We start from the raw sequence: 121,896 nt of genomic DNA, 5'->3' as shown, positions 1-121,896 counted from the left end.
AAAAAATAATAATAATAAACACACTCAGCTGCCAATTTATTAAGTAATTAGCTAAAACTAATGCACTCCTGCAATAAATCAGTGTTGATTTAACTATCATAACAGTGCATCAACACTATCTGATTTCAACAAAACATAACCTTTATGAATGTATGATTTATTGCAGGACCGTTGTATTAGACTGCATTAGTTTGAGCTAGGTGTAACCATAGACTTAAAGAGGGTGTACCTAATAAACTGGCAACTGTTAATAAAATGCATCACTCATAGCTGTGCCAGAAGGACAATAATCTCAATCAAACCAGACATTTTGCGCCAATTTATCTTCACAGAAAATGTTTCCCCAAATGAATACATTACCACTAGAGAAAACTAATGGAAAGTTTGCAAAGAGGCTTATGGGGATGTGTCTGAAGCAAGGCTCAATAAGCTGGCAATCGCCCGGGACTCCGGCCCATAAGCCCAGGTTTACGGTCAGTTTGATTAATTGCAAATTTGTCTGAGAATTTGCACTACTAAATACATACATTATCAACTAGGTGGGTACTGCATTATGACCTTATCTTGTAGTGCAGTTTATTTCAGTTTATACCGTGTTCACATATTGCTTATTCCTTAATACATGTGTTTAATCAAATTACTAAAAAACAATTGAAAGACAGAAAACATTGGGCAACATAGTATTATTTCAGCACAAGAAGTTTCCAGTGCAGCTGCCATATAGTCCACTGTGTGCACTGCTCATGATAGTAACTTGAAGAGATGTTACATGCAAAATGCATAGAGGATATGAGGTTGGGAGAGGTGGAAAGGGGCCCGAACCATATAGTCTATGTGCCCAACACCAATTATTTTCCCCGAGGCAAACATGTCTGAAGGACTAACATTTGTCCCACTATGCTACTGCACAACATAAGATGTAGCACAAACAACAGTCTGAGAAAAAAAATGACATTTTATTGAATCTGCAGAATCATAAGTACAATTTGAAGTGCTGTAACAGGGTAAGAGGAGATGATATCAGGTCCTTAATTCTGAGTATGTATTCAGAATGAGTTTTGAATACAAGACTACTGTATGTCAATATGCATATGGTCTCTTTATTTTTTTATTCAAAAAAATAACAAAATTATACAAAAAACAAAACAATTTAAGATGGAATGCACAAAAGCGGTCTGAATGCTAAACCCGATTGTGGATTACATGATTTCACTCTGCGAAGTCTACGGTATATAACCAGTATCATAGAAGCAGGGAATGATTAATCAGAAGCGCAGGAGCCTACAATGAAGGCTGAAGGAAAGAGGGATCTCAGCAGACGGGTGGACAGGATACTAGACAGAAACAGGGTTATGATATGAAGTTACGGTTCAGTATGTGAGTGATGCCAGAGCAGAAGAGCGGTATTTGGCGCAAAGAGGTTAACTCCTGACTAATATCCAGGTCAGACAAACAACTTGCCCAGCCTCACAGTCTCAGAGATTGAGAGCAATCCCCTCCCCCCAGCCTTGCACACTTGCATCACCACACGCCAAAATGTTAACCTTGCCTTAACAAATCCATCCTGAGCCACACTTACACAACACTGGCCTGTCTTTGGCCACCTTTTTTTTTCCATTTCATTCAGAACCATTAATGTTCATAATCAACGCCCTCGACACAAAAGAAAGTTTGGATTGGATGTAATCTGCAGAGTAACGGAGGCCACCAGTGTAAGTAGCTTTGTGATTAAATTACATTTAAGCAAACTTCATTATAAGCCAGGAACTGCAATCATTTCACTTCAAGACCAACCAAACCACCAACTCTTGAGTTTACCCAAGAAAACACAACTGTGAGCTCTAAAACAGCTTTCCCATCTAGCATCTGTTTTGCAAATAAACTTGTCCTGTTGTCAAGTAGAGGTTAATGCAAAATACAGGCATACATACAGTGTGTTTGTTTTGTTTGTCTGGCAACCTAGAAACCTGTTTGAGGTGGGGAGTTTTTCTGAATCAGTGATCAGCACTTTCACAATTCATCACATTAGAAACTTGCAAAAATGTTGTCATGTTCAACACTAACTTGCACCAAACTGGATTGTTTTCGATGTCAACATTTTTAAAGTTGCATTATGTCCCCTCAGTCACATTCACAAAAAAATATGAACCCCTTTAATCTGTAGGCAAGCCACTTCCCAGAGCACCATGACCTGTAAAAACATTTTCCCTAACTTACCTTTATGATACATATACAATTGTACAATGTCATCTAGCTACATAGTAAGAGCCTTGTTTCTTTAAATAAAGCTGAATGGCTCCACCCCACCTTAAAAACGGGAACGCCCTGATTGCTCAAGTCTGTGGCAGTCACAGTGCATCACAGGAGAATGAAACAGCAAAGAAGGGGAAGGGTGGGGGGGTATGATCAGGGTTAAGAGATAAGAAATACGATTATTTACACCACTGAGAAATGGTCAATTTTCTTTTTTTTTTTTTAAATCATATAAGGTCCTCCCAGAAATACAGTATCTAGAGTGAAGGAATGATACAGCATTTCCGTGTAATAGCCAGCAACTTAAATGCTTGATTTTGTGTTTATGAACCAACCTTTCTTTACATCTTAGTGACCACCACCAACCAAATGCTGGTAAATATTGGCTGATTCACTGGTCAAATATCAAAAATAGTTAACAATTTTGGGATTCACCTGCCAGAAAAAAAAAAGAAGCTTCCTGTCTTGCATCAGTAGCCGGCCCTGACATACAGGGGACGGGCCTGGCTTTATGAATGTTTTAAAGACCAGGGCATAAGATAATTAATAATTCCATGTGTATTTCAAATGCCATTCTGTAACATGACTCTTTCTTAGAAGGTCCAGAATATTAAACAGCATAAGAGAGATTCACTGATCAGAAACAGGCTTGAACGTGCGAGCATTCGGCTGATTTCTCAATCAAGCTGCCAGCACTGTTCTCACCTGAACCTGCAGGTTGAGTAATCCCACAATTGATCCAATACTGTGTATGCACAAGACTAGATAAACACTTCTGCCTTGGTTCGTAAATTGAGTTGCTGGTTTATTTATTTAATACACTAGCTTTCTGTTGTTGAAAATAAGCATCTTACAATAACAAGAAAGGCAATGATAGAACAGCATGAGAACATTTACCACAGCCAACGATTCAACAATTTCTCTCACATTAAATGGAAAATAAAGACAGGAATGTTTACTCACAAAAACAGTGGAATGAATTCAAAATAAAAGAAAGATACACAATAGAGTTGTGCTTGGCTTTCTCTTTTATGTATGCGTTTTCTTGGTGATTTTGTAGCAAAAGGGGGAGGGGAGGAGGGGGGGGCAAAGGACTTGACCTGTCCCCATCTCCCTTCTCCAAACAGTTTAACATTTCCACCATAACTTTGTGATTCTCTCAGTACTGAAGGCATTTAGGCTGCAAGAAACAGGAAAAAGGGTGTACACACTCTACATCCACACGGACAGAGGTGATGTATTCCGTGTGGCTGCAAGAGATGGACTGATAAGGTCCACTAACTTGTCCCTGATCCCTCCTGTATCCGACACGCCCGAGAAAGGCAACGACAGGAGGTGCTCTTCAGTTAGGCTACGATTCCAGTATTACAACGATACCCACAATGCAGTGCTGAACACGAGGGTGCCTACGCAAGCACACACAATGGCGAGATGTGTGTCAAGCTATAAATATATTAAAAACCTCTCTGTTAAGACATGATAACTGGCTTATTGGTGGAACAGGGGTTAGAGGTTAAAGGAATGTACACAAGTCAAAAGTATTCAAGCTTAGTTTTGATAGACTGAGATTCTACACTGTGTTTCCAGTCTGGCCAAGATCACACTGCAATATTAAAGAAAATAAACAAAAACAAGCCAATGAAAATGCCACACCCACCCATACTTCAACCTTATTTCCTCCACAGAATGTCTGCAGCTGTGGTGACTCGTAGGGGGGAAAAGGGGCTTTTTAAATTTTCTTTTCTTCCTAATTTTTGCATGATGTTGTGCTAGGATTAAGTGCTATAGCTAGGATGGAACTGTGTGACACGACATGACCCCTGACATACTGCGATGAACTGTGAGTTTATCTTTTAAGACTTTCATTTTTCAACTTGTGACAGCACTTGAGAGGAGTCAGGTTCAGGAAAAGATAAAGAGGATGACAAACATCCAAACAGAGACGGACATCAGCACAGACAGACAGACAGACAAAGAGGCAGGCAGGCAGACAGAGAAGGACAGACAGTCAGATAGGTAGAGGGTGTCTGTGGTGGAACAGGGAGAGCAGAGCAAGAATGCAGGGTGGGCGGGGGGTTCAGGGTCTCATGGAACAGATTAGGGGACAAGAGTAAAATCAAGAGAAAGCGGCATTAAGATGAGATGGCACTGGGCTTTTTCCTTTCCTTCTTTCCCTCCCTTTCTCTACCTCCTCCGTTTTCTCTCCCTCTTTTTCTCTCCCTCTCACTCAGATGGCCTCCACGTAGTTGGCAGGCAGCATGCCCTGCTGGCCGGTGCGCTCCACGCGGCCGTACATCCAGCCCTCGTCGATCTGCTGCACGTCTATGATCACATCTCCGTCCACAAAGGACACCTCGTCTTCATCGGCAGCAGAGTAGTCGTACACTGCCCTGTACCGCTTCTGTGGGCGACAACAAGTAGTTGAGTTAGTTACTGACAACAGCTGCCACGGGTATGGCAGAAATCATCTTTGTAAGAGCGTGTTTTTTATTTAAAAATCGTTTACACATGCCTGCTACTAAACTAACTATATCAATACTATTACCAGGGATAGACGCTAACATTGTGTTATTTACTGTCCAAGTCTAAATAGTTAAAAATGCCCATTATGATTTCCTAAATAGTAAATAAATAGTCCAAAACATAGAAGGGTAAGAAAAGCAGACAATATTTAAGCTTTAACGATTATCAAAAAAGTTGCAGATCGACTTTAGTTCATCTTTTTTTTATTTATATATATATATATATATATATATATATATATATATATATATATATTTTAAGCTTTACTTAAAAATACAAATTATGAAGTGTAAAAAAGGCCATAGTAGTTTTTTCAATGAAGTGTAAATTTGTTCTTTTTAATATTCAACAATGTCTACTGATTCTTTTCAGGGTTGGAATTCATCAAGGCAATGGAGGACCTACCCCGGCGCTGGGAGGCGGGGCGGCAGCCGCCTGATGCACTGGTGCAGGAGTGGGCTCATAGTGGAAGTTCTGAGAGGCTGCAGGTGGCTGGTATCCTGGTCAAACAGGAGGAAAAGCGGAGTGCAGATGAATGAGCTGGACATTGTTTATTGCTACTCAGACACCAGACTTGCTGGGGACTATACCGTGATTGTTTTGGCAGAGGAGAATTAACAGTTTAAAATCCATATAATGCAAATACATGTATGTACTCCTGTTTGTATGTCTGCATAGACTCTTTGAGAGAGCGAGGAATTCAAAAACACGGCAAGCCAAGACGTGCAGCCCATGGCTCTGGATTACCTACTGAACAATACCTTTCTGTTTAAGTGTAAATCAGGTATTTCAAATACAAACAGCAAGCACATTTAAATACTTAGCTGTAACTTTGTCACTGACCTGCTAATGCTTCAAGTAACTTTCCGACATAATGTTCATACTTACGACTTCAAAGTTGCTAATTTTTTAGCTTTAGCAACCAATCTTTTGGCTTGAGTGATGTCCATGGATCTGACCATTTAAATGTCACAATATGCATTATTAGAATTATTTTCATGAATTTGAAATACTGCAATTTCTGCAGCAACGCAACTTTGTATAGCTAAATGGACTGAACGCAGGGCAGGGCAGTGAACAAGTTACAACCAAGATCCCCGAGTGGTGTGATTACACCCAGCCTGTTAAGCTCATACAGCCTGAGGGGATGGAGCCAAACATAGACAGGGCAAGATGGAAAATGTAGATACTTGGTGTACTTTATTCAGAGAACCTAACATGTCTAATATAAATATCAGGGTTACCCAAACACAAAAAAAGCTTAATCTAGCCATACAGACAGTTTTGGTTTTATTTATTTTGAAATATCAGAAGGTGCTTAAATCTGTAAATTAAGTTCCTCGCTTGGGTGTGTGTTATAAGGAATACCTGGGCTGGGGCTGCTCGGCTGATTTGGGCCCGGTCCCACCATCTTCTTCTTCTCAAAATCCTCATGGTACTTAATCTGCAAAAAAAACAAACACAAGCAGTGTAAGGTCACAAATAAAAGATGGGAAACTGCATGCATCTTCACACAAGAGCTTGAAATCTACAGATGTGGTTCTCTTTCCAGGAAGGCATCAGTGTGTAGTACATTTTCTATCCACCAGAGGTCTCCCACTTGCTCTGCACCCCTGTGTTTGTGGCCATAGGTGGGGCACCCCTACTTGCAAAGCAAAGCCGGAAGCAGCTTGACGCTGAGAGGATATGACATCTCAGCAGGCCGGAAGTAGTGTGAGCTCAGAGTTGCATAGCAACCCTTGCTGACACATCAGGAAGAACAGGTGAAGTGAAAAAAAGGGAACCAACTAGAAGCTTGAACGCTTAGGGTGAGAATGAGCCAGCTAGATTCAAGAGGAAATGCTGAGGGGGGAGGGAGGAGGAGGAGGGGGGCGGCGGTCATATGACTAAGCACAGCAAAATGCAACTACAATCGTGTATATAAATACGGTACTCTCTCGGTTGTAAATGAACATTTTCCTCAAAGCTTTTTTTGAATCCTAAAGTGAGTAATTAACAAAAAGAAGCACCTGCACTACAATTTCAGCTTCAAAAGAGTTCATGATCAACCTACAATCTCTCCAGCCAGCGAGACAAAGGCTGCATTCAGTGTTACAACATTAAAACAGGGCCACACCAATGAAACTGAAACTGAGTGACTACTCTATGACTGCACCAAATAACCCGTCTCCCTTATTACCAGGCTGATAACAGACTGACTCACAGTGTCTCGGCCAAGATTTACAACCCTGATTCTGTCCTCGCTTACAGCCGCGGTCAAAGAGCTCACTGTGCCGGTGGCGTTAGCAAGGAGTGTGTTCACAGACTGGATGGGAGTGTTTGTGCAAGGACAGTGAAGAGAGTAACTGAGAGAACACAGTGACTGTTTTCAAGTGCAATATGCTAAATGAGAGTGTGTGAGGGAGATTATATTGTTTGTTTTGAAGGAGCAGGTCAAACAGATGGTGTGTGTGTGTGTGTGTGTGTGTGTGTGTGTGTGTGTGTGTGTGTGTGTGTGTGTGTGTGTATTTACAGGAAGTGCCCAAGCTGCTACTGAACTAACCCCCCCCCATACTACTGTACTTCTCAGTCTTTGCTGCTCGACAAGAGGAAGGTGACGGAAAATAGAAGAGAGTCGACCAAGAGTGAAAAGTCCTGACTAAGCAAAAAAAACAAAAAAAACAAAGACAGATAATAAGAATGACAAATCAGGACCAGTAGAAGTGAAAGGCTTAAAATTGCTGACATAAACTGGTTTGTTGTTTCTTACTTTCACAGGGAAGAGAACAAAACAGAAAAAGATGTACAATTCATCTGGAGTGGTTCCCTTACGCTTGGCTGTGAATGACGCACTCATTGAAAGCAGATGTTTTGTTTATCAGTTCTGAGTAAAAACACTTGAGGATCTATCCCGCCATAATGCACTTTTTATGTTGATGTGACTTGTGTGTGTGCACCCATAAATACATGTAATATATGTGTATCCTTCTCTGCCAGGCAAATTTCCTTGATCTTAGACATGCAAGATCTTTCACCACATGAAAGCAGTGATTATCCATCACCCATCACCCTGCACACTAATTATGCCATTAGCAAGGCCAGTGCAGATCTGGTTATGTGTAATGACGTTTGCCTTGTGTCTGAGTGTGTTTCACATGGGGGGAAAAAAAGACCTTCACAGCTGACTTAAGCAGTCTGAGGAAACAAGGTAAACACTGCATGCCTTTCTACATCGCTGTCCAGCATTTACAGAGAAATGGCAAATCGATAACGGGAGCTGAGGGAGAGAAGAGTGGAGAGTGAGGAGAATCATCCATGTGGAGAGTGATTTCAGGAGAATTCCATTACTATAAATGAGGAGCGGCGTTAGCAGAGGAAGCCTGACATTCACTGATGTCGGAGCAGAGCATGTGAGCAGAGCGTGAGCGAGCACGAGAATTTTGGATGGAGTGCAGAGCAGATTTTTTTTTTTTTTTTTATAAAGTTGGAGGGTCGCCTTATCTCCCACTCCAATCCTGCTCCAGTACCTCTCACACCATGAGTTTGAAGCATAACTGAGCCCGTCTCTGTGTTTCTACAGAACATGCAGATGAACGCCGCACACCCTCCCTCCATGCCGCTGCCTGTCATCCGGCAGACTTTTTTGCCACTGGGTGAGCAAGGATCTCCGGGCGGGCACTGGCGGCATGGAGGGAGGGCGGGCACGGTTTATCTGATAAATATAAACACAGGTTTTCTTTCTGGAGTAAGCAGTGAGCTATTTGTCTTGAGTGGAGAGACGTGGAGTGGCTTTGAGTGGGGGAGCGGAGGGAACAAACGGCTTTGTGCGCGAGAAGCGGAAAATCTCACTGCTCCACTCCGCTCACATGCCCTGGTCAGTGACTAAGTGCGAGATACTTAAAAAACAAAATGCAAAATATTATTAAAAAAGGCATGATCGTAATCGAGTGAAGCTCTTTGAGGCCTGAGATGAAGAAGGTGCAGATAATCTCAGGAAGTGAAACAAAGAAAGTTCTGGTGGTTTCCACTGGTGAATTGTAGAAAGTCAGAGCGGACATTAAGTATTATGCAAAATCTTTAATGATGCACCAGATAAGCTTGACCGGTCTAAAGGTAGCTTGAAGCTGCAATTCCTTTTCTAGTTTACTTTAATATAGACCAGTTATCCTCCTCAGAACAAATTGTCAGTTCAAGATTGGCAAAGAGATTATAGTTATATAGAGAAACTAATCAATTTACACCAGACTGGCTTCACACCAGGCTCTCAGGAGGGGAACAGCACCAGAAGAGCTCTAAATGTTCAAGCTTTGTCAAAATACTAAAACAATTAGGAGCTCTTCTGTTACGATTTAGAGATAAAATAATACAGGTTCAGGGAGGGGCGATTGTCTTGATGACTGTATTGCGGACACTTACATTGCTGATTTGATTCTGCGATTTCTTAATTCTCTGCATCTCTGGCGTGTCTGCGACCACGCTGAAACCTTTCCCTTTATTCTTCTCAAAATCCTCCCTGTAGAGAACCTGTAGAGCAAACAGGATTCATGTGGGAAACAAAACGAGGGGTTACAACCATGCAAGGCAAACAATACAGTGTGTGCCACGTTTCCGGCTGAAATGAAAATGCCCGGCCCGTTTCAATGCATTTGTGTGAGTCAACAAGGAAAATTCAACAGATGCAGCGCAAATGATTATTTATAGATGCTCTGACCTAGATTCTTTCAACATATACAGATTAAAGCAACAACAACAACAAAAATCACAAAAGATTTGTCTTGATATTTTTCTGCTTGATTGAAGTTAATTTATTATTTCTTTAAAAATAATAAGGTTATGCTCTTTGCCTATAGTATATGTGGTATCAGAGTCCACCTTATAAGTACTTGTACTTGGCTTGACAAATGGACCAGTCCTGAGCTTACATTTGGCCTAATAAAAAAAAATTTACGGACAGAAAAATGGTTTTACTTTTGACTTCATTACAGCTCGACACTGTTAGATGAAATTCCAGAAATATCAACTCAAGTTAAAAAGTGCATTTTTCTCATTATTAAGTATTTTTCTAACTGCGGACAACAATACATTTCAGCCCATATTATTAATATTGTTTTATTTAGTTATATATTTGGGCATTTTAGGCCTTTATATTGTAGGACAGCTGAAGATGTGAAAGGGGAGAGAGAGGGGAAACTGCATGCAGCCACGGGCCGCGGGTTGGAATTGAACCTGCAACATCTGCGTCAAGGATTGAGCCTTAGTACATGGGGCGCACGCTCAACCAGGTGAGCTATCCAGGCGCCCCTTTCAGCCCATATTTTAATAGAATTATGCATGTGCTTCAATAAACATTTTATCACCTTTTGGCGCATTGAGTTTGTTACATTTCTCACTGTAAAGCAGAAGTTTGAAACTAATACAACAAATAAGAGACCTTATATCCCCATTTTATTTAAAGCATAGATACAGAAGGGTTTGAGTTCTGCAGCTTAAATAATCAACATTTTCGTACGGATAAACTACGACTGAAGTAAGCATTAGCATTGTGTGTGTGCTACGAGTGCAAGCAGAGTAAGGTTGGTCCAACGTATATTGAGTAGTCTTTTGTGGTGACGTTCACTTCCTGTTTGCTGGGGAGTAAATGCCTTACATACAGGACGTGGTAACAACCATACATGGTCATAAATGAGAGGTAGTGTATGACAAACTGTGTCTATATATATATATATTTATATGTGTGTGTGTGTGTGTGTTTTTTCCAACCTCCCCACCCTATCCTGACTCAAAGGGCAGAAGAGGAAATGTCCAGCCCATGCAGCGTCAGATGAATATCAGAAATTACAATGCTCGCCCTCACAGCTGCCTTGTGGCTGATCTCTGGTATTTAGAGATAATTTGTTGGCCATTTTAGGCCTTTATTTCCAACAGGACAGCTTAACTTGAAAGGGGGTAGAGAGGGGGAATGACATGCAGCAAAGGGCCGCAGGTCAGAATTGATGCCGCGGCCCCTGCGTCGAGGACTAAGCCTGTTTATATGGGTGCGCACTCTACCAGGTGAGCAACCTAGGCGCCCTGATCTCTGGTATTTAAACCCACAACCACATAACACCAAATTACAAACCTGAAACAGGAAGTCAGGTACATGTTTTAGAAACAGCTACACATCCTGGCTCTTTTCCATCTTATCTCCTAGGCACGTGCGAGGACATTTCAACAATGACAAACTACTTAATTCCACCTACCCAAATCAACCAAACCCTTACTCCTCCCTCCATGGTGACTGCACCAATTTCCTGCATTCCACCAAGAACAGACCAGGAAACAAAGCTCCACCACCACACCCTGACGTCCACATAACGTCTGACACTGCTGAACAGAGTGCTGACCAATCCTCTCATCTCCCAATCGCTTGTGATGACATGCCATGGCTGTGATTCACAGATAGTGTGCGTGTGTGTGATACATCCATATGTGCCGCCACCCCTTGCGTGACGCCGCTGAGAAATTCTGTGAAAACGATGGCTGATCCTCATTCCACAGGAAATTATACACAGCTCTCAAGCCTGCGCACAAGGAGAAGTCATGAGGAAGATTAATGTGGCCTCGACCCATCTTTGTCCTGCGTTCTCGCTCCGCTCCCATCAGTCAACGTATGATCCTCCCCCCTATTTCTATTTCACAGTCTATCTCCTTTGTCTTTTTGAGGTCCAGCCTATGCAACAGCTTCTTCTCCTCCAATCATGCCTCTGCTTTCTTCCCCCACCCAAACTGCCTTCTCTCTGCTCTCCTTTTTCATTCATTCATATTTTACTGCCTCAACAGCAACAGACAGTCGTCCCATAGAGCTGGAGCGCTTCCTCATTATAATCTCTCTCTCTCTGCTTCTATTTGCATTCCTCTAGCTTTCCTTCCTCTGGGGATTTACTTTTATCTCTTCCTCTTTCACCCTGCACCTCTCTCTCTCTCTCTCTCTCTCTCTCTCTTCCTTCTTTTTCTTCCCCTCGCTAATGTGCACCTCATTGCTCTCCCTCTCCTCCTCCCCAATTGGTTCTCTCCAGTTTCTTTATTTCTAACTCTCTCTCTCTCTGTCTTGTTTCTATCTGTTTCGCCCCGCAAAGTATTGTAATGAGGTGTGACAAACCTCTACCCTGCTACCATAGCAATAGTGTTCCCGTAGCAACGCAGCCGCGGTGTTGGCGAAGGTTAGATGGCCACAGTTTTCCACAAACATCTTCAACTTCCTTATGTGACACAGATGCACTCACAAAGAGTACACAACACTGATACTATCGCACACAAGCATCATATTGCAAGAGGCTTATTTCATATAATCTAAACATAAACTACACATGCACATGTGTGTGACTAATGGGCATTATATTCCATTTTGAATTATCTATTGGAATTTATTTTAAAATCAAAGACAAGTGAAGGGGGTAAAAAACATAATTATATTATAAAATACCGCTGAAGCTCAAATATTCTGTTGCTTAACAGGAAGTTCTTTAAAAACGACCTTTTCTTTCTGGTAGTCTGGTTGAGGTGCAGCACAATCAGCAATTTTTTCTTCAGTTTTCTGTACCCAAAAGCATATTTGAGCAGCCCTTGTCACCTGTATCCTCTTTTTGATGGGAACTTTTTGATCGTAAATCATTTTAGACCAATCTACTTCTGTTAAAAGCTTTGGGTATTTCGTGAAATCATAGTTTCCTCTCCACTATGATCACGTGCTATAGAGTAGAGAAAGAATCCTCTGTTAATGATTACACAAATCCTTCACACACAAATATCTTTTGTGTATTAATAATCTCATTCTTAGGCTCGTGACTATGATCAACCATTACTATAATGACGGTCTCTTGGTGTATGGTTGAGTGTTTGTGGGGGGCTGTTAGGATGTACAATCCATGTAGAAAAACACCATCTGTCCCTCAATCCCTCAGTCACCCCCCTCCCTCACAAGACCACTGACCCAGCCTGATACTGAACACAAAAACCCTTCTCACATACACACACCCCAGTCTCATCCGTAGTGTTTGACACTGACACCCGGATAAGACGAGGGATGTGCTTTCTTTGATAAGCCCTGCCTCCTCTTCTGAACACGCTCGCCTCTACTACATGCAGAGAAAACAAGCCTCTCCTTCAGCTTTTCCTTCTGAATCCTCCCACCTGAATCCTCCCACCATTCAGACCCATATATCAGTCCCTCCAGAATCTTGCAGAGCTTTTTTGTGATTGAGGCTCAAAATGACTGCATTTAAAAAGGGGGTTTTCTACTGCCCCTACATGCCCCAGACATCATTGTATGTTTAAGAGAAGGGAAACCTCACGACAGCCTTCAGAGTTGACGACTGTCTGATGCTAGTTTGCCACCATATTTAACATTTTATAGCCAGTTAATTTGTGATTTGTTATGCTTTCTTTAACTACAGACAGCAAACCTGGCGAAACATTGTTAAAAGTCCATTTGTGAGTACAAATCTGACTCTCTATCAGAGCCATCTTTATCAAGGCAATAACACATGACCCAGTTCAGAAGAATTCTAATGAAAGTTTTTTATATCTTAGAATATATTTGGGTCTTTGTTATTTTTGCTTCCGGAAGAAAAGCCATAGTAGGGTTTTATGTGGTTAAAAATTAGACTTGGGACCTAAGACTGGGGGCTACTTGATAAAAACAGGTGCAGAGATAATTTTGGAGGATCTATGATCAGTACACTTAGGTGGCCCAGCAACAACAATGCAGAGGAAGGTATAGTGCATCCGTACTGGGCCACAGCAAACATGGCATGGTATAAACTGCACGATTTATTAGGCTATAATCCAGTTTGCAACCATCATGAAAAAAGCATAAAAATGACAGCCAGACACATTAACACTACTGCTCTCAGCAGTGTGCAACAAGAGGGCTGTAGGTTAAACCAGGATTATTACAGAATATTTGTCTTATTTGAGTTTGGATTTCAAAAAGAATATCCCACTTTAAATTTAACCAGTCAATCACAGACAGGCAGTCTGATGGACTACACCTACTTTTTTTTCAGGAAAATCAGTTTTCACAAATAGGTTCAAATGTGGTCAAGCTTTGTTACAATTGAAAACATACTATTTCTTCAGACTAACCTGGTTCTTATTAGGATAATTCTCAGGCCAAGCTGAACCTCGCGCTTAGGCAGAATTACAATGCTCAACTGAAAGGCAGTGCTTTCTAGACTTTTGCCAGTTTATTTAAACTAAAAAAAGGTAAATGGGCTATAATTAAAGTTAAGGACATTTATTCTGCAATGCTTTCTTACACAATAAGCTCTCTTTTTCAACTGCCAATAAAAGGAAACGGAAAGTGTGGCAAACCAGATTTAAGCAACATCCTATTTGATATTTCCAAAGTGCATAACTATTTAATATAATTTAAGGGGTTCTAGTATTCTTGTGTATTTCTGTTGGATTTGACATTAAAAAGACTGAACCGATAATTTGGGAAGCTGCGTATTCCTCCACACTGGCTTGGGCTCCAAAGCCTCAGTAACTGATCCATTGATGATGGACAACATGATCCAACATTCTTGTGTTCGAATTGCTCATCTCTGAGGATGTGTCCAGAGAGCCAAGTTTTATTTTTTCTTTGAAATAACTTTTACCTTTTTTTGTCACCATAACATCCTATTTATCACACCATTACATGCTTGTGGACCTCCCAGCCCTCTCTTCAAATCTCAAATGAATGTACAAACTTGAATGAAGCTTTGTGAAAGTACTTAATCCCAGATCAATGTTTAGGGTTAACTCAAATCAGGCTTTTTTTTTTTATTGGCTGCTTTGTTGAACAATGTCAAAATGTGAACAAACTGTGATTTCAAAACTGAAGTTTCAATTAGACATGAACCCTGAGTAGCTGCTAGCAGAGAGAGAGAGAGAGAGAGAGAGAGAGAGATACCTGGCTCTGCATCTTGCTCTGCTGTTTGAGGCGGTTGTTCTCTGGAGTGTCAGTCACACAGGTGAATGTTGTCTTAGGGTAGTGTCTAAAAAATAGACACACAAAACAGCAAAAGAATGTCAGTACACAGTAAACACACACAGGCAGATGCCAGCTTCTACTCAGGCTCCCACTGTGACGCTCAAGCCTCGACTCTATGAGAAAAAACAGCATAACTCAAGCAGTGTGCAGTCTGTGGCCCCACAGTGAGGGCGTTTGTTATTCAAGGTGGTCCTGAGGTTGAGTTAGGAGCCCCTGTAGACAAAAAGCATGTCAGTATAACACACAATGCTCTGTCAGTGGGAGCCAAGGTAGTCTGAAAAAGAGGAAGTGCAGGCAGGGGCTGTGTGGGGGAATGAGAGCCTGAAGGTTGCAGAGTTTTGGAGGCGAGCCATGGCAGGTGTGGAAAAAGCTTTCCATGCTTACAAAACACAGGCACAAACATATGCGCATACACACATATGGGGGAAGCTCTATGGGGGATAACAGGAAGAGACACAGCACGCAACAGACACAGCAACAGGGTCAAAGAGACAGTGGGTGAGTGTGAATGATGTCATGGGCAGCCCCTTTCAGCAGAGCGTGAAGGAGAGTCTCTTTTCTGAATAAAATTCTGGGAATTTTCTTGACCATGACAAAACCACAACCACCCAACCTCCTACTGCTCAGGAGAAAATGCTCAGCCTGAAACAAATATAACAAACATACAGTAAATACACACAAGTAAGCAGTAACACGCAGACATGCAGCACACCAAGTATCCTTCCAAAAGCCATTCATCGCACACGCTTACTTATTGATCACATAAACCACTGTCAATGGTTAGTGCGTGCAAGTCTGTGTTTTTATACACTGGAGGCTTCTGTGCACATGTAACCTCCAGGTCAACAAATAATGGTGCCTGCCAGTTCAGTGTGAGCCAAGGCAGCAAAAACGCATGGCTTAAATCCAGTAGAAGAGGAAGAGCCCTCACAGCTTCTCTAACAGCTCATATGGACTGCAGTTCCCAGCCTGCCTCAGGGTGCTGGTTGACCTAAAAAATCTTCAACCACTATCTGTGCCTCTGGGTAACCCATTTAGGCAATATGGTTACAGTTTCCTTGACAACATGGTAAACAAACTGAATTAGCATTGTGATCATGGGATGTAAAAAGAACTGCAACATAAGGATTGTGGTTGGCTATTTCACATAAAGTAAAGCACTCTTAAAAAAAGAAAGAAAAAGGAGCCACTTTAAAAGGAACCCCAAAATATTAAATTAAATAATTTCAGAGAGTAGGGAGCGGAACATGAGTGTAGCTGGAGAAGTTGAATGAAGCTGGCATTGAAGCTCTGTGATACACAACAAACACAAGCACTTGATCCCTGCTTTCATTCATACAAAACACATGCAGGTCTGTGTAGGCTCAAACACTAGGCTTTTACAACTGCTAGCACTCATTTTCCTAAAAAGGAAGCTATCAGCAACATGCAGATATAGTAGGCAGATGTAGCGGTTTGCTATGTGGCCGGGCAGGCTGGGAACAAGCTGATCAAACAATGCAAATGAAGCTAGTCTTTTATTGATGCGAGATATCTAATCATAGAACTAATGAAAGGGTGTCTACTAAGCAGGCACACCACTCTGTCTTTTTCATTTGTTTGTTATATACAAGTGGAGTGCAAACCTACATAACTATCGGTTACATTTTAAATAAGGGGGCAAACACAAGGGTACATGGCTAAAATGTTGTGACACTGATATTTATCTGTAGTGTTTCAGGTCTATTTCCTAATGCTCTCAATTTACATTAATTAATAAAGGTGATTTAAGTCTCAGGAACCCATCCTTTATTGCTGTAAGTCTAATCAATGCTGACTGGCAGTTATGAAAAATATAGTTGCATCTGACAAAAGCATATCTGTATGGAGACAATCCCAAAATAAATCTAAATGGGTTTAGATTTAGAAAAATTCACCAACTGGCTGCTATATATATGCCCCTTTATTTCCCAGTAGTGTATCTCTCTCTCTTTTTGGGGGACTGTCCCTTCACCAAAGCTTGCCAACTAATATGTTCATTTTTCTCTGGAGTTGGGCGTGTCTTGTTTGTGGTGGAACACACTTCCTTTCACAAAGCAACAGTGTGTCTGAAAACCCCTGCTTGTGTGTTGTGCGTTCCTTTCATCTTTAATGCGGCTTTAGAAACCGTCCTTGCACTTAAGGGTCAATACATAGCTACACAAACACACAACAGGGTTGAAGATGTAAGCTTACTGACTCAGTGGGATCTTGTAATATGTGTCTGTGTGTAACAATGCTCGCATTTTCGTGGATGTTTGAGGCTATGAGTGAGTCACAGGAACACTCATCTAGTGTCAGGTTGTATAACAAGGTAATAAGTCGCAGATGGGAGTGGGTGACACATGCAGAAACTCAGTTAGCCCTGTGAACGCTAAAAAGAGGGAGTGATCAAAATGGGGGGGAGAAGAGGTACTGCTGGGGTGGAGGAGTGAGGTGGCCACGCATGTGTAATCACACATGCACAAACACACACACACACACACAAAATGCCTACTGTGCAGGAGGAGAGGCCTGTTTGCATAGTGGAACCAGGAGATGTTGTGGCCGGCTTGACCCTGTGAGACCTGGAAAGGTTGTAATGCATCATTCAGCAGGAACATTTCATCTCAGGGCTCCAGACTGCAACCAAATGGTCGCATTTTGCGACCAAAATTTGAGTGTGCGCGACTGAATTTTACATCCAGTCGCACATGTGCGACCAGTAAATTTGCCCCCATTTTTTACACGTTAAATGTCGAAACGTAGGTACCTGAGCGCGTAAGCGCAAGCTTATCTGTCCTCTCTGAAAATTGACAGAGAGCGGTGCTCCGACACAAACACACACACTCGCAGAGTTGCGATCGGCGCAAACTACGTCGGCTGTTTTGTTGAAGTCACAGTGAGTGATGCCGCTAAAGTGGTTTCAAGTATGGTTACAGTTTTTAAAAACTTCATGCAGACAGCGTTTGTTGCTATATAATATTAAAAACAGTCACGGTGCTGTTGACATTACACTTCCTCTGAGACAAGCAGCAGGCTCAACAGTGTGCAACTGTGCCCTGGTGACTGACTGACAGGCTGAGGCTGTAAGGCAAGGCAACTTTATTTCTACAGCAGCTTTCACCTTTCAGCAATAAGGCAACTCAAAGTGCTTTACATGAAACATTAAAGAGCAGTTAAAAACGGTCATGATGAAAATACAACAGGCTAAAATAGTTACAGTGAGTAAGAAATGAATAATTATTCAATTTAATAGGTTGTAGGGAAGGGTTTGGGAGGAGAGAGGGAGGGGTTTTATTTTTATTTATTTTTTTATTTCTTTAGAGTGTAACATATATAATAAATTAATAATAAAATAACATAATGTTCTAACTACATAGGATAAATAGGTTTGGAATTATTTTTACAACTGAAATAATTGTTTTGTAATTACAGAGGGAGAGTACCGAAAAAATGTACCGTTATAATTTCAGGTATCGGTACCGATATTGGTTCAGATGCAAAAGGTACCCAACCGTAAGGGTAGTAGCCTAAACAATGCATGTTTCATTTTAAGGTGAATTCATTGTAATTGTAGACTAGAGTTGGTATATTTTTTAATATTTTGTTTACTGTCATGACAGCAATGGTGCCTTCTATGTTGCATCTTCAAAAGTGACACTGAATTTGAAACAGCACATTGTAATTTCTGCATCTATTATCAAAGCATTTATTAGTAATACAGTGGAAATTAGTAGAAATGTGAATATTTGGTTATCATGTTGATTTACGGTGTGTGTCCCTAAATGTTCTGGTTGCGGCCCTAAAAATTTCAGTAGGGGGCCACTGTGCTCCTAGTGAAAAAAGTTAGTCTGGAGCCCTGCATCTACATGTAAAATCTGAACAGATGTCTCATCTCACACACACACACACACACACACACACACACACACACACACACACACACACACACACACACACACACACACACACACACACACACACACACACACACACACACACACACACACACACACACACACACACACACACACACACACACACACACACACTAGAGGCAGCACTGATGAAGGAGAAGCTAGAAAGCAACAGGCAGAGAAGTTTGTGACCAGCAGAATCCATTATACAATGAAGCTCATATATCTTTAAATGAGAAAAAAAGCTCTTTCCCGGACTACAATATAAGGCAGCACATCCCCAGAAACAGTGCCATGCCACATTATGAAAGTGGTTTTAATCTTGACCGGTTATTTATCAACAACATATCACCAAATGATTTGAGATAGTGTTAAAAGCAAGAAAGCTGGCAGGCTTTCTGAATGATAACACTAAATCAAGGCATTTGTGACCCCTCTTAATAACACCACATTGATGTTCAAATTCATTTCTGGACTATCAGTCATTAAGGCTGCATCCCACCAATGGCTCCCACAGTCTCCTGGGGAAATGAAGAATTTTATCTGCTGTCCTCAATCTCCCACAGTCCCCCTGTGACTGGAGCATCTAATCAGGGATGGGACTCTCAGGGAAAAGGTGGGTGGGAATACAGTGAAAACAAACAACGCCTATATCAATTACCAAGGACAAATATAGAGGAGTAATGATAAAGTAGTTATCCCACAGAATGATGACAGAGAACATAGCCTGAATTCCTTTCCTGAAGTGGGAGGCTCTTCCACTGATGATGTTTACTCGAACAAGACTTGTTTTAAACAAACGGAAAGAGGCATAATAAACAGGCTCTGAAGGGCCTTGCTCCTGCTGGCGCGGGTAGCGGACGTAACATCGGAGGCAGGAAAGGGAAAAGAAGAAGCCACTTCAGCCTGTAGAAACAAAGATGATAGTAGGATGACACCTGCAGTAGGGGCTTAACACCTTAAATCAAATGTCAAATATTGGAAGTAGGGACAGGATCAGAGAGATGTTATACTACTAAATTTACTATACATTATCATCTTATAAGCCTCTAATTAGGTGTTTGGCTTTAATTGTTTTAAGGTTTATGGTCAATAGTGGTCCTACTGAGCAAATATGATCACTGTACTGGGACACAATAATAAAGCAACAATGGGCCTTTTTCACAGGAGACAGTTTGGCATGTCAAAGTAGAAAATCCACTGGTGTTAATTATAAAAGTAATAAGGGCTTAATTCCTTTTAGCAGCTTCAGTTTCATAGTCCTGGTATTGTTCATGCTGGCTCCACCCCCCCCCTTCAGATATAGCGATGTCTCTTTTTTCTCTCTTTTCCGGTTTCATTTTCTCAGGTTTAAATGCAACCTTTCATGGAGTTGGTAACATTTCAAGTTGAGAGAAAAAGGTGCAGTTATTCTGAGTGGTGTGACTCTATTTCATTAAATATATAGATCGGAAAAAGAAAAGTGGAAAATTAGGGAAATAGGAGTTCCTGTAAGTGTTCAAATCAGTCACACGCTGTCAGTGCTTGTTGTTAGTTAGCCACAAACACCTGTACTGTACTGAAGCCAAATCCAACAGCTGGCCACAAGCTAGCACACTACTATAGAGTTTCCACTGGTGTTGAGAATGACAATGCTAGCATGACGTCTTGATTTATTGAACTGGCAGTTCAGGAAAAATGCAAAAAAGCTTGTCAGAACATGAAGCAAACCCTTCTTATTGCATTCCCTCTTAGAACATGCACTCACTTTCCAACTCTTGCACACACACAGAGAGAGGGAAGGGGGGGGAGAAAATCATTATAAGTAATGACAGAGGGGGATTCCTGATGAGCCATTAGTGTGTGAGTATGTGCTGAAGCGTGAGTGGACATGCTAGTTTTCAGTGTCCGCCTGTGTCACTGTAGAGGAACTTTAGGAATTTCCTTTGTTCATAGACCTTCCCCCCCTTCCTCACTGAGGAGGAGGAGGGAGGAAGGCACTTTCCCACAACACATACAGGCTTTTTCTCTGAGGGGGGAGTTGGAATAGTCACTGATAAACAGCAGAGGAGGGAGAGAGGGGCCTTAGTTGGGTTGCAACATGATTACGTACGTGTACACACACACACACACACACACACACACACACACACACACACACTATTTTCATCTGTGGACAGATTTAACACTGCTGTCAGTGTCTTTGGGATGCAGGATGAAAACACGATACATGCTCACTGATATACACAATATGATGACTTATGGACAACTTACGCATTGCAGTATGGTCTCTTCTCAAAGCCTTTGTAATTCTTCATGTTTAGAGTCATTTTGCAGACCTCGCAGCTGAAGCATCCTTTATGCCAGTACTGTCAGAAACAAAGACAAAGAGAAGACACAATGAGTTGAGAAGGCAGACATTTGTTTCACCTTAATTGTGGATCCAAAACCACAATTAACCACACACACACACACACACACACACACACACACACACACGCACACGAACACACACACACACACACACACACACACACACACACACACACACACACACGAAAGCTAATTGAATGAGTGAGGCCAGAACTACTTTCTTTTCCCTTGAGGTTTCACATGGACAGGAGCTGGATACAGACAGAAAGCATAGCGACTGTTAAGACTGTGAGAAAAAGTGAAGCAAAGTGGAAACATAGTGGTTTGTGTATGCTGGCACTGAACAGAAGAAACCAAATGCTTATTTGCTAGCAAAATGTATGTATTCTATTTATAAGTACATTGGGCTAGCTGCGCTGGTGTGAACAACAAAGAAGGAACTATGGTCGACAAGTATGTAGCTGTGTTTTTGCCATCTAACCTGGTGCCGTCCGTGTTCACACCTCTATTATTACAATCTGATTTTATTTTCTAAATATACAACAACAGAGGTTGTTTTCAGTTGGTGAGGCTGCAGAGACAATGTATGGTCTGAAAGCCACCTTTTGACTTTTTTTCTGTCCATCTGCTAGAGCTGGGCAATATATCGATATTATATCGATATTAGGGCTGGGTACCGAACGTCAATACTTTTATGGTATCGAAAAAAATACTCCACTCCTATGAGTATCGAAAAATTCTTTATCTTTCGGTGCCAAATTTCGGTTCCAAAAGCATCTGAGCGCAAGCTTATCGGTCCTCTCTGAATATTGACACAGAGCGGAGCTCCGACCGACCGACCGACCGACCGACCGACCGACCGACCCCCCCACCACACACACACACACACACACACACACACACACACACACGGAGAGGTGCAGACAGAGTAAACTGTTGAAGTCACAGAGAGTCACGGTTGGTTTCAAGTGTAGTTACAGTTTTTTAAAACTTTCACGCAGACAGCGCTTGCTGCGATATGATATTAATGGCGAGCCAAAAGCGGTCGCGGTGCTGTTGACATTACACTTGCTCTTACAAGCAGCCACAACGGTAGTTTATCTGCCCTTATGACTGACTGACAGGCTGAGCTTGCAAGGCAAGGCACTTTTATTAATGTTACTCTGAGTGAGCAGTTTTACCAGAATTTTTTAATTTTGATAACTGTTTTGATTCACAATTAAGGTGGAAAAAATAACAGCTTTGTGTTTAATGTATTTTTGTTGATGTTGAAATGGATTTTAAAACATATTGTATCGGAAAAAGTATCGTTAGGAATCGGTATCGAAATTGGCACCGGATCGAAAGATTCTGAACGATACCCAGCCTTAATCAATATCGTGATAGGAGACTAGATATCGTCTTAGATTTTGGATATCGTAATATCGTGATATGACATAAGTATTGTCTTTTCCTGGTTTTAAAGGCTGCATTACAGTAAAGTGATGTACTTTTCTGAACCTACCAGTCTGTTCTAGCTGTTCTATTATTTGCTTTTCCCCACTTAGACATTATGTCCACATTACTGATGATTATTTATCTAAAATCTAAGTGTGAAGATATTTTGTTAACGCACCAATTGTCAACCCTAGAATATTGCCATGATATTGAGGTATTTGGTCAAGAATATCGTGATATCTGATTTTCTCCATATCGCCCAGCCCTACCGTCTGCTCATCTCTGCAGGCCTGAATGTTTCTCTAGCTCCTCTATCCATCTTCATAAGAGGCCATGCCTCTATCTCCCTCACCACCCTCTCTCCCTCACCACCCGCCCTCTCGCCTCCTTTCCTCTTCTCTCCTGGCACTGGGCTGATCTGCGGCCTGAGGGTTCAAAGAGGGATCGAGGGAGGGAGGATTGGAGAAAACTGGAAGCAGGGAGGAAACATAAAAGGAAGGAGCTGGAGAGAGAGCAAGAGGAAGGGAGGGGTGGGCAAGAGAGAGAAAACGCCAGAGAGTGAAGAAATGGTCTGGCTGCTCCTGCTATCGTCAAGGGAAGGGAGAAAGCAGTGCAAAGACACGGAGCGAGAGAGAGAGAGAGAGAGAGAAAGAAAGAACAGGAGGGAAAGAAAGAGAGAGTCCTTATTAACATGGCCTCGGGGTGCTCCGTCATCCTTCTAATTCTTTCTCCCACATCACTTTCTACACCAATTGCCCACACACAAACCTAACTGAGCTTCCAAACAAAGAGGGCAAAAGATGATTAAAAACAGAGGGAAAAAAACTGCACATCACTTTCTCAATGTTTGACTCACAAACACATGCACAATGCAAATTTGATTGAACGCATGTGTAACAGCAGCACTGATAAAGAGCTAGCAATAAATCACCAGGATGTTGACGTTCACTGACTGTAAAAGCTGCAGATGGATGGTAGACACAATAATGGCAGCGCTATGTATGGAAACATGACCAAACACAAAGCACAATGGGCATTTCACTTCATTCCATTATCAAACAAGAATATGGCTTCAGGCTGGTTTTTAAGAACAGTCTTGTCTGTTCTGTCTGGATGTAACTGACCACCCAGGGTGGTATGCGGTGACAACAGGCAAGTGTATGTGTGTGTTTGACATGGGTGTTTGTAGCTGTGAGCCAGCAATATTGACTAAGGCATAGAAAAGAGGAGGCTCACAGTGGAGACCGAGCCTGGGCTCTGTTCAGTGGAGCTGTGATCCACAGCCAAACACACTGGGCAAAGCCTCCGATTGCAAACTCCTTATCCCACTACAGCCCAATCGGGGCCTGAGGGAGTTGCAGATGGACACATCGTGTTACTCTTTCCACTGTGAGCCTTCTCCTTTGTTCTGGCCAGTACTGCAATGGCAAATCCCTTTACAATCAACAGCACAGTGCAGGCAGATTCCATTTCCTCTAGCTTCAGCTGATTTGCAGCTGTGGTGGCTGCCATTTTTGCATGCATTCTGTCTGGTTCATCTACTTGTAATGCAGCAGCCCAGTATGATATTCTCCACAGACTCCTACCCCCAAATCTGTGATAATAATAAACCAGGGATACGCTAACACAGTGTAATGCTAATAAAGACGTGTAAATGCAAATGCTATTAGGAGAAAGGTGAGCATATCAGCTGAAAATGGACTTTGACACTCCTGTTTTCCTGAATAAATATTACCCTTGAGTCTATTCTAGAGAACAAGCCCACGGAACTCTACTGTTAGCAACTAACTATTCCTAAGCCTAGCCCAACCTGCTAACTCATTTTCTACCAGGACAGCCCTCGTCACCTTCACATTAATAACATGGCCCTCTGAGGTGAACAGAGACACCTCAAACTAGGGCTGGGCGATATGGTTGAAAACTGTATCACGATATAAGTTTTTCATATCGGTCGATATCGATAATTATTGATATTTTTTATGACCTATTTAAAATAAGGACTAGGAGAAAAATATATTAAATTTAAACATTTTTATTTAAAACTTAACCCTGCTCTGATTATAATCCCCTCAATTATAAAAGCAGAAATGTCAACACAACCATGGAAAACATAATTAAAATGTAAACAGGTCTAAAATCACAATGAACACTTAACAATTATCTCTTAACATTAAGGTGCAAAATTAATGAATAAGTAAGAAATGCTTAATAAAGTGTCATAAAATAGTGCAAAGTGTTAGGGGAACTATTTTCTGCAGGTTTAGTGCTAGGTTGGTAACCTGGCTTCTGGACAGTGTTCAGCATGTCTGCCTTCGCTATTTCTTTGTAGCGTTTAGTAAGGTGCTGATGCAGAGTACCTCTCCATGGTGGTCTGCTGCTTGTGCAGTGTTGCAGCTGCAGATGTTGTTGGACGTTGATGGCGGATACGGCTGTGCTCGAAAGTGTGAGCGCGGCTAAAGTGGTAAAACAAGTTTATGGTATTACCAGTGTTGGTGGGGACGACGGTCTGACGACATTGGTCTGACTACGGTGAGACTTATAAAATCCCCAAAACTGCCATACTGACTTTTCCTGTTTTATCAACAATTTCCTCGCTCGCTCCGGCACTCACTTTCCACTCCACGCCGGTTCTGTTATTGAAGAACACGAGACAGCGATGTGGCGCAACCAAACATGATACTGTTACATGATTGGCTGTTAGAGTGTCACTCGCTACGTTGCTAGGTTGCCAGAGAGTGAGGGCCTTTGTTCATGCAACCAAACTTGATTCACAACCTCTGGTTTCTTCTGATGAAGAAAAACAAGTTATCGAACGTTTTATCGACCGCATTTTCTATTGATATTGATTATGTGTCTATCGCGATACATATCGTTATCGTTTTATCGCCCAGCCCTACCTCAAACTAAACTGCATCTTGGATCAAGCAACAAGTGGACAGCTAAAACGCACTCAGGCCACACATGGAGGAGGTCAGGGCAGCATGTGTCGACATTTGCAGTATAGTGTGAATATTAAAATGTAAATACATCACTGACACATTAAAAAGGACTACTTCAATAATAATTTAGCCGCTGCAGACATCTTCGCTAGTTGTATGGCTGAACACACGTTTTTTTATGCTCAGTAGTGGTCATAGTTTCTCACAGATAAAAAAAATCAAATGTGGAGGGAGGTGAAATGTGGTTACTGGAGACACATTTGAGGCGCATTCTAATGCCACGTCTACACCACCACCCATATCATCTTAACCTAGACATCATCTGAATATACAGTATCTGGTCGGAATATACTTGGTCTAGGATTAGGACGAATAGATACCAAAGGGAAAGGAAGGGACAAAAAGAAATGTGGGGGCGAGAAACATCCCAAATGTGTGTTCAAGAGGCCATCCAGCACTTGTCGAGATCCAGGAAAACCTGGCTCCTTACTCTTCGAGGCAGGATCTGGCAGTCAGCTGGGAAATGAGGACAATGCAGAGACGGAGCCCTAGAAATAAAACACCCATAAAAAAAATAAAAAATAAAAAACGGCACTGTCTCCCTGCATCAGCCCAGCTCAAGGGCACATGTGTACTCGTGTGTGTGAGAATTAACTGTGTGTGTACATGTGTGTAGTACTGTATGTAGGTTATATGGCTCAGTCAGCCTCGCAGTTCACTCGCGGTGAGAACCAAATGCAAGGTGGCCTGGACAAAAACCCTGCAGCTATCTGGGAGGCCCACACAATTTCAGACACCATGTATGCAAACACATCACACACACAGAGGGATGGTTAGTGAGAGTCTGATCAACTACAGACTGATAGGAGACCATTCAGTTACTGGTTTTAGGCATTCAAATGCTGCGGGCCTGTTGTAACAACCAACCACTTTCTAAATTAGTATTAGTGTTTAATCTAAACAGGGCAGATTTCTCACTTCGTTTGGTCCACGAACCACAAAACCATATTTTACCAAACCATAGTCATTTGATTGTAATAGAAACACTGGTTGGAAACATTGGTTAAGGACCTACCAAGTGACTCACAGAGCAGGCAAATTTACCAGGACTTGGTTGGTGTTATTTTCTATACTGATTAGATGAGAATCTCTGACAATATCGTTGTTTTTAGTTGGGGTGGGGGGGTAATCGACCTAATCTACAGACCCTGTTAAGTGGGTTTTCACGATCCAGTCTTCTGGTAATCACCAAATTAAGTATAAGAGGAACTTGGCGCCTTATAATGCTGACAGACATCCCTAGGGAGCCTGATGAAATGTTTAATAACTTTTGATCAAATCAAGCAATTCACTTCAGTCTAAACCACTTTGTTTTATGCTTCTAGAAGCTGATTAGGCCCACAGTTTGAAAAAGGCTGTGATGGCTCTTTGACTCAGATGCTTATTTTTAACCAAAAGTAGCTAAATAAATTAAAACCACATACACACATGTGGTGGGGCATTACAGCAGCTTACTCGGTTTATATTTGAAAGATTATTCTTGCATAAGGCAGTACATGCCTGAAGACAAAGTGCCCACATCTGGCTGGTGCTAATCCAGGAAACTAACTCATTAAAGCATGCTGGTTAATTATTAGCCTACCTGATGCCATTCATTTTGATCCAGGCCAAGAGCTTTGTTGCTGGCCAGCAGACAGAAAGTGATGTGAACAGACATACTATGCTAGAGTAGAGTATGCACTCACTTAACACACTTTCCAAACCACTCCAGACTGTGATGTGCACTTAGTAACATACACATCCTGCTGCCCCAGCAACAAGATATACCAGTAATAAAAACATTAAAATCCCAGCATAATAAGATGGGATATGATAACTGACTCCGCCAGATGGATTGCTTCGCATTTGCTCGGCATATCCATCTGGGAACTTTCCGTTGGAGAACATTTGGGAAGGGGCGAAAATACTGGTTAGCTGATTGGATAAACCATCTGTCTATCACCACCTAAACCCGCCTCAAAATCAATGTTGATTGGCCCGGTCGTTTGGCGAATGGCTCCAAATTTTCTCCATCTCAAGATGCCAGACTGATCTGCGAGTGGAAAACTGGAGCTCACGAGATCAGGACGGTCTCACGAGGCTAGGGATATGAGCAAAGTAAAGATAAAATGACAAAACACTTCTGCCATGTCATAAATCATCTGTATAAATTCATTTTACAAAACGTCCACTCATGTTGTATGGCGCTTATATTAGATAAAACTTTTATTTTTATTTTAAGCCAGAGCAACACAGGTCACATTTTTTTGTACTGGTAAAAATAAAGCTGTAATAGATTGGGAGAGCAAACAGAATGTGTGAAACAGTTCCTTTTTCTGATAAAACTCACAAAGGAGAAGTACCTGGCTGCTCGCTGAGGAGTCAACACCTCAGGTGATTTTGACTGTAATGTGTGTTTGTGTGACTGTGAGTCATCAAAGGGAGGTGACTGGTGATGGCTGGACAGATTCCTCACCTCTTGTGGCATTTGGGCAACATGAATCAACTCTCAGAATAATCTGTCTAAATATAGGCCATGCGGTGGACAAATTCCTCTAAATCTGGAGTCAGAGGAAATGTGTTCACACCGACCACGAGTGACTAAATCCTCCCCATTTATAATCAGAACTGCACAAGACTGGTTGATACATTACTATATTTACAAAACACTGAAATATAAACAGTAAGGTATAAAGTGATTATATGTAGCACAGTGTAATAAATCAAATTTTTAGATTTTTATTTCACATGACTAAGCATGATGTAAGCTCCTTCATTCAGTAAAGACTGTACAGAGCTGCACAACTCGTATATTGTACTCTCCTGACCTTTAACCCCCTTTTTCCAGCAATTTCCTGGGATTGAGAGGCAGCAGTACAATTGAAGCTCACATCTTAACCAGAAACCCCAAACTAAAGCCAAATAACACAGCAACCAATTTGATAGCTAAATAATAAAAATGGACCCAAGTCAGTCGTAACTGTTACAGCTGGAGTACAGAACTACAGTACGTGTCAGATACATCATTGTGTGAAGCAAATGGTGTATGAAATCTGATTACTACACACACTCTTGTTAATGCCAACTGTGTCACAGTTAACATCATGTGAACCACTTTGTGTCGCAACCATTTTTTTTTGCTACCTACCCAACTGAAACACTACTAAAAAACATCTTTTAAAGTTTATATACAATTTGTGATGGAATTCCTTCCTGCAATTGATTAGTATGGGAGTATAACATCAGGGAACATTAGTATGGGAGTATAACATCAGGGAACAAAAGCAAGGCAGCTGAATAATTGAAACACTGGTATTTGCTTTTGTCCGTCTGCATTGTAAAAGCCTTCGCTGCCATGCTGATAAAAGGAAATAACCTCCCAGCTGGCTTTTGTCCATCCATATTTCTTTGAACTTTCTCCTCCACAAACAGACTGTTTTGATCTGAGTGAGGCTGTGTCTTATCTATGATACTTGGTGCCATGTGGGAGATCATTTGTTGCATAAAAGCTGTCTGAAGCAAGAATAAGGGCCTCAGAAGAAATATGCCAATATTGTGCATAAACACTTATCAAGATGTTTTGACATTGCTAACATAGTCAAGAGCCAAAACATATATTCAAGAGCAAGTAGCAATGTTTGTGCTTCATAATTACTTATTAAAGGATGAGCTTTCAGAACACGTCACTTTCTCTCATTATTTATAGACTTTTGAGACTTTTTACTATGTGCACTGAAATAGTAGCCGATTTACTACCGAGGAACTGGTTACACAGTGCTTTATAATCTACTGCATAATGGCACCGTTAAATATTAATAAATCTTGGTAAGAGATGTAGAAGAACTGTATCTCTTTACCTGCAGGTAAGAACAGGCTCTGTGATCCAGACATACCATATGCAGACAGCTCGTAGAGATAGTTAAGTACACAGACACTCCAGCAGAGATGAGTGTTTCAGTGAGAGATGAGCTTTAACCACTCACACTGCAGATCTCTCCATTTATCTTGAAAAAACACTTCCTGGGTGCTGGAAATGGCTGTTAATCTTAAAGTGACACGCATACAAATCATTTCACTCCTCCAGACGTTGCACATTAAGCTAAATGTGACCACTTTGACTGGTTAGGTTTACATATTAGGCACTAGTGTATCACTTCCTTGTTGCAAGCCTTATTGGCTAAAGGTCACTTCAACAGCTACGAAAAGATAACCTGATAGATATGAGCCTCATACTTGACCCAAATAAGCACCTCTAAACTCCTTACAATCAGCGAGTATTTTAAGCACTGAGGGGAAGCCACATAACAAGGCAAACCCATTACTAACAAGAGCCTCAACCAAAATCCACTTCCTGTCTTTGCATGTGCTTGGCTACCCGCTCTCTCTGCTGGGCCCAGCCCTGCTATACTGGAATGTAGCTGAGAGACAGACAAGCCTCTGTGGCTTAGCCTCTCTCTACACCACAGACGAATATCATAGAAGAAGATTGTCAGGTAAAGGTATTCATCGGTGGCTGAGAATACCAATAGAAGAAGTGGCAGAAACCTAGACTCCCCTGCCTTTACCTGAGCTAGCCTAGCACACGGAGAAAAAAAAATCCCCAGCCAATGTGGCCTTGGTTGCTTTAAACAAACAAGAAAGGCAGTGTGTTCGTGTGTGTGTGTGTGTGTGTGTGTGTCACAGAGAAGGGAAAGGGGAGGTTGTTTTGGCGTGGCTGAAGAGGTGAGCGCTGATGCGGAATGGCAGCAAAGACAGACGGCAGGCTACTCTCCTGTGCTTGGTTCAGAGCAAGGAGACGGCACAGCAGGCCTCTGACAGAGCACGTTTTATGGGAGTGTCTGTCTGCTGGAATGCACACTGCTTTAGGCTAGATACCAAAGCCCATTCAGGCTGTAGTTGTGGCAATTTGGTTCTCATTAATACCAGTCTGCTAACATGACTCGTATTTTTAAGGGTTGGATCGCTTGTGCATGAAGAGGGGTTCAGAGAGAAATCAATTCCAGTTCAGAGCACTTTGGGAAAACATTAGTCACGGTGCATTCAAGAACACATCCTTGCAGAGAGCAATAATGCATCCAATCAAGAGCTGATGGTACCTTAGATAATGTGCTTTGTGTGCTCTCTGCCCACCTTCCTTGTCAGTCAACCCCAACAGATAAGCACGTCTCAACAGGGATTGGTTTTCAATAGCCATTCCGACATCTATTAGACATATTATCTACCTGCCCCAAGCCCTGCTTTGGTAAAAATACATAAACATTGCTATTCATATGCCAAACGTAGAAGACCCCACCCACCTATTAAGATGAGTGCGTTACATGTATCTTGTTGCAAAGTTACAGTTTAACTGCAGCAGCATTCAATAGGACCTAAATGCAATAATCAACACATGATTACCTCCTTAAAGCTAAAGAGGTGACAGGAGCTAGATGTGACGTATCAATGTTAACCCAAATTGTTTCTCACATGTGAATTGATGACCTGGGCAGAGTCACTATGGGTAAAATTGACACGATTAGCACCTTGGCTGAGATTAGGCTACTGCTTTTGATTAACTCTAGAAACTAATCAAGGCGACTCCACTGATGATCCCTGGCTGTGATTAACCGGTGAATTGGACACAAACATGTCAAAATCAGTCCACGCGGCCCACCAAAAGCTTGGTTATGAAACTATATTATTATCAGAAGTCCTGTTTAGTTGAGCATGTGTAAGGCAAATCCCTCGACTACACAATACAAGAAAAAGAAAAGGTTAGAGACGTTAGCTAACGGTATCAATCAGTTGTCTTCAAAGCAGTTGTGCCAGCCAGGCCCAAACCAGACTGTCGCAAGCACTATGAGGCGCTGTTTTAGGGTGAATCAATATCGTTGCCTTGAGTCATTGTCTTGATAATAAAAATGTCAGATTCTTGTTTCTTAAAAGTAGTCAATTATTCACACGATAAGATGTGCATTCTTTTCTGGTCTCTTGTGCCATCGCCTTTCAGACGTTAAGCTAGCCGTTAGCTTGCCTTGCTAACGAAATACCTGTCCTGTTAGGGTGTTCAATTCATTCACAAAAATATGTGAAAGGTGTCATTTTAGGAGAGCAGAAATACGTGCAGTCGGGGTACAAAAGGAGGAATGTGTATTAAGAGTATTTGAAAAAGAAGAATACAAAGTAAGACGATTTCTCATGTTCTTACCTTGTCCAGACAATTCACTTTTTCCGTGGGGTAAACGACTAGATTACATCTGCCACACAACGGATTCATGTTGGAGGAATGCTCTTCTAGCTAGTTAGCACGGAAACCGCTGATGGTACTGGTTGTAGCTTTGTGCAGCCGACTCCTCACTTCAAAAACTAGATACAGTGTACTATTATGATCAGTAGCAGATCAACACTAATCTAGTTGTATGTAGAAAATCCAAGAGGTTGTTGTTGTCGTTGTAGCCGCACAGCTGGCTGTCAGTCCACTAACCAGACACGGAAAGCACGCTCCCGCTTCCCCCCTCTCTCCCTCCCTCGACTGCGCGTGTCCGAGAAGGGAAGAGGCGCGTGGGAGGTTCCAATTTTTACTTGCAAAAAACATTTTATCATTATTTTTAGAGGAACTAGAACTTCGATACGCTGTACATATTTAACTAAGACTTAAGTACTCGTGTATTGCATCACAGTCCCAGTTTTGTGTAACTGTAAAGAAATCCAGGTCGAGCCTTGTGCATGCAACATGTCTGTCCTCGTCCCATCTGTGCACGCATAGCAAACTCATGCGATCATCTTTATTGTTGCAGGTTTTGGGGGTTTTACCAATCCAGTATTCTCAAATCAAATTTTTTACACATCTGCCACGTTACTGCATCATGTCTTTGACGTCCATATGATACATTGGGTTAGAATGACGCCTGCTGACCAAATAGCTGTACTGTCTCTGTACTGTATCCCCATATAGCCTACATAACATTTTCTTTTGGGAATTTTCACCCGTATTATGTACAGCATTAAGTGGCCTACTGCTGAATCTGACACAAAAACACAAAAGCCTTGCAAGAATCAACTTCAATCAAATCAAAAGCAATAAGAACTGAAACTGAAGCACGCCCAGATATGTATTTGTCTGATTTAAAACAGCATAGTTTATGTATTTTATTTAAGATTTGTCAACCTTGTGGCATGCATTTGCAGTCACATTATATAGGCCCTCAGTTTTTTTTAAAAGGGAGACAGCAGAGATATACATTTCTAATGAAATATTTCAATATCATATAACATTCAGCTATAATCTACACAAACTGTTGCAACAATTTCACCTTTTTACAATGGAGTCATGAACTGAATGTAAAAGTTGAACTGGCTTCGGACAAATGTATATATTGGAATATTTGTAGAAATCAGTTCAATGCAAATATTTATCCACATTTCCATCCATCACTTCAACATGGCCCAGCTTCAACAATGCTGTCTTTTTCATGACCTTCTCCTTCCACTTCTGTGTAACCAGGTTGTTGCTTCTGAAACTTCAAGGACGGCCAGTAGTTGTTGCGTCGCTAAATTACACACACAGAAAATGACATTTGATGTGACGTTTGATGTGGACATGTGTAATTAAAGCACACCTGGCTTTTGTCAGGGCAGGAGTAGGACCCATTCAGTGCTCACCTGGATGAGGTAAAGTGGTGATGCAGCAGTAGGATGGTAGTTGATGTAAAGAGCTACCAGTATCAGAGCCAAAAGTAACACCAGCGCAGCTGCTATTCCGGCTATCACTCCAGTGTTAGCCAACCCATCAGTCTTGGTTGAAGAATCTGTCTTCACATCTGTATTAAAGATGAAGTCCAATAATTATATCCCTTCATAAAGCTTAACTATAATGGCTCTTATATGTATGAACTCACCATTGCCAGTCTTAAATATATGATGTTTGGTCTTATCTGAAAGAAGACAGAAAGGAAGTCATTTCCATACCTATTTCATGGTTATTTTTATTGAGCGAGCGAAAACATGTGGTGAAATACTGCATACGTTATACTGCAATGTATATTGTACTGACACAAAAAATAGATCAGCCTCACCGTTACTTCCACAGTCTTGTTGTCGAGGAGTCAGTGAGGTCACTTCCTCGATCTCTGGTGTGATAGAAGAACCAGTGGGGCTGTCGACCCTGGAGTAATCCTCACAGGTTGCATTTTTGCTCTGCCATATACAATAATACAATATAATACATGCATGAGTCTGAAAAATGGGAAATAAGCAGATATTCATTCTTGATGTCCAGCAATACCTCTTCTGAACAGGCGTAGTCCAACCATTCTTGTCTGTGTCTATCCATGCCATCTGAACACCTAAAACATGCAATATCGTATAAGGTTAAAAGGCCAGACACTAGATTATTTTTAGATATAGGTCTGTTGTTGGCCAAAAGAGTCATTGCAATTGCTTGGAAAGAGGTGGTTAGACCAAGGATAGGTAGATGTCTTTCAGAATTAACAGCAACTCTGACCTTAGAAAAGATCACGTATGCAATCAGGGGTAAGCAACCAATCTTTGATAACATCTGGGGCCCCTTTAGTAATTTCCTTGCAAATAAAGACTTGTCTCGTTTGGTGGAGATACCTGGGGACGACCCATAGCTCTCTGCAGTTCACTTGGGAAAAATGTTTACTGTCTGATTTTTAATGACTATTATCTAATTCACGTGTAGTGCACACTTGTGAGTAGGAGCTGTGCATGGTAGGTTTTGTACTTATCCCCCACCTTTTTATTTACTTGTGTAGCATTTGTATTATTATTTTATTGTATACTTCAGTTTCTTTTGTCTTTAGTTATTTATATTTATTTAGTTATTTGTGTTGTTTTGTTATGTCTCGGTCAGGGTTTGATGGACATGGGTTCTGCTGGGTTTGGGGCAAGAGTTTTGAGTCCCAATGGTTATATGTAAATGTCACTATGTTTGGAAATAAATAAAGATATTGTGGGAGAAAAAAAAAAGGCCAGACACTAAAGGCAGTATGTTTTCATGCACTGGTCAATTTTGAGATTTTGGGCTATTTTGTCTTATTTCAGACTAGCGGAAAGAAAACAACCAAAATACATATCTGGGTTTATTTTACAATACTCAATCAATTTGTGGCTGTATGTTTCTCCTAAGGGTAAGATATAAGGATGCTCAGGATTTGATTAGATATTGTGTCTGTAAATAGTGGCTTCCAATAAGAATGCATGGAGTTTTACAATACATATCTTCAAAGGCCATTTTCTCACTTACAAACACCAAACTTTCTAGTTTTATTCTTATGTATATTCTGATGATTTTTAAAGATAGTTTGTTCGTATATAAGTTAGAGCCATATTTATATAACATTTTATTCCTTTTTCTGATTTAGGAAGTGATAAAAAGAGATATCTGAAATCCCCTCTGTTAAACCTTGGAAATGTCAACAAAATGAAACAAGAATTTTGAACCTGGCTTTATTTATATTCAGATCTGTGTTCTGGGAAGGTATACAAATTAGTACACATTTAATTAGATACTAGCTCATTTGCATATTCAAACACAACGTTTCAAAAAACTTGTAATCTGAAAAATAATTGCCTTAATGTTCGTAATCAACTGGTGAAGCTTCATGGTGGTGTCTATTGGTATTTTTTTTTTTTTACTCTATTCACCTTTAAAAACTGCAATAACAACATTTGGGCTATGGTAATGTCCCACTCACCTCTGGAGTACATTGCACCAGCTACAATCAGAGGTTTGGTTGGATGACAGGCAGAGCTCACAGCTGTCATGCTGCAGGCAGGCTGAACAGAGAGAAAGAGACAAGCAAGAAAACTGAAGTTTTAGTGTTGATGCAGTCTAACATACTGAGTAGTGAAACTAATCCTTTATTGATGATAGATATGGATCACTTACTAGGCAGTGGAGTGAACTCAACAGCAGAGTAGCTGGTGACCTTTGTAGTGTCTATCTCAACCCGATGGTACTCATAAATCGTCCGCCATTGGGCATCTTTGTTAGAGATTAAGGGTTAAATACCTGAAGGGTTTCACAAGACTCTCTGAAGACTGATTATGTCTTTTGGTGGCAGACAGGCATAAACATTATTGCTGACCTTGTGATTGAGGAGAAGGTGGCGTGACCATGAAGGCATCAGACACACCAACCTTTACTGGATGCTCAGCTGAACCCATCACATCTAATGACAGAGGTATCTGATAAACCGACAAAAAGAGGAATCACTTATGCATGCAGCAATAAGGAAGATAACTAAATTAAAGCACAGAGCAGAGGTGTGTCTCACATCTCGGTAGCTGAATGTGATGGTTCCTGTTTTGTAAAGTGCAGCCTGAAACGTAAAGGCTCCTCCTGATTCTTTTCCTGGGAGTCTGACCCGCTCCCACTGGACCACAAACACCTCACCTGAAGACAGTAAATGTCAAACAGAAGTCTGACAAGTGATCAGACAATAGTGTTCAAATACCAGGTGCCATCTTACCATTATCCAGGTATTGCACAGTAGATTCTTTGGAGTAGCTGGGGTCAAAATTAGCCATTAGAGGGGCGATGTACTGTGTTGTGGTCAGCATACGGTGAGTAATGTCCCCTGTGAAGATGAACCCTAAAAATGGCCAGATGGAAATATATGTAAGGCATTGTGTAGTATGATTTGCAAAAGCACATCTCTGCTCTAAACATAAAGCAAGGAAAGGTCACTTGGGCATCTGTTACAAAATCAAAAAGTACCTCCAGTTGCTATGGTAATCTGCCTCAAGTAATGTCCGTAAAAAGGAAAGTCAAACGACAGGGCAACCCTCTGCAGAGTAGAGATAGTCAGACAGAGAGAGAAATAGAAATTGAGGTTATGTTTTGAGTTGCTATTCTACGGTACTAAGCCTCCTGATCAGCTCCGTAAGCAGGGAGAATTAGTACATTTGCATTGTATGGAATAAAGAAGCTGCAAAAGGCTTATTTGTCTGGTAAAAGCTGTTTTGTTTCATTTTTCTCATTGAACAGTCATTTTCTTATAAAACACCACTCTTACTCATTTAGTTACTCCACCACTCCTCCACTCCTGTATGTTCAGAATTTAAAGTTATAGTCCTCAGACAAGGGATTCACAGGAATTGATGCACCAAGTAATCCAGTGTTAGTGTCTGTACTATGTAAACAATATTAACTTCACTGTTAACTATCCTACAGCCATTTCAGAGGAATCCCTCACCACTAATAACCACTGTTGCCAAACAAATCTAGAATGAAATCTTCAGAATTATTATTATTGTTGAACATCATTCAATATCATAGGTTAGAACAATCAGACTATATGAATGTCCAGTTTTTTCTGAAAATGAGGGGGCACTCGGATTTGAACCGGGGACCTCTTGATCTGCAGTCAAATGCTCTACCACTGAGCTATACCCCCACATATGTATGAAGTGTTTTTATCATGACATATTGTTTGCACAGGGACAGGTCCTTATGTACACTAGCAGGCTCTGCCTCGGACTCCCAAGCAGCCAATCCAGGATTAACATTTCCCTCAGCATGCAGTCTGATGTAACTATATTGCAATGATCTAGTTAAAACATAGACACAACTTGGCAGTATAGGAGCGGGTCATTGAGGTAACTGGGTGTGTACTTCTCAAAACAGATATTCTGCTAAATAACTGAGATCCAAAACACCATGATTCACTTTTAAAATCCACATTATCAGTCTCAAGATCAATAGAGCAATTTGGAAAACTGTCCTTGTTGTAACCATTGATAAAAATGATAACCCTTGACTGTAGCTTTAGCTGTATAATATTATACTAAAAACACCTGTCTCTTGATTTCCCAAACTGCAAGCACATTTATTTTCTTAGGTTCAACAATTTAAAATCTGATGTAAGAAATGTTGCTTCTCCAACTATGGAACCTGGATTGGATGTTTCTATAAAGCCAAAGTACTCTCTTTCCACTTTTCTGTACCTGATCCACCACATCTTTCCATATTAAAGTGAGATGTATGTATTACCTAGGTACCAGGTGTTGGACAATAGAGGTCAAAACTGGAGCGGTGTTGACAGCCTCTGGCAGGCCTGTAGCTCTTGGTATTTCCCAGTCCCTTAGCTCCCCTAGCAGTGTTACCATATGTTTCAGACTGAAACTGAAATTTTCAGGAGTTTCTCTTTGACAAATGTAGAATCCATCATTGTTTGTGTACTTGTATGTTCTACAATGTTCAACTTTTGCACTTCATTTTACCAAGGACATAGAAGAGATGAGTTGTATGTTTTTTGCACTTTTACAACAAAATAATCTCCTGGTTTGTTCTTATTCACATAAAAGATGTAGAAACACATTTGGAGAGTCAGTCATGTGAACTTGTAATTGCTGCTGCATTGCAGTTTATTGAACACTACTAGTGTGTATTTGCATAGAAAGTTAATACAACAGAGTTATCATTTCAAAGTCTTTAAATGCAGCTGTGTAATAAATATTACACGTAGGGGGCACCCAGAGTTGAACGGTGGAACACTTCATCTGCAGTCAAATGCTCTGCCACTGAGCTATACCCCCCATCGGCAAGAGCTACTCATTAATAGTCTCATAAATAATTATATGGATAAAGGTTTAAAAATAACCTTTTAACACAAGTTAACAAGTGAGTGCATCCACTTAGGAAAAAAAAAAATCCGGATTGGCTATTTGACTAGTAAACAATGAATAATCTTTGTCACAGAAAGAACACAGATTTATATAGGGGGTACCCAGAATTCAACTGGGGACCTCTGCAATCAAATTCTTTACTACTGAGCTATACCCACTACAAGGGACCAGCTTTTTTTGATAGCCTAGTAATTAACCATTTGAATAAATAAAATGTATAAATGTCTTACATAGAAAAGCGGACACATTCGTAAGCTTTCAGGCTGCTCTACTTTGACAAGTAAGAGTCAGTAACTGTGAACTTCTAATTGCTGCAGTGTTGCAGTTTAGCATCTATCTCACCAAGGACATAGGAAAGATAAGTTTCGCTATTACAGCAGCAATTCTGAACTGGTGTGTATGAGCAGAGAGGATTGCAGCTCAACTTCATTTAAACCTTTCACAATTTAATAGTAACACATTGTGCATGCAGCATGTTTTTATAATATAGGGGGCACCCAGAGTTGAACTGGGGAAGCTCTTGATCTGCAGTCAAATGCTCTACCACTGAGCTATACCCCCAACACTGCATACTGACTGTGTTGTAAATGACCATATGGATAAAATGTCAACTCATCCCACCTAGATTTGATCTGTAGTCAAATGTGCCATCACTGAGCTACACCCTCTACAAATGTCACCCATTTCTTATTGGTGGCCTGGTAAATTACAATATGAATTCCAACTGTGTTATTTTGTTTTTATTTACTAATAACCTACAAAGGCAGTAAGAAAGGAAATGTATTTTTTATGAGTGAGACTCACCACAGCCTGTTTGTATGAATTTGACAGAATGCCATGGACTCTAACTTGGCCATGTCGGACGTCACTCATGTCTACCCATAGTTCCTGTGTGCGCTGGTCTTCTGGACCAAAGCTACGCCATGTGTAATACTTCCCAGAATCCTCCTTCCACACAAGAAAAACACAGAGGATCAGAGCTGGTAACGGTGTGACAGTGTTTAGGGAGGGTGTCCTACAGGAATCAAAAGTTCACTCTGTACATGGTTAAATCATATGCTGTCATACTTCTCAAAGTGAGTGGAAACAAGGAAACTCGATTTCCACAAGAGGACAGTGTTTAATTCCAACTAAAACAAATAGAACACGTCAAAAGCCAAAAGCAAAATAAATGCCACAAACCATTACAGTCATAAGAAACACTGTGGTGTAGCTCTCACCACTACACGTGTGATGTTGTCTGGCAGGGTGCTGATGGTTAGACCTCCACCCGGGACCGCCCTGCTGATCCTAGCGGGGCCTGAAGATGACCCCTGAGCTCTGCGAGGATGACTGTCCCCTCCAATTGAGTCTTCATGCTGCTGTGAGAGCACACTGTACCAAATGTCTGTCCAAAATAATGAATATCAGGTTAGTATGTTGTGCTGGTCATTATGGGATGTCATGATATAAGCACTTGCATCTTTATTTAATGCCAACTGAAATCCTGAATCCACTGAAAAGAAGAGAACCACTGTCTCGATGAATGATGTTTACAGTTGTGGCCCAGTAATCAGCCACTCAGCCAAATGAGTAATTAGAATTTGCTTTTGATATTGTCAGTCCTGGCCTTGTCAGTTAAAACCATTGTTGAATGAAGATAGAAACAATAAAAATAACATTTGGTGATTCTCTGAAGGAACTTTCAAATCCACCAAACAATGTAAACCATATTTAGTAAGCAGACTGTGGTAGACTTTCTGGGTGTTTTAATTGATGGCTTGTGTTTCTTCAAGTTACATATTGAAAGTCACATATTCCTAGTTGACTTTAGGAGTTTATTTTAGCACCACTGTATATTCTATCTTTGGATTGGTTTTTAATGTATGAAGGACAACAGGTGCTTCTGTTTAAGCCATTTATTTACTCTACACACATTCAGGGCAAAGGTAGATGATGAGGCTTGACGGGTTTGTTCACGCACATTCATAGGATTTCTCCTCTGAATCGTGAGGACAGAGGGCCCTCGTGTTGCTGCCTCATGTTGCTGCCAGCCAGGACAAAGGAAATGGGTGGGACTTTTAGAGTAGGCCATGATTAGCAGTAAGTGAAGTCAGGTGAGTTTAGACCATGATTGGGAATGAATGAAGTCAGGCGAGAATGGTTGAGTCCATGCCATGAAAGTGGGCGGAGGGTCACTGAATATAGTATGGCTCTATTCTACAACCACACTATGGTTTTCACAAAATGCATGTCTGCTGGTACACCAAGACTTGGATGTAGACCTATGGACATTTTGGTCCTTGCGTAACCTCGGTCACTGGTACAGCTGTACATTTGGAGCCCAACTGTGTTGACTAAGATTCTAAGAGTCATTTATGTTGGCGGTATACAGAGCAGAGGCAATATAGGCTTAGAAAGTGTTGAGGAAATTTATAGTCTGCAGAAATGTTAAACTAAGTAACTGATCATCAGTTTAATCAGCTGGATATATAGGCTTATTTATTAAATGCTTAGTTATTAAATATTTTCCTTGTTGTTTTATGGTGAACTACATAAGCATATGTTGTTAAAAAATGCTGTTTTTTAAATAAACTTGCATTGTTGTCATATATATATATATATATATAGCTTCAAAGTATTTAAATGTAGATGCAATTTTATGATACATGCTACATGTAGGGGACACCCAGAAATAAATTGGGGACCTCTTGATCTGCAGTCAAATCCTCTGCCAATGAGCTATACCCCCTATGACAACAAATGGGGTTATGATAGTGATAGTCTCATAAATTAATAAATAAATGGTAATAATAAATATCTTCCAGTGGATACATGTAAACTTTCTGATTGAATTCCATTCTGGCTTCAACAAGTAAAGAGCCAGTAAGTGCACACTTAATGGCTCTTTACTTGTCGAAGCCAGAATGGAATATATATATATATATATATATATATGATCAAAGAATACATTCTAGGAAGACTGCAATTCCAGCTAAATTCAAAAATAGATTTGGCTTTCACAAAACAACTCTGCTCGACTCTGTGTTACAAATACAATGTTTGCTTTAAGAGAAAGTTATGTAAAAACATTTTGTTTGTGTTTAAAGATTTCCATACTTCCTGCATTTTCACAAGCCAGTTGATAAAAAGTTTATGTGTACTCATAAAAAACATTCAAGATTTCCTAATGAGAAACAAATGTATAACATATACAGGGTAAGGACTATTTATTGTTTTAAATGTTAACAAGGCATTCAAGACATGACTAAATTAAGGTGACTTTATTTTGGAGATATTTTAAATGATATTGAACAATATTCAGACCTCACTTAAAAAAGTTTACTCCCAAATTGCTGGCAGTTTGTTTATTATCTATTTCCAGGTGCTAGAATCATATAATACATTTAAACAGTGCTGGAAGAAGTACTCAGATCTTTTACTTGAGTAAAATAGCAATACCACAGTAAAGGTCCTGCATTCAAAGTCTTACTTAAGTAAAAGTACAAAAGTATTGGCATCAAAATACCCTTAAAGTACCAAAAATAAAATCCCTCAATATGCCAAATTGTGCATTTAAGAATAATATATATTAATGGCATTCATGTGTAAATATCACTATATAGCAGCTGGTAAAGATGGTTCTACTACTAGGCATACTTTGTATACCGTTTAATCCATAATGATACATCTTCATTTATTAGCTGATTTATATTTTGTATTAATAATCTGAATGTGCAAATAGTAGCCTAACTAATGTTATCAAATAAATGTAGAAAAACAATAATGGCTTCCAAAAAGTAGCGGAGTAGAAGTATAAAGAAGCATAATATGGAAATGCTCAAGCAAAGTACCTCAACATTGTACCCAAGTAGGTAAAAGTAGGCTACTTAGAGTAATTCCACTGCTGCATTTAAAGGGGGGATTTTGCCACATAAAACAACATCTTTATTCAGCTAAGGATGTTTAGAAAATAGAGCTAGGTGACAGAAGCATGCCAGATCACTATCTATCTATCTATCTATCTATCTATCTATCTATCTATCTATCTATCTATCTATCTATCTATCTATCTATCTATCTATCTATCTATCTATCTATCTATCTATCTATCTATCTATCTATCTATCTATCTATCTATCTATCTATCTATCTATCTATCTATCTATCTATCTATCTATCTATCTATAATATTACGGTGATACGCAGATTTTTAGGTACAATACGGTACACGGAAGTGACGTCACGCAGCAGCCTATAAATACCCCGAAACAGCGCTCTTCTTTCGCGGGGTGTCTCATCTAACCCTAAATCCGTGCGACCTCCTGTCCCTAACGTTTGCTGTTTTTTGTTTCTGGCTTTCAGTGAACGACAGGAGGTATTTGAAGCAGCGCTGGCAACTTTTACGAACAAAAAAGCCAAGATAATCACTCCGTCGTGTTCAGTTTCCCGTCAGAAACACCGTGAATGTCCTGCCGTGGTCAGCTTGGCTGCCGCGAAGAGTTCGTCTCTGCTCCGGTGTTTTCATGTCGGGACTTGTTGATAACTGAGCAGATTAAAACTGAGCAGGGTGAGACTACCAGATCTTAAAGTGGTCCGGTTAGGAAGCCTAAGCTCAAACACCTGTAAACACTCAATTTAACCGTGTCAATCTTCACTGTTACATGTGCATGAACTTTGCTTGCTCCCCAAATCGTGATAACGCTAGCTTAAATCAACAGCTAGGATATCTAGCTAACGTTAGCAGCACTGGCACTGAACCGCCGCCCTCAAAGTAACGTGAACCAGATGACTGTGACTGAGGTGAAATCTAGACACGTTGATGAAATATAACATTTTAAAAGTTGGCGAGACTAAACTCAACGTGTTTGTCTTTCTGCTGCAGTACAACGTGGAATTCAGCCATACTCACAGTCACTGTTGAAGCAGTCTGACTAACTCTAACTTTATTTACTGTAACGTTAACCCACTTTTAATCCGACACCTGCACTTGAAAGAGGAAACTTGAGAAGTATTAGGCATGGAACAACATAATTGTACACGATTTGTGGCATGTTCCTCCACTGAGCTAAAGCCACCTGTATAGAAGTGTGCGCTCGTTTTACACATCAGATTCGAATAAATTGTAATGACAGCTTAAATTCAGAGTTTGAGGGATGCGGGCGTAGCTCATGGGGTGTGAAAAACATGGCATTATGATAAAAGACTCCACAGACTGACCTGCCCCCTGGTTTAGACAGCTGCTTTAAATTCAGCCATTTTATACATGCTTTCTAATCCTGAAAAGACAACAGCGAAGTCTCACGGCTACATACCTCCCACTCCCTCTCCCACTGTTACTAGCCCATGTAAATGAGAATATTAACAGACTAGAACTTAATCCTTCTTGTTTGTTAAACAGAAAGCAGTTAGAGCAGGGAGCCTCCGCTCAATTCAGGGCATTTGTCTTCACAAAAAAATGGAAATTCTGCAAGAAAACACATAAAAGAACATGAAATTTGACATATTTGGCTTAAAACAACTCCTTCTGGGTGCCAGCACCCAGTGCGGCTCCTCTTATGCCAGTGAAATATTAGTTGACGTTGGTTTAATGCCTGCATTTCTGTCTTAAGTGTGGGAGGGGAACAAAGGCCTGTTGGTCCCTCAGCTATGTATATCCTGTGCCAAACCCCCAGAGTTCAGACTGTGTGGGACATTGGCTGCATTTGACATCACTGCATTCACACAATTATAACACTGATGTCTTCCACAGCCATCAAAACTACAATGCTTTAACAGGTTGCAACAACCCAAATGTCTTGACATCATAGAAAGCGTATTGTATTTGTTCATTAGTGTTTCTTTCCACCCTTTGATTCAGTTAACTGGTGCGTCAATGCATTCGTGACAGCTCATATATTAAACCTAGATGTGTGATTGTTGAGCACTGGATCCGCCCTGTTATGGCATCTATGAGGACAGAGAAGAAATGGTGCGCACACAGATGTTGAGGTCTGCAATGCAGCAGATAAACATTCTGATTTATAAAAGCTGGGAGGGGTGCAGATGAAAAATGAAGCTGTGGTTTCTAATATCTAGTCAGGTCACTGGTCTCACAGCCAGTAGTATTGAAATCACCAGCAGATAACCAAAACAATGAAATGGGAGTCATATTGTCTATGCCGTCCAGGAGAAGCTGACAAAAACTCACTCTCCTCTCATCTATTTCCAGTAGTCTGAGCTCTGCTCCTATACTGCTGGGTATCTTATAACACTTCATGCAAAATAGTACATTAACTATAATGAAAAAAATAACAGTTTGAAAATTCACCTTTTACATTTGACGATTGATAAAAGAGTGAAAACTCATGTGGCCGGGTTAGCTCAGTTGTTAGAGCACATATATAGAGGTTTACTCCTCGACGCAGCAGCCGCGGGTTTGACTCTAACCTGCGGCCCTTTGCTGCTTGTCATTCCCCCTCTCTCTCCCCTTTCACGTCTTCATCTGTCCTGTCGAATTAAAGGCCTAAAATGCCCAAAAAAATAATCTTAGAAAAAAAGGAGTGAAAACTCTACCATTCAGATTTTCTTGATAATATTCAAATTGATCAATTGATTTTCACAGTAGAAATACTCATAAACATGAACAACACTGGTATTTACACTTTATTGTAAGAATCTGACATTTTGGTTCTTTTGGATGCCTCTGAAATACTGTATATTGATATTCCCTAAAGTCAATAATTAAAGTAAGATTAGTCATGACTGATTTAAATTGTGATTTGATATTTAGACGTTTGAGGTTTTCAGAATTTTTTTTTTTAAATCTAATTAAATTACGGCTAACAGTTGCACAGTTTGTGTAGATTTAGCATTGATTTGTAATACTTGTCCTATCTTTTCATAACCCCCCCCTCAAAAATATCCAATGGGAGAGGATTGCAACAGAATACTTAAGTGGTGAATCAAGACGGACCTGGTGTTGTTTGCTCTTCTTTTAGGAAAAGAGCAGGGTGGTGTGCACAACAGCTAACCCATGTCGGGTCAGTGAGTCAGAAAATAAGAAAACTATCATTGGTTAAAGCTGCCCCTGGTCAAGAACACAGATGAAGGTTGCGCAATTCAATACGTTTGTTTCAGGGTGTAAAAGTTTCAAAGGAATTTAAGGCAATGAGAGCAGCACGGAAGCAAAGGATGACAAGTAGGCCTATATGTAAAAAGCCTAGCGATGTAAAACAGGAACCACTTTCTGACAAATGTAGGCAATGAAAGGGCAGATGTTCTGAACAGAAAACTGACCAAACCAAGCTACCAAACCACAACATTTAGAGGGCTTTTTCTGTTAGTGGTCAACTCAGAGTGGCCTCAGAGAACACACCCTTCCTGAGCAGAGGCGTGTGGTTATATGGCAGATGGGCAAGATTTTAGTTCAATTCCAGTGAATGAATTTCATCCAGATAGCCAAGCCACTTAGGCCATGGAGATTTAAATAGTGCTTTATATTAAAGAAAATAAATCTGCATATTTAACTAAACTCCGACAACTTCATTATTAAATAGTTGGGAAGCTGATAGTATGGTACATCATACATAAGTATGTTGACAGTTGTCAGTAAATGAGCTGCTGACATACTACAGTAACACTTTCCCATATAGTAATGCTTTGAGAGGAGCCTCCTTTAATAAATAACAAATTTAATTTATTTTAGGTCATCCCTAAGAGGGTGCAACAAAGTCACATTTCACAATAAAATTATAAAGACATTCCAATGTTGGTTAAATCTTGTTAAAAGCTAATGAGTGCACCGATTGCCTCACTCTTCTTCTGTTATGTTGAAACCAAATCTCTGCATGGAAAAGCCAGAAACATTATTTTTTGCTTTTTACAATCTGAAAAGATAAATAAAAGAAAAAAAGACTGAGTTCAGACCAAAACCATTTACCATACAAACGCTGTTCCAAATTACAACATGATTCAAAGAGCAAGTTGCTCCGTTGCTGGCAGATCACTGATTTTGTTCTTGCCACTTTATTTTTCCTAAAACACAAGCATGTTTTGCTTATTACAAGTCAAACTGCACATGACGTTTTATAAAAAATAAAAGTCAACCTGGGATCCACAGACAATGACATCCTATCTATGATCCAATCTTACAACACAATCCCTTTCACTTTGTTTCTCATTTTTCCAGTTTAGCTCCAACATGTCTGGATCCGCTTCAGGCTATTTGTTAAGCAAACTTCTCAGCAGGACAAGAGACGAGTGGCCAAACACTGAGGTCATTGACGGGTACACAATTTATTTTTCAGCTTGGGGCTCTGTGTTTTTACAGTCTGCTTCAGATGGTGTAGATGGCTCCCTCAGGACCAAAGTCATTTTTAAAAACTGACCAGTATATACTGTTGAGTGACAAGGCAGATAAGAGCAAATTAGGCAAAAGAAATGAAGATAATGTTAGGTTAATACAAATAGTTGACCCCTTATTTTGTAAGCACATAGCGAAGCACCTCCTGGATATTGATGCGGTTTCCTCTATGGGACCTATATACTAAGTCTAGTATGGATGAGTTATTATTTGATTTACTATAGATAAACGGAAAGGAAGAAGATAGATGGAAAAGAAAGAGTGGAAAAAAAGAAATTATGTAAATGTATGTGTATGCATGTACGTATGCATCTGTGCCTGTGTATGCATGGGTATATGTGAGCTGTAGGTGGGTAGATATACAGAGTACGTGTATGTAAAGAAGAATTGTATTGAATTGTTTTGTATTTAACTAAAGGATAAAAATAGAGAAAGGGGCTAGGACTAGGAAAGTTTGTTTATGAACTTCTTCCTACTCCTTTTTGAACATGGGAATTTCTTATTTGAATTACTTATAATAATTTTGGTAGATTGTGCTGAGAAGTACATGTCCTTATTTATCTGTCATTTTAATTTCATATATGTATGTATGTATATACATTTTTTTATTTTTTACATAAAATAAACTACTACTGCTCTACAGAAGAAGTCATGAAGAGTATTGGACGATTTAATGAGATGTAGGGATAAGGCAGGAGAGGAGTTTGTAGAAAGTGACCAGTCAAATTCCTCAGAGCTATAAAAATAAATGAGTATGAATGTCCCAAACACACATCCTGCACATCACTCTGCGCCCCTTCACTTCCTAAAACATCTCCTATATGGTAACTGATAAATCCACTCTCCAACAGTTCACAAGCCTCCTCACACTTTCTGCCAGAGTCTAGCAGGGAGGCAAGGAGAAAAACAAAGTCTAGCCTATGTCTAATTATAAACACAGGCTGTTTGTGGGTTCTTGTTTAGACTCAGTCGCATGCTTGTGGAAGAGGGTAATTTTATTGTATACTAGGTCATTCAATTTTGTGTGTAAAATAAAGAAGGGCATGGCATGCCCATTTGCTGCTCCAGAAGAAGACTCTGGAGTTCTGTGGTTGACAGTGAGTTGAAATAGAAACAGTAGCATGCACACAACGTTATCATACAAAATAAGAAATAAAAATTATCTAAAATATAAACTATTCCTTTAACTTAAGAACAAATGTACAGCTAATTAAGAAACACATTTGCAGGCAGTTTAATTGCACATACTTTCAAAACATAAAATGCCAATTGAGCAAAAGATAAACAGTGTATAGGCTGCAAGACAGACTTGCTACACCTGTAAACCTGTGTGACTGAAAATATTAAAGCAATGATGATGGAGGGAGAATACACACAGCTCACCTGTTTGTTGTTGAAGCCAAACTCTTGCCGGCTCTGTTTGGGAGAGACAGAGGAATAGCATCACCAAACTAAAACACATGTTGGCCAGAAAAAAATAAAGGCTTTGTCTCAGCTCCTGTCTTCTTCTCCCTCCTCTTCTTCTCTTATGCAAAAACAAGTTTTCTCTGAATCCCTCTCCCACCCGTTACTCTCTTCCTCCCTCCAGATCCCGCTCCCTCTCTCCACACACCCCTGATTCTGACTACACCCTCTCTCTCCTCCTCACTGCTGTTCATCCGTTGACAGGGATCAGTCGATGAGGCTTTGGAGCAGAAAGTCTATCACACTTTATTTTATAAAATGATACTATGTATTCCTCTATTTTGGGATTTAAACATCCATCCATCCACTGGAGTGTCACTGTCAGCAGTGTGAATGGCGCCTCCCTCTGTCCAAACCGGCTGCGAGGACAGTGAGAAACCTGACATCTGAAATTAGACATGGTGATCATGATGCTAACAATTCCAGGGCTAAAATCAGTGCTAGTTATGATATACACATATTCCATGTCAAGTCTGTTTATGACTCTTCAAAACATTGTATCTCTACTCTAACAACAACATCCTTTTGTGGCCCACATGGAACAAAAAAAAGTCTCTTTTAGCTGCAGTTTAATTTCCAGTGGTTATGTAAAAGCCTTGTTTTTTTATGGCATGTAAAACTGACAAAACTCGAGGTTTACAAGCACTGTGGCTGACTCCACCACCTCTCTCAGCCACCGCTTTCATCATTTCTATCTGCTCTGAGAACAACCACAGAATCCTTGGCAAAGAAAATTGCAGCCGAGCGTTTATTGGATTCACAGCTGGAAAGGCAATCAGTACCCCGTCCCATAATGCAGACCATAACACAGCATACAGTGGGCACAGCAGCAGGTGTGGATTTTGTGGAAAGGTCATGCTGACTTTAAACAAACAATACACAGATGTTTTCACCTCCTTTATATTTCCCTATTTTGTATTATTAGGACTGCTGGTATGTTATACTTACTAAGCATATAGTGCAAGGATTACTGTTTTTTTCATGGAGTGCACTGATGAGGTGAATCCAGATAAAAGCCAATACCTGGATAAAAAGCAGCAGATTAGTAAGGGAACAATTTGAACACTGAGATATGAATTACGTTGCAAAAAAGGGCAACTTAATATGAAGATTTTGTTTGATTGATAGTAATCCCAATTATTGTTTTAAGTATATCTTAAAAGAGTATGATTGTTTAAGCAACATGCACGTTCTTTATTCCAATGATGATATTACTTTATTGGTAAAACATATCTTGGGGTTCAAATGTGTCTATGAGAATAAGTTAGGTCTTAGTTTTTTAACAGGACAAATTATCTGACACGTATGTGCACTCTAGATCAGCTGCACTGTCAAACTAAAAAAAAAAATTGATGCATAAAGTAGTTGGAAAAGTTTCACTACATAGAATGGTTTGAATGACCAAAAAGCCAGAGAAGGCCACACTTTATAATGTAAACACCCAGAGAGGACATCTCCTCAGCTGGAACATGTTCACTTGATCAACCTTCTTGGGAGCAGCTGCTGCTTTACTGTAGTAGATGTTTTTATATCTTGCTCTCAACCATCATATAACGTTATTCATATTAACATATTAACTGTATTTACTATTCTAGGTCATCTTTCCGATAGCAAAATTACATTGACATATCAAAATTACCAGACAGAAGAAGAAGAAGAAGAAGAAGAAGAAGAAGAAGAAGAAGAAGAAGAAGAAGAAGCAGCTCGATTGGTTAGGGTTAGGCATTTGACCTCGAGTGGTTAAGGTTAGTGTTAGGGGATTGGTCAGAGGATAGGACCTGTACATGCAAGTATCGACGCCTGGCCAATAGTAGTATGTGAATGCTATTGAAGGGCGGGTCTTGGCGTGGCCATAGTTGGATTCGCTCATAGACATAGGATTCGCTTTCCGATAAGGGCATCAGATCCAAAACGCTTCATTCATCCATGTTCTTTTCATATGCTTCTGTTACATTTATGTATACGTTCTGTTAAACGACGTATTTGCATATGTATTTGACGTTTGATTTGGAGGATTTTTGTTTTGCTTTTAGTTGACTGTAAACTCGGAACATGTAGCCACAAATGTATGCTAATTTCTCCCCCTAGTGGTCAAGATAACGTTATACATGTGAAATACCCATGTATGTATTAAGAGAAATACCACTTAAATACTGCGACTGTCGAAAAAAATATTATTGCATTATTATTGCGACTTAAAGTTGATATGCAATACTATCTAAATCAGTTGTCTCATAATCAAATGATGAATACACTTCTTCCGTTTACTACACGGGGGTATAGCTCAGTGGTAGAGCATTTGACTGCAGATCAAGAGGTCCCCGGTTCAAATCCGGATGCCCCCTGTTTTTAGTTTCTTCTTTCTTGAAATCTACCTTTATGAGAACGAAGTAGACGTTTTCATAGTCATATAAAACCACTTTAATTGCTACTATTTTTTTTTTTTTTTTTTTTTTACTGGATTTAGGCTCCATTGATCGTATGACAAACAGGCAGAGAATTACTACAACATGCTACGCTATGGTACCAGCTGCTGTGAATAACAGTGTTGGCACAATGCTCATATATTTTTGTCATTACTGTTACTGCAGGTATAATCCACCCTTTAGTGGCACACTGTGTATCACTAGTTGAACCAAAGAATATCACAGCTGCAGGATAAAAAAAAACACTCACTGTATGTTTGCAATAATATTTATTTAAAAAATACACAATACAATATATACATTTGAAATATGACTCATAGTCCTTAGCAGCTAGCTCCTTTTCCTATTCAGGACATTGCTGAATTACACAGTAAATATAGTTCAAGAGCTTTGTTTTCCTAAAATAAATTACAAAACATGTTCAGGTCTAACATAGAAGTCCTGCTGTTCAGTGGCATAACATATAATTTAATACATGTGGTGCAGACTTGTATACCAACATTGCAGTTTCTGAGGCCACAAGAGCTACAGTATGTTCTCTATAGTTTCTTCTCTGTTATTGTGTAAAGGTCTTTCACTTATAGAAGCTTAATAATAGGCAGCTAATAAACTGACTTTGTAATTGGAAAGCTGTTTTGTAACTAGTGAGGTAGGCTACTAAATCGGTTGTCAAAATTAGATTAGGATTGTCACGTTTAAAGCTATTTATATGTGAAGGCACAAGGGAACCGAAAGGGCACCAGATAACCTAATAATATTAAAATATGAGAAAAGCAACACTTAACACACAACATAGTTTATGCTTTAGTGTTATTAGTTATCATCTGTGATCTATCTGCCTTAAATGTATGTTGTAACATTTTTGGTATAATGTGTTCCGTTCTAGTTATGAATGAATGAATGAATGATACCTTAGTTACTACTTTACTTTACAGTGCAATAAAGTAACCTGTTTCCCTTGTTAAACCCAGAGATTACGAAAGTAGTTGTAGTGGAATTTGATATTTCCAGTCAGGGGGGATGTCTAATATAAAGATGGTGCACCTCTGTGCATGGATCACTCAAGGAAATGCACAAAAACACTCCCTAACGGTGTACTTTTTCATAACCCCGTGAGAAAGAAACTGAGAAAAACTTCTCCAGTTAACCAGATTATTAAAATATAACCGACCAGTCCTTGAACAGTGCAAAATTCAACAATTTACTGATATTTGGTTTACGTTAACCGACTCTAAGAGTACCCAGGTTTCTCTCTTGTTCGTCCACCTTGAGGCCTCACACAGCTGTGTAAAACTATATGTGTGGCGAGGCAGGCTCTATCACAGACGTCATGTTCACAGGATTTTGCCCAAAAAGTTACCACTGTAAATATTCCTGACATGTGGAATCTGCAGTGCCTTTCGAGGTTGGCTAAATTTGAGGAAGTTTGATCCACTGGAGTGTGCTCTAGTTTGCAATAACCCGTGACTTCATCCAGTCCAGACTGGCAGGTAGACTGGGAGAGAGCAAAAAGAAAAAGGTTATTCAAGCAGAATTTGATGTTTGTAAAAAAAAAAAAAAAAAAAAAAAAACTGTTGACTCATACACAATAATAATGGCAGACAGAATAAGTGAGTGTGAGGTGTGATAAGACTCACCCCTCTCCTGTCAGGGCACAGCAGGCTTGAACATGCCATGAGTGTGATGAGATTGAGTCGAGTGTGAGGCACTGGGAGATCTCTGCCGCTGTCATCGAGCCTTTCACATCCTGTTTGTTAGCCAAAATAAGAACGGCTGCATTCTGTAGGTCCTAAAAAAAAGAGACGATGGGTTACCGATGCTGCTTTCAGTAGCGATTCATATTTAAAGAGCTGAAACGTTTCCATTGGAAACCCTGAAAATATTTCTGTGTCAACTTTTGAGATCAAAGAACAGCAACGGAATATTTAGACGCATGTCAACACACTGACTCACAGAGTCTGAGTTAAAACTTCCTCATCATGTTGTCTCATGGGTTTGTAACCTATGGCGCAATTAGTCACTCTGAAAGCAGGAGTGCATCAGACACAAAAACGTGAATAGCTGACTTGGGCAGTTTCACTAAATAACAAAAAGGTTTCAGTCACTTGATGAAAACCGACCCTGCTGCAGTGGTGGAAAATAACCATGTACATGTACTCAAGTACTCTACTTAAATACAATTTTGAGTTGTTTGTACTTTTCTGAGTATTTTAATTTTCTTATATTTATACTTCTACTCCACTTCAATTCAGAGGCAACTATTGTGGTTTTACGCCACTACATTTATTTGATAACTTTAGTTACTTTGTGGATAGAGATTAATAATACAAAATAAAATCAACAAATACATTATTATGAATAAAATCAAATGGCCCCACCTTTACCAGCTGTTACATTAAGGTGATGAACACATTAATTCATCAATAATTATCATCCAGTAACATACATTATTCTATAATGGGCCATTCTGCATAATGAGTACTTTTGCTAAGATGTTTGTACTTTAACTTAAGTGACATTTTGAATACTCGTAACAGAAGTTGTATTGCTACTTTTACTTCAGTAAAAGATCGGAGTACGCCTACTGTAATATGATCGAATGAAACGAGTGATCTGTGGTAAAACATCTGGATCGTCATGATTATGACTCTTGAACTAACACACATTCTGTCAACACAGCTGGATGTGTACCTCATGTGCGAGCATTCGGTGCAGTTCCTCTTTGGTGAGATTGAGACGTTCACGGTCGGTGCTGTCCACAACCAAAATGACAATCTGAAAGAGCCACAACACATAATTGAATCAGTTATTAGCAACACAATCAACAGATATTTCACATTATCAGACCCCATGTTATCACTTAATGATAACAGGGGAACAAGATGCCTGCTACAGACATATGTAATCTATCATAAATGATTATGCAATGGTAGTCTCGCATTGCCAGACCTATCTCCACAGCGCAGTGGTGATAAGTAACTTTATCAATACAGGGAGCAGGTTAGGGTAATAAGAAGCCATTATGAGTTCATGTGCAATAGCTCAGTCAGCACAGAATGCTTTCTGTGTCTGTCTTTACTCTTGAATATCTAATTTCACAACTGACAATGTTTTCTGGTGTTTTCTGGGAACAAAAGACCAAGAAACCTCAGCTAAATAAAAACTTTAGTATTTATTTCTATGAAATCCAATGTCTTGTGCTGCACAATGCAGTTCAGCTGAAGACAGTAAGTGATCCGTACCTCGGTGTTGCCGTAGTATGAGTACCAGCTGGCTCGAAGGCTCTCCTGTCCTCCGATATCCCAAACCATGAAGTTTGTTTTACCTACGGTGATCTCCTCAACATTGCTGCCGATGGTTGGGGATGTGTGGACGGCTTCCTTCGTCAGACTGTATGTGTGTGTGTGTGGGGGGGAAGATACAGATATCAAGCAGATTTTATAATTATATGACACTATTTTAGTCTCAGAAAGTGGCCAAATTACTTACAACTGATAGAGGATGGTTGTCTTCCCAGCATTGTCCAAACCCACAATGATGACTTTGTGCTCTTTAGGAAAGTAAAAAAAAAAAAAAAAGTAACATGTTACCATAACAGTGCAAAGTATATTTGTTGTTATCTTATTTGAACGCAGTCTAAGCTTGAGTTGCATAATCTGTTTCAGTACATCACAAGACAAATGTACAGACAGATAAGATAAAGGACAGGTACAGGACTGTGATGTACTGAGCTGAATAACAGTGAAGTTGTTAAATCAGTGCATAGCAATAATACCTGGTCTTATGTACTGTACATCAACTGTTCAGTGTTAGTTTTACTGTAAGTCAGTAAGAACTAAAGAAAATGTAGGCTATATGTAAAGTGATGAAAGGGAATATTGGTTAGAAAAACTATATTTGTGATACATGAAAACAATTATTATTTAAATTTCATTTATTCTATTTACAACATGGCTATCACTTAAAAACAGTTATACCCAGACTCAAAATGTTTGAATAGCAACTTACAAACAACGTAAATTATTAAAAGAAAATGTAGGCTACACCAGAAACTGTGTGAAATAACGTATAATCTTACCTCTGTCACCAAACACAGCCATCATCTTGGTCAGAAGAAACCCCATGTCCAACAAGTGTTTGTATGAGAGGTAGGTAGCCTATAAGTGATGAATACAAAAGAAATCCAGTAAACGCTCCTGTTCCTGGAGACCAACTTCAGTATCGGTTAACAGCTACCTGGCAGATAAACTCGGATTCGGATTCCTTCATCTAATATCGCTTTCTACTTCTGCATAACGTTAGTGGGTGGCGCTTCTGTTCTAACCTCAGAAACGGTTCTGTGAAATCGTTCAGTGGAATAGTAACGGTGCGTTCACGTGCTGTGGGAATTGTCTGAATTACGCACGTGAGGGATCTCTCAGGATAGGTAAACAAGGCAAAAGTTTATTTAAATAATAAAATGGGCTTTAAGTGCCACATTTGATCAGTTAACGAATACATTTTTTTAAACTTTCTTTTTAATCAGAGCATTAATGGCTCATCTTTTAAGTGTAACTATTGAACATTTGTTTTTAATATTTTTCCAACATTATCCATTCTGTAAATGTCCAGTTCCCCTCTGTTTCTGTCTATCAGGTCCGTGCTACCGGTTTTCAAAAACAAAAGAAAAGTAATCAAAAATCCAAATTCTACTTGAGCCCTTGCGACTCAGAAGTCGGAGTTTATTCAGGAGCACTTAAAGGCGACATCCAACACCGACGACCGGAGTGGACTGATGACGCAACTAATTACACACATGTCGTTGTCCATATATGGAGAGGGAGGTAACGCTGTGTTCCTTCCTCTCTTTGTCTCACAGGGACTTTATTATGAAGCAACAGAAAGCAAAACTGGGTATAAAAAGGAATCTCCTGGTATTTCCAACAGTTTGTTCAGGTATTTTCCAAGTAGGCCTACCACTGCACTCAAAATATAATAATAATAATAATAATAATAATAATAATAATAATAATAATAATAATAATAATAATAATGATATGAATAATCTTTACAGGTTAGGTTCCTTTTCCCAGCCACACAGTTATAGCTATCTACCATCTACCCCAAAGTATAACGTTTTTGTGTGTATTATTGTCAGTTCAGTTTTACTTTAAACAGCAAAACTTTCCAAAAACGAATGTGTTCTACCACAAAACAATACGAAAAAGAGCAATAAAGAAGTTCAAAACATCTGCACACACATCACCTTCTTACCAAATTTGTTATCTAAGCTTTCTGTGACTTTTCTTTTTCATGACTTTAAATATCTTAAATTGAACTCTTTCTCAAAGTTTTACTGTCATGTTTTTGCCCTGTAGTAGGCTACTCCATAAGTTAACTTACAATTAACAGATCAACATATTGTTAAGGGAAATGTATTTGTTTAAACTGCTTTATATGTCTATCTCACCACATTTCAGAGGGAATATTGCTCCTTTTACACCACTACATACATTAAACACTATTGTACATATTTAAGATTTTATTTATAAAATATATAATCAGTCTCTAAATGATGATTAAATTATGATTTGTTTATGGATTAAATTGCCCAACCATATATAAAGTACACATTAGCTCCACCTTGACTAGCTATAACAATATGCTGCTTACATGTTTATGCATCTGTAATAACAATATATGTACTATGTAAGGGATAATGTAGAGTAAGCTGGTTATTAGTGTGAATTAAAGGGTGATGCAGGACACCTACACAAAGCACAATGAGTACTTTTGATGCTTCACATGTTGATACTTTTGTACTCTTAAGTAACATTTGAAATGCAGGGCTGTTACTTGTAACAAAGTAAATGTACACTGTGGTATTGATACTTTTCCTTAAGATAAAAAAAATATGATCACTTCTTCCACCACTGAACTGTTGTCTGTACACTGGGCCCTCGCCATCACACCTTGTTAGACACTCTGATGCAAGGCTCACGTTTAGGTTTCAGACGGAAACCATGTCCTTGTTTGTGTCATTTCTTCCACTGCAGATGAGGAGATGACAATAACACTGAATATGAGAGATGAAAACCACATCCTGGACACAGCTGCACTTTATCTTCAGTCTTTTTCTTATTACGTTTCCTCTATAACCAGAAGACTTGGCAGGAGAGGAGTGTTTAGGAGTTAACAGTTCCCGTGAACTCAGACGAGGAAACAAAGTGACTGACCTAGAACATTTTCTTTTCCTGTACTTCTGTGTATGTGTATTTAAATGGAAGCCAACAATATGGCTTTTGTTTAGGTTTGATGTGCTTACAGGTTACACAGGTTCAATAGACAGGGTGATATAAACAGCATGATCATGTGATTATCTTTTGTTGTAATGAGGTGAATGAAATAATAATGAAGATGTAGTTTGACTTCAAAAAGGAAAAAGAAAAGCAACAGCTTTAATAAATATCAAAATGTACACACACACACGTTTTGCATCTTTGAAATGTGTCGTCACATCTCACTGTATGAAAGAAGTGACACAATAGCGTTTTCTGATTCAATTTTTAATTAAAATACGAATTTATCCACAGATTAAAAATGAAAGGCAGAAAAAGCAAAATGTAGCTACAATCAGGCACCAATGATACATGTTATTTTCATATTTTTAACAATTGCGATAACGCAACAATAACATTATTTACTGATCATTATTTAATATGTATTTATTCAACTGAAGACGGGTGGGCCTAAGCAGCCCACCAAAGACATTCATAGATTCTCCATTATAGATAACTGAGTAAAGATCAAAGCTGATCCTATCACCCCCCCACACCCCACCCCACTTGGTACTCCTCTCACTACCTCACAAGCACTGAAGATTTAAAATAAAAAAGTTGCAAATGTCCACAGGAAAAAACAACACTAATTCAGTCAGAAATCAAGAGTAAGAAGAGAGTGGTGTTTAATATCAGAAAAGCTAGCTGTTTGGGTGGAAGTTGGGAGTGATTAACCACACACACACACAAGTACTTTTTTTAAATATAACCATTAGCCCTGAAAAACAGACGACGAAGCTGGTGCAAAGAAAAAACTACATGAGCGATGTGCTGGAGCGACAGCATTGGCTACGGTGCAGAGTAGCCACTATACACAAAGAGACACAGCTATGGTATGAAAGAGTTATGAACGAGTGTAACAAGAGTTAAGACATCCCACCGTGGCAGTGGTGGACATGGCTTGGCGAGACATTCCGGCACTTGTGATTGGAGTTTTCTTGAAATAAGGGTGTTTTTAGGGTGCGAGTGACTAAGGCAGGACACATCATTCACACAACTACAACTGCGGTGTTGCTTTGAATCTGCACAACATTAGAAAAACCAGAGAACAAATGAATACCGGAGGCGCCCTCAGCACCCAGAGAAAAACAGAAACGGGAGGACTGTGTCAGACGTGTACACAGTTGGGTACAGTGGCTGAACCAGGTCAGGGAAGAACTAAACATCTTTGGAGTGTACTCTTTGTTGTTATCAAGCTGACATGAGTGTAGCAACATCGATAAATTGTTGTGTTAAAATATGGCAACTTCTCCACCAGCTTTTTTTTTTTTTTTTTTTTTTTTTTTTTTTTAAGGTCTTGGTGATAAGAACGTGGAGGTGAGAGACTCATAACTTCTGGACCTCAGTATGGGAGAAATCCTGATATCCAAAAGCACTGAGTGAGATTAAGGTAAAGGGAAACCCTGACACTGTACATGGGGACAATAGACCCTGTTTAAGACTGCAGAGGACAGACAGGACAGACTACAGCTCTACTAGCCTTCACATTCTACAACTGAAGGAGAGATTAAGTCGTACAGATCACAATCAGAGATTCACAACTGTAACAATTACTGTCCTCGTGCCGTCAGTATAGAAATCCATGATATTCATGCAGTATTAACAAAGGAAACAAAAAACAGACCAATAGTATTTTTTCTAAACATAAATCAATTGAATTGCAAGAAGTTGATGAGAATGGCATCTGGCAGTTGATGTTTTTCTTTACATTGTACTGGGATGTAAACAGATTCAGTAGGTAGCCTGACTGGCGTGGCCCCAAACCCTTCTGAACCCTTCCCCCCTCCCCTCATCTCTCGGTCTGTCCAGTAGCTTCCTTTCCTCTGTGGTATGATGCGTGTTCAGCGGATGTAGACGTCCCTCCCCCAGTCGTCCTGGTTCTTGTTGCGGCTCATGTTGGCCCCGGCGTCCACAGGGTCCTGGCAGTAACGCTCCCTCAGCTTGGCACGTCCATGCGGCTGTGTCTGGCTCGGCATCGGAGGGTGGTTCAGGTTTTCCTGGTCTGGCTCTGCGCCTTCGTCTTCCCAGGATGCCTGTCTGCCGTGATGCTGCGCCAGGTGGAGGCGGCTGCCCCCACCCCCTCGGTACGGCTCTGGCTCTTCATAAGGGTCAGTCTCAATGTCCATGCAGGAGTCGCCGGCCTCGGTGTAGGCGGAGTCCCGGCTGCCCTGGGTCTCAGAGTCGAAGGTGTCTTGCCGTGACAGCCCCCGGCCGCTCCCTCCCCGGAGCTGGCCACGAGAAGAGCGCAGATATGCTTGCTGCTGCTGCTGCTGCTGCTGCGGCTGAGGTTTTCCTCCCAGGTCTGTCTGATAGTCGTGCAGGGTGCCGCTCCCGCCGCACTCTGTCAGAGGCCCTTCCCGCTTCTGCTCACCGTGCACCAGGTACGGCCCCTGCAGCCAGCCACAGCCATGCCACACAGCAACCATGCAGAAACACAAATGGCAGAGCAAAATCAAACTGTCAGTGGTTAGTTAGCGGGGTTAGCATGAGGCAGGGCATACAACACAGAACCACAGTATCATAGACTGGGCTGTCCCAGCTGACGGACCTGTGGTCTTCAAAGCATTAGTGTTCATGACTGACAATCTATTTATACCACACATTCCAAGTTTTGCACACACACACACACACACACACACACACACACACACACACACATGCTGATTTACACTCAACACAAGACAAATACACTAATTAATCAATTAGTCAAACAGATTAGTTTGACTAATTGATCATTTTAAAATTATGATACCTTCATGCTCAACAGTGCCACCTTTTGGCAGAGAAAAGCAGAAATCTCAATAAGACTAATGAAAGATTACGTAATTAATTAAACTCTGCAGCACAGGTTTGTAATAAAACCATTTCAAATAAATAAAGAAATACCAACAGATTTGAAGTGCAATTGGATTATTTTCATTGCCGCCTATGACAGCCTCAATAAAAATGGTAGGAGATATAAAACTTATTTCCAGCCATGTGGTGCAATACTGTTCCTCAGGTGACATGAATAACTTTAAAAGTGTGCAACTCATCATAACTGATGTGCAGGCAGTAGTAACTAAGGAATAGAGACACAGCGGATTAGTACTCTGCTGTTAAAATTATTATAAAAAGATTAAACTGAACAGAATGTTAGCAACAGCCTCCACCAAACTAAGCATTTCTGTTTGAAGAGGCAGACATGACTTGCTGTTTTCAGGGGCGGTACCATGGCAACACGGAGGAGGACTGCTAACTAGATTCAGACTCCGAGAGAAGAAAAAGTGCCAGAGAAAGGAGGCCACAGAGCTAAAAGAGGGCAGGGTGGGGGGCAGCAGATATCATTTTACTCTTGATTACAGCAGAGGTGCCTTACGGGTTACTGCTTAAGTCCAGCGTGGTTTAAATTGAGCTGCTCTCACAGTGAGCAGGGAAGTAAACGCTGACCTGCTAACATACAGACTACGTAATCTTTCTTGTGGGTGTTTTATAAGCTAGCTGTTGTGTTTGAATTTGGGCTCATTTATGTGTCAGGTGTGTTTGTGTTTCTATATACAGCATAAACAGGATTTTAATTCACTTTTCCTTCAGGGTAAGGAGAGCAGGCTGCTGGGTTGAGGTTGAAATTGAGTTGCTGGAGTTCCTCCCCCATCTCTGATGGACTTCAGAGAGCATGTTCTTCCTCTTTGCCATCATGGGTTACAGCACCGTCCATGTCAGGCCACAGATCCATATTTCTGCGCAGGGAGGTGAGCACCTGTACCTGCAGGTTGGAGATGGGCTCAGGGGAGGAAGCCAGGGCTGCCGTGGCCATGGTGCGGTTGAGCAGAGGGTTGGGAGGGTTGCTGCTCGGGGGGTGTGTTGCCTTCCAGTAGGCCTCCAGGTAGTCGGCCAGGTGTTCGCAGGCGTCCTCTAGCTGGTTCTCGTCCAGGATGATGTCAAACAATTCCTGCACATAAATCATATGAGTATTGTTGGTTTTACAGAACCAAACTTAATTGATTTTCTTTCCTCAGAAGTTTTATGAAGTGTTAGTTCATTTATTACTCAAGTCACAAAGCAGAACTCACAGGTGGGCACTGGGCCAACTTGTCTGCAGCCACCATCTGCACATTTAGGTGTTTAGCTTGGGACTTCCCCCGAGATTTGATGAGCCTCTGTAGGACCTGAAGAGAGACAACAACACTTTGTCTACTGAAACAATGTTCTAGGTAACGGTAGGTCGGCAATTTAGATCCAGGGCACGACATTACAGAATGAAAGCATTGAAATCATATTGCTAAAAAGAAAATGTCAACCATATATAGTATCAAAAATGGGTTTTGATTTAATGAAAATCCTAAGGATTATAAATCTGAGGTCATCTGTTGCCATACCTTAGGTGAGGCTATTTTGATGTAGACAATGATGGGAGCCAAGGAGGTCTTAGCCAGCTGAGTGGGGTGGTTGATGGTGTCTGCATCCAGAGCGACCAGCTGGAGGGTGCGGGCCAGCTCAAAGATACGTTCAATCTCGCTCTGCACCTCCGCTGAAGATAGATAAGACACGTAAATACAGCGAGACAACAAAGTGACAGTGTAAACTACCTCTCTCTTTGAGGAGATGCAGCACTGTACATCAGCCATAAGTACACAACTGACATGTTTGTACTTAATCATGCATGATTAAGATTTTAGAAAAAAACAGTTCCAAGCGTATGAATTAGATTGGATCACAGTTAAAGTTCCATTTATGCAAAGCTAAATGGAGCAATGCAGCATCCTCATTCTGTTGCCACCTCCCAACATTTACAGTGTCCTTATGTGCTTCTGATCTTTTTTTATCTCAAAGGAAGAAGGAGAAGAATGAGATGCCTGCTGCACTTGTAATCACTAAAAATAAGAGCACAAATTCTCACCATGTAAATAAAACAGAAAAAACACCCTCTTAAAAGAAATTAGGTGGAACATTAGTTGTTGTTAGCGCTAATGGGCACAGCAGTAATTATTCTATCAGGTGAACCACTCAAGTCCATGGACTGCTTGGGTGTTTTGTTTTCATTGTTCCTCAATAACAGCCTATAAGAACTTGTTACTTAGCATTTGAGCACAATTCCCTCCCCCTTTTTTTATCAGCCTGTTGACGTGTAAAGAAAGATTAAAACCGTAAACCAGAATGCGTAAACCTTGCATTCTGTTTGGTCAAACCTCAGCGCCTCTGAGGTGTGCGTGCTGACAACCAAGCGGCAGAGAGAGATAACGGGGGCAAGGCAATCTGCAAAGAAACGGGGCCTGCACACATTTCAGCAGCCTCCAGAGGGCTGAAGGATAGAGAATTAAAGCTGGAGGCAAACAACAGGACCTCCGCAGAGTGATAAGAAAACTTTAACTCATAGAAAGAAATCGCTGGCAAGGTTTCCATTTAACCTCAACAAAGACTTGGACTTTTGCAAATTTGGATTTCATTGCATAGAGAAACTTGCTCCCCTGCCATGACTGGACAGAGTGCATGAAGCGAGGTCTAGCTTCTATAGAGACTATACTTGGTTATGATTGCACACACACAGTATATGGACAGCATTATACGTAGGTCACTAAAGGGCGAGATCATGATGGAAAGTACTGGCTTCCATCTTTGCTCATTCCCAATCACAGTTTAGTGCAGACACCAGCTGCCCTGCTGCCCTCCCACAGATCTCTTCCGCTTTGTAATTACTGTATTTGCTTTTAGTTCAAGACTACAGCCTGTCACACAGACGTATGAGGAACAGAGAAACTTACAGGCAAGCAGACGGGAATGACAAACGATGTATGAGCAGATAGTGAATATAGTGAGAAGAAAAGGGGAGGGTGAAGAAGGAGAGAGGCTTCATTATTTTGGTGCAAGAAGAGCATACATACCCAGTACGTCTGAATCAATATAAAGTGGAAGAAGAAGAAGAAGAAAAAAAAGAAGAAGAAGAAGAAGAAGAAGAAGAAGATGGGAAGTGGGAGAGAAGGAAGGATTGGTGGGTGAAGGGCAGGAAAGACAGGATGAAGAAAGAGAGAAGAGGCCAGATCAGACAGTCAAAGCAGGTATAAAAGGGGGAAAAACTCAACACTTTCTTTGGATGATGTACAACGGTACCTACATGGTCTCCAACATAGAACTACAGAATGTAAAAAATATAATTTGCAATTCTGTATCCAAAAATCCAGACAACCCTCAGATTCTTCCCATTTGTAAAGATGAATCATATGTTATCACAAAGATTTTGGCTGACAGAGTCCAAATTACAAAATATCCAAGTGCTTTTCTATAGTTCTTTCATTGTCTTAAAGGAGCAGTGTGTAGAATTTGGTGGCATCTAGCTGTGAGGTTGCAGATTGCAGCCAAACTGAATACCCCTTCCCTCACCCCTCCCTTTTAAAAAGTGTGTAGTAGAACCTACAGTGGCCTTCAGGTAGGGTTGTGTATCGGTACTCAATACCTTTAAGCTAATGACCAACATAACCTAGTATCGAGTAGTATCAAATGATATCTGCGTTCTATCCTTTTTGTACCCAGATCTGGAAAAGAAACACTATTTGTGAGGTTTTGCTCTCAGCCAATCACGCCAGCGTTCTTTGATTTAATGCAACGTGTGATTGGTCCACTCCCACAACAGCTACAACCCATACAGTCTGTGGTGTGGTGAAGTCAAGTGCATTTGAACACTTAAAATGTATTTGTGTAAAAATAATTTGAAAAGGAAGAAGTGATGGTGGCATTTTACGCAACTGAATGCTTCCATTCACATGATGGGATTTAAATATCGGGGAAAAAAAGGTATCAAATTAAGTACTCTATTGGTATCGGTATCACTTTAACGGTACTGGTATCATAATTTTTTTAAGTGATACCCAACCCTACCTTTGGGTAATGCAAAAACGTGCAAACCCCCGGTCTAGGGCCAGTGATGTCCGTTCTGGGCTACCGTAGAAACATGGTGGAGCAACATGGCGGGCTCCGTGGAAGAGGACCTGTTCCCTATGTAGATATGAAGGGCTCATTCTAAGCTAAGGAAAACACGATTCTTAGTTTCAGGTGATATAATGAAAAAGTAATTATGAATATTATATTCCATTTCTGCCAATAGATCCCCCAAAATCCTACACACTGCTCCTTTAACACCTGTACATCGCAAAAACGCCATTTTACGGCTTAACTTTTACAGTTTTTTTTGTATGTGGAATTCCAAACATGTTTCATTTTGAGAATTTTGGTTTGCAAACCAAGCAGCAGCTAAAAGTACAAAAAATAGATATGATAATATTCTACGTTTTCCTTATTGTCAACAAATTCATAAAACCCCCAAAACCAACGAGGAATTTATTCTACGAAAAGGACTACAATGACTATCTATCTATCTATCTATCTATCTATCTATCTATCTATCTATCCATCTATATATCTAATAAGAAAGAAACACAATTAAAATAATAAAGATATGAAACACACATAGCAAAACATATTTAAATGGATGTTTAGCGACATGACGTGATGAAATGTTTTCCATTAGCTTGCTCTCCACAGCAGTATTGTTTTAATACAGTACTGTACTATCTGCCAAATAACAAAATAAGAGTCTCAGTACGGTCTTATAACTGTAGAGTTACCAGCAGTTTTCTTTGGTTGTGGTTTGTGCATATCTGAAGTGGCTGTATGTCGTCTTACCCAAACTGGAGCGAGTACTGGAGCGCTCAATGATGGTGTGTTTGCTAGGGTTGTTGAGGACTGAACGTTTGGCCAGGGAGATGTCCGCTGTCACCCGTGTGATGGATATCCTGAAACGGATATCCAGTACACCAGTCGGTACCGGGGTTAGTAAACAGAAACCAGTTAAAGCAGAGACTACAGTACATGGTTATGGCTATGCATAGCAGATGATCTCACTCTTACCTGCCCTCAAACTTGTGTTTTAGAAAGTCAAAGAGCGCTTTCTGCATCATGTCTGTCACCTACAGACGAAACATCAGGCGTTAAGACAACAAACTATGGAAGTGGAATTAGATGTAAAACAAGCACATGTTGCTAATTTTTTCCTCCTTACCTCATATCCTTTAAGTGACGGCCCGACTAGGATGATGGGTCTCATGGAGGGAACCACGTCATAGGGGGGGACATGCTCCATCTGAGCCAGGAAAAGCCAAACACTGGGGTAAGTAAGGTTGTCATGTTGCTTCTGAACGTACACTCAAAACAGTTCCACAAAGCTCACACAGAAGTAAAGGCTTGCATAAATCAACATTAACGCAAAAGCCCTCTCCTCCACTCTGTGAGCGGTCAAATTGAAGGATGGTAAGTTTCAGACGCTGGAGTCCATTCATTTTATTGACTGCCTATGAATTTTCGGAGGCAGGGCTACATTTCTCACTGGAAACCCTTGCTTCTATTTCTTAGTGTGCAGTCTCACATAATTAAAGTGTCCATAATTAAACCAGATGGTAGAGTGTCAGGATAGCTCTTGTGACTAAGCTGCTGCTCTAACACAGGCGGCATACTTCACACTTTTCTCTTTTTGTTATGCATCAGCACTTTTTTACATTTGTGCTTCAATGTTTTTTTTTGTTATTTTGAGACATTCATTAATTCCAACTGTATCCATTTATGCTGGAAATTTACAATAAGTACAAAGTTTTTAATGCACAAATCTCTGTCACACCTTTATCCAAGCCATTTACACTAATAAACATGGAACCCAGTGTTTTGTCTCTATGTTTCCGTGATTTGTTTTCTTTATTCTATTTCCAGCCATATTCAATGATTTACATAAACAGTGTTTTTTTAAAGAAATAAAAACTGAATACATAGAGCCCTGTACATACTGCAGTCTGTGGCATTCTTTAAGCCATTTACACTAAAAATGAAGACGTATATAGTACACCCACACACTAACACAATCCATATTGCAACGCATGAGCTTGAGGCTTATTTGTACTTTATGAATCATAAAAGGAATGATTCATCTATAAGGACTTCAAAAGCATTTGTCCTCTTTAGAAACAGTCTGTTTATTAGAATTTTTATGAGAATTGCGTGAAAACCGTCACACGTCCTATATACTTTGTGAACATTGAAATTGGATGTATTTTTTTCAGATCTATATTCCAAGCACTCCCCCTCCTCCGTGTGTGCTGTGCAGCACTTAAAGCAGGAGATAGTGCTGGAGTGCCCTGCTCCACTACATTACATTACATAAAGCAGAGCAACGGAAGCTCATTTCACTTCATTTGTATTCACAGCGGCTAAAAATACACACTTCAAAAATTTCCAAATAGCTCTTATCTCTAAAGGGGCAGAGCTGGAGCACTGAACATAACAATGGTGCTCATTGGATTTGAATAACATGAGCACAATTTAGTGTGGTGAGTAACAGGGAGGATGGTGTACATAATATACTGTAGATCTGGAAAATAGTTTATTTATTACAGTGTATTGTCCCTCTGTACAATCAGATCCTTCTAAAATACTACTAGACTTCTTTTTTTAACATTATAGGATTTTCTTCCAGGTAAACATTGAAAAACATTTGACTCAATTGTGATTTTGGTTAAATATTATTGATATATATAGGTATCTAGATAATGCTGTGCAAATATCCAATATTACGGTCATTACAGTCATAGTGTTACAAAATGCTAATTCTGAGATTTTGTGAGTCACATTTGTCCTGTTTACATAAAGGAAATATAAAGTTAAATGTCCTAAATTAGATTTAAAAAACTTGTTGTTAGGACTTTGTTCCAGGTAAATATAGAAAAACATTTGTCTCAATGAGATGAACATGAGTGTAGTTGGCATGTAATTATGAAAACTTAGTAAGTCATTTTTTAACTTAATATCTTAATATTGACATAAAGCTATGATAACTATTGGAGCCTTAACATGCGATTCAAATTGTGCTGAAAAGCATAAAAACAGCTGATTACTGCCACTCAAATTATCCGTCACAAATGCAAATGAAAGCATGTCAAGATGTATTACTGTAACACTCTGACTAACAGGGTCTGGGATGGATCTGAACCTGCATCTGAACACTGACAGCTGCAATACAAGTTCTGACAGAGGCGTCACTGTGATTTACAAATTATCCTGTGAATATTTGTTTTGCTTCAATGTGTCCCTGGAAGCATTAAAGGGTGCTAGAAAATATTCTTCAGACTGATTTCTTACAGCCACAAGAAGGAAAATGTGAGACACAAAGGATGAGGAGTAAGAACTGAAATGTTAGAGGTTAGTCCTGAGAACGAACCACACTCACCGCCTTCTGTTTCTGTTTAGCTGGACCACCTACAGCATCATTCCACACAAAAGCCAGAAGAGACAAAAAAAAGCACAAAACACAAGAGCACATTTAGTTATTGACAGGTTGGGATTAGTGGGGAGAGGAGCTGTTAATTGATTAAGAGAGTTTACACTGACTGCCTCCACTGTGGTTATAATAGATTCAGACTTGTGTGCAGCCATTTCAGTTTGTTCAAGGTCTCTTGCCAGCCGACAAGCAAAGAAACAAACATCCAAACATATCTCAGCGTAATCGTCGTGAACAGAACCTAAGGGGCCAAACTGTTAGATTCAGGAGCTACAGTAGTCAGTTGTGAGTAGTTAGTGAGAGGGGAAGGCGATATTAGCCCTGACCACATCCTGGAGGAGTAAGGGACAAATGCAGGAGGAGGGAGGCTGGCGAGGTAAGCGAGGGCCCCTAATGTTACCTTCTTAAAGAAGGGCAGTCGGTGGGCGTTGGCCTGAGGTGATGTTACGCTGCCTGACATGCCCTTGGAGGAGCGAGGGTCACCCTGGGACTCAGGGGGCTCCTCAGCATCCAGGTCGAGGGGGTCAACGTCATAGGCCACAGTGGACATGTCCACGTGAGCTGATGGGGGGGGGGGGCGATGCAGAGAGAGGGACAAGAGGAGAACACACAAGGAAGAAGAACAGGAAGTGAAAGAGGAGAGAGCAAGACAAGGTAAAGCAAAAGAGGATGAGAGAAGAGGAAAAGCAAAAGGGGGAAGAGTAAATAGAAGTAAGAATGTGAGATGTACCCAGAAAGAGGCATGAAGGAAATTGCAAGAGATTGCATAGACTGAGATCAAATAAGGGTGACATAGTATGATTTAAACTGGAAACATTGACAAGAGTTTAAAAAAAGAAAACACCAGATTATTATGAAACAAGGCACAGATGTAGGGTATAATACCATGAACAGAGAGTGGGTTCAGTGTGACGAGAAAGCAACAAAACTTGAAGTGTAGATGTGTAAAGGATGGGCTGCAGAGGAAACTGGAGCAAAGTAGTAGATAGGAAAGAGGGAATCAAGCTGAGAGGAAAGCTGGGGGTTGGAATTCAGTATGTTGGGATTATTGATGGAGGTGTGGTTGTCATGGATGGGGGAGGGGGGGTCAGACAAGGCTGACAGGTATCTTGGCAGGTGTCTTGTTTTAAAGGAATAATTTGGGTTTTCAGGAAATATGCTTTTTTGCTTCCTAGAGTTGAGAAGATTGATACCAATCTACTACCATTCTACCTGTACGTTAAATATGAGGCTACAGCTGGTTAGCTTAGCTTAGCACAAAGACTAGAAACGGGGGGAAACAACTAACCTGGCTCTGTCAAACGGTAACAAAATCTGCCTACTAGCATCCCTGAAGCTCACTAATTAACACATTATATTGCGTTGATTTAATCTGTACGTGTAAAAACGTGTATACACTATGTTTTTTGTACAGATTAAACAAACGAGATGTAGCATTTTAATTAGTGAGCTTTAGAGGTTCTGATTGGTGGATTCTGTTACCTTTGAAGAGACCCAGGTGTTTCCCCCTGTCCGTGCTAAGCTACAGGTATGACAATGGTATCGATCATCTCTCACCAGGAGGCAAATAAGCGTGTTTCCCAAAATGTCAAACTCTTGCTTTAAGTCAGATAAGCCACTTAGGATGTACTAGGTGTACTAGACAGATGTGGTTTCTACAGGTACTGAGTTCAGTTCAGTGGATCTATTTGATTAAGAAAAGCCCTTTTAGTCTGAGTATTTTTCCCATGTTTGCACTTCCATCTCTCCTGCTCTCTCTGCGTCGTCCTGGCGATGCACACACACAAGCCAGACATACGTATTGAGTTTAATGAGTGCAATCCATTCTCAGCTTTATTTCAGTCCCGTTCTGTGTGCTAATGACAGACCTCCTAAGACCTCTCTCACTTCACACAGCAACCCACTGAGACGTGCCGTGATTCATCATCGTGCCTGACTAACAAGCCGTCTCATCTCGCTTTTCTCTCTCTCTCTCTCTCTCTCTCGTCGGAGTTGCACAAACCCGCCCACACAAACAGGCACAAAGTCATTATTTTGACAGTTGATAGGGAGACCCCCTTGACCTCACCTGTGCCAGGTGGTGTAGGCCTGCGGGTTCCCGTGGCAACGTCCAGACTAGAGCTTCCTCCAGATTTACTGTAATGGAGAAAACAGGCACGACTTATTGCATGGTGAAAGAAAGACGATACGGTAGCTGTACTCAACACTGAGTACATAGTGCTCATCACCTGTATTTTTGTACTTCTTTTTACCAAAAATACAAAAAAACAGCTGTTGTTTAAACTGATTTACTTATATTTTCAGCCATAATCAAGCAATTGTTACAGTGAACAAGGTGATGTTGTGACCTTCTGGTAATAAAATGTGAAGTACTAAGGAAAAACATGAATAAGCAGCTGATTATATGCAAAATTGTCAGAGTGCTTGTGCTGCAAATTGTATATTGAAATCCCATCACCCTGATTATTGTAGTATTGATTTCTTTTAATAAAACATGTTGAATTATCAAAATAAACAGTGGAACAGAGACTACAGAGACACACACACACACACACACACACACACACACACACACACACACTCTATACACACATACTGTAGATGTACTGTAGAGGAATACAGTGACTCACGGTAGGGCTTTTGTCTATTTTAGGAGGTTTTACATTGCCTGGTGGGTGAAGTGTGACTCAGGTCTGACCTGGTTTAAAAAGCAGGGTCGCGTTTGTAATGCTAATACTGTAGCTGCTGACTGTGAGGGGTTTTCATGGTTACCTGGAGCTGAGTCGGTTTTGTCTCATCCTCTGCTCCTGCAGTTGACGGGTGTTCTCCAGTTTGACCGGGCTGGGGATGAAGCCCACCTCACAGCCCTCCTTCACCAGACGTCCTATCCACCAGTCATTGTTGTATTTCTGCATACAGACAGGCATCAGTAACAAATGATACATCAGCATTTTCCTGCTCAATCATTTCCAGTTCTTAATGAGTGCAGAGAAAATTACATTTTATATCATTAAGATGTCAGACAATAGCTCCTAACACTATTTATGTACTCTAAGTGACCAAAATATAATATATTGAGAAAATTAGAGCGCTCTTTTTATTAGTTTACTTCCCCCCCATTCTATCAAATTTGGGTCACTCAATTCTCCTTGCACTGCAGCTCTTGTTAGTGCTAACTCCCACTCATGGCCTGGGTACGGTTTAGACAAAAGTAGACAGTGCAGTGAGTTGCAATAAAATATAATCCCACCATCACTGCCAACTGTTCGAATCTCCAAGACCAACAGTTGGTCTTTTGTTCCATACACCATCCATGACCCGCAGTCAGTTTGATTTACCTTGAATTCAGGCTGAATTGGTACACATTTGTACAGTAAACTACAGAAACTTCTCTGAACATTTCTGTGTGAAAAATGTACTTTAAAGAACCAAAATGTGCTCCATTTTTAGGTGTGTATGTATGGCCAGGAGCTCGATGGAGTGTCTGGGAAGTTTGTACCTCTTTAATGTGCAAGAAGTCTTTGGCTTCGAAAGATATGGCCATGCCCTGCACAGGAACGTCATCACTGGGGCCGGGGTTGTAACCGACATTTGTCCGCACAGCAAACGCCACCGGTTTGGTCTGGAGCAGTGATGGGAAAGACACATATTAGCATACAGACGGTGGTTCAATAAGACCACCGAACACTGAGTTCAGTGTCCCCTAGACACTGATGAAGAGGTTTACCAGTGTCGAAACAAGATTATGCAACAATGATGACTATCAAACCAACACTGATGGATAGAGTTACAACCGTTGATCTCTGACCTTAGCTTTCTCGAGTGTTGCTAGGGCCTGTCTGTCGGCCTCCTTCCTCAGGGCCTCAGGGTCCTCCTCCAGGGACACGTCTGAGTCCGACGGCCGGCTGGTGTAAGAGTCTGCCGAGCCCTGAAATGAATGACAACTTTACATAAAGGTGAGGAGGGGAAAAGGACAACATATCCATGAATGAACCCTTGGAAGAAGGAAAAACAGGAGTAGACCAAGTGAAATTGCAGGATAAACTCAATGGTGTCTGGGTATATGTTTGAATGTCTGCTGTCAAAACCGACTTTGTTCATCTTTAGGTTTTCCCGATGTTCTCCTGTCCTTTTCTGTCTTGTTTCAAATCCACTTGTCTTAAGTGTGAAAAAGAATGGTTGTGGCTCTCCCTTTGCAATTTATTTGCAGTCAAAATGTCAAGACTGCTTTGAGAAGTGTAACCTACATAGACACAAAAGGGGGCTTGGCCTTCATATTGCATGGAAGCTGACGCTGTGTAATTTGAGGTGGAGAGGATGCATGATAGGCCGACATTTCCACTGCAGCTCCAGTGAGGCCGAGGTGTTAAGTCTTTTTGCACAGGTACAACGGATTCAGTGTGTGGGTGTGTCAAGTAGGGACAGAAAGAGAGGTAGAGAGGAGAGAAAAATGGCCCGAGGACTGTTTATAATATTAGGAGGGATAAAAATTTCTCATGAAGTGGCTACAGTTTCCAACACATCCACCACTCATGCACGGTAACTTGACTCTCTCCTGCTGACCCTCATCCATACACCCATACCACAATAAAAACCCGAGCCTCCTGTGAGCCTGCGGCACTGGCCTACTGTACTGTTCAGCAGAGCTGAGCAGTGCAGTGAGGGAGGCAGCCTGAACTTCTGAAGTGTTTGAGTGTTCAACTTATATAACAATCCCACTTATTCTCTTCTTTGCTGTTTTTTTTTCTCCTCCAGCTGACAGGCTGCCTGGCGCTTTGTAGGAGGTGCTGACAAGAATGTGGACAGCTGAATGTGCCAGGCAGGAGAAGTGAGTCACTAGGTGTGGGCTTTTAAAATAGAGGTGAAAATGCGCAAAGATGACATACACCATATGTAAAGATGATGCACATGTGTAGTCAGACAACACAAAGAGTGCACTCCGTGACGTCCAGACAAATATCACTGGACTAGGGCTGCGTATTGTTTGAAATGTTTCGGTATCTGTGCCAACATGATAGCCGAGTATCGGTGCTGATACCAAAACGATACAGTCTTGGATACCTAAGCTTGGAATATGAATTAATATAAACACGTTTTAATTCTCTCTTTTTTTTCATTTCGCAAAATATGCCAAACTACTTAGTGCATCAGTGGTAAATAAAATCAGAGAATACAATCTTAAATCAGAAAAACTTCCTGATTTAGATCAAGACACATCTGATGAAAGGATAAGTAAACATACCTAAGAATCATAGCACGCATTTGATGCAATACTAAATCAGTGGCGTACTCTTTTAAGTAGAGATTTGATAGCCAGCCCTACTCTGAACTCTTGGCTTCTTGCTGCCAACTTGCTGTCATTTCAGTTGGTTTGTATGCTAATGTTTCTTATTTTAAAGATGAAAAGAAATGTGAGATGTCTCGGTGGCCTTGTGGTTACGATGTATACCATATAACGGCAACATCCCTGCTTCAATTTTGGCAGGGCCTTTGCTGCAGGTCATATCGCTCTCTCCCCCTTTTTCCTGTCTCCATTTCAGCAGCCAACTATTGCATAAAAGAAAAATGCCCAAATGATGTTCTTTAAAAAATAAATAAAAAAGATAATGAAAAGAAATCAGTGGAAGAGTCCTTGGTGTAATTCCTCAAGAGAAACATTTCAAACCAAGTAACCCTGAAGGTCTAAATATATCCAGAGAGAAAAACTGGCCATATGTTGAAGAGTGAATCATCTGCTTGGTGTGTCAGCGTGTTTTCACATTCATTTACGTGTGATGAATGCTCCTCTACACCTTGGATTACCATCCATTTGTCTCTGTATGATTTCAATTGAAACGACAAACACAAATGTTGATTCAAGCTCAGCCACCTGTTGTATTGAAGCGCTCTGTGACTTGGCAATAGCACAATACATGTAGACAATTCCTGTTGCCAAGGTGATGGCTAGCTATTCCTCGTGTCCTCAGGCATTCATAAACCATTCCCAATTCCTGTTTCATTTACTCCAACTCAAACGCTCGTGGCGGCGTGTCCGCATCCCACTCAGGTAGGAGGAATGATCCTGTGAGTGGCATTCAGCATCTAATGAGGACAATAACGGCTGCCCCCACTTACCAGCTGTGAGTCATCTTCTAAACCATACAAGTGCATCCCAACATAGAGCACCGACTGAGTGACACACCTTGATGGGGAACCCACGGGGATGTTTTTGGAAGAAAAAAACAACTGAAATGACGTCTAAAACAACCTGGGACCAATCTACCCACTAAGTCGGTTTTGCAGCAAAATGTAGAGTGAGAGAGACGGGGAGGGATTACTCTTTGTGTATATGTGATGTAAATGTGTGTGTGGACAAATGCTTGTGTCTGTGAGTCACTCATCCAGTTGATTTACGTCACATACAACCAGAGGGAAAAAAAGACAGTCAGGGCAAGAAGAGACGGAGAAGTATTGCTGGATTGATGAGCACAGACACAAAAGTCAATATTGTATATGAAAAGAGGTGCATGTGAACAAGGGGGAGAGACAAAATCATGCCTGATCAATAACTTCTCAGCACCCTTTCTCCCCTGAAACCCTTTGAGAACGTGTTGATAGACAGCACTCAACGTAGTGAGCAACAACACATTTCCTCCACATTTTCATTTCTGTCACTCTCCTTCCTTCCCTCATTGGGTTGTGTCTCTAATTTAGCTGGTTGCTTCACTTCACATACAGCTCCTGTTCAAAATAGCTACAGGCCACCTGATGGCGGAGCTGCTTTCCTATTGGCAGTGACCCCAGCAGTGTCATAGTAACCATCTCTGCAGCTTATTACCAGGCAGCCAATGAGAGCTGCACCAGGAAGGAGATAGAAAGAAGATATAGGAATCAATAGTCAGTGGCCAAATGTAACTAAGTACATTTACTCAAGTACTGTACTGAAGTACAATTTTGAGGTACTCTACCTGAGTATTTCCATGTTATGGTACTTTATACTTCTACTCCACTTCATCTCGGCAATACAAAATACAATCAGCTAATACATTATTATATTATTATATTATATATGTTAAACTTCCCAGCAGTATATAAAGTAATTAAAATGAGCTCTACCTTTACCAGCTGTAACATTAAAGTGATGTACACATTAATGCATCAATAATTATAATCAAAGAATATAATATATATTATTCTGAAATGGGTCATTCTGCATAATTATTTTTTGTTATTTTAAGTATATTTTGATGCTAATACTTTTGTTATTTTACTCAAGTACGATTTTGAATGGAGGACGTTTACTTGTGAAAGAGTATTTTTAACACTGCAGTATTGCTACTTTTACTTAAGTAAAAGATCTGAGTATTTCTTCCACTACTGTCTATAATAAATCAAATACTCTGAAGGGAAATCAGCCTCGGGGAAATTGCATAAAAGCTTTCAACAGGTGATCAATGGTTTTCTCATGTTGTGTGTCACAGCTGTGAGGCCAAAGGCTGGTCAATAACCTGGAAGAGAACACAGCAATACCTACATCAAACAAAACATTATGGCCTTTAGGGAGTTTTTTCAAAGGGAAATACCCATGTTTTTTCTAACAAGACTTCAGCTTTTCTACATCTATTTGGTAATATCCAGACTACTGCATTGTCACAGACCACAGGAGGTTAACAAAGGGTAAAATACAAGAAAGATGCAGGAGATGAAGCTCAGTAATTATCCTTAAATTGAACCCACTGTGTTTCATCTCCATTTTCTGCACAGTGGCTGCCACTATGATAAATGTACACCTCCTTAGCATTGATATTGAATAAATGGAGGGGGGAGAAAAGACCGCAACAGAGTGGAGGGTGGGGGTAATGGAGTAAGGATTGAGGGCGTGCCTGCAAAAGACAAGCGCTTTGAATAATGATTAACATTGTCTCTTCTGATGCAATGGCAACTTTGTAAAGGGATCAAGAAAAAAAAGGGAGTTGGATGTGGATTTGCACCTACAGCTGCATAAAAACGCTTATGAAAATACTAAACCAGCATGACAATTTGACTACTATCATCCTCTTGACTACTATCCTCCTCTTTAAGGTTGTTATAAAAACAAAGGAAATGATCCCCTCTGTGTCTTCCTGTTTCTATGTCAGATAACAGGGCAGAGGTCAAAGATTTTAATCTGCCACTGCCATGAACAACAGGAACATCGCAGCAGGTGTTGTCAGACTTCACAATGTATGACTAAGAAGTGATTACCATCTGAGAGCTAACACATACTGCAAACCCCTGCCATGATAATTAAACAGATAAAAATACATTCATACTTATCAGCTCAGTTGATGTGAAAATAAAAGCTGAGAAAATTAAATATAATTTTCCTATCTGCTTTATCTCTGAGTCTCCTCGGGCCCCTGTAATCAAATATTTCAGAGAAGAAGAAGAACACATCTCATCCCAGACAGCTGAGAGCCAACCATAATGCATTATCAGTTGAGCTTCAAGCTACACTGTGTATTCACATCACATCCAGAGTGAGATTAGCACAGTGAAGACAAGTATGAAAACTGGAATAAAGAGGGAAGAAAGGAGGAAATACGTCTCACAAAACAGGCAGATGGACAAAAGGAGGAATCACAATGGACAGATTTCTTGCCAGAAACTAATGGCCGGTGGCGGTAAATGGCCATACTCCTTTTTTTTTGTCACAGCAGCGTCATGGCAACCAACTGGACAGTGTGGAGAAAAAGATGAGTCATGGACTGAACTCACCAGATATCCCCATTTTCACAAACAAGCAAAAGGGAGACTCAAATAACAAGCAGCTCTTAAGGGATTCTTTTTTAGTCAATCCCCCTAAATTAAAAATACAATTCAGCAACAAAATAAGGGGAGATATGGTTGAAATCACAATATTTTCTATTTAAGTCACGATTAGGGCTGGGCATGATTTGCGAAACATTGAGGTTCCAGCTTCTTAAATGTGAGAATTTGTTGGTTTTCTTAGTCTTCCATGATAATAAACTGCAACTCTTTAGGTTTAGGACTGTTGGTTGGACCAAAACAGGAAACTTCATTTTGGGTTCTGGGAAAAAGTGTAATGGATATTTTTTTGTGACATTTTAGAGACTAGTTTATGGAGAACATAATTGGCAGATTAATCGATAATGAAAACAACAAATAAATAGGTTCCAGCCCGAAAAAGAAATGATGGAAGTGATGATCAATGCAGCGAACTGTTCAATTGTTATGTATTACATCAGACACTTCATAGAAACTCCAACAACTAATTTGGTTTAAATTGGGCAACAGAATTTTGTAAAACAATATGGTGATATACTCATATCATCTGCTGAACTGATTACTCGATTAATCAACAGTCGATAAGTCAACAAATTAATAATCAATTGATTGTTCAAGGCAATTTATAAATAAAAAAATGTGTTCACTGATTCCAGCTTTTAAAATGTGAGAATTTGCTACTTTTATCTGTTTTTCTGTCATTATAAAATCAATATCTTTGGGTTTTCAACTGTTAAGTGAGATACACCGAGCAATTTGAAGACATCACCTTGGACTGGATTTTTTTATTCTTTTCCAATACTTTATAGATGACGGGTTAGTGGCAAAACAACTGACAGATTCAACTAATCAATAATTGAAACAGTTGCTATTTTCAGCCCTAATCATCACGATATGATTCCACTGAAAATAAAAAAAAAAATGTAATTGGACTTAAATGCAAAGATTGCAAAAATAATGGAAAGCCAACAACAGAAAACTTGTGAAGAAAAATTGTGAAGAAGTACAGCCAAGTGCAATAAGAAGCTAAATGAAGATCCAGCTCCGGCCTGTTTGGGACAAGGGGACAGCAGTGAAAGAAGCCCCCTGAAATGGCCACGGTGGTGGGACGGCCGGGCAGGCAGTGCACATAGCAGCACAGGCAACCGGTGGGACTGGAAGTCTAATTAAAAACACAGCGCCTTTCCAGCAGCTGTGGCCCAGCCCAAAATGGAATCACACTCAGAAGAGCAAAGAAAGCCGCAGACCAGGAGATACAGTGCTATTAGGACACAGGGGGCAAGTTATATTCTCCTGTCAAACTGTGTCTCAGAGCAGAAAGTGCTGAACTTTCAAAACTCAATCCAGATCCACACGCTCACAGAGAAACTCACACATCAACTGCTTCCAGTTCAGTCAGACGCAGCAAAAAGCTTATCCAGATTCTTCTTACCATGACGGGCCTTTGAATCCTCTCGGTCCTCTCCATACCTCGTTTGCCACGCTCGCCACACCACGGCAAACCAAGCGGGCAATGCCGGAGTCCACAGACAGAGTTATGTGTGTATGTGTGTGTATGTACGTGTGTGTGTGCGTGTGTGTGTTTGTGTGTGTGTGAAAGAGATAGTGGTAACTAGCGTGAGTATCTGTCTGTTAGCTTGACAAGTGCAGAAGTGTACATGTGTGTGTTTGTGAGTGTATGTGTGTGTATGTATGTGTGTGTGGTGTGTATGATAGGAGAGTGCCGCATGTGTGAAACTAGGAGAGAGCTCTCTTAACCTCCAACCCTTTCACATACACACACACACACACACACACACACACGCCCACCCCACCTCCGCAACCCAGAGGAACGTGAACCTTGTGTAGAGGAAGGGAGCTGGAGCTGGCTGGGGGTCGGGTTGCAGGACTTGTGCTACATTTGCAAACTGGGGAAATATATTTAGCCCTGGCCGGGCAGAAACAGGGACATGAACACACCGAGACCCAGAAGGAGGCTTGGTATGCAGCCGTCAGCCATTCAATGCCCTGACTGACGTTGGACAGGGCTGGGGCAGTGCCCAGGGAAACCCCCCTCCCCTTTCTCTCTCTTTGCTTCATTCCTCTCGGCCTGTGTCCTGATCTCATTCTTCCCAGCCCCTCTCTCTGTCTATCTTCCAGAAAAAGGGGAGGAGGGATTAGGTTTTGGATGTTGGCACTCCCACTTCAATACGATTTAGATTCACAAAGTCCAGAATCGATTCAATTCTGTTCTGCAGCGATGGTTGCAAAATAAATAGCAGAGATAGCGGAAGGGGAGGAGAATGTCAGCCAAAATAGCTGGCCAATGACTTAAATTTCTTCTATATTCAGTTAGTCAAGTCAATTTTATTTATTAAGTCCGAAATCGGACGGTGTTTACTCTGCCAGCTCCCTAGTTCAAAATCCATGTAATCTCAGGTTGAGCTGAAAGTCCGAATGAAGACGGAAATTAAAATGTTTAACTGGAGGGACAATGAGACTTGGGAACTTCTATCGGTAAGGGCAGACGCCAAAATTGTCAGACAAAGTCAAGACATCCAGCTCTGTGACAGTGTCAAATTGAGTATTTCCAGTAAGTGAGAATGTGTCTGACCCAGACAATCTCTTGTGTGTACGACATGTGTGAAAGGTAAATGTAAAAATGGCATATATGTATGTTAAATCATCACTTTGAGCACATACAGGGCAGAAACTGTAAGTCTGTTTATTAATTCATCTGCTGTTTGTGTTGTGATACCTGCAGACAACAGCTGGCTAGCTGGCGTTAGATACACGGCAGGGACAGACCGAATAAAGTGCAATCCACACACAGTTCACTTCCACAGCTGCACATACCAAGAGATAATATCTCCTTAACAAACAAGTGTCAACAACTAATCAATTAAATGTCTGTTAAAGGGTAATTTCGTTTTATTTTTTTTTCAACCTCAACCCTATTTGCCATGCACTGGTGTCTAAGTGACTAATGTGACCAAAAATCTTTGAAATTGGTCCAGTATCGAACGAGAATGCTGAAACCAACAACCGATAACCGGGCTGCAATGTGCAGATGTGCATCATCAATTTCCGTCCACTAAAACTGCCACTTTCTTTTTGCCACTGACAGGCTCAGGCTTTTTTGTACCAACCTGTTTATTATTATTAACCTGATTATAAGTGTCATACAACATTATGGAAAAAAGTAGACATGTTACACATCTAAAAATCTAACTGAACCACGTACAAGTAACTCCTGTCAACACATAACTTTTAGCCCAGATGTACACACTTTAATCTGAAAAAGCGCAAATGCAAAGACCATTCTCTGGATTTTAAGAATCAATATTGGATCATTCTCAGCCTTGCCTTGCCTTGCCCTTGCCTTGCCTTTCAAATAAATGAATCAGATTATTTTCATCCAGCCCTACGAGTGATTAATATGTGTACATATCTACCAACTAAGCATTCAAAATGGTCAGCTACTAATATAATATAATAATATATATAATATATATATATAAAAACATAATATTTATTTCTTGTAAACTAAAAACATATACTATGTACATTAGCATAATTGCATGGAATAGGGACAAATAAGAAGGCTAAAGGAGGGTGGTCTACATGCAGATATAGGTGGGGTTGGAGTGCTGGTAGTGGTGTTGGGGGCCCAGTGTGTCCACTAGAGGGAGACCTCTGACACAATGAAAGGGGCTTCTCCATGGCCACACACCTGACCGCCTCCTCCGCTCTTGTATTAGTAGCTGATGACAACACAGTCAGCTGGGGAAAATGAATAAATAGAGAGCTGAGAACAGACGCACCAACTGGCTCTTTGTGCATTCAGACACAGCAGCAACTGGGACTCTGCTGGGATTCATATGTCAGGACTGACAGGAGGACTGCCCGTCTCTCCTCAGCATCTAAACCCTCCAGACCTTTCACATATGGCAGCCAAGCCAAGACATGATCTTGTTTATGGAGCAGCAGGGGGCTTGAAATTATGTTTTTTTGTATTCTGGTAATAGAAATAAGTCAATGTTCCATGGGTAAAATATCTGGTCACTGCAATAAAGCGTGCAAGTTTAAGTTGTTCAATTTCTAAAATTCCCCACAGGGTTTTTAATTTCTGCAAAAAGGTTTGTGTTTTCAATAAGAATGAAAACACCTTGTAAATTACACCACTTAGTATTTATTCTACATCTATTTAACTGCCAGTGTTTGTGGCATTTGAGCCTTTAGTAGAAAGATTACAGTAGAGAAAGATGGGGAACAACTTGCAACAAAGATCTACAGACTGATTTGAATTAGGTTGGCAGTGTCCTGTTGCGGTTACATGTGCATGTTGCAGATTATGGTTGGCACCTTAACCTTTTTAGACATTTTCATTTGCTCAAATGAAGCGTGCATATACTTTTCAACACTCAGTATTCCATAATTCACTGCTCACTGGTAACTTCTTCAATGGTTCTTGAAATATCGTGAAAATTTCGTATTTAACAGTCACTGGTAAATGTATCACATTAAGTGGACCACTGAAAAAACTGCTGCAGAGTCTAATTAATGGCAGCCAAGCATAAACTCTGCTTGTCTGTTTGTACATGTCATTAGCCTGAATATATTGTTGATTACAGCAAATGGAAGTTATGTTATTGCTGTATAATTACATTTTATCTACTTATCCATTGTGTTTTGATGAAGTGTTGAAGAGAAATGTTGCATCTTGTAATATACATGTGGGTATCAAGGAAATAACTAGTTTTAGTTTGATTGAGTCCAGCCGTTTCTGCCTCGTCTTCATGCTTTCTGAAGAACCCTCCTTTGTGGTTCTCAATCAAGTCACTGAGCTGGGACACAGCTGTCATGTGTTCATCATGACAGCCCCTGATTTGATTTTTGTGTTGTAATGCTGCATTGTTGAGTATGAGTCTTCTAGCTGTCAAGATTCAATTTCTAAGAGGGAAAATCTAAAATTTCAAGTTTCCACCACATCCTCCTGAACAACAGCATTCATGTTACCTATTGAGACAGACAGTCTCAGTGTGTTTTTGTTAAAGTCGACACACAAACCAGCACTCCACACACACACACAAACCCATCCTCTCCTTCGTCTCTCCATCCCACTGTGCCTGCACACAGAGGGAGATTCAGTGGCCCGGTTGCCATGGAAACCAGCCCGAGTGTACCAGCCAGCTCTACCGTTGGCTGATTGTGGCTCTCGTGTATTTGTGTGTGTGGTGAGTGAGACTGCACTCGCGTAGGTGTGTGTGAGACTGTAAAGCCTAAACAGGGCTCTGCTTTGAGTTGTTCAAGGGGAGGCTAAAAAAGGCTATATGTACAAAAACCTATGGGGTTCCTGCATGCTTCCTTTTCTGTGAATAAAGCCAATTGTTAAAATCGTACCATGGTTTCAGAAACACTTATAGATACTTCATTAGTTACTAAATCAATTTTTGGTTTATATGCAGCATTTCAACTGTTTTAAATCCCAGCTCCTTCCACTGCTAGCCTTAATGAATGAAAAGCTGTGCAATAGCATGAGACAGGGGAGGAAATTTATCTGAGGAAGCGTTAAATCATCCTTACTACGGGGTAATGAGTTCCTTATACAGTGTGAGTGATTATGAATCCTGCATAACCTGCAGGCTACGGTGCACGTGGTCCTTCACAAGCAGAGTCACAGAGTTAATGAAGGACGAGGCAGTGGAGTAGGGTGATGTGTGTAGGCGAGGATGCAGCTAACCTTTAGAAACCATGGGAGAGTTCAGCTCCCTGTGTTCACCAACAGCGATGGGATTTATTTTTTCTTAAATTTTTTTCTCAAGCAACACCAGTACTGAACAGGTAAATGTCATTCAGTACGGGGCAAATCATTTCCTCTCACAAATGAAGAGGTCAGATAGAAAAAGGGAGACTCATTTAGCTGCCACACAGCGTGGCTTTGAGAAATGTCATGTCCAGACAGGCCTGCGGTACGGGTCGCAAACGTGTAATACTTTAACCCCGCCTCCTAAACCCCCGAGGAAAGGAAGTGTTCTTGTCTGACAAAAAGAAGCTTCTTGACCTAGCCTGGGAACCAGACAAATCTGCGAGCATGTGTGGTTCCCCTCCCATTCAGGCAGATTTCCGGGCCAATCACAACCGTTTATCTCATATGGGGTGGGTTTCAGACGATGACTGACAACTTGCCAAGCCTTTGCTCTTTACGCAAAATATGTGATGAGGTCATTAACATAGCTTAGTAAAGAGGAGCGCCGTTGAGGCATTTACAAAAACAACTGATGTGGACCTTTCTGTTGAAATACTATTTTCAAACAACACTCGTTCCCAGACATATTGATGCTACACCATCACAGCTCATTTCTGCACGCTGTCTGATTACATTTGTCCGTCACTCAGTGCTACCTCATATTTTCGTTGCTCTGATTGGTTGTAGGTCTATCGTATTGTGTCCAGTGGCATTTTGGTCTACAGACGTTAATAATGACACTTTGAAATCAAAAATGAACTGAGAGGTTCCAGACTAACTCGCATTTGCAATTTGGTCTAGCGATGTCAGGCTATTCGTGACCCATTCTTACCCGGAAAAAAATATGCTGGACAACTGACAGGTTTTACTTGCTCCTTCTGACAGTGCCAATCAATGCATCTACACCTAGGAACTGGGTGGAGTCAGGTTCAGAGGGAGAAGTGTAGGGGTGAGTCTAACACCTGGGGACTTTTAATTACCATCAGAGCACTGATGAAATCTCTGCTGATGTCTCTCAGCTCCAACTCTGTGACCATAAGTCTGTGTAGATATAGTCACAATGGTTTTACTGTTGTTACCAGGAATGTTGTCAAAGCCATTTCAGTGTGTGAGATACAGTACAGTATGTGGGCTGCCTGTGACAAACACACAGGTGAAGAGAGAAAGATACGGCTTTCAAGAAAATACAGACAGCCCCTACAGACGGGATGGGTTTTACGTCGGAAAAATCCGCAAAGTAGCAGATAAACTAGGTTGAAACTAAGTACATTTACTCAAGTACTGTACTTAAATACAAATTACTACTAATAATGCAAATTATGCAGGAAAAAAATGAGCTAATTCTCGAGTAACAGTATATGATGGTCATCAGCTTCGAGAAAATAATTGGCTGATTATTTTTTATGATAAACTGATTACTTGTTTGGTCTTAGAAATTCACAAATTCTAAGAGCCAGAGGTGAAGTCTTCTAAATGCATTTGTCCGATTAGCAGTCCAAAACACAAATATACTCAATCTATTTATATTACTTTTCTTTACTTAAGAAGCCATAACTCCTCCTTATTTTTCTAAACTGGAAATAGTGAACGTTTTGGATTTGTGTTTGATAAATGACTTCAATGATTTATCAATTATTTAAATTGTAAATGATTACTTTTATGTTGATCGACTAATCGATTTATCATCTAATCGTCTCTACCCTAATGCAAAGATTGTATGTATAAATTGTAAAAGTTGGATTAGAGAGAAAAAATAAAAAATATAATTAAACTAGCCTACTATCTACAGTATATGGAGCTGCTGAATTCCCAGCATTAAAAGACCTCACTTTGACACCATTAAACTTTCATGATTTGTCATTAAATGAAATGAAGCTGAGACTCAGTCTAGTACCTGGATTAGCGGTCTGCAGGAAGGATTAAGTGTGAAATGTTACCTGTCGGACAAAGCTGTTCGAGGTGGTGTCAGAGGAGGTGCTTCCATCCGAGCGCTTAAATCGGCTCTTCCTTTTGCCGTACTTTCCCTGAGAATGGAGGGGATGGTTGGAGGGCAGGGGAGAGGAGGATTTGGAAGGAAAGAGAAAAACACAAAAAGTTTAATTGTGTTGCTCCATAATAACTTAACTTGACATATCTCGTAGAAAACCTTGTTTCCGGGGAGCATGACAGCAGTTAACATTTGGCATAGTATTTGTAAAAGCTTCTGAATATGATCAAGCAGTCAGATGGAACCAGAGATAAAGCAGCACAAGCGTCCCAGACAGGAGAGGAAGTCGACCAGAGTAAATTTGTCCAGTGTGTCCCAAACAGCCTTCATTACTTGTCATTGTTCATGTACTGATGCAAACTGGGACCTTGTAATCTGATTGGCAGACCCCTGGCAAATGGCCTATCCGGGTTGGGCAGAGGCCACACATTGCATTATGAGCCCACCCTGCCCACATCGCCATAGTTACACAATGCCGACTAATCACATTTGTTGAAGGCTCATCTCAGGGAGATTGGCTGTGTTATTCTTTCAACATGACAAAAGGGAACTGGTGGCTAAGAAATAAACATGGAAGGTTTAACATACAGAATGTTGATCAATAAATACATGTTACTGCACAAAAAGAGCTAATTTAACACAGTACACACCTGTCTATGTATGCTGCTTAGTAAACCATATCCCTCTAAACACACACCCCACACACACACACACACACACACACACACACACTAAACATCCTCTCCTGCACACCTATGTAAACACTGAATATAATCGAGCAGCTGTTTCAAACCTGCCAGCAGCGATCCCTCCTCAACCCAGTATTTTGTTATCACTGTCACATCATGTACGACAGGGCAGGCTAAAACCCTCACATGAATGACGCCGTCCTGCCTGCCTTTAAACAAACATTACCTGTTACACCAGCGGCAACTGATGCGAACATAAAAACACATTGCAGGCCGAGAGGTTTCCAATTTTAACAGATTAAAAAAAGTAAAAATTGTATAGACTTTGAATTTATTTTAAACCTCCTGTAGCGCACAAATAATATATCTAGCCCTGTGTGTCATGCTTGATTTGCTGCTGATGGATAGGATGAATACAGAGCAGGATGATCCACAGCAAACTAACTGTGTGTTGCAAACTTCTCCAAGTATAGTTAATGGCTTTTAATGTTAAAGTTGAACTTGAGGTAACGTTTCATAAGAAAAGATGTGAATGGGTCACTGGATTAGATGCAACTGATGCTAATAGATGGCCACTGCAGGCAAATGTTTCCTCCTAGACGGCCAGAAAAAGTTGTTAAAGAATCATGGCTTTTTAGAAAATACCATGTGCTCTGATAACTGTGTAGAGATGTGCTCTAAGATACTGGTTATTTTATGTCCCTGTACATTAAACATAAACGATTCTGATGATGTTAAAGGAAAAATAAATCTAACTTTTTGCCAACATTTCCGACCACATATATCACAATATACTTTGTAGTTAATGACAACATGCTTTTGCTGTTACACCTGGTACTAATAACCATTCTTGTTATCTTGCATCTGCATCTATTATGGTCAGATTTCAACATGCAAATTAGAGAGTTAGAGGAAAGCATGTTTTTTAAAGGTTTGCTTGGGACAGCAGGAGGACAACCTATCAACTTGTTGGATTTTCTTCTTAAAAGGATAGGTTTTACAGTTTTTCAAAGAAATAATCACGTGCCTGTATGTATATTGAAACTGTTTATGCTGGATATAATCATTCCTCCTGTTCATACTGGCCATTAAGAGATCCCTTTCTAATGCGCTCAAGGTAAGTGATGGGGAACAAAATCCACAGTCCTTGTTCTGTGCAAAAATGTATTAAACCATTTCTCTGAAACTAAAATGAGGTCTAACTAGTCATAGCCTTTTTTTAAGTACAAAACCCATATTTGTGTTGCTAACTCTCTAGTCTGGATCAACGGAAGTACATTTGCCTGACATCCCGCGAATGGCTCACACGCCGGATGTCCCTCGCCTTCTGCTCTCTTTGTGTTGCCGTTCTCAAACTCTGTTCAATTTGGGAAACAACAATAAACATCGAGCTAGCAAGCTACATGCTGAAAATTTGAAACGTGCAACAAGGCAGGCATGCTTGGTTCTTTCGGGGAAGGATTGTAAAGATTTACAAAGAATATGTTGCGGCATTTACTATCTAAGATGTTTTTGGACCAATATGAGAGGATTGCTATGGAGTATACGGGGCAATACGCTGGTCAAATGTTCCACCTAAACAAGTTCCTTCCCAGAATATTTTGCAGAGCCAACGTCGCCGCGTCCGGAGCTTATCCCCGCCCAAGACGATTGTGATTGATTTAAAGAAACGCAAACAACCCACAGCGTTTTTTTTCCTCCTATCCAAGAATGTATGTGTGGTGTAGCCAGATCTTACTCCACAGTGCTGCGGAGATAGGTCTGGCAATGCAAGACTACTAACTCCATACTAACTCTCCATTGCACCTCAACAGAGAAAAACAAAGAGGGAATTTTATACTAAAACGACCATAAGTCTGCTGAAGCCTCATTTAAGTTTTAGATTAACATCTGAATATATTTTTGCCTGTGGATCCCTCCCCCCCCATTTCATATATTGAAAGTGCATTAGTAAGGGGTATTTCACAGTGACGGCCAGTGTGTACAGAAGATATGATTACAGCAAGCAACATCCTATCTTTCAATGTTATCATAGGCCCCCAAATATTGTTTTAAAACAGACTTGAAAAATTGTGAACCTATTATTAAGAATGTAGCTAAAAATGTAAAGATTACATTAACACCTGGCTGAGATCTGATGGGAACCAGACCTCCTCCAGATGTCGACACGCATTCTGATCACAATCCATTCTGCTGCAGATACACTTACAAGAATATACAACTCACCAAGCTCTGTGGGGTCTCACTAACCATCTTAATTGCTCAGATCTGAGGGTGTGCAACACAACCAAGCAATCAAACAGGTTGTAAACAAATCCCCAGTTCAGCTATATAGTCTAAACCAAATTATTTACAAGTGACAGAGAGTAAAATGAATGATGTTCAAGCTCAAAGTTGAGCCAGGAAGTACCTCTGCAAATCCTGAATGCTGAAAATGGAGAGTTTAAGTAATCGTTTTTATGTTCACAGTTCTCAGTTTTCATTTGCAAATAAGTGACTTAGACAATATGATTACACTGTGGATGTTTACCCTGCTGAAGATGTTGCTGTGCCACCAGATATCTCAGCAATTAAGCTGAGACCATAGCCAAATTACTAAAATAAGACATTGGTTGTTAAAATAATGGCATTTCTTTTAAGGATGTTCTGGTGATGGTGGCGGAGGCAAACATATGCTCTGCTGTCACAAGTTCACAATTAAATTAAACGTGATGTCGGTCGGTGCAGGTAGGTGTGTGTGTTTAGAAAGGGTCTCGACGATCGGTGCCATGATGGGGCGAGTTTCTGTCAGCAAAGGGCAGGGAAATGCCAGAGGAAGTAGGGAGGGGAGGCTTCCTGTTGTTAATCATCCTCCCAGATTAAGTGTAGATAAAAAGGGTGTTGTGTGTTAGCAGGGTTTTTAAACTCAAAAGCAGGGAGCGTGAAGGGTGGCGGTTGGAGCCTGGCCGGGTGCACGATATCATAACTTGAAATGTAAAAACCACATTACACTTTTCCCCACAGAGATTTGTCATACATGTGCTCACAGAGATCCATACTGATATGCAATCTGATGGCAGTACACAGACAGGATCTTTAATCTAAGCCACCCTCAGGCATTGAATTTGGATCAGTTCTCGGCCAACAGTTCATTTCTTCTTCTGTGGTAGAAAACTCAAACCGTCTCCTTCAGGATATTAGAAATTCTGTTCTCTGCTTGTCTCTCCACAGCAGCGTCATAAATGCATATACCAGCATGACCCGCTGCAGGTCTGCATGAACTTTCTATCTAATTGATCAGAGATGCCACACACACAAATGCACACACACCATTCCCCGCTGCCTAGCACAAGGAGGGGGTCCATCTGTTTCTCACCACAGCCTCGCAGCAGATAAAGATTTCTAAAAACAGACAGGGTGAGGTGCGATAGTGAGAGCAGGATGGAGATAGTGGGACATTCAAAGTGGATGCATTAGGAATCTGGAGAAATTAGGGGGAAGAGAGAGATGAGAAGGAGCTGGGAGGAGTGGGAGTAAAAAGGAGAGAGCAGGACTTGGCATGGTTTGATGCGTTGGTAGTCTGTGGTGAGGTGTTTTTTTCTTCTTCTCCAGAGAGACAATTGACGGAGCTTAGTGTGGGCGTGTTGTTCTAGATATTCTCATCCATTTATTTTTTAACCATTTAAACTGTTATGACTAAACATGCCCACAACATCATGCCACTTCCCAACAGCCACAGCCTATTTGTAGCCGTAAAAAGAGTGACACCATCGAAAGCTGAAGGATAACATTGTAAATGAAGGAGAGAAAAAAAATCACTTCACCAAGTTGAATTTTTGAGGGTAGAGGAAGGTGTTGGAGAATATTTTCTCCGGAAAATAGAAAAACAGCTCTAAAGTGAGACACAAGACTCCAAAAACCAAATTAATTACTTTACAATTACTGTTCATCTCAGTTTTGAAAACTTAAGACTTCACATATTCATTGTTAATCCATGCAAATCCAAATAAATTAATCTCTCGTCCAGCGGGAGCAGGTCAACATTTAGTGTATCATCTCCATAGTTAATTAATGATTAATTAAACAAAGGCGTGGTTTTCGCAAGGACCCAATGAATGGACAGCAACAAGTAACAAGCGTTACATCATATCCTCACATATGGTCACACATATGGACACTTATTAAAACCAACACAACTACAGGCCAAGGGTGAAATTATAAATCTAAATCTAAAGAACATAGAACACATTTTGCTTACTTAAAATCAGATCAAATATAGACTTGAATCAGTGCAGCGTACATCAGCATTTTAGTCTCCCAAAGGCAAATAGGCGACTTAATTGCTGAACAACCTGTTAATCTTCCGAAGTGAAACAGCTTCCCGTCATCGAAACGCTTCTTTACAATAAATGCACGATAGTTTACGCAGTCTTTAAAAAAAAATGCTGTCATTATATTTCTGCTTTGCTTCCGTGGCTGCTCCTTGCTTCTTACCTGTGTGTGTGGATGATGGTCGAACATGTCCATTTGGATCTCCTGGGTTGAGGTCGAAGGCGTCCTGGACATACTACTTTTCTGTACCATTGATTTAACTTTTTAAAATCTATTTTCAGTTTCGTTTGTTTATGATGGTTTTGACAGACTCATATTTTTTAACGGGAGGGCGAAGCTGCTGATGTATGGGAGCTGGCTGATAAAATAACGGCAACAGCTGCCTCCCTCCAGCCTATAGCGTTACACTACAGTCAAGTCAACGGAATGACGCACCGACACATCCGGCTGTTACTTTCAAAATAAAATATCTGGCACGGTAAACTGAATTGGCTAGTGTAGCAACTGGGAGGGTGTTATGTCATTGTTGTGTCATGTAATTAATTGTTTTTGTTAAAGTAACAATTTAGAAAACATTAGCCGATTTATGTGTATAATAACAGTGAAATGGACTATGGCTTCTATAGTAGGCTATCGTTTTGCCAGACCCTCCTCCAAAGCGTGGTGAAGGAGGGTATTGGAGGAAAACGTGCTCTGGTTTAATGGCATTTCTTTAAACCAATCAGAATCGTCATGGGTGGTGCTAATCTCCGCACAGAGCCGCTGCAAAATAGTTGAGAGAAAACTCAGATTGGACAGCCTAGCTAGCTGTCTCAATTTACCATGCAGAGATCTGAGGAGCAGTCAATAGTCCTCATAAATCCACAGAATTTAAAATTCCAACACAAAGAAGTGTAAGGAAACGGAAAATACATGCACCCGGCAGAAATCCTGCAGCACCGGAGCAATCCCGGAAGTGGAACGCAAAGGATATATAGATTATGGCTTCAATGACCTTCCCGCCTTGTTTCAGAGTTAAATGTATATGAATAACTCAGTAGTTTCCCTGACTTTTGCACAATGAAGTTATTGAATACAAGACTGGTAACAAACTTTGGGAAATTATTCATAATAAAATGAATAAACAAATATATAAAAACCACTCAGCCTCAGTCACAAAGCAATCACACAAAAAACATTTGTCAGAAGGCAGGGAGACCTATATCTAATATAATGCAGTATAATATAATGTTATTATAACATTAACACATACATTAATAGATAAGCTACGTACATACAATAAGTTAGCAATGGATGAAAAGAGTAAGGATAGCTCTGCCTTCCTCCTTTAAATAGTTGTAGGCTACTTAGGTCAAAACTTTGTAATACATCTTGGTCTGTAGCCTACTATATTATATTCCTAATGTCATTCATTCATGTGCAGGCCACAATCTCATTAGAGGGCAACACTGATATAGGCTGACAAATTAACATTAGATATTTAGACAATATCAAGTCTGCAGTTTACCAAATATTTTAAGTAGTAAAATATGTGGGAGGAAACTCCACTAATGATAATTATTTATACGTCACCCATGTTGAATTTCACGACATTAATTTTGTCCAAAGTAACAATATGTAGGCTACAAAAAATGTCATGCCTAATTATGTTTAGCCTATACTATTTCAAAGTTATGACTGCTATTGGGCTACAACACCTAAAGGCTACTCATGATTAGGCTATATATCAATATCAATGCAAATAGTCGTCATAGTAATTTCAAAAGTAAAAGTAGGCTAGTAGTAGGCTAGATAGAAGTAGGCTTATAGGTTAGAACTCAGGTAGCATTCTAACACACATGCTTTAATTTTGAAGGCAGAGTTCTCTTACTACCGGTATGTTTCTGTCTTCCTCTGTCTGTTGTTTCTCTTTGGTGTGTGCGCTTGACAGACTCCAGCTGGGAGCCGAGGTCCACGCCCCACTGAACAGACACCACCTTCACTTATCGATTGATGAGAGAACAACAGAGCAGCCGCGGTGATGGAGGCTGTGAGTGTAGATGGAGACAGACTGCCCCCACACTGGGAGTCCAGAGACCAGAGGTCCTGGAGGCCTGTAATGGGGGTGATAATAGTTCAATTCCACAGTTAGTTTGTTGCAGCAGCAGGGAGGTTCAGTATCTGAAGGCTCATGCTGATGTGGCCCTGAGCAAAACCACCAAAACTCCAGGGACCAGCTCCAGCAACCCTGTTTTATAACTGATGTAATGCTTACCCAGGGGTGGAAATAGGGATAGCTGAATGTTTTAGGCAGAGCTTTCCTGGGGCCTTGAAACATGCCAAAAATTATAGATATTAGTTTCAGGCCCCTGGGTGAATTGTTGTCAGGGGCCCCATAATGGTGGCCCCATAACCAAACAAAAATTATGTCAAATGTGAACCTGTTATCACAAATGTATTGACTAGGACCTTCATTAGTAACAGCTACATTAAAGGTGCCCTGGCACACGTATTTCATTACTTTGTGGTAATGTCTGAAGTTCTACCATGGACTTTGTAAAAAAATGCCTTGGCTACCTTGTTTCAAGCCATTCTATCATGGTATAGAAAGCCTACAGGAAGACTCAGCTCGATTTCTGCCAGTTCTCATTAATATTCAACAAGCTAAGCTGTTTGAATCTGATTGGCTAACAGCTAGCCAATCAGAGCCTGTCTGTCAGAATCCTTTACTCAGCCCAACTGGGCGAGCTCATGAATAGTAATGAGCTCAGGCAACATGATGTCAGACTGACCAGTTTTTGTAATTGGCCTGATTTCTCTGCTTATTTCTTTTCAGTGGCTAGAGCTGACAAAGGAGGTAGCAGTTCATTTTCACATTCACAACATAACACAAACACATATCTAACATATTTCAAAAAATGCAAGTAAAAACCATTTTGTATGGCAGTGCACCTTTAAAATGGTTTAAAACAATAGTTTTTTTTAGCCACTTGTGGGCAGAACAAATTGTCAACACAACATTAGCACAAACAAATTACCCATAACTACACATTTTGTTAGCAAAAATGGAGCAACAATAGAATGCATTTGGAGCTATTTGGCCATTTGATGAATACATGTCCCAAGTCCAATACTCTCACCAACTCTCACCAACCCCTGAGAAAACACGTCTGCCTCTTTTGCCTCTCACTTGATTTAGCTATTCCACTTTCTTTAACTAGCTTCTCATTAACTTTGTCTGTTTGAGGGCAGGTAGCTCGTGTACATTGGGTTTATCAAGGTGTGTTGAGTCCTTATTTTTACATGGTCTATGGTTAAGTCAGAAAGCAAAGGGAATTTTCGCACAAATTTGACGCTGGCCGTTTGTCTTTGTTCACCCCAAACAGACCAACTGTACAGATATTAGCTGTACGCTAGCTAGCAACGATCGTACTAATTTATCCGTTTCCGTGGGAGCGTGCCTGTGTGTTTGTGAACTCACCATTTGCCTCCAGTGTCTTTCATTCTTCCCCAAATACTCCAGTACAAGTAAATTCCGTCACCCAAAATTTCCCATAAGTAGAAATACGAAATGTAGCCTACTTAAAGTATCAAAAGTAAAAGCTTACTTAAAGTAGTACAAGTAAAGTTCTCATAATGCAGAATGGCTAATGGTAGGCTTATTGGATCATGTTTAACTACTTCACATAGCCTACTTATGATATTTCAATCTGTAACAATGGGTCATATTTTATAAAGTGATCATGTGTGTTGTATGTAAAATCTTAATTTAAAAAGTAACTAAGTCTTAAATAAATGCAGTGATGGGAAAAAAAAGTAGTTCTGCTTTAAGTTTTCAGATACTTGATGACTTGTAATGTAAAAACATATCTCTATGAGTCATGAGCAGTTACGAGAAAAAAAGACTGAAACTCCTGAATTGTGAGTTTACATTACATTTATATGGTAAGAATGTCACAGATGATATCATATTGATTGATTGACCTGAATAAATAAGGGGAAGATTCATCCACCTCCACCACTCATAAAAATCACCCTGAGAGGACAATTATCTCCATACCTGTCTGTGATGAACTCCTTCTGTGACGTTGTGATCAGAGCTGATGGTGTTGGATTAAACGCCCACAAGATCACCCTCTGTGGCTCATACTTCCGGTGAGGTGGTTACCTCATTAGGAGGAGGCCTCAATGGTTATCCTCTTCCAAAAAAACAACAAAAAAAGCAGAGAAACAGAGGCATAATTCAAAAATAAAGATAGTTGGAGTCAGTGTGACTCCAGCAGCTGGTTGACATCTTCCTCCAAGAAAAACATAATGTGCAGGAAGGTTAGACAGAGTTTCAGTTTGTCCTCAGCTGCTTTTCATCTTTTGAGTTGTTTTTGAATGCATGCAGGTTATCTTTGGCATTAAGCTGATGCTTTTCTTTGCAACTTCTGGCGCTGACGGCAACAAACAGCAGAATAAACTCAAGTTTCAGAATATGAATTAGAGCAAGAAATACAAGGGTCAAAACTATATCATATTCCTCAATATCTTACTCATTCTCTCGTCTGTCTTGTATATTTTGGCTGTCTTGTAAAATGTTGTCTCCTTCTAGATGGGCATGATTTGATGAGTGTTGCCTACTTCATGGACAGTGTGAGTAACAACACTTTGGCGAACGACAGCAGCACAGGTACACCATCATGAACACCCTGATGTGATGAGTTCAGCATTAAAAGACCCTGCAAATGTGATTGCTGTTTCCATCTGACCCCGCTAGAATGTCATCCTGCTATTCATTAGAGGACTGAGTGGCTTCACTGCTGGCTCAAAGTAAGTGATGGTAAGGATCAGAGACCTCAGACTTTCAGTGACTTTGATACCATTTACTGTGTCAGTAGAATAAACAAGTAAACGGTTATTATTAATTCATTAAAAAAAAAAATATATATATATATATATATATATATATATATATATATATATATATATATATATATATATATATTTATATATACAGTATATATACCAAACAATTTGCAGAAGTGTAAACCATACAGCGGTGGAATCAGCAGTATCAAAGTTTCAAAGTTATTGGGCTCTACCTACACCTATGTACATTCATTCACTAATTAACATTAAGATTCATTCCAAGTTGAAATAATTGGTTTTGGGCACTATACCCAGATAGTGGTAATCAGCTGTTGCATTGCAAATAAGCAACATAAAAAATCTGTTGAGGAGGGACATTTTTTTTCTGCCTGCACAGCAAAAACGTACCCAGACCGTGATGCTGTTTGTACCAAAGGTGAAACTACAGTTTCTTCATCATATTGAATGTTTCCATGCATGTTTAGGAATATCCTGGTTATGTGTTGCACATGTAAACATCATATCCTGGTTTTGAGAAAGATGGATATGCTAGCCAGAGTGTTCCAATAGAAAGTAGGATACTTTGGTGTGTAAACACCTTCAAGTTTCTGATCATTCTCTGTTGATACAGAAATTGACTGGGTAAACCCAGCCCGATCTGCCGGCGATTTGATTTCGCCCTGCAGCTCAATAATGTTCAATCTTAAAAGATTGAGCTTGGTCTGGTGATAGCCATACTAGAAATGACTCTGAGTGGCTGCGATGTTAAGGAATCAAGACAGAGATGATCAGAAACCTTGATATTGTTAGGGTCATGTATGAAAATAAATAAGTTCCATGTAAACATAGGCTAATATTTAATAAATAAACTAGATAAGAAAATACAGGATACTAATGTAAATATTTAATGTGAGGAAGGTGTATTGGTTTGTAATAGAGTAACTGATTGTTACCAAACCTGAGGGATGAAACGAAAGCATAAGATATTTTAAAAATTACAGTTTAGAACCACAAAAGCCATGCTACTCCAGACACATTAATGACCCTTCTCCTCAGTAGACAGTTGCCCACTAACTCCACATGTTTACTAACTGCATGGCACATTTTTGTGCAGAGAGGGGAGCAGTGACTGTTGAAGCTGTGGTAGGAGGCGATCCGGTACATTGGGTTATACTTTGTCTCGAGATGATGATTTCAGTTGATATTTCTGGGTTACCTGAGGTGAAAAAGTCACACAAGTGCTCTTCATGCACTCACACTGTGAGCATGCAACGTTGCTGTGGTGATGGACTGTTGCTGGAGAGCCTAGGATGCAATAGTGGCCACTGTAATAATTAGCCGTGTTAGATATTTTCTAATCTCTCATATGTTCCCAATAATCAAAACGTTAATTTGTTATTTTTTTTGACTTTCCTGAAGCTGCATAGACATCAGTGAATGAATGAATGGAAGTTTGTGAAGCCTTTATGTCTAGGATTACACATACAAACTGGTCATTAAACATTTTACATTATAATTTGAAATATTGGTAACCAGTGTACAAATAAATATTCCTATAAAAACGTACATTATCTTATTTAGTTTTGTGACTGGAGTCTGGTTTCGGTGGCGTTTTTGGTCTCAACACCGCCCTCTTGTGTTTAAACCATGAACCAAAAACCAAAAACAGCCTCACCCATAATGCATTGCAAAACACTGGTCAGTACCATTATTTTATGAGGAGGGGGATAAGGGATTTAAACCTTTAAAATAAACGCAAGATTGCCTTTACTGTGTCAATTTCAATCGGGTTAGTCTTTAAAGAAGCACACATATAAGCAATACGAAATGTGTATGGTATTAATAATGTCCGGTGTGGTCTGGGCTAACACAGAGCTGTTTCCTGTTCAGAGATGGATTCTCCTCTATAATGGTAGCTCCCAGTCCGTCTCTCAAGCCTTCCTTTTCCTGTTGAAGTAGCAGCCATGAGGTAGGGTCACTGTCGATGGCACAATAAAAGTCACCATTTAACTGTTAAAATACATATTCCTTAAACCAATTTCTCTTCAGAAAGACACATGAGTTTGTTATTTATCGTTATATAAAGTTATAACTTTCATTCCAATATCAGAAACCAATATTTTGTACGTGGCTTTGTGTAACACGATGTATCAGATGGGGAAGCCATGTTGTCAACCCGGCTGGCTAGCTAGCTGTGCGGCTTACGGCGATTTAGCTCCTGAAACTTTGCTACAACACTTAGGAAACGTGTCGGCTTCGTGGCATTACGTTATATACTCCCATAGAGGTGGAGGTTGATAGTTGAAATTGTTACGCGTTTGACCTGGGTTGTGTGTGTCCCGCAGCATGCTCAGGCTCCAGAAGAGGCTGGCCTCCAGCGTCCTGCGCTGCGGCAAGAAGAAGGTCTGGTTGGATCCCAACGAGACCAATGAGATCGCCAACGCCAACTCCCGTAAGTAGAGCAACACGTCCTCATTGAAGTTTTAGTTGGCAATATATCTTCACCGTCTACTAAGATAATGATGTGCCACCTCTAGGAGTTGTTTCAGAGTGTGAGGGTTGGTTTGGATAATCTAATCCAGCGTGTCACCAATACTGATGCTGAGAAACATGTTGCCTGCTAGGTTTTAATGTCTGCTCATCTAATCAAGTGATGTCAAGGGGAAAAAAACTATTAATGGCTATCTAAGCTGATAAAGGTATACTTACTTGAAGCTGGGGGTCTTATGAGAGGCATATTTGAAGCAACAGACATCAAGATGTATCCTGACAATGGTCATCCAAATATGCTGATCCCACATTCTCTATAATGAAACCAAATTTTGACTTTAATAGTTTTCCCCATGTCTGATAAAAGCTCATGTCTTTTAAACGACACACTCCCAGTTTATAATGGAAAGTCCTAAAGCCTCAGTTTTGCTCTAAAATGATAGTGATAGTAGGGGCGACCTCTAGCTCACAGAGTAAGAGTTTGCACCCCATGTAGGCTGAGTCCTTTGCAAAGGCCCGGGTTCGAATCCGACCTGCAGCCCTTTGCTGCGTGTTATCCCCTCTCTCTCCCCGCTTTCCTGTCTATCCACTGTCACTATCTAATAAAGGAATATTCTCTCCCCCCCATTTCCTATTGTGATATTAAATTTAGAGCTTGGAATTCATCGTTTTGCAATATTACAATGTCTTAACAGCTTCCTTAAATTGAAATGATACACTTTCTGAACTGCTACTTCAGTAATCCTGTCCACAACGCTGATTATTTATCAAGGTTTACTCGTGTGTGCATAATTTTTTTGCTGGTGGTAAATCAGTGCATCCCCGTGGCTTATTGGTTTTGTTCTGTCTTCAGGCCAGCAGATCCGTAAACTAGTAAAGGATGGTCTTATCATTCGTAAACCTGTTACGGTCCACTCCCGGGCCCGCTGCCGCAAGAACACGCTGGCACGTCGCAAGGGAAGACACATGGGAGTCGGTAAGTTCAAACCACCACGTTTGCGTTCTTTAAGGAAAGTTATTGACCTGTTGTTCAATTTTTAGATTTATTTGTTTAAAGCTATTTGTGTGTTACAGTGTAGGTGATGTTTATGAATGAGTAATCTAACAAATTGATCCACCACACAGTAATGTTGAAATGTATTTAATAACAAGTCTCTTAAAATTATTTTGTTAGACATCTTACTACCTGGATGATGAAGAATGTGGCCAGGGAAGTTGACATGCTTTGTTAATCCCTTTTCCCAGGTAAGAGAAAGGGTACTGCCAATGCTCGTATGCCAGAGAAGTTGTCCTGGATGCGCCGCATGAGGATCTTGCGTCGTCTGCTTCGTCGCTACAGGGAGTCCAAGAAGATCGACAGGCACATGTAGGTTCAGGACATCTTCACTGGTTGTTTCTGCTCTAATTGATGTGGCCAGTCTCTTGGCATGCATTGTTATGCACATTTTATTTATTTGATATTATTTTTCCAGGGTTTGAGATGGCTTTTTATACTCAAGCCTATGTTTATAATATAGCTGGTTTTCTGGTGAGGCTAATTGGCTACACAAACCTACATTTGTATACAATTTTTAATAATGGCTAATTTCTAGGTGTGACCGTGGGCTAATTTTACACTAACCAGGCCTCTTAAAGGTATTTGCAAATCATAAATTGAGCTCAGTGAAGCTTGTTGACAACGCTGGTATTGCACAATTTAAAGACCTGGTGCCTCTGAATTACAAGCAGGTAGTGTGTGTTATGGTATTGATTTAATGATATCCCCCTTCTGTCTCTCAGGTACCACAGCCTCTACCTGAGGGCCAAGGGTAACGTGTTCAAGAATAAGCGCATCCTTATGGAACACATTCACAAGCTGAAGGCAGACAAGGCTCGCAAGAAGCTCCTGTCGTAAGTCTCGAACCAACTAAGTTCTGTTTTGTTCAGGTTCACAGAAATGCAGTTTGAGCTGACTTTATCCTGAGAAAGTGTTGTAATTGGAGGCCTTCTTTTAGAGCCATAAGGTCCATAACATGAATGAGTAGTTTAGAGGAAGAGGTGAAAAGTATAATCGGTAATCACAATACTTGAATATTTACTTTTATATTTTTGCTGTGCACTATAAGGCCTTTGCACAATACTTAAGAGAAAACATTAGTTATCTACAGCTTTATGTTGTGCAGCAAATAGAAGTTGGACTTTGTCAGTTGGGTTTAGGGTTGAGATCCATTAAAAAATGTATCAACAGAACAATCGTAACCAGATGCATTTGAAACCTGCATTTACTTTTATGTAGGTTTTCTTTGGTTGATGTTTAAGTTTGTATTAAAAATTGAAGATGATGATGACACATTGTATGAACACTTGTCTGTCTGTTCTACAGTGATCAGGCCGAGGCTCGTCGCTCCAAGACAAAGGAGGCCCGCAAGCGCAGAGAGGAGCGTCTCCAGGCCAAGAAGGAGGAGATCATCAAGACCTTGTCCAAGGAGGAGGAGACCAAGAAGTAATCTGGTTCTGTCCATCCTGCCTGAAAACTGCCACCTGTCAAGTGCTGACAATAAAAGTGTACATAAAGACACAATGATCTTGTGTTTCTTTTCCTGGAGTAAAAACCTGATTAGCAATAATGTTGTAAAGAGCTGGAGGGCTAGGCTCTCTAGTGATCATTAGAAAACTAATGGCCAAACATTCTCCTTCTTAACCTCATTTTTCATTAATTAGACTATCTTTTGTTTGCTGTACAGTTTTACACCTGTAAAATAGGGCATTGAAAGGCATATCACTTAGCAATTTCATCATAAAAGATTATGATTGAGAAATGGTTTTAGAAAATTGACTACACATTCCATTTCACACATTTTCTGATAGTGGATCTGTCTTAAAAGGAGGGTAAACAAAACCTGTGCAACTTGAATTTAGGACATAATTAAATTCAATGTGAATACTGTCTTTGTATTACAGCCTCTGGCTACATGTTTAGTCTTGTTTGACCAAATACATTTTCTATCACATACAAAATTATCCTCAGACCTCTGATTTTAAGTCAGTTATGATTAATTTGATTTCTTGCTCTTTTGAGGAATGAAAATCCTGTCTGGACACTAATGACCTCCAGTGATTCATGTCTCCAAAGTCCAATGTTTTTACTGATGAAACAGATTAACTCCCCTGTTTCATTTTCTTAATTAAAATCTGTGAATTATTTGGAGATATACAAGACTCACTGTGTAAATAAAGTGTGTATTTTTAAAGGTTTGTGTCCATCTAGTGGTTGTAGCTGGTATGGAAAAGGTAAAGTTGTCTAAAGATGTTCTGCAACAGATAAAAGAACTTGCTGTTACAATGCAGCTGAACTTGCACTTTTGTCCACAAATCTCAGACTGAGCAGCAGGAAATGATGGTACTTCCCACTACCTGCGTTCTTGCAAAATATTCTGAGGTTTCTTGACATTTCCTGAAGCAAACAGAAAATGTGTATCTGAATCTGTATATTTGAATCATAATCAGCTTTTATGGCCAAGTAAGTGTAAACACATACAGGGAATTTAGCTCTTGCTTTTTGTTGCTCTCAAGGCACAAACAGTAATACATGAATACAAACAAGGACAACAAAGCTAAACAAGGTAAACTTAATTTTTTTTTTTTTACTTTGTTCAGCTTTATTGTTTGTACGGTACCAGTCAAAGGTTTGTACACACTTTCCCAATCACTTAAATGAGAAAGTGTGTCCAAATGTTGGTGACTGGTACTGTATGTATTTATTACACACAATAATCTATTGGAATGGAGGGTCTCTCATGTCCATTACAGCCATGGTTTGATGTGTAAATTATGCATGTGCCCCTCTAAGGCATTGTATGTGTGTCATATACTGAGTATATCTTTAGTGTGGTCTACATGTGTGTGCACAGTGTTAGTCCGTTGACATAATTTGTCAGTTAGGTGTTTTGGTTGCGTGAGTGCCTAATGAAACATGCAGGTTGGTAATAGTTCGACACGAGGGCACCAGGCCTGAGGCCTCATGTTAAGCAGCTCTGGAATGCACCGGGATCAGCTGTTCCTCAGCCACATGACCCCATTACTGCCCCCCCCTCAGGCCCACCTCTTCCACCACATCGCTCCGTGAAGCCATTTACCAGTCACAGCTATGGCAAGTGTGGTGGAAGGTAATGGCAATTTAAGGGCCCTCAGCTGGAGAAAGCCAACGAAATGATTCCATCAGGTGGCCCAGCAGTCCCAGAGCTCCTGGAACCAGAGGCATTTCAGCCAAGCCTCATCAGACGGGCTAATGAGAGAAAAATGCTGTAGAAATTGCACAGAAATGTCACATACTGTATAATGTCTAAAGATGTAAGGTTAAATCAGCTAGAGTTTTTAACTGGTTATAAAACTCAACTCAATTTAATATGATGCCTGTATATGACCTATATAAACAAACAATACCATCAGCGAGAAGACTGGCTAATTCTATACGCAGAATACTAAAAAAGTATATATTTTTACTTTTCCCAGGCAAAGTTTCGTAGTGAGTAGTACGTTAAAAGGAAGTGGGAGGAGATTTTTCATTAGATCATTTTATTTTTTATCTAAGCCTATATTTTGTGGTCTTGGCTGATACTGGATCAGGGTCAGCAAAGAGAAAAAAACTAAACAGGACATTGATAGAGCATGGGTGAAAACATGACTCAACCTTACGGTCATTCAATGACAGGATTTTAACCCAATCCTGAATTGGCCCTCTTCTATGTCATTTACAAAATACATTGTGATACGTTGTCTTACATCTTACATATATTCATTTAAGCCCACTATTATTACCTAAAGCAACACCCAAAGATATTTTATTTACATGACTACAGCAAATACTCACATGACATGTCATTTAGCTGACTCACATTTGAGAAGCTGAAGATATTTAGCATCTTTCGTTTATCAAAATAGTTGCTAATTAATTTTCAGCTTATTTATCGATTATTTGGCTAATCATATCAGCTCCAGGTGTATGTATCCATATTTCACTTGTTGTATTTTGTGGATCATTTTGCATGTTGTTTAAAAGGCCACATTATGCAGTATTATGTGTAGCTGATGTGTACCGGATGTGTAATAGGGCAGACAAATATGTAGGGCGGGCATGTATGTTTTTTAATAAGTAAAAAGTTTAGGTAAATGTGCATTGATTTACATGTGGGTTTTAATGCCATTGTAGTTCCTCATGGTACTGGGCTTTTGGTTCTTCCTAAGAGAGATGTATTTTGGTTGACCCCTCTTGTTTTGATTGTTTTGCCAGGCTTAATATGCACAACTGTCACCTTAGGATAATCTATTTACAGACTGTGAGTTATTTTTATCCCTCAGCCTCTCGCCAGCTCAAAAAAATATTACACACTTTGGATCCTCTTGCATCATCTGTTTTCACTAGTTGTGTACAAACAGTCACACTCATGCTGACAGAAAAGGAGCAAATAGGCTTACATGCTTTCCAAATTATTTGCAGATTTGCTGATTCATTCTTCTGAGTACAGCGGATAAAAAGTGTGTCTCACTTGAGTTCAGTGTGGTCTGCCCATGACAGGTCAACACTTTACATCACTGTGGTTTCTACCAGGTCTCGCAACCTGTTATCAAGTGTTACTTACAGGCAACAGGTCTGAGTCATACACCAAGTGGAAACAAATTCTGTTCTGAGGGCTTTGAGTAGGAGAAGTTAAACAGAGAGTTGGCAATGATAGGAAGTATCAGTAACCTTTTTTTCCCCCATTGTTATTTGCAGCAATTATTTTGTCCTTAAAAACAACTACCAACAAACACAAAGCCTGACAGGAAGCTTGCTGTGCTTCCAGGGGAACCCCATTGTTTAGGGTTGTTGAGCAGAGATGGAGGTGAGGCTTGTTCACATCCTCTCTTGTGGCCTACTTCATTGATTATCCTGTAACCTGTGCTACAGAAGATGCAGAGCAGCAGCCTCATCGCTGCTGAAACAGCGGGGGCGTATGTGCAAGGTGGAGGAGGGGGAGGACAGATTTATTGGGTGACAATGGGACCTTTGTCCTTCTGTCTGCCTTGTGATGATGTCACATGGGCTCTTTAGAGGAAGTACTGCGCTCCCCCTGTAGCTTCTTGCTCTTTCCCAATCTTCCGCCATTATCGCATGCCACCCACAGAAGCACGCTGCGTTGAGTCTTCTGGTAAAGATAGGCTGGGAAACACAAACAAACACACACACATCCACTTGTTCACAGTGGTGGAATGTAACTAAGTACATAAAAAAAAAGCTGTGACAAGGCCACATTAGCCGCTTTCCGACCAGAAAGATTTTTGCAGTTCCTAGAACATAACGTTACTAGAACCCTTTTTTTTCTGTGTTCCGACTGGACCAATTTGGGGTTTATTAAGTTCCTCTGGCCACAGTTCCTGTAACCCTTTCAGCTCCTACTACAGGGCAGGGTCTTTTCCCTTTTCCGCATACTGGTGGTTAGATGGCTGAGATTATAATAACAAAAGGTCAGTTCCTATGGCCACTTGGCCAGTGCGAATGCAAATGGGGGAGAGTAGTTAGTAGAACTGTTTAGAAGTGGACTGTTCCTTTAACTATGTTCCTGTAACTACTTGGTCAGAAAAAGGCTATAGAAAAAAAAAAAAAGCTGTGACAAGGCTACATTGATAAAAAAAAAAGCTGTGCAGCCCATGGATTAATCGTGATCTAGCTGTTCTGGTTCAGCTAAAACAGGGGTTCTCAACTTTTTGCAAGCTGGGCTCCCCCAAAGCTGGTTCATGGCAGTTGGGGCCCCCCCCCTCCAATTTCTTGGCAAAATGTCTGATAAACTAGCCTCAAATCATCCTCGATTTGTGCACGATTGCGGTATTTCGTTTTGAGTGCAGTCATTTCTGAGAATCCTGCCTCACACAAATATGCCGACGTGAAAGGGAGGAGAATCTTCAAGGTGACGTCACAGAGTTGAGAGTATTCCTGCATCAATGCTGCCCAGAATGACGAAAGAGGGCAGGAGGTCAGTGGCGTAACTAGCCAACACCGGACCCCTATGCATGATTATCAAGGCGGCCCCCCTACTACAGCACGTGATCACAGCGCAATGTCCACGAGTAGGCTACCATGAATAGGACAGGATAGGATCATAGAGACACAGCATATAAGAGATGAGATGTGTGACACACACACACACACACACACACACACACACACACACACACACACACACACACACGGTTTGATAAAGTACTTATTGGACTTTAACTTATCATTGCACTTACAATAACGAGCATAGTTGTCCTCAATTTAGGTCATATGCATTTTTTCCTGCATCCACCGTGTGTGTGATTGTGTGTGTGTGTGTGTGTGTGTGCCCGCGTCAGTCGCGGGGGAAATGGAGCAGCAGTCCCGCCGGCTGCAGAGAGCAGACAGTACTGAAACAGCAGCCGCTTCAGTGACTATATAATGAAAAATCGTTACAGCGTACATTGACGTTAAAATGTATACACGTTGGCAGTACAGTCTGAAATGTTTTGCGCGGTCTTTCGCTGTACGTTTTGTTGGTAAATGTGAGATGTTCGAGTCACACACACGATCATCTTCATTACAGAAACAAGGAAATTAATTTGACCCGTTCTCACTCCCGCTTGGTCAGTGGCTGTTCTCTCATTGCTGACATGTGCTCAGACGCTGACTGAAATAGAGAGAAGTCGTGTGAAGTGCATCAGTGATAAAGTCTGCGAGGCTGGGGAACATGTCGCAGTTCCCTCGACTAATGCGGCCATGCCAGAGGTCAAGTTTTTGTGTGAAGGCGTCCACTCTGTCTGCAAGGAGCTAAATCAGAGCAGTTCTCACTTTGTGGTGCCAATCCTAAAACATTTCGGAACATGGTAAATAAAAACTTAAGAAACAAACCCCGGTCCGTACCACTGTCTCTAAGAGTGGTTGATATAGTTGTTACTAATAAAAACTATATGGCTGAAGCATTCAATCACCACTTCATAAATTCTGTCTTTGTCTCAGAGTCTTTAAACTCTATTGCTACAGCCCCTGCAGCCCCTAGTGCTTGCAGCCCTTCAGCGCCTCCTCACAGTTTCACTGGGGGAGGTCCTGAAGGAATTGATGTTCTAGACCTCAATAAAACAGCTGGGTCAGATGATCTTCCCGCTTTTTTCATCAAAATTGCGACCCTGTCATTGCAGCTTCCCTAACAGCCCTCATTAATCTCTCCCTCCATACAGCCGGAATTCCACCTGCTTGGAAAGAAGTGGTTGTGCTTCCTCTGTTTAAGGGCGGTGATCAAGCTGACCTAAACAATTACAGGCCAATTTCCATCTTGCCTTGTGTGTCTAAGATTCTGGAAAAACTTGTCAATGAACTACTAACCAATCACCTAAATGTGAACGGTATCATCTCCGGGGCATAGTCTGGCTTTCGATCCGGCTGTGGTTGTGTTACGGCTACCACAAAAGTACTCAATGACATTACATCCGCATTAGATACCAAACAATACTGCGCTGCTATATTAATTGACGTTGCAAAGCTTTTGACTCCGTGGACCACAATACACTCATCCACAGACTTAGCAGCATTGGTGTCACTGATCACTCAGTAGTTTGGTTTTCCAATTATCTCTCTCCCCGGGTGCAATGTGTAAGATTTGAAAACCTTTTCTCCCATTCTCTCCCAGTCACCAGGGGTGTCCCCCAAGCCTCCATACGTGGCCCCGCACTTTTCTCAATTTACATTAACAACATTCCCCAGGCAGCTGGCAATTCACTCTTTCACTTATATGCTGATGATACAATTCTTTATACCACTGGTCCTTCTACTGATACTGTTCAAGCTACCCTGCAAGGTAGCTTTTCCCAACTACAGCAGTCTTTTTCCCAACTCAAACTCAATCTCAATACCTCCAAAACTTAAGTAATGTGTAATGTGTATCGAAACTCGACACTCTTTACCATTCCGCTATCAGGTTTGCCACACATGCCCCCTTCAATACACATCACTGCACCCTATATTCATCTGTCAACTGGCCCTCCCTTCACATTCGCAGTAAGATTCACTGGTTCACATTCATTTACAAGACCCTTCTTGGCCGATCACCTCCTTACTTAGGTCACCTGCTGCAACCAAAGCCTGTCACATACAACACCCGATCCTCACTTCATCTTCAATTAAGCATTCCCAAAACCAACTCTGCCTCTGGTCTTGCATCTTTTCAATCTGCTGCCGCTCGCGACTGGAATGCTTTGCAAAATTATCAAACTGGATAAACTAATTTCCATTTCATCCTTCAAAACTATCATATCATCTTTGTTCACGGACATATGCAGTTGCTTAGGGAAGCATAATAATTTTCCCAGCTAAATATTTGAATGGTTTCCTCCCTCTCTTACTCACCTATATACCTGTGCACTTATCTCATTATAAGTGTTTATTGTTTTCTGTGTAGTATTTCAAAGTGCAGCTGAAATGATTAGCTGATTAAAGAATTAGTTGATTGACAGAACTGTTTTGATCATTTCCAGTTTCTATAGTGTCAGGATTTTTCTGAGTTGAGTACATTTTCCTGATGATACTTACATACTTTTACTTAAGTAACATTTTCAAAGCAGGACTTTTACTTGTAACAGAGTATTTTACATTGTGGTATTAGTACTTTTACTTGAGTAAACGATCTGAATACTTTTTCCACCACTGCTTGACCAGAACTATACATGTTACTTTGTAAACCTCTAGTAATGCAGAAATACAGAATTCAAAACTTGCAACTTCACATACTTTAACCATTTATGATGGAGCATACAGACATAGTCTGCCAATCTGTGGTGCATATAAGCACATGCAGATTTTTTTTATTTTCTGTATATATAGAAACTTCTGAATAACAGATTAATCACCAAAAGTTAGCTCCTAATTACATAACCATCCATCATTGAGATAATAATTCCAGCATGATTCATCCATGCTGAGTAAAAGAGACCGTAGGCTTCCTACAGGCACACAAGAGCTGCACAACGTTGAGAAGTCTCCTGTGTTATAAGATTATGAATGTCAGCTTGAAAAATCACTTCTTTGGCTTTAATGTGGTTAAATAGCTTATGGAGTCTTTGAGTGGAAATTGCATTGTCTGTATTAAGCTAATGACTGACTGCTGTGCGTGGGAGGCAGCAGGATGGCCTGTGATGAGAGGAAACCAGATGAGAGGTCTGGATATTTGATTGTACAGACTACCAGAGAAGCAAGGTGTTGCTGTACCTCTTCTATGATGCCCTACAATTATTCTGGGGCAGTGGCTCCCTTTTTCTTGTCTGCAGTCTTGTTATTATCCTGGAGCTTCAATTTCTCCCACATTTCTCTCCCCATTCCTGCTCGTGTCTCATGATACATTTCTCCAAGAGGCCTCCCTATCAGGGGTGAGTTTATTTCTTACCTAATACATCCAGTAAAGTGCTGGTGTGTCTTTTGTTTCCAACCCCCCGAAAGAGATTCTTTCAGAACTAGAGAAGATGTGTGCATGGACTGAAAGATTGAGTTTGAGATGAAACATTTAGTCATCCTTGACGTAAGAATATTTGAAAAATCCAGATTGTACATTCATCTAGGACAGCCATTTCGGAGTTTCTGCATACTGTGATGAGCAACACCTGCACAATCAAACACGTAACACATTCAACATGAGAGGCCCAGCTGGCCCACCCACTGGAGTCACCAGATCCACTCACCAGTCAAGGAACCATTACATGAATTTGAGGTAAAAAGCATGTGAAGTGTCTTCCGGTACTATTAGCCAGATTGTATTAGTTGCACAACCTTGTTGTTAATTTTGTCCGTGTGGTCACAGCAAAGCAGCCACATACAACCTCCACGTGTTTTCTGCAAACCCTGACGACGGCCAAAATAAAAACTTTCCAAGAGCTCTTTTGTTTTGGATTTCGGGGGGTTGGGGGGGCTAGGGTTGCTGTGGCACAGCTCAGCTTACTCAGCATGGAGTTACTAGGTGTTATTGCTTTATTGCAAGGAGCTCGGTTTGGATTTTTCCACTGAGAACTCAAATCAGGAGGGATATATGCAGGATAACTGGGTTTGGTCATCTGTTTGTGGGGGTTTACTGTTAAATGCATCCCATATGCTTAATGTATTTCCCAAAATCCAACTTGAGCTTTACCTCTTAGATTCTATTTCCCTTCCATTACACAGGTTTCAAAGCAGAGCTCCCGAATAAAAGCCAAACAACGGATGAGTTATGGCTCCTCTTCTGGGCATCAGCTCCCCACCTCTCTCTGCTTTTTTTTTCTCTGTCTGACTTCTCCCGATTCTCTGCTTCTCTCATTTCCGCCAGCTGTTACGATAGTTAGTTACCCTGTTGATACAGCTAGCAGTGCTGCCATATTAGAAGCATGTTCCCATCTCAGCTGAGAGGAGACTTCTCTGCCTTGGCCCCCAACCTCTCAAACGAAAACTTTTTTGGCAAGAGCATATGAGTCAATACATCTGGCAACATTTGACATTGGAATAGAAAGCTTGTGTGTGTAGGTAAGAGTTTTGGGGGTATTAAGAGTCACTCTGATTGGATGGGAAGCCTCTGCCTCTCGCCTGTTTTGCCCCTCATTGGTTTTGAACGTGTTTCCTGTCACACACACACTAGTCAAGAGGTAAACTGTGGGCTAATTCAGAACTGGGCACTCATGTTACTGCCTCCTTTTTGTGCAAAGGGGAGAGGGGCTTAAGGGGTGTGGGCGGAGGATGGCTGGTGGAGGGAGGGGAAAGCAGAGAGGGAAGGCTGGGGCTCTAGGGTGGGGGCGGAGAACACAAGGAGCTTTGGGACAACAGGGGAAAGTAGGATTGTGAGTTTGTCTGTGTGAACACATGAAAAAAGTGGAAAGAAGATAGGTGGATCAAAGAGACATGGCAAGGATTGAAGTAGGATGTGGAGCAACAAAAGATCGGCTTTGTCACAGCTGACTTGGACACAAACGGGAAGAGAGGAACAACCAAGTAGAGGTGCAAAGAAGACCAAAGACTTGCCTGAACAAGACGGGCTAATACCTTAGGTGGCATGCTCTCATTCACCCAAGGAGAGAGAGAAACACTGAGTCAAACCAGACAGAGAGAGAGACAGACATACAGGAAGAGCGAGGGGGAGGAGTAGGAGGACGGAGTGAAGTAACAGAAAACATAAGAAGGCAAAAGATTAACACTCTTGAGAGAGTGTGTGTGAGGTTGAGCAAGGGAGAACGAGCCAAAGAAGGGGGGGGGGTGACAGAAAGTAGAAAATGGGTGAGTGTTGTTGAGCCAGCTAAAGCAGAGAGGAAGACAGAAAGTGAGGGGCCTAGCGGGTGAAGTTAGCAGGAAGGGAGAGGTATGAGGGGACAGCTCTTGAAGACATTCTTCTCTTTGGTGATCACTCTCTTCTGTTTGGGGAGCCTGCTGACCACTTTCATTTGGTACATGGTCGACAACAAGTAAGTGTGTCACTTCCTTTGCCAAACACCTATAGAATACACACACACGTTTTTTGTATGATGGAGGGCAGAAAGAGAAGCATTTTAGTTTTTCGGCACACATTGTCAGTTTTTCGACTCAGGTCATCCTCTTTGCCAAAAGACACGAAGCTGTGAAAGGTGTAGTTAGGGTGAAATGACTAGTGTTGAAAAAAAGAGGCTGATTTTGCTTTTTTTGCCCAGGTATGTGTGAATACAACTCATAAGGCACCTTGTGTATCTGTGCTGCAATTTCATCATTCCTCTCACAATACTCAGCGATCTTATAGTTAAATTACTAGCAGAGACATTTTGAAAGATCATTTAGAATTGGTAATTTTTTTAACGGGAAATAACCAACAAGTGTATTTTTGATGTTATGATGTTGATTATTCCCAATGCAAGTTTCTTTTAAACAGCAATGGCAGAAACCCATACACTTAAAAAGAGTAATTGAAAGTGGCATATGAGAGGCAACCACACCAATATCCACCTGAAATGAAACTGAAGGTTTGTAAGCTGGTTGTTCATTTATGGCGTATGAAGCTGACAGATTTGCCACTGCTCTTCCCCATGTCAGCGGGAGAACTCTGAATGCAGACCTTGGTATGATTACTCTATTTGCTTTAGTGTTTATTGAAGTTAGAAATCCATGCATACAGCAATTGATTGCATAGAAGCATTCACTGGTTAGATCTCCTTTTGAAAATCTAAAGGGTGCCGGTAATGAATATGTGCATGGAACCAAACAATACACCAGTTAGAACATGATTTTCAGTTTTATCTCTAGCAACAGCTTTTTACTCTCCTGTCCTGATTATCTTGTGTTCGCTCCACAGTAATGTTGAACCTCAGAGGCTGCCTCCTCAAAAGAAAAGTGCCCCCCAGCCCTTTGAACTTTGTAAAGGCTGCAGGTAAGAGCGAACACCGTCACTGACCTTTTTGTTTATACCTTCATCATATCAAGACATTTCAGAGATTCAGCTACAGGGATTACACACTTAACGTGTGTGTGTGTGTGTCACAGGGAGGTCATCAACAAAGTAATAGAGCGTTACTCCAAACCCTGGAAGAAGCAAGAGGACAATTACCAAAAGTTCAGGTAAAAAAGACGACATCCTCTCAAACCTTTTTTTTTTATTCTGAACTTTTAGAAAAATAAAACAAAAACAAACAAAAACCAACACACAGATACATTGCATCACCAGCGTCCATAGCTGCAAAATCACGGTCCTGGTATGTACAATGAGTATGATTTAAAAGGTAATTTAAATAAACTGTACATGAAGCCACATTCAAGATGGGCAAATAAATAAAAAAAAACTACTTTGTTTTCTGATATAATAAAAAATCTTCTCAAAATAAAGACACAATATCATCTCATCACAATATCACTTCTTAAAAGAAGGAGGGGGAGGCAGATTTCCATTCTCTCAAAATAACCTTTTTAGTTGTAACTATACAAAACATTAAAGCCTGCTAAGGGTCTTTTGGCAGTTTTAAGGAGCTTTTAGAACAACCCAAAGTAGTACACAGTCTGGGTGGATTTGTTTCCCAAATAAGACATTTCCTCTTTAAGTGCTTGAAAATATAAGTCTGGGGCCCTTCACCTGTTTTACATTTGTCACAAATAGCTGGTCTATGAAACAGGAAAGCAATGTATTATCGAAGAAGAACTAAAGACACGGAAGGAGAAGTGGAAATAGAAATGTGGAAGCAAGAGAACTTAACGGCAAATGTTAACCACATGGTCTAAATATAACGTGTCTTGATGTCATGCGAGTTATGGTAATACAGAGGGACTTCACCTGGGTCTTTTGATGGAAATAAATATCCTTATATGAACCAGGCAGTGGTGGCCTAAAGGTTAGAGACGCAAGCTTGTGACTGGGAGGTCGTTGGTTCAAAAGAGATACAAATTTGGGTGGGGAGAGTGAAAGAGTGGCGCTTGTCCCTCCCTCATTACCTCAGCAGTGGTAATGAGGGAGGGACAAGACACTTAACCTCCAAGTGCTTAAAAAAAACAACTAATAAACTGGTTATCTATAACCTGAACAAACTATTAAATTAACTCTAATTTAACAAATTTTGCAAATGACACTTTGTGTTTAACAACACTCCTATTTATGTTGTATGTTATTATCTTGTAAGAGAGAAATCTATATAAACAACATGGATGCAGTGTGCAGATTTGATGTGAATTGGGTGTGCAAATGAAGGTAACTATAAAAGATATGTACAAAGAGATACATATTGCACTTTGCCAAAGTTGCAGAGACTTTTGAGTTCAGAGGAACCTCAGCAGCCTCCCAGTCCACCGATAACAAAGTCCTTGTGGTTCCCTAGATCTCAGCTGAGCAGCAAGTGCCATGGTTTTGACAAGGCCATCATTACCCAGGCCAACACTCCAGTTGGATCAAAGCTTGTGTATGACGGAGAAAAGAAGAGGACCCTCCAGGTCACCCCAGAGATTTTCAGTACTTTTGCAAAGGTATGTTGTTTCTCATTCATTAATGTTAACACATCTGCTGCTTGTTTGATGTCATGATTGCTCCTCAAATGTTTAACCACAGAGATTATTTCAATGCTTTGCTCTAGCATGTTCTGCCAAAGGTCATATGTCTACTCACATGTTGGCTCTTTGACACACATGGCTACACATAACAGCAGGGTTTTATTTTTGGTGAGAGGCTCACAAACTCACACTAGACTTTTCCTAAGCTGGTATCAGCCTGTACTGCTGAGCTATGCACACATTTTACTGTTAGCCCTGACCAGTAAACATATTGTAGTTTAAGCATGCATCAAACTGAAAGTAAAGGCAGTGTCTGTACATGTGAATGAGCAATCAGATTTTAAGAGTTTTTCAAACAGAATAGAAAGAATCCAAAATACGACTTATTATACCTGTGAAATAATGGTTTGCCATGTTCACATCTCACTTTAGTGTGTGAAAATGCTAACATTTTGGAATTAGCACTAAACACAAAGTACACACTGAGGTTGATGGGAATGTCATTAGGCATTTCACTTAAAGGTCCAGTGTGTAATGTGTTTAGTTGTTCATTATCAAAATATGTGTTGCCCGTCCACAAACTTGTCCTTTTTCATGAATATTTACCACCACCATCAATTCCAAGTATTCCTTTTGGCTTGAAGCCGGTAAGGGACATAGAGGACATACTGCTCTGCCTTTCGCATTTTTGCTGTCACATAATAAACTCACAGGTGCTGCTAATGCTGCTAATGGGTATCATAGCTTCACGGCCCGGGCAAGTTTGAAGAAGGAAACATAGTGGACCACACATATTCAAAATCCAAATTTTTCTGTTTTCTTTCAAACAGGAGTTCGCCCAGAAAAAGAAAAAGCATATTCAAAAGAGCAAGAGACCAGCTTTTTCAAGCGTGAAGGCTACTGTAGCTGTAATACGTAATTTGAACTGCGTGGTGCGAGAGAGTTGATTGCGATATATATGATCTCAATGCTAAATGGGAGAAATTCCTACACATTGGACCTTTAATTTCTTGTCAATATACTGCATAACTATGTAAGTATGTGGTACTTATAACTCTGTCATGGTAGGTAAGCAGTGTTGCCACAGTTACTTTGAAAAAGTAACTTAGTTACTTTACAGATTACTTGATTTTAAAAGTAGTTTAGTTACTTTACAGATTACTTGATTTTAAAAGTAACGAAGTTAGATTACAAGTTACTTTATTAGTTACATGCAGCAGCTGCCGACAACACCCCCACAGCCTCAACATAAAAATGACAACCGGTTACTGTGAGGCAGCTCAGCGTTGCCAGTAGTAGGATCTCGTTTATTACGGCACGAAAGAGAGCGAGTCAGCCGTGTTTAAGGGCAGCATTTCCGCTACAACATAGGCCTACTGCCCGACCAACTTCTTCAACTCTCCCCCACTTACTGGTTTTGCACCGAAGTCCAGCTTTTGTTGTTTGGGTGGTGGAGGACCTCCTGCTCTCTGCTTCGCTCCACCTGCTCTGTAAGTTTGACTGCAGCGCTGCGACTCCAAATGGTTCTTCAAATTTGACGCAGTGTTTTTGTAGCTAGATAGCACTTTGTCGCCACCAGCACAGAGTGTACAACAAACCTTAATATTGCCGTCTTTAGTTGACACAAACTCTAAATAATGACTGCATTTCCAGCTAGAAAACGCGCATCTCTCTCCTCCCTCCACTGTTGTTTACGTTTGTGTCGCTGCGTGGTACACGTGAACTGTCCTCATGCTGAAAACGTGACTTAGAGGAATAGTTCAGGAATTTATTGATAAAACAAATCTATGTAATGTATGTAATCTTACAGGCATAGGTAGAAAGAAAGGATTCAGTTGCAGGGTGCATTGTTCAGAGTGTGGAAAGCAATGGGGGTCCACGGCTGGTACTGGGAGCTGCGAGCAACATTGACAATCTGGCAAGTGAATAAGAGAGTCATGGCAATGAAGAAGTGACAATGTGGCTGAAGGGAGGGGCAAAGGCCCTGTTCAGATCTGGCATTAACATGCCTTTTGGGTGGTTCAATCACAAGTGGACAGCTCTAATTATAGGTGTGAATGCACCCAAGACGTATTGAAGACGCATTAAGATCTGATCACTCAGACAGGCCACATTCTTTCAGCAGTTTGTACACAAATGTGTCCTGTGTACTGAAGTACCACCTACTCAACGTTCTCTATGTAGGCGGAAGTATATGGTTCAAATCGCGTAAGCTGGCTTTGTCCACAAAGTGCATCAAACACCTAAATGATTTGATTTGCCTGGAACACGCCAAGGAATAGACCCAGTCTGTATTGTTTTTCATTTCTGCTTCTTCTTCTTTTAATTTCCGACAGACTAGGCACAGGAAGTTCATTGCTGCCTCCCGCCGGTTAAAAACAACAGTGCATTTGTAGTAGTCACTCAAAACACATGTGGAGGTGCATTCTAATGCCAGGTGTGTACAATCTTAGAGCCCTTCCCTTGTGATCGGATCACCCAAGACGCATGTTAATGCCAGGTCTGAACAGGGCCAGAGCAGGGGTTGATGCATAGACTTTATGTGAATCCAAAAAATCTTGATCGCCCCGTGTTGACTGGCTGCATTATACGTATTACCGGTAATATGCAATATGTCATCCAAGGGAAGGTCTCATCACCACGCCCCTTTCTGGAGGAAAACAATCCTGCATTCCTCATAGACAACAACAGCGTAAACGACAGAGGAAATGTAAATCTCTCCAAACTTTTACTTTAAACAAACCGTTTTAAATCAATCACCAAATGGCTGGCATAAACTGTCATAACATCTCTGTATACCACCCAGTTTCACTGATATGCATAGTGCAGTGTGCAGTCAGGAAAAAGATGAATAGTTGTCTCCATATTTGCCAACAGTCAAAACATTATTTAGAATTTTAGGCTATATTTATATTTTTTTAAATCTCAAAAGATTATAGAAAATCCAAGACTCTAAGACACTCAACCAAAGAAGAAAGGAACATTAATTTTGTACATCAGCAAACATGCAAACACATGTAGCCTACTGCAGGGGATTTCCCCCAGTGAGGAAAAATTAGCAAATAATATCCGGCAATAGATTAGATTTTCCTCCATATATATATATATATATATACACACACTCACCTAAAGGATTATTAGGAACACCTGTTAAATTTCACGCTAATTAAATTATCTAATCAACCAATCACATGGCAACTGCTTCAATGCATTTAGGGTGGTGGTCCAGGTCTAGACAATCTCCTGAACTCCAAACTGAATGTCAGAATGGGAAAGAAAGGTGATTTAAGCAACTTTTAGCGTGGCATGGTTGTTGGTGCCAGACGGGCTAACAGAATAAGAACATGGATCCGTCATGCCTTGTTACCACTGGGCAGGCTGGTGGTGGACTTGGTGTAATGGTGTGGGGGATCCCTTTCACCTTCAGAACTGCCTTAATTCTTTGTGTCATTGATTCAACAAGGTGCTGGAAGCATTCTTTATAAATGTTGGCCCATATTGATAAGATAGGGTCAAACACAGTATTAGTATGGTGTTTCTAATAATCCTTTAAGTGAGTGTAGATATATATATATATATATATATATATATATATATATTAATGAGTATAAATGTTATTTTGTAATACATTTTCCATTGGTGTTGATTCCAGGAGCATCCGTTCCCAAATAAAACATGGGACACGTGTGCTGTTGTTGGGAACGGAGGGATCCTGACCAACAGCAGCTGTGGAAAGATGATTGATTCCGCTCAATTTGTTATCAGGTGAGAAAGGTGTCCAATGTACTGGAATAAAAATGCTGGTGACAATCTTAATCAATAGAATTAAACTAATCTCTGTTAAAATTCCAAACAATCTCTATGTTGTCTTTGTTGTTTTTTCAGGTGCAACCTACCTCCTTTGGAAAAAAGCTATGAGAAACATGTGGGCATCAAGACAGACCTTGTGACAGCAAACCCAAGCATCTTCATAGAGAAGTGAGCAAGATGATGAATCTCTGCATCTTAAAATGTTCCTTTTGTTTTGTTTCTTCACATCTGCTGTTTATTTTCAGGTATGGGGCTCTAATGGGACGTCGTCGTCCATTCGTGGAGAGTCTGCGTAGCTACGGCAACTCCTTGCTGCTCCTTCCCGCCTTCTCCTACGGCCACAACACTCCTTTGTGCATGCGGGCCGTCTACAGCATTGAGGACTTTGAAAGCCCCACCAGGCCCATCTTTTTTAACCCTGAGTACCTCCAGAGTCTGGCCCTCTTCTGGCGCTCCCAAGGCCTACGAGCAGTACGGCTCAGCACCGGCATAATCATGGCCAGCCTGGCGCTGGAACACTGTGCCAACGTGCATCTGTACGGGTTCTGGCCCTTCAGTAATCACCCAGATGGACTCTATGCCCTGACTAACCACTACTACGATGACAGACAAACTAAAACAAAATTCCACGCCATGCCGGCTGAGTTTGACCTCTTGTTGCGGCTGCACAGTCAGGGGGTGCTCAGGCTTCACCTGGGAGATTGTTAACCAGCTGAAAAGTAGTTCCCAGACCCAGGGGCATCTGACAGCATAGAAGCAAAGTGCCTTGTTTGTAGCCCAGTCGCTCGTGAAGTCCTTCATATACTTTTGAATGAATGGACAGATACACTTTGGCTGATGACACAGATTAAATGTGTCCAAGCAAGGTGAACGTTTGGACTTGGATTGAATGCTGAGTTGGCCCATCAGCAGCCAAGACATTTGCACTGAAATCAAGATGCAACAATCATAAGGCTTACAGTGTATCTAAAATTTTATTTATTTTGTTTCAGCTGGAGCCTGGATGCAGATATTTTGATTTCTAAGGGAATCCTTTGTACAAGTCGAAAATATAGTACCTTGTTTTGGATCAAACTGAATGTATTTTGAAGAAAATCAAATACCTCCTTTACATGAACATTGTCTGGCTAAACACTTTAACGTTTAATGAAAACTGCCACACTCTGAATGTAAAGAATCTTTTGATATTTGTTGGCAACTCTCATGTGGAAATGTATGATCAGACAATTGTTATAAAAAGACACGAGGTAAGCCTCAGATCTCAGAGTGCCTGCAGGTGTTGTGTCCCAGTAGCCTCAACTACAAATCATCATTGCTTCCCTCTGCTGGTTGTGGTCAACAGATGACCCTATTAAGTAAAACTCGGAGCCAGGGACTAAACAGAGACACCACAGAAAGAAACAAGAATAATAACTCTACTAAACACGGGAGGTCCCTCCTCACAAAGGTTGCTATGGTGAATCTGTGTTACAATGTGCTACCCCTCGTCACCACAGTGACCAGAGGTGGATATGTACTATAAGTGGAAACATTTACATATTGGTACAATGTTAGGTTGGAAACAAGTACTTTTTAAGTTGATGTAAATGCTAAATCAATGACTGACTCCAATGTAAGGTGATGTAAGGATTGTGAATTAAGCACTTTGATTGAAAATTGTAACCTTTGGGTAAGAAGTAACAGTTGCATCAAGACTTGTACAACTGGGAGTAATGCCTTACATGCTGATACTTATAAAGTCTTAACCGTAATTTTTTTGTCATCCAGAACAATAATGTACAAGCTGTAGATGACCAAACTTGAGAAATCTTTGTGAGCCAGTTTTAGAATCATGTGATTTTGTTTTTGTTTAGTGAACAGCATGAGGTAAGAGGGACAATGAAGGTAAAGTGAATCAGTGAATAAATATTTAACACAAACCATTTTTTTGTATGTAATGAGTGGCTGAAGTGGAATTCAAAAGCTTTATCCCAGATGTCTCAGCTTGCATGATTTAGTGTCTTTGAGCCATTAGGTGTCCCAAAACCAGCCAAGATTTGTTCGTTATCCATTTATGCTTCAATTTGTTGGCAAAAGGTTAAATGGTAAGGATCATAAGTACTGGTAGCAGATTAATACATAATAAAAATTATCATTAGTTGCAGTCCAATGCAAAATAGTTATAAAAAAACCCACCTCAACCAGCTACAACAGTAAAAACCTGCTTTTACATTAATGCATTAGTAATAATAAACCTCATGTTATAATATATATCAGTCATAGGGGACATTTTTCTCGCATTGAGTACTTTTATTTTCAATACTTTAAATAAATTCACCTCATTATACTTACATACTTTTACTAAATTATCAATGCAAATATCCATGCAACTAGACCTAATTTAAAGTGATAGTAATTTAAGTAAGTAATTTAGAGTGTTTTCATATATTAGTTTTAGGCAGTAACTCGGTCCATAAGAATTTGGCTTGGAAACTGGTGGGTCAACAGTTCAAGTAATGGTGTAGAGAAAATACTAAGTGTGGACTGGTAGCTGGAGAGGTGCCAATTCACCTCCTGGACACTGCCAATGTGCCCTTGAGCAAGGCCTGCTCAGGCTTGCCTTTCTATGGGTAAATGTTTAACAGAGTGAAAATAATAATAATAAAGTACAACTTCTTCTAAAAGAAGCTGGCTTGAAAATAAAAATTTGGAGCAAAGTAGCACCAAAAAAATACTGTAATACAAAAAAACAAGTGATTTTTACAAATGGGTTTGTCTGATGTTAGCATTATTCCACAATTGGCCACAGTATTCCAAAGCTACAAACAACCAGGCTTCATGGCAGCCTAGCATAAGCACTGCACTGACACTTGCATCACACAAACAGTGTTTGGTCTCAATATTTAGTAATGGCTTTAAACTTTTTCCATTACAATGTGGTAATATAGCAGTCTTGTGCATCTAACACTGAACTTGTAGTGCTGAGAAGACTTAACTGACACAAGGCTTGTCACTAGAAAAGGAACACTACAGATGGTTAAGGTGTGGCTGGATGCAGGCAGCATTGGCAACTGGTATCTGGTCCCCAATTAAGGAAGCCCTATAGAAGATACCACCAGGGGGCAGTCAACTACAAGGCAGATGGGACAGCAGTGGAGTGTTGAGCAGCCTTGTTCAAGAGCCAGAGAGAGAGCTGCAATAAACTACTTCTCACTACTTGTGTTCCCTTGTCTTCTATCACACCTCCCCTTGAAGCCATTCACCAATCACAGACATTGCAAGTTAGGTGATGGCCATTAAGGGTCCCACAGCTGAAGAAAATTATTCCATCAGGTGGCTCAGAGGTCCCAGAGCTTCTGGAATCAGAGGCTTTACTGTCACATAATGTCTTTATTTTAGATTTAAGGTAGATAGAGATGTCATGGGTTGTAAGCAGTCAGATTGTAAGATTTTCAGAGGCCAAAAGAGGTAAACGTAGGACTATAACAAACAATTATTTCCATCTTTTAATTTGGTTGAGAAAACATGCATCATCCAGGACATGCTGGTACGACAGATACAAGTTTGTCTTTTGTTTCTAGTTCATTTGCAAGCCATCCTTGACGTCTGAAAATATGCAAAACCCAGATGGCACGGTCATTTAGGACATGATTTTTGCATATTATGACGAGACACTTGTCTTAAAATCATGTCCTAAATGACCGTGTACTATTGCAAACAAGTCAAACATTCAACATGGGAGGCCCAGCTGCTCACTGGAGTCATCACATCTGCACAACAGTCAAGGAACAAATACAAACACTCCCTTTTGATTTGGTATGTGTCAGTACACCTGGCAAAGTTTGACATTAGAATAAAATAAGCTTGTATGTATAGGTAGGAGTTTGGGGGGGCATTAGGAGTCACTCTGATTTGGTGGAGGTATGGAGCTCTAGCTTTGGGACAATGGTGGAAAGTAGGATTGTGAGTTTGTGTGAACACATGAGAAAAAGAGCAAGAGACAGAGGAAAGAAGATTGGTGGAGCAATGAAATTGATATGACAATAGTGAAAAAGGTTATTGAGGGGATATCAAAGCCATTAACATACATATGTAAGTTATCATTTCAAACAGGTTCATTCCCAAATAAAATGAAAATAGCTAAAGTCATACCTTTGTATAAACATAGGAGCAAACTCCACTTCACATAATACAGACCTGTCTATACTTCCACAATTCTCCAAAATTCTAGAAAAACTCTTCAACAACAGATTAGACACATTTTTTAAAGGGTGATAGAATGATTATATAGGGTATTTCACCCTTTTCCTTATGGTCTCCTAATGGGGTATGTAACATTGGTTGGGCTGAAAATGGCCTGGTTGATATTTTATTGGCCCTTATGCAAAATATCGCAGCTAGCTAGCTACACTTTCGGCATAACTATAGTATATTTACAGGTTGAATTTCGTCACGCCACTAATATAACATCTACCCCAAGGTCTTACAAAGCTTAAGGTATTTTTATGAACTGAGGGGTCTTGTTAGGAGGAGCAGCTAGCTAGCTATGTGTCCCATTGAATACAATGGGAAATGATTGCGGCTAGCTAACTACACTTTCGGCATAACTATAGTATATTTACAGTTTGAATTTCGTCACGGCATGTGACTCCAGCTCACCCGGGCTTTATCAATGAGACTTGCGGACAAGAGGCGTTTATTTCCCTGATTGCTTGTTTAAATAACTCAACACACATATCCATTATAAGATTAACTGGAACCTGCGGTAAGAGATTGCGGGCGTAACAAGCTCGCTGACCACGCTCTCAGTCACTCACCGGCCGGCCATTTAGCAGGAAGAGGGGAGGGAGAACAGCGAGCTGCAAGCCCTGGAGCTCTGTCAGGGCAGCGGCGTTTGGTAGTCCAGTCACCCAGAAAAGGGTGAGTTTGCGCGGGTATTGAGCACCGTGCTGCCGGCCGTGACGGAGCTCAATCGAGCTCACAGCAGGCTGGGGTCTGTGACGGAGGACAGGCAGGGCGGCGATGTAGCAACCCAGGCAGTACCAGACGCCGAACTCCGACACACAGTCGGACAAAATTTGCAATTAGCCATAAATGTTCGTAAAAAGGCCCATATTTGAGCTTTACATAGTTGATTTCTCGCATAAAAAAGTTTCAGAAGTGAATTTTGCAATGGAATAGCAGAGATCTGCCTGACCTAGATTCAGAAGACTACCTGATCTCAGGTCAGTTGTGTAGCCTATGTAAATGTTGGGGCGTGACTGTTCTTTTAATACACCCATGTGCGTGCCAAAGGTACAGGTATTGGGATGCTTACGTAAGCTTCCAGCTTTGTTGAGATTCGCCCGTTTTCAGCGGCAGTTTCAAAATATGAGATTTTCATAGTAAAGGGGTGTCAATGGGATTTTGAGCTTCTATGTATGTCCTATTTACCCACCGAACTGTCGTTATTCAACTATGACAAGGTAAAATCAGTTTTGCATTATATCACCCCTTTAAGAAAAGCAAAAAAAAGCAAGTTATTCACAGAGAAACTCCATTCAAACTTTAAAACGTTCCACATCTTTCATACATTCAGTGTTGGTCAATTTTAAATCCCGTTAGTACTTTTTAAAATATTCACTCTTCTTTGAGGCTTAAAACAAATGCCTTTCTGCCATTTTTACATTGGTGTGTATGGGATGAAATGTTCAGACTCAGAGGGTAGGGCCCAACTGACAGAGTGGAAAGAGGCAGAAGCAAAATTATTTTTACCTTATGATACCATCCACAGTTTTAACTTTTCATACATTACTTCTACAAAGAAATGTAGGGAATCTTGTGCCCTTTCTAACAATGTGCTCAGGGAGGCAATCTGACTTTCACACGAGGAACAGTGAGCTTCCAAGTGAAGCCATGTCCACCAACTGTCTAGTAACTGTCTCCTGTACTAAAAGGCAAATCACTTAACATCGCTCAAAACAACCCCTCTTTGGGGCCATGCTGTATCGCCATACTTTACAGTTTTTCTTGATTGCTTTGACCTGCTTAAAGAAACTGGGATCCACTCGGTTTTCATCATCACTGTCTCAGCAGAGCAGAAGACACCTATTGCAAATGTGTTAACCCTTTCTCATTGGACTGACACATTTCCCCACCCTTTTGCAGAACAGTAAACAGATGTCATTCAAGCAGTCCAAACTCCATTGTTTTAGCTATAGTAACCAAACAGAAACCATCTGTTCCTAACTATTAGAAACTACCTACATCAGTATGAAATCACTGAAGCACCTGTTTGACACTCCTTCACACAAATCTTCAATTAGCAGTCAGTCTGCAGGCCTTAAAGGTGCAGCGTCTGTGTCGTTCTTTGCGAACATGGATGGAAGAGGTCTAAGACAGAAGAGACTGAGTATCAATAGTGGCTATTTCTTATGCTCTACAGTAATAGATGTTTATAATTTACTGTAATAGATTTTATTTTTATTTTCTTATACTCTAATAGATTTTATTTTGGTTTACATGTATTTTGTGTAATATTTACAGTATTTCAGTTTTCAGCCACAGTTTGAAAATAAGAATCAATGGAATCAATAACATTTGCATCAAAGCATTTCTGATTCTGGATCCAATTCTTTGCATAAGGCAAATTTGACAACAAATGGCACTGGCATGAAAGCTACATACAGAAATAGGCTACAAAAGAGATAGATAGATTTAACATTTATTTATTGAAGAAGAATAACCCCTTGAGATGAACCATCTCGTTTTCGAGGGGGTCCTCGAGTCCAGGTACAGAAATTGACATTGACCTTACAGCGGCAGTCAAACAGAAAAAAAAACAATAAAAAACAACAACTTACTTTACGATAATGGTAAGTGCAAAAATATATAATACATAACTCATACAAACAAGACATTCACTCATACAAGACTCTCCAAAGGTTGCTCACTCATCCCTCAACAAAGTAAACACATGAAATACGTATGTACCGAAACACACATCTAAACACCAGTAAACACATATGCACACATAAATGTAAGGGATAAATGCACCATGCTTAAAACAGGTTTAATTTAGTCCCGTTTAAGGGTATCAACTCTATCAACTCTATCTACTACTGTAAAGTAGTAGTGAAGTAGTGGCCACTAATAATGCTCCAGCATCTGTCCTGACCTGTGCACTCAAACCAGCACATAGATCTAAAAAAGAAATTAATTAATTAAAAACAATTGCATGCATTCTGAAAATGTTGAGCTAGGACATTTTTAAACATTGGAAAGGAAGTCAGTGAGCGAATTGAAATTGGAAGGTTATTCCACTCATAAGGTGCTTTATGTTGAAATGCATATCTTCCTATTTCTTTATTGATTTGAGGAATGAAAAAAATAAATTTGGTTATTGTGTCGCAAGTTATGCAATGAGCTGAATAAGATTA

At 40.5% G+C, this 121,896-nt stretch overlaps 6 protein-coding genes and 3 non-coding genes across 14 annotated transcripts; 3 read left to right on the top strand and 6 right to left on the bottom strand.

The window, feature by feature from the left end:
- Positions 1 to 937: 937 nt before the first annotated feature.
- Positions 938 to 32,124, bottom strand: lasp1 (LIM and SH3 protein 1). Its single transcript, XM_028599316.1, has 7 exons — positions 31,642 to 32,124; positions 20,941 to 21,035; positions 14,690 to 14,774; positions 9,172 to 9,279; positions 6,145 to 6,220; positions 5,182 to 5,276; positions 938 to 4,654 (listed from the first exon to the last, which is right to left on the bottom strand). The coding sequence occupies exons 1-7, from the start codon at positions 31,708 to 31,710 to the stop codon at positions 4,481 to 4,483; spliced, it is 702 nt and encodes a 233-aa protein (XP_028455117.1). The 5' UTR covers positions 31,711 to 32,124; the 3' UTR covers positions 938 to 4,480.
- Positions 32,125 to 32,704: 580 nt separating this feature from the next.
- Positions 32,705 to 48,898, bottom strand: LOC114570107 (plexin domain-containing protein 1). Its single transcript, XM_028600333.1, has 15 exons — positions 48,823 to 48,898; positions 47,794 to 47,826; positions 39,308 to 39,474; positions 38,892 to 39,035; positions 36,178 to 36,247; positions 35,930 to 36,052; positions 35,735 to 35,853; positions 35,546 to 35,645; positions 35,347 to 35,442; positions 35,153 to 35,234; positions 33,718 to 33,778; positions 33,509 to 33,629; positions 33,332 to 33,367; positions 33,096 to 33,253; positions 32,705 to 32,983 (listed from the first exon to the last, which is right to left on the bottom strand). The coding sequence occupies exons 1-15, from the start codon at positions 48,827 to 48,829 to the stop codon at positions 32,870 to 32,872; spliced, it is 1,431 nt and encodes a 476-aa protein (XP_028456134.1). The 5' UTR covers positions 48,830 to 48,898; the 3' UTR covers positions 32,705 to 32,869.
- trnac-gca (transfer RNA cysteine (anticodon GCA)) lies at positions 36,785 to 36,856 on the bottom strand. The gene has a single exon. It is a non-coding gene; the product is annotated as a tRNA-Cys (tRNA).
- trnac-gca (transfer RNA cysteine (anticodon GCA)) lies at positions 38,576 to 38,648 on the bottom strand. Its single transcript has one exon. It is a non-coding gene; the product is annotated as a tRNA-Cys (tRNA).
- A 1,249-nt stretch (positions 48,899 to 50,147) lies between the features above and the next one.
- Positions 50,148 to 50,219, top strand: trnac-gca (transfer RNA cysteine (anticodon GCA)). The gene has a single exon. It is a non-coding gene; the product is annotated as a tRNA-Cys (tRNA).
- A 333-nt stretch (positions 50,220 to 50,552) lies between these two features.
- On the bottom strand, positions 50,553 to 54,665 carry arl5c (ADP-ribosylation factor-like 5C). Its single transcript, XM_028599897.1, has 6 exons — positions 54,379 to 54,665; positions 53,790 to 53,850; positions 53,543 to 53,690; positions 52,992 to 53,075; positions 51,938 to 52,089; positions 50,553 to 51,795 (listed from the first exon to the last, which is right to left on the bottom strand). The coding sequence occupies exons 1-6, from the start codon at positions 54,422 to 54,424 to the stop codon at positions 51,747 to 51,749; spliced, it is 540 nt and encodes a 179-aa protein (XP_028455698.1). The 5' UTR covers positions 54,425 to 54,665; the 3' UTR covers positions 50,553 to 51,746.
- A 2,164-nt stretch (positions 54,666 to 56,829) lies between these two features.
- On the bottom strand, positions 56,830 to 88,772 carry cacnb1 (calcium channel, voltage-dependent, beta 1 subunit). Of its 6 annotated transcripts, none has more exons than XM_028598850.1 (15): positions 88,555 to 88,772; positions 83,343 to 83,429; positions 70,720 to 70,839; positions 70,411 to 70,533; positions 69,684 to 69,820; positions 68,980 to 69,047; positions 67,312 to 67,472; positions 64,650 to 64,730; positions 64,499 to 64,557; positions 64,274 to 64,383; positions 62,479 to 62,487; positions 60,976 to 61,127; positions 60,670 to 60,765; positions 60,363 to 60,548; positions 56,830 to 59,007 (listed from the first exon to the last, which is right to left on the bottom strand). In XM_028598850.1, the coding sequence occupies exons 1-15, from the start codon at positions 88,642 to 88,644 to the stop codon at positions 58,459 to 58,461; spliced, it is 2,028 nt and encodes a 675-aa protein (XP_028454651.1). In that variant the 5' UTR covers positions 88,645 to 88,772; the 3' UTR covers positions 56,830 to 58,458. The 6 variants fall into 6 exon arrangements, with proteins under 6 accessions (XP_028454651.1, XP_028454654.1, XP_028454653.1 ...); XM_028598853.1 differs by lacking the exon at positions 67,312 to 67,472 and adding an exon at positions 66,861 to 66,889; XM_028598852.1 differs by having other exon boundaries at positions 70,720 to 70,855; positions 88,555 to 88,636.
- Positions 88,773 to 95,189: 6,417 nt separating this feature from the next.
- rpl19 (ribosomal protein L19) lies at positions 95,190 to 98,275 on the top strand. The gene is made up of 6 exons (XM_028600302.1): positions 95,190 to 95,194; positions 95,571 to 95,677; positions 96,569 to 96,691; positions 96,961 to 97,081; positions 97,495 to 97,605; positions 98,078 to 98,275. The coding sequence occupies exons 1-6, from the start codon at positions 95,190 to 95,192 to the stop codon at positions 98,199 to 98,201; spliced, it is 591 nt and encodes a 196-aa protein (XP_028456103.1). The 3' UTR covers positions 98,202 to 98,275.
- A 9,229-nt stretch (positions 98,276 to 107,504) lies between these two features.
- Positions 107,505 to 116,419, top strand: LOC114570105 (alpha-2,8-sialyltransferase 8F). The gene is made up of 7 exons (XM_028600331.1): positions 107,505 to 108,156; positions 109,014 to 109,088; positions 109,202 to 109,276; positions 110,521 to 110,665; positions 114,342 to 114,454; positions 114,575 to 114,667; positions 114,745 to 116,419. The coding sequence occupies exons 1-7, from the start codon at positions 108,056 to 108,058 to the stop codon at positions 115,205 to 115,207; spliced, it is 1,065 nt and encodes a 354-aa protein (XP_028456132.1). The 5' UTR covers positions 107,505 to 108,055; the 3' UTR covers positions 115,208 to 116,419.
- The last annotated feature ends 5,477 nt before the right edge of the window (positions 116,420 to 121,896 follow it).

This window comes from Perca flavescens, chromosome 15, assembly GCF_004354835.1.
Source record: "Perca flavescens isolate YP-PL-M2 chromosome 15, PFLA_1.0, whole genome shotgun sequence".
Classification (NCBI taxonomy): Eukaryota; Metazoa; Chordata; class Actinopteri; order Perciformes; family Percidae; genus Perca; species Perca flavescens.
Note: the sequence above shows the minus strand (reverse complement) of the source record. Positions and strands in the feature narration are given on the sequence as shown.

Excerpts from the sequence above, each read along its gene's own strand:
- rpl19 (XM_028600302.1), top strand. Across the intron at positions 96,692-96,960 it reads GGGAAGACACATGGGAGTCG|GTAAGAGAAAGGGTACTGCC; the intron begins GTAAGTTCAAAC and ends CCCTTTTCCCAG. Across the intron at positions 97,082-97,494 it reads AAGAAGATCGACAGGCACAT|GTACCACAGCCTCTACCTGA; the intron begins GTAGGTTCAGGA and ends TCTGTCTCTCAG.
- cacnb1 (XM_028598850.1), bottom strand. The coding sequence starts at position 88,644 with ATGGTACAGAAAAGTAGTATGTCCAGGACGCCTTCGACCTCAACCCAG. Across the intron at positions 60,549-60,669 it reads AGTTGGCCCAGTGCCCACCT|GAATTGTTTGACATCATCCT; the intron begins GTGAGTTCTGCT and ends ATTTATGTGCAG. Across the intron at positions 59,008-60,362 it reads AGCCCATCTCCAACCTGCAG|GGGCCGTACCTGGTGCACGG; the intron begins GTACAGGTGCTC and ends GGCTGGCTGCAG.
- arl5c (XM_028599897.1), bottom strand. The coding sequence starts at position 54,424 with ATGGGGTTTCTTCTGACCAAGATGATGGCTGTGTTTGGTGACAGAG. Across the intron at positions 53,076-53,542 it reads CATACTACGGCAACACCGAG|ATTGTCATTTTGGTTGTGGA; the intron begins GTACGGATCACT and ends TGGCTCTTTCAG. Across the intron at positions 51,796-51,937 it reads TGTGCCCTGACAGGAGAGGG|TCTACCTGCCAGTCTGGACT; the intron begins GTGAGTCTTATC and ends GCTCTCTCCCAG.
- LOC114570105 (XM_028600331.1), top strand. The coding sequence starts at position 108,056 with ATGAGGGGACAGCTCTTGAAGACATTCTTCTCTTTGGTGATCACTCTC. Across the intron at positions 108,157-109,013 it reads TGGTACATGGTCGACAACAA|TAATGTTGAACCTCAGAGGC; the intron begins GTAAGTGTGTCA and ends TTCGCTCCACAG. Across the intron at positions 114,668-114,744 it reads CCAAGCATCTTCATAGAGAA|GTATGGGGCTCTAATGGGAC; the intron begins GTGAGCAAGATG and ends GTTTATTTTCAG.
- lasp1 (XM_028599316.1), bottom strand. The coding sequence starts at position 31,710 with ATGAATCCGTTGTGTGGCAGATGTAATCTAGTCGTTTACCCCACGGAA. Across the intron at positions 14,775-20,940 it reads AAGAGACCATACTGCAATGC|ACACTACCCTAAGACAACAT; the intron begins GTAAGTTGTCCA and ends TCTATTTTTTAG. Across the intron at positions 6,221-9,171 it reads CGCAGAATCAAATCAGCAAT|ATTAAGTACCATGAGGATTT; the intron begins GTAAGTGTCCGC and ends TTTTTTTTGCAG.
- LOC114570107 (XM_028600333.1), bottom strand. Across the intron at positions 36,248-38,891 it reads ATTCATACAAACAGGCTGTG|AGGGTTGCCCTGTCGTTTGA; the intron begins GTGAGTCTCACT and ends TCTACTCTGCAG. Across the intron at positions 33,368-33,508 it reads ACAAGACTGTGGAAGTAACG|ATAAGACCAAACATCATATA; the intron begins GTGAGGCTGATC and ends GTCTTCTTTCAG.